The sequence below is a fragment of the Panicum virgatum genome, chromosome 2N (genome assembly GCF_016808335.1).
Source record: "Panicum virgatum strain AP13 chromosome 2N, P.virgatum_v5, whole genome shotgun sequence".
In the NCBI taxonomy this organism is placed as follows: Eukaryota; Viridiplantae; Streptophyta; class Magnoliopsida; order Poales; family Poaceae; genus Panicum; species Panicum virgatum.
In genome coordinates, this window is record NC_053146.1 from 7,494,463 (window position 1) to 7,616,358 (window position 121,896).

General features: G+C 48.2%; 9 protein-coding genes and 4 pseudogenes across 14 annotated transcripts; 7 read left to right on the forward strand and 6 right to left on the reverse strand.

Moving 5' to 3' along the window:
* Positions 1-14,229: 14,229 nt before the first annotated feature.
* On the forward strand, positions 14,230-19,574 carry LOC120659615 (flavin-containing monooxygenase FMO GS-OX-like 8). The gene is made up of 4 exons (XM_039937812.1): positions 14,230-14,701; positions 17,150-17,931; positions 18,045-18,384; positions 19,227-19,574. Exons 1-3 carry the CDS (start codon positions 14,251-14,253, stop codon positions 18,267-18,269), a joined length of 1,458 nt encoding a protein of 485 aa, XP_039793746.1. The 5' UTR covers positions 14,230-14,250; the 3' UTR covers positions 18,270-18,384; positions 19,227-19,574.
* Positions 19,575-26,476: 6,902 nt separating this feature from the next.
* LOC120662330 (AAA-ATPase ASD, mitochondrial-like) lies at positions 26,477-27,455 on the reverse strand. Its single transcript, XM_039941502.1, has 3 exons — positions 26,998-27,455; positions 26,766-26,924; positions 26,477-26,612 (listed from the first exon to the last, which is right to left on the reverse strand). Exons 1-3 carry the CDS (start codon positions 27,453-27,455, stop codon positions 26,477-26,479), a joined length of 753 nt encoding a protein of 250 aa, XP_039797436.1.
* A 2,708-nt stretch (positions 27,456-30,163) lies between these two features.
* LOC120659616 (AAA-ATPase At3g28610-like) lies at positions 30,164-32,422 on the reverse strand. 2 transcript variants are annotated; one of them, XM_039937814.1, is made up of 3 exons: positions 31,684-32,422; positions 30,614-31,578; positions 30,164-30,472 (listed from the first exon to the last, which is right to left on the reverse strand). In XM_039937814.1, the coding sequence occupies exons 1-2, from the start codon at positions 32,319-32,321 to the stop codon at positions 30,663-30,665; spliced, it is 1,554 nt and encodes a 517-aa protein (XP_039793748.1). In that variant the 5' UTR covers positions 32,322-32,422; the 3' UTR covers positions 30,164-30,472; positions 30,614-30,662. The 2 variants fall into 2 exon arrangements, with proteins under 2 accessions (XP_039793748.1, XP_039793747.1); XM_039937813.1 differs by having other exon boundaries at positions 30,406-31,578.
* A 5,397-nt stretch (positions 32,423-37,819) lies between these two features.
* LOC120662331 lies at positions 37,820-39,789 on the forward strand (annotated as a pseudogene).
* Positions 39,790-41,329: 1,540 nt separating this feature from the next.
* Positions 41,330-43,321, forward strand: LOC120658699 (annotated as a pseudogene).
* A 4,062-nt stretch (positions 43,322-47,383) lies between these two features.
* On the reverse strand, positions 47,384-48,980 carry LOC120662333 (heterogeneous nuclear ribonucleoprotein A1-like). The gene is made up of 2 exons (XM_039941503.1): positions 48,753-48,980; positions 47,384-48,616 (listed from the first exon to the last, which is right to left on the reverse strand). The coding sequence occupies exons 1-2, from the start codon at positions 48,978-48,980 to the stop codon at positions 47,384-47,386; spliced, it is 1,461 nt and encodes a 486-aa protein (XP_039797437.1).
* A 1,156-nt stretch (positions 48,981-50,136) lies between these two features.
* LOC120659618 (protein EARLY FLOWERING 5-like) lies at positions 50,137-67,361 on the forward strand. Of its 4 annotated transcripts, none has more exons than XR_005669120.1 (10): positions 50,137-50,353; positions 51,218-51,311; positions 52,225-52,310; positions 52,819-52,868; positions 52,949-53,012; positions 53,098-53,179; positions 53,290-53,642; positions 53,805-54,323; positions 54,402-54,696; positions 67,196-67,361. XR_005669120.1 is itself a non-coding variant. In XM_039937816.1 (9 exons), exons 1-9 carry the CDS (start codon positions 50,273-50,275, stop codon positions 54,624-54,626), a joined length of 1,554 nt encoding a protein of 517 aa, XP_039793750.1. In that variant the 5' UTR covers positions 50,137-50,272; the 3' UTR covers positions 54,627-54,867. The 4 variants fall into 4 exon arrangements, 2 of the variants coding, with proteins under 2 accessions (XP_039793750.1, XP_039793751.1); XR_005669119.1 differs by lacking the exon at positions 67,196-67,361 and adding an exon at positions 58,825-59,143 and having other exon boundaries at positions 50,149-50,353; positions 54,402-58,748; XM_039937816.1 differs by lacking the exon at positions 67,196-67,361 and having other exon boundaries at positions 54,402-54,867.
* Positions 67,362-70,173: 2,812 nt separating this feature from the next.
* On the forward strand, positions 70,174-73,253 carry LOC120659617 (HIPL1 protein-like). Its single transcript, XM_039937815.1, has 6 exons — positions 70,174-70,297; positions 70,396-70,553; positions 70,636-71,427; positions 71,523-71,739; positions 72,025-72,194; positions 72,337-73,253. Exons 1-6 carry the CDS (start codon positions 70,198-70,200, stop codon positions 72,979-72,981), a joined length of 2,082 nt encoding a protein of 693 aa, XP_039793749.1. The 5' UTR covers positions 70,174-70,197; the 3' UTR covers positions 72,982-73,253.
* Positions 73,254-75,761: 2,508 nt separating this feature from the next.
* LOC120662334 lies at positions 75,762-81,087 on the reverse strand (annotated as a pseudogene).
* An 8,972-nt stretch (positions 81,088-90,059) lies between these two features.
* LOC120662335 lies at positions 90,060-91,447 on the forward strand (annotated as a pseudogene).
* A 2,796-nt stretch (positions 91,448-94,243) lies between these two features.
* Positions 94,244-97,193, forward strand: LOC120659619 (HIPL1 protein-like). Its single transcript, XM_039937818.1, has 6 exons — positions 94,244-94,364; positions 94,463-94,620; positions 94,703-95,494; positions 95,590-95,806; positions 96,089-96,255; positions 96,400-97,193. The coding sequence occupies exons 1-6, from the start codon at positions 94,265-94,267 to the stop codon at positions 97,030-97,032; spliced, it is 2,067 nt and encodes a 688-aa protein (XP_039793752.1). The 5' UTR covers positions 94,244-94,264; the 3' UTR covers positions 97,033-97,193.
* Positions 97,194-97,932: 739 nt separating this feature from the next.
* LOC120659620 (DDT domain-containing protein DDR4-like) lies at positions 97,933-104,834 on the reverse strand. 2 transcript variants are annotated; one of them, XM_039937820.1, is made up of 13 exons: positions 104,316-104,834; positions 104,064-104,174; positions 103,461-103,547; positions 103,322-103,359; positions 103,152-103,233; positions 102,713-102,819; positions 102,464-102,641; positions 101,129-101,221; positions 100,911-101,037; positions 99,943-99,985; positions 99,647-99,859; positions 98,800-99,571; positions 97,933-98,664 (listed from the first exon to the last, which is right to left on the reverse strand). In XM_039937820.1, exons 1-12 carry the CDS (start codon positions 104,775-104,777, stop codon positions 98,803-98,805), a joined length of 2,310 nt encoding a protein of 769 aa, XP_039793754.1. In that variant the 5' UTR covers positions 104,778-104,834; the 3' UTR covers positions 97,933-98,664; positions 98,800-98,802. The 2 variants fall into 2 exon arrangements, with proteins under 2 accessions (XP_039793754.1, XP_039793753.1); XM_039937819.1 differs by having other exon boundaries at positions 97,933-99,571.
* Positions 104,835-106,782: 1,948 nt separating this feature from the next.
* On the reverse strand, positions 106,783-110,012 carry LOC120659621 (transcription factor BHLH094-like). The gene is made up of 6 exons (XM_039937821.1): positions 109,590-110,012; positions 108,540-108,743; positions 108,272-108,337; positions 108,059-108,127; positions 107,915-107,986; positions 106,783-107,236 (listed from the first exon to the last, which is right to left on the reverse strand). The coding sequence occupies exons 1-6, from the start codon at positions 109,848-109,850 to the stop codon at positions 107,099-107,101; spliced, it is 810 nt and encodes a 269-aa protein (XP_039793755.1). The 5' UTR covers positions 109,851-110,012; the 3' UTR covers positions 106,783-107,098.
* Between the last annotated feature and the right edge of the window lie 11,884 nt (positions 110,013-121,896).

Here is a 121,896-nt window from a genome sequence, read left to right on the forward strand (position 1 = left end):
GCGGCATACCAGGTAAATCTTCCGGAAAAATATCTGCATACTCACGGACTACTGGAATATCTTCGAGGCGAATATCTTTCATGGTATAGGCACAAGAATTGTGACATTGATGATGTGGTAAATATAGAACCGAATGACCATGAGTTGGAGAATTTATTTCAACGGCCCGGGAAGAGATATCTAACATTACCCCATGTCTGTTCATCCAATCCATTCCCAGAATAATGTCCATACCTTCTAGTGGCAGCAATATTAAAGTGGTAGGGACGGTTTTACTACCCAAACTTAGTGGCGCATTATTAACGATTTGGTTTGATGCAACTTTGCCACCCGGAGTAGATATCATGAATGACCCTTTTGTGTGGCAAAAATCTAACCCAACCCTTGCTCCGAATTTAGAACTAATGAAGCTATGAGATGCACCAGAGTCGAATAAGATAACAGTGGGGTGTTGGTTTATAGAGAATGTACCCGACATGATTGGTGCTCCCTCAGGAAGGTCAGCAAGGTTGGTGAAGTTAAGTCGGCCCTGCCTGACTTGAATGGTTTGCCTCTTGCCCTTGTGCTGATCATTTCTGCGAGAAGCCTGCCCTTGAGATTGTCCCGCCTGGGGGCACATCTTGGCAAAGTGATCCGGACTCCCGCATCTGAAACAACGGTTATTATTATCGGGGCGAGCGGCTGGCTGAGCATTCGGCCTAGGGCCGTTCTGCTGCTGCTGAGGTGCAAATCGAGCTTGCTGAGGAAACCCGAATCGAGCCTGCTGCTGCTGTTGAGGAGGTCGAATAATCCAACGCCCTGGCTGAGGGGCCTTCTGAGAGGGTGCGGGTGGGTTATTCTGCACAATACGATACCTCGGTGCAGAGGCACTTGAGGGTCCAGCAGGTGCCTTGCGCTTCTTTTCAGCGCTATGCACAGAAATCAGATCCTCCTGAGATATAGCCATATTCACCAATTCATTGAATGAGTCTGCTCGGACAAGATTTAGCCTCTCCTGTAACTGGTACTAAGGCCTCGACGGAAGCGTTCACGCTTCTTAGCGTCGGTATCCGCGTGATGTCCAGCATACTGACACAGTTGATGGAATACTTGGGCATATTGCACCACAGTACGAGTGCCCTGCGTTAAGGCCAAGAACTCGTTGAGCTTACGGTCAAGAAGTCCAGCTGGAATATGATGATCTCGAAAAGCCAATTTGAACTCATTCCAGTTCACCACATGATCAGCCGGTAGCATCCCGTGGTAGTGATCCCACCACATACGAGCTGATCCGCGAAGCTGCTGCGCGGCATAGCGAGTCTTGTTCGCTTCGGAACAAGGAGTAGTCAATAGAGAAAACTTGGATTCGATCGTGCGAATCCAAGCGTCCGCGTCCAGAGGCTCATCCGCTTTATTGAACAGCGGAGGCTGAGTACTGAGAAAATCTTGGTAGCTCGCTTCTTGTGCGTGATGAACATGATGCCCACCCCGCGGTTGTTGCTGAGCTTGAACCAACTGCCGCAAAATCTCCGTCTGGGCGGCAAGAACCTCAGCGATACCCACTGGTGGAGGAGGTGGAGGTGGATCGCCGTTCCCTCCGGCTCCAAAACCACTAGGGGTGCCTCGAGTCGATCCCACCATCTGAAATGTGAGTACTTTTGCATTAGACCCATCATTATCATCACCTCGAATGGGAATTTCAACTCAAGATGACATGTAAATATTCGGAGTTGCTTAAATCACGTCGTGCAGAAAACCAGTGATACAAAAACGCTCATAACTGGAGTTCTGTACATGATATAAACTTGAAATTTTTACAGGAGATAGATAATTTCATTATCTACAACTTTGGTAGTCATCACAAAGTCAGATTTCCAGAGTAGGTTAGTCGAAAAATTCATTTACTCCTCCTCTGGTTTTTCTGTTTCACAGAAAACAGAGCTTCTGTAATTTGCGATTATCTCCAGCGATACTGATCCGTTTGGGCTGAAATTTTGCGAGCATGTTCCCGATGAAATTTGGAACAACTTTGGTATTCAACTCAGGAGCTAAATCCGAAAGGAAAAGAGGATAAAAATTCGAACTAGCTGCTGCTTTCAGCTTTTCACAGATCACTGATAATTAACACTAGTAGCATTAGGGTTTCATTACATCCATCGTTCTCTCATTTCTACTTGGTCTCTCCTAACATCAGTACTAAGGGGGTTACTCAACTCTAAGTTAGCCTAGTAGCCATGACCCAAAAGTAGGCTGCACTAAGAGGAGTCTACAAAAGCTAAGAAACAGCGCCTCGTCTACATGTTGACCGATGCCTCACTCGCCGCGGGAGTGTGAACCTCAACCGGGGCGGGCTGCGGCGCCTGGTCCTCGGAGTCCATCTCTGAAAAGCCCTCGATCTCCTGGGGCTCGTCCTCCTCGTCCACCTGCATCTCGTCGGGAGGTGCGTGAAGGGCATCCTGCGCGTGCTGTATCGCGTGGAGCTGCCCCTAGGCCTCGTCCAACTCAAGCTGCAGGTCGTGAAACTGGTCCTCCAGGAAGTTGATCGTAGCGTCACGATCCGACACAGTGTCCTGAAGCTCGTGAACCTGGCCGTGGAGCTGGGCAATAAGAGTAGCCCTGCTCTCGAGCTCGGTACTAGCCTCCTGAAGCTGCCCATCTCTCAGCTGGACCGCCAGGTGCAGGGCCTGAGCGTGGTCCACCAACTGAGCGACGGCGTAACCCTGGTAAGTGTGAAGTCTGTAGAGACCGTCCAAGCACCTCGCTGTCGTCCGAAGGGCCCCGACCGGGTCAAGGGTAGCGACCACGTCCACGTGTGCCATCCGGTCGAGCCAAAGCGGGTCTGCCGGGTCAGGTGCAGGGAACAACCCGAACGCGGTCAGAACCACCTCCAGAGGGCGCAAAGAGCAAAAGGTGGTCATCGCCCTCATGGCGGTAAGCTCCCAGGTGTCCAGCAGGTAGTGACCGACCATCTGAGTCACGATCGGCTCCCACCCGTTGAGCGGGTGCTGCGGGATCACCATCGTCACACTGCAGCGACGAACTCCGTCCTCCACAAACTCGTGGCCATCGTAAACCGGTGGCTGGAGGTAACCGGCTGCACTCAAAAGCTCCCAAAGACGGCGGGGAAACCCGTCCCAGTGCAGGCAAGCGGAGTGCACGTGCCCCTGCGCGTCAACGACCAGCAGCTCTTCCATCTGTCCCAACAAAAGACCGATGGATCAGCTGATGGTAACAAGAACTACTAACTCTGGAACAGTGAAAGAATTGGCCAAAACTGTAGAGAACTTGCTTCAAAAATTCTCAAAAATTTACACAAGTTCCCTCTGATATTAAGGAGCAATTCATCTAGTCATCACTAAGCTCAATTCGGATTCCATGGGGGTGATATGCTCAGGTATTCAGAGTGATGTCAACCAGGAAAACTGAGTGTCCAGAGAGGGTGTATTTTGACTATAACTCTCAACCCAGACGTCAAAAAAATTTCAAATTTTTATGGTAAGCTCATCACTTAGTTGTCTACAACTTTCATTTTGAACGATTTTTAGTTTGAACAACTTATAAAGGTCGAAAAATTTCAGTTGTATAGACTGTTCAGAGTTAACAGTTTTACACAGGGTTGATCCAAAAATACAAATACCATGCTAGAAAGCTTCAAAAATTTTCAATTTTTTTACAGCAGCTGGATAACTTAAGAAACACCATTTAGTCTTACTACCCCAAGTCAATTTGAGTAACTTAATAGAAGGTTAAAATTCGTGGAAACCAGGTTGCAGACTTTCTGGATACTCCCTAGGATAGTGTTTTAACTGATTTGCTTGCGATTTCTCCAGAGATTTATTTGCTAACCTTTTTTAGAATGAATGCAGAACCTATACGTCCTCACCAAGGAAAAATTGCCAAGTAACCTTGGTCTTACGCAATGACTTTGGTGGCATACATATTACGTCTCTCACTATATAGCTACTCGATATAGCTAGATAGCCTATAATTCGATTTCGAGTTAGCGTACCTGCAGAAGATTGACAGTATATAAAATGAACCTTTTGTGCCAGCACTCACGAAAGCGTTCCCATACATTACCGATCACTATAGAATCGGCATCCATACCATTACCGCCGTATGGACAACGTTAAGCATACGTTATCGAAACAACGTATTGACTGAGTACCGTCTTTGACGGGGAATTGAATTCCAATTTCAAACCATTACTCCCCATATATTCAACCGAAGTTGGTATATGGGCAGCAGCTCAAGTAGGCCACTGCTTGAGCTCCAGCGTTCGGCTCGCATCACCGACGGGAAGGTCAGACTCCCTCAGCTGACTAAGTAAGCATACCTTCGTGGCGATGGTGTAGTTGCAGAATTTAAATTACAGAATTTAAATGCTGAAAGGTAATGTGCTGGAAGTTAGCCCTACAAAATAAGCCACCTGATTATATCCATAAGATTCCCTAGGGCTTTACGTCCTAGACTTGTCCTTGGAGATCCTAAACTCTTTCAAAAACTTTAGTAGCTTTGAAGTCAAGTTTTAAGTTGTTGTTGTGAAAACCGAGGTTGCCATCTCTGGTAGGCTGTCTGTGAGCTCTGATGCAGCTGTGGCGGAACCACCCAAAACTACTGGGTCCGGGTGCACTGATCTTTGTTGCTAAGCAACTCTGACCCAATTTGGCACTCACCGGTAGTTCCTCGAGTAAAGCCTCGATAAAAGCCACGCTATTCCAGGATCAGCAGACAACACTCACACGAAGGTGAACCCAGAGATTACAACACAAACCATTTCATACATCTCAGAGTGATTGCAGCTGAAAGAAAATTTATTACAAACCATGTTCAGACTAGCAAAGTACTACGGAGTTCCAACTACTCAATTATTTAGGTCTCATGTTCAGCGGAAGCAGTAAAGATAACTAGCGAGATAACGTGACGCATCGGTAAAGCCCGTACGAATGCGTCACTCGGCGGGAGGGTGATTAGCACCAGCTGACGGGCCATCCCACTCAACAGACCAACCCGGAGGCAGAGTACAAGGCCAAGTAAGACTCGCAAACAGATCTTCAAAGTTAGTACCTGAAAAACAGAGCCACAAGCAAGGCTGAGTATACTAATACTCAGCAAGACTGACCCGTCTCCGGATATATCATAGTCCGATAACTAGACATGCAAGGCTTTTTGGTTGGTGGGGTTTGTTTTGCCAAAAATGCCACTAAATGTTGATCCTTATTTTCAGATTTTATTTAGCCATCTTCCAGTTGGATTAACCATTCTAAGTTTGCATCTAACTCTACACAAACATGGTAGAGCAATCATTTAATCAACCAGCAGTATTATCATCATCATGTTCCACTTGTTACTCTGTGTGACCGAAAACATTAAGCAGTCTCATGCCGTGAGAGGCGGACGATTCTGAATCGGATTTCAACCTGGCCAGGGGAACCTAGACCACACGCATGGGGATTGACTTCGCTCCCGCCCACGCTACTTTTCCCCTTTCTTTCCAGTCCGTGGATCCGGCACACCCTCCCCGACTACAGAGTCCGACCACTCTGTACCCGTACGTCGCGACATAAAAATAAACCCTACTTCTACCAGGAGGGTGCGAGATCGTTCCACTCGCCGGTCCAATCAGGTACTTCAGCTTACCGATTACCATATTTCTCGGTATGTGGCTAGTACTTTCAAACGCTTAACGAAATGAGCCACACACCGCAACCTTAGCCATTTTTTACTACACCAGCGAGGTATCACAACTACACAACCCCGCCCGTTGTCCTTACATTTCAACAGGAATTAAAGTCAGTACAATTCCTATTTGCTCGCGAGAGGCAGGAAACCACTCGACTTCTACCGTACCTATTTAGCATGGCAACTAGTCGGTACAAAGATCCGGTATCAAACATAGGTTCCTATGGATCATGCATCTAAGGTTTTCGATCAACGCCTAGAAAACTTAATGCAGAAAACCAATTATTACCATACATAAATAAATAGATAGCAGAATGATAATTCGGAAAAATTAGTGGGATTATGCTCCGGGGCTTGCCTTCTTGGGCACTGTCAGGCAGAAAAGCTTCTGGGGCTTGGCCCAGGTCTTGAGACAAGTTAGTACAGTTCAAGGAGACCTCCTGATCCGCACGAGAGTCCGCGGGCACCAGTTCGTAGTCACCGTCCGCGAGATTAACCGTTTCTATATGCCATGCAAGATTAAGAGTTATTCATGGATAACAATTTCTTTCCTTCACGATAAAGTTGTAGTCCAACAAAAGTTACTTAAGTGATGATTTCAACAGTTTATTTCATGGGCAGTCATTTATAGAGTAGTAAACCTAACTACGTTTCTTCATGAATGAGTGGGGGGTTTTAGTTTCCATTTTTCAATTTCAACATATAGCATGCTTCCCTTATTTCTTATCAACACAACTACTAAAGAGCTAGTGATGAAACACTAAGTAACTCAGATCCAAAATTGAACATTCATGGTATAAATTTCAGCATTTTAACCATAAAGCAAAAACTATAACTATGCATGCAAGTAGATCACTCTAGTTACTTCATCTTTTTGTACAGAACGTTTAATATGGGTTCTGGTGCTACAATTTTTATGGGAGCAACTTCAAAGGATCTACTCAGCACTGAAATTTTTCCAGATTTTATTCACTTATGTAACTGAGGTAATAAAAAGAACAAAAACAGCAAGCTTGTAACTAAGATTAATTATACAGAGAGTTTTACTAGGGATATGGCTCTCAAATTTTTACCAGAGACTAGCCATGAGTTAAACATACTCCAGAAAATTTTTCAGGATTTAACTCACTATGATAAATTAGTTATTCCGTGAACTTAGCATGAGTTTGCATAAATTTATCAAGGTGCATTTGATCAGAACTGAATATGAACTTTTTATTACAGATAGAACATACTCTAAGCAAGATCATGCCCAAAAATCATGATCAGAAACATTGTAGATTACTCAGAACAAAAATAGTAAATCTAGCCCTAAGATGCTAAGCATGATTATTCAACAAAGCAAAACTCTGTAACTGCAGCTCAAAATTTTTAGACAGGAACATAGAGCTAAAAAGAGACTCCAGAAATAAATATAGGTTTTTATGAGCATAAGAACTATATATGAGGAATTAAGTTGATTAAACCAGCATAAATCATGGTATATAGCAAATGAACTCTAATAATTCTGAAATTTGTGGATTTGCAGGTAATCAGTGGAACATGCATGCAGCAAAAATTTCAGAGCAAGTTATTGTGCATAATTTCCAGAATTAAATCGAGAAAGCTAACAACAGATTAGAGGATCTTGATTGTTCCAAAATGATACTGCTTTGGTTGGGTTCCAACTTTTTACTGTGACCTCAAAATTTCCTTAGTGATAACATAACCAAAAATCAAGGTCATTTGATGAGCAGAACTTCCTGAACATGTATAAGGTGGTTTTCTTATTCTTTTCCCTAGATTAAATTCGGTTGAGTTTCTGCAAATGTGAATGTTACAAAATTTGTAGATCTTGTTACAAGGAACCCAGATCAGTTGAGTTTGCATTTTTCTGATTTTTCTGTGATTTGTTTCGCATTTTAGGAGTTCACTGGTATACACTGAAAAACTTGCAGAAACACCCTTAAACGAAAAAAAGAAATTACAACCGGGTCCTTCGCCGGCCTTCTCCGCCGTGGCATCTTGCCGGTGGTGTTCTGCGGTGCAGGGCTTACCGGGGCTGCCACGGGGAGGCGCGTGGGAGAGAAAGGATCGAGGAACACCTACCCTGGTCGACGTTCGAGCGTTTGGTGCACGGTTTCGAGCTCGTCGGCGTTGATGGCGGGTCGGTTGTTCGGTTCGCCGGCGCTGGAGGTGAAAGAGGGCTCGGGGTAGGGGAACAAGACGCGCTCGAGCACCGCGTGAGCTCGTGGATGCTTCTGGGGTAGCTGTCGGGCTCGGTCTCCTTCAGAGCTGGCCGGTCCGCGGTGAGCCCGAACTCGCCGGCGGCGGCGCAAGAGGGGAACGGCGTCGGGAGGGGGTTTGGGCTCGATTCTGCGCGCGTGGAGCGTAACTGAGAGGTGGCGAAGCTGTTGCGGTGGTCGGAGGGGGCAATGTGGGGCTGGGCTAGCCGGTCCGCGAGAGCTGGATCTCGGCGGCCATGGCGGAGCGGCGGAAGGAAGAAGAAGGAGGAGAAGGGGCGCGACTGTGGAGCTCTGGTGGTTTTTATAGGCCAAAGAGCTCCTGTGTGAGGAATGTAGTGACTGGGGGCGGTTGATTTGGTCCTGGGCGGCTCGACGGCGAGCGGGCGGAGGAGGCAGCGGCGCTGCGCCGGCCGGGGTGTCGTGGCGGCTCGGGAGCGGCCTGGGGACGCGTGTGCGCGCGAGGAGGTGCCAAGGGGCGGGCCAGGTGGCGCGGAGAGGTTTCCCCGGGTCCATTTGGCCGCGGGCGCGCGGTGGACGAAGTCCACCGGCGGCGTACGGCGGGCGGCGCGAACAGAGCAGGCCGGGGGAGAGAGAGATGGAGATAAGGGCATATTTGTGATTTCTGAAATTCCAGGGACCTCTCGGTAATCTAAAATTTTCTCCTACTTGGAGGGCTCAAATGGAAAAGTGTTGAATACCACTTTTGCATAACTTTTCAAGATCTACAACTTTTGTGTTATGCAAATTTTCATTTGAAACTCACATTTCGAACTATTGGTACATTTGCATATTTGCACAAAAGGACTTTAGTTTTATTCAGTTTTTGACTTGATTTTGGCTGAAGTTCAATTGAGCACATGTCAATTGAAACACCTCCCATGAGCCAACTAAATTTTTGTGCACAATTTTTGAATTAAATTTTGAGTAGCTTTTTACTCTTTTTTTTTCTTTTTCTTTTAATTTCTTTGGTATGATTTGTCTTTTCTTTGATCCTTTCTCTTTTGAATTACTTTCTCAAATTTTTCTTTTAACTTTAACTAAGGTACATTGATTGTATTTAAATGTGCTAACACCTGAGGTGTCACAACCACTACCCAAGAAGAAGCCGACAAGTAGCCCACCTCGCAAGCGCCGTCGTCCCCGACGATGTCCTACACTGACCAACCGCTGCCGTGCAAAACTGGCCGCCACAGTCCGCTGCAAGCCAAGTGACCACCACGACTCCTCCATCGTGCCACCGTCGTCTTCATATCATGCAAACACGGTCGCCGATCTCCCAACTCCAACCGTACGTTAGCAGAAGTCAGTAGAGGAGTCCACGGCACCACACCGAAAGAGCCACCGCCATGTAGGACCCCTCGCCAAAGTACCGCTGCGGCACCAAGCACCTCAAACATCGAAAAAAACGCCGGAACCTGAAACTCCAAGACAACACCTCACCCAGGTCGGATTGGGACATCGACCTAGGCCTCAACTCAACGCGTGGGGGCCTCACCACATCCACCGCCACACACCACTCCTCGGACACCACCTTAAAGCGCACGGGGTCTCGCCGCCACCGCCGCTAGACTCTCCAAGGATCCGGGTTTGCTTCGCCGTTGAGGGTGACATCGTACCACCAAGCCACTCCAAAACCTCCACCTTCGTCGTGCCGCCGCAGGAATCTCCGCTGCACCGCCTACGCAGACAGGAAGCCTCTAGAGACACGGCTCATCCCCACTACCCAGGTCGGATTGGGATATCGACCCAGGCCTCGACTCGCTATGTCCAATCGGATCGGGCTGTCGACCAGAGCCTCTGCACACCTGCCCGATCGGATTGGGTCCTCGACGCGAGCCGCACCAACAAAAGCAATAATTTTATCTATGGGAGGAAGAAAGGAAGAGAAGAGGTAGCACACTCTGTCGATGGCCGTCGCCGCCAACCGGATTAGCCAAGCGTCGCCTTCAAGAAGGTCGCATCGCCGAAAGCGCCGCCGACGCCAGCCCAAGATGGGTTGGGTTTTCACCCGCAACATCCGGCACGGGGAGGCCGAGAGGTGCAAAAGAACGCCTCCAAGGAGGAAGCGGCGTCAGCAGACGTTGCCGTTCGAGCTTTCGCCTGCACCCCGGCCAATCCCCAGAGGAGCAAGAGAGCAGAACACGGCCAGGCAAGAGAGGAGCAGTGCCCCCATCGCCACCTAGCGCCGCGAGCGGCAAGAGCCGATGCTGCCGGGCCGCGAGTGCCACCCAAGCACCAGCATTGTAGCCGCCGTCGCGCCGTGCCGCCCACGCCACACGGTGGCCACGAACGCCGCTGAGCCGAGCCCCACCGCGCCAGTGTGGGCGCTGCAGGGCCAAGCCTCGTCGCGCCCCGGCCGCGGGAGCTGTCGCCGTCGTACCGCTCGCGGGCAAGCCGCGGAAGCCGCCACCACAACCAGGCCCGTCGCCGCAGCGCCCTGACGCGCGGAGGCCCGAGCTGTGCCGAGCCCCGCCACGCCGGCCGCGGGCAGGCCCTGAGACCGAGCCGCACCGCCGCAGGAGAGCCGATCAGGCGGCCGCGTGGGCGGATCCGGGCTTACACGGGGTGGATCCGGCTGCGAATCACCGCCGGTCCGCGCCGTCGCGCACAGGTGCCGCCGCTTGCCATTGACAAGACCACCATACCGGAGTGCGCGAGGGAGGGGGAAGGAGGATAAGGGAGGGGGCGGAGCCCCGCCGCCGCCTTCCTTGCGGCCGCGTGGACTTCCAGCGGCCGCTCAGGCGACGGCGAGGGGTGGGAAGCGGCGCTAGGGGGGTGGCGGCGGCGGGCGTTGGGGGTCCCGCCCGAGCCGCCCCGAGGAGGAGAGACGCCATTCCTAAAGATATAAAGCCTAGTATATTAACAATTTGAAACAAAAAAGGATTTTATAATCATTAGGCTTTCAATTATGCACTATGCACTGAGCACCTTATAATGAAACTAGTAATGATGTCCTCATGACTGCTTTAATTTTTTTACTTAATTTTTAACTGATTCTTGTTTTCAGTTTTTCTTTATTACGTTTCAGTGATTTGTTATTCATCTTTCAATCGATTTAGTTTTTTTTCTAGTGATATGTTTGGTGGCGTATCACACTATAAATGGACGAAAAAATTGTTAAAAACGACTCGAACAAAAGCCAGTGGTTAACGCCCTGGCGCCGAGCGGGTCGCCGCCGTCGGTGCTCGGGTCGTACGGCCACTGCCCCGCCGACGTCGCTGCGCTGCGCTGCTCCATGACTGTGACGGCGAGGCCCTCGCGCGCTGCCGGCAGCCCCGACCAAGGTTAACCTAACCGGTGGGAACCGGTCCGGTTTGACTGGTTACCGGTCAAACCGGTCCGGTCCGGTTCCGATTTCGGCCGGTACCCAACCGGCCAAAATTCAAATTTTAAATTTGAATTCAAAAAATGAAAAATTCCTAAAAAAATTCCTAAAAATACTTCAAGGTGTGATGAATCTAATGGTGTCAAATTTTCTCAAAAATTCATTCATTTAGTATAGTTTGTGGGAATTTAAAGTTAAATCAAAAAAGAAAAAGAAAAAAAAATGGGCCGGCCCATGAAGGCCCACCGATCAAACCGGTCAAACCGGCCGGTAAACGGGTCAAATCGGTCGGTAAACCTGTCAAACCGGCCGGTAAACCGGTTGCACGGGAGCTTTTGAATTTCAAACCGGTCAAACCGGCCGGTAAACCGGTCGAAACCGGTTGCATGGGAGTTTTTGAATTTATTTGAATTTGGATTTGAATTTAACCGGTTTCCATCGGTTACCGCCTAACCGGTCCGATAAACCGGTACCGGAGGGCGGCGGTTAGACCGGTCCGATCGGATTTTAAAACCCTGGCCCCGACACGCCCTCGCCGACGACGCGCACGTGCTTCAAGAGCTTGTCCATAGCCGGATCGATCGGCCGGCACCCATTACTGGCCAGACACTACTAGTCTCTGATCTGATCTGACATTTTGGCCACAAGAATTCGTCGGATCCGGCACGGACGCCGTGACCATCTTTCGTGTGCTTGGGCGCCCTCACGCCGACCTGTCGCCCTGTCGGACGGAAAGGCTATATAATATTGCTCAGGCTCCAAAGTCCATGTTTAGTTCTTAAAATTTTTTAAGATTTCCTGTCACATCGAATTTTTAAACACATATACAGAGTATTAAATTTAATCTTTTGAACCTAATTAATTCATGATTGGATACTAATTACTAAATAAAAACGAAAGTGTTACAGTATCTAAACCCAAAAATTTTTGGGAACTAAACACACCCAAAATTAGAATCCATGGTCTCAGGGTGTCCGCAATAATAATAACTAGTACTAACTATTTAGTCTGCTGATGTAGAAGTGAGAGAGAGAAAAAAACTATTTTATATCATTGGACCAACACGCTCCTCTCATATGTTCTTGGTTTATGTAAAATAGATCAGCTATTTGCTTGTCTATAGTGACTACTCTCTCTTTTATTTTTTTCTTGACACATCAGCTCTAGCTAGCTAAATAGCTAATCATTGTGCACGCCTGAACCATGAATTAGATTATTTTTAATTTTATTTGGCCTAGTAGCATTGCGTGCAGCCCCTGCAAGTAGACTACTTTTATTTTACTGTGCATGCGCAGGCAAGTCTATTGGCTAATTATATGCAGCATGCACATGCATACATAGCTATACATTATTATTTGTTCGCTACTACTCTGACTATTTCCTTTCCTTTATTCTTTCTATTTCTTTCCTTCCTTCTTTTCGCTTCCTTTTTCCTATCCTAAGTCTGCATATATAAATTTATTTTAATATAAAAATAAGTTTGTATTCTTTTGTTCACATTTAAGAGTGATTTATACTCAATGTATACTAATTTATCTGTATTGTAGATTCATAAATTAGTGTGTGAAAAGAATTTTTTCTTTTATACACTAATTTATCTTCATGTAAAATTATTTATCTGCGTGTAATGAATTTGTTCGCAACATCAAATTATTTGTTCGCTTTGTAGACTAAAAGTATTCCGTTATATTAACTCATTTGTTCGTGATATCTGTTTTTCATTATTTATCCTATACAATCAAATATTTGTGATGTGTACTATTTTACTCGTTGTATATTATTTTTTTATTATGTTTAATTTTTTGTTCATATAAAATAATATTTATTCTTGTTGTGAAAATATTTCGGTAGCCGAAATTCATTATTGAGTATTAAAAAATATTTTTTCTGAATATCATGAAAACATAGGCAAGTGCGATCTTGTTTTGATGATCTTATTAAAATAAAGATAATGGTATAACCCAAATTTAATTTAAATACTCAGTTTAATACTTATAACTTTTTTAGTTACGACTTTACATGTATGTGGGTGATGTCATGATCTCTATCCTCTTTTGCATGGATAAAATCTTTTCTCTAGATAGAAGCATGACGTATACTGTTAATGGGCTTAATTGCAGCCCAAAAATACTATCTAGAGATGCCTACTTGTCAAGCATATACTCTGCCTCAACTACGTGTTTCTCTTTTCTATTTCAAACAGTAAAATGCCCCATTGATCTTGGAACTTGAGTTGTGGTATTATCTAGGTTCCCAAATTTCAAAATGGATATATATTCGAATCCTTAAATTTGCTAAACGTGCCACGTGAGGTTCAAATTTGTTTAAGTTAGATTGAAAGTTATATAACTTGTTCAAATACAAAATTGTGTACAAAACTTATAAAGGCAAAAAGTAACAAATTTACATGTATAAGTATTTTCAAATACAAACAATTTGTTTGAAATTTTTTTAAAAAATGAAACTTATATGATAAAATTTATATAATTTTTGGGCATAAAAATTGAAATACAAAATTCGGGTCCACAAGTAGACAACGTATGCTATGCAAACCACCTTCGTATGCAAACTGTGGAAACTCCAATCTGGGCCATTGGATCAAACATCCAAGATTTCATTGAACACTCGCCCGGCTTTTCTCTCTTCACATCTCTCGACTCCATCTAGAATTCAGTTTTTTTCAGCCTTCCATAATTTTCTCTTATTGATGGCTGGAGTTATTCAATGAAAACATATTATAGGACCAATCTTATCTAAAGTATTATGAAAATATCATGAGCATTAAATTTACTGATATAACAGAAAAAGAAAAAGAGAGAGTATCATCATCATATATAACACTTCTTGGCCCGGTTACATAGTATACAATTTTGGTAATATGACACTTCCACTAAAAGCTAATTAAGTGGGTCCCGCCAAGTCCATTCGCCCTGTAATTTAAACTACCAATGTACTTTCTTCGTCGACTACACCACCATGCATTCTTGCTCTGCGCCTGGGCGACAAAGTAAGCCTGCTTCAGACCTACTGCCTGGATCCATGGCCATGGCGAGCGACAGGGCACCCGAGTTCAAGAAGGTCTGCGTCGTCGGCGCCGGCATGTCCGGGCTGGCGGCAGCGCGCGAGCTGCGGCGCGAGGGCCTCGCCGTCATGGTCATGGAGCAGCGCGGCGACGTCGGCGGGCAGTGGCTGTACGACCCGAGGACCGACGGCGGCGACCCGCTGGGAGCCACGGCGCCGGTGAAGGTGCACAGCAGCGTGTACGCGTCGGTGCGGTTGATCAGCCCGCGCGAGTGCATGGGCTTCTCCGACTTCCAGTTCGTGCCCAGGCCCGGCCGCGACGCGCGCCGCTTCCCGGGCCACCGTGAGGTCCTCTGCTACATCAAGGACTTCTGCGCCGCGTTCGGGCTCGCCGGCGCCGTCAGGCTCCACACCAGGGTCGTGCGCGTCGCCTGTTGGCGCTCCGCGCTCGCGCCGCGACACGAAACAGGGGACCGCCGGGGGGGTCGTCGATGAAGTCACCCCTCCGGCAGTCGCCGGCTTTGGTTCTTGCGCACAACGGATGCGCCTCACCACCCTCGAGCTCCTTGACTAGCTTAGCCTCACCGATTGCAACTACACGCGGCGAATTTTAGCGAGCGGGAGGTTGAAGATAAACAGTAGCAGGCGGAGGAATTCGCGCACAAACGCACGGCGCCGGACGCCGCTCTCCAATTCACCTCGCACAGATCACAACCGGAGTACAGAGGAGCTTTATAGCCCCAGGAACGCACCCACGTCCCACACTACGCGCTACGACGCCGCCACCTCCGCCACGAGCGCGCACGACGCGCTCCAACGCGTTCCCGCCGTGTCCGGAGATCCTGCGCACAATGCGCCCGCTCCAACGGTCTTCACCCTCCGCGCAGCTGACGCGAATCTCCCCCCGGACTCCAACCTCCTGATCGCCCGCACGACCACGGCTTCGATCGCGCTCACGATCGAGCTCTGCGTGCACACACACGCACACGACGCCCGCGCGCGCACACACGCGACACGCCACGGACCCGACGGCTCCACGCACTCACGCGATGCCGCACACAACACACGCACACGCCCAGCTGCGCACACACGCGCTGGGTTTATTCCTAACAATCTCCCCCTAAACCCAGCGCACCTACGCCGGATTCCAGCGCCGCCGACGCCGGAGTCTTCAGAGGAGAGCTGCTTCGGTTGACTCCTCGCCGACATCCGCCATGGCCGCCATCGCGACCTCCTTCTTGGGCTTGCGGCAATCCCGGGCGAAGTGACCGCGCACGCCGCAGTTGAAGCACCTCCCGATCCCGGACTTCGCCTTGTGCCGCGCCCGCCATTCCTCCTCCGTGAGCAGAAGCCGCTCGCCATCACCATGGCCGCCTGACGTGCCCAGTCCGCCTGCAAGCTGAGCGCGCCGCCGCGAACGCTCGTCGAACGCCTTCAGGCGCCCGAGCGCCTCCTCGAACGGCATGGTGGCGACGTCACAGAACTGCTCGATGCCCGCCACCGCCGGGTACAACCGGTCAGGCACAGTGTCGAGCAGCTTCTTCACCATGGCGGCGTCGTCGAGCGTGGACCCGAGGCTGGCGAACCTCGCGGCCATGCCGCTGATCTTCCCAGCGTGCTCGTCCAGCGCGTCGCCGTCCGCCATGAGCAGCTGGTCGAATTCCCCCTTGAGCGTGGCGAGGCGCGCCGTCCGCACCCGGTTCGCGCCGACGAACCGAGTCTTCAACGCCTCCCACACCGCATGCGCCGTTGGCATGCACGAAACCTGCATCAGGATATCCTCTGGCAGGGCTTGAAGAAGATGCGCGCGCGCCGTCTTGCCACGCCGCACGTCCACCTCGGCGCCGCTCGACGAAGACACGACCTCCCATAGGCCTTGCGCGTCGAGGATAGCCTCCATCTTGATCGCCCACGCCGTATAATTGGTCTTGGTGAGCACCGGCCAATTTGGCGCTCCGCCGAACTCATGGACAACGCGCACGATCTCCCCCTTCCCGCTGCTCTCGGCGTCTTCACCGCCCTTTCCGCCTAACGGCTTCTTCGGAGAGACTGGAGGAGTCTTCTCATCGCCGCTCGCCATGGTCATCGCCGTCGCACTCCGCCGCGGGACCACGCGCTTCTTGTTTGCCGGCTGTCGAGGTGGGCTCACCGATCCGCCGTAGAACATGCACCAGCGCACCGCCCTAGCCTAGCTCTGATGCCAATTGTTGGCGCTCCGCGCTCGCGCCGCGACACGAAACAGGGGACCGCCGGGGGGGTCGTCGATGAAGTCACCCCTCTGGCAGTCGCCGGCTTTGGTTCTTGCGCACAACGGATGCGCTTCACCACCCTCGAGCTCCTTGACTAGCTTAGCCTCACCGATTGCAACTACACGCGGCGAATTTTAGCGAGCGGGAGGTTGAAGATAAACAGTAGCAGGCGGAGGAATTCGCGCACAAACGCACGGCGCCGGACGCCGCTCTCCAATTCACCTCGCACAGATCACAACCGGAGTACAGAGGAGCTTTATAGCCCCAGGAACGCACCCACGTCCCACACTACGCGCTACGATGCCGCCACCTCCGCCACGAGCGCGCACGACGCGCTCCAACGCGTTCCCGCCGTGTCCGGAGATCCTGCGCACAATGCGCCCGCTCCAACGGTCTTCACCCTCCGTGCAGCTGACGCGAATCTCCCCCGGACTCCAACCTCCTGATCGCCCGCACGACCACGGCTTCGATCGCGCTCACGATTGAGCTCTGCGTGCACACACACGCACACGACGCCCGCGCGCGCACACACGCGACACGCCACGGACCCGACGGCTCCACGCACTCACGCGATGCCGCACACAACACACGCACACGCCCAGCTGCGCACACACGCGCTGGGTTTATTCCTAACATCGCCATGGCGCCGCGGGAGGCTGGCGCGGCCTGCTCCTACGTGAAATGGCAGGTGAGATCCGTGCACGTCGATCCTGACGGTGGGCAGGAAGGGTCGCCCACGGAGGAGGTGTTCGACGCCGTGGTCGTGGCCAACGGCCATTACTCGCAGCCGAGGCTGCCAAGCATCGACGGCATGGAGGTGTGGCCGCGGCGGCAGCTGCACAGCCACTCGTACCGGGTGCCGGACCCCTTCCGCGACGAGGCGGTGCTGGTGGTGGGCTGCGGCGAGAGCGGCCTGGACATCGCGACGGAGCTCTGCGGCGTCGCCAGGGAGGTCCACATCGCGGCCAAGTCCGTGGAGGATGCCACGACGCCGTCGCCGATGATGTCCAAGTTGCTTGCCAACCACGCCGGCATCCGCCTGCACCCGCCGGTGGACCGCCTGCGCGAGGACGGGACGGTGGCGTTCGCCGACGGCTCCCTCGCCGCCGCCGACACCGTCATCTACTGCACCGGGTACTCCTACTCGATCCCGTTCCTGGACACGGCGGGGCTCGTCACCGTGGACAGCAGCCGCGTCGGCCCGCTGTACGAGCACACCTTCCCGCCGCCGCTCGCGCCGTCGCTTTCGTTCGTCGGCGTGCCCATGCAGATCTTCGCGCCGTGGTTCTTCCAGGCGCAGGCGAGGTGGGTCGCACTGGTGCTGTCCGGCAGGGAGGCGCTGCCGCCGGAGGAGGAGATGCTGCGGGCGGTGCGGGAGGACTCCAGCGCTAGGGAGGCGGCCGGCGTGCCGGCCTACCGCACGCACGCCATCCCCGCCGTCGACCGCTATGTACGGCACTGATTTACGACGACGCACTGGCGGTGGCGGCGACTCGATCGCCGTCCTCGGCTGCTCACACAGCTCGATCGTAGCTGACACGACCTGCCCGTCTCTTTGGTCAGGAGTACTTGGAGTTCGTCTACCGGCACTCGGACCTCCCGCGCATGGAGGAATGGAAGGTGGAGCTGTTCGAGACTAGCTTCACGAACGCGATGGAGGACCGCGAGGCCTTCCGTGACCGCGACGACGGCGAGTACAGCGAGAGCATCCGCGAAGGCCTGCGGAGGTGGCGCCGCTTGGCTGGCGCTCAATACGAGGCAGCTCTTTGCCGCTGCTGCGTCCGGTGATCGCGCTCGTGCTGATGCTGATGCTGAGGCGCCATTGCCGGCTCCGTGTCAGCTCTCGCAACTCTGAACCGAGCAGCTACACGGCATGGCACCATGGCGAACAGAAACATTCCTGGTATGTCAACTATGGGTCCTTTTCAATTAAATAATAGCAATAAAATAAGATTTTAGGAGGCCAAGTAGATAGGCAATCATACACTTAGAGAGCAATATTCCATCCTTTTTAATATTATGCGAAAAAAGCATGCCACTGAAGCATCAGTATTTAATAGAGTACCTCTCAATGTATCTTTTATAAGAACTTTGATAGGTCATACTCTTACTTTATGGCATGATTTGGTTGCTCGTATGAGTCATGTTCATTTAAATAATAATGTTGATGTGTTTCGATGGCGCTTGAATCAATCTAGTATGTTCACCGTTAGTTTAATATATAGTGCACTTATTAGCAATGCTATCGTACAATTTGACAAATACCTATGGAAATTGAAAATGCCATTAAAATTAAAACATTTATGTGGTAATTAAAGTTAATATATAGTGCACTTATTAGCAATGGTAATGTATAATTTGACAAACACCTTTGGAAAATTGAAAATGCCCCTTCAAATTAAAACATTTATGTGGTACTTAAAGGGAGGTGTTATTCTTACTAAAGAAAATCTATCAAGACGGAATTGGAATAGTAACAAATAGTGTTGCTTTTGTTCTAGTGATGAAATTGTTCAACATCTCTTTATTGATTGTCTTGTAGCTAAGTTCATATAGAGAGCCGTATAGTTTGCCTTTGATTTAAATCCACCCTATAGCATTACTCATTTGTTTGGTAATTGGCTTTCGGGGGTCGGAACCAATTTAAAAAGACCATTTTAGTAGGAGCATCTGCTCCTGTTGGGCTATTTGGCTTAGTAGAAACGATGTGCTGTTTGACAAATCCCAACTAAAACTTACATGCAGGTACTATATCGGAGCACCATTAGCTCAGATTCTGGGTACAACTACAAAGACGTGAGGAAGACAAGGAGGTAATTCGGAAGGCATGTCAAACTAGGAGGTTGTGTTTTGGTCATGGAGATATTTGTAACCATGGATGGAGGTTTATTAATAGGATTGGTTCTTAATAAGCGTCTTCATCAAACTTTTGGGTTGGTTTGTCGCCATTTTGTCTAATCCTATGAGTGTGATCGCAGATGGAAGAGCTGTAAACTTTTTAATAATCGGTTGTAGTATCTTTTGGTGTCAAGACTAGGTACTCCTTTTTCCCATTATCTAACAAAATAGGTTGGTGCCGTGAAAGTTGTCCCACCTGATTGGCTGATTCCACACACGGAAGAAAATAAGATATGTGTTGGGCCTTTTATTTAAACGGTGTGAATAATTAGTTGAACAGAAATTGCGTGGGTTTCAAACCATAATTTTTTCCCAACATTTTATTTATCAGCTACTAGGTCAGTTAGATAATGGACAACCTACCTTAGAATCAAAAGGCTACTTTATTGGTCAAATTTAAATTACGTAATGTTAAATTTGTCGAATTTCTAGAGCTGAGCATGTTAGTGTCCCTGGTTTATTCAATCATACCTCGAAAATGTTTTTCTGTCAGTCTTTTCTTTATCGTCACACCAAGTGATAATACGGGAGGTAAATTTGAAAAAAAAAATGCATAAAAAATATAGTAATCAACATTTTATATTTGCATGCCTAAAGATAAAAAGCCTAGTACATTAATAATTTGAAACAAAAAATGATTTTATAAACACTAGGCTTAACATGTTAATCATTTTTGTTTGTAGTGAGCCCCTTATAATTAAACTAGCAATGACTATTTTTTGTTACTTAATTTTTAACTGATTCTTGTTTTCAATTTTTTATTACATTTCAGCAATTTGTTATTAATCTTTCAGTCAATTTATTTTTTCTTCTAGTAACCATATTTGGTAGCGTGTCACATTATAATTGGACGAAAAATGTTTAAAACGACTCGAACAAAAGCCGGTGGTTAACGGCCGCCTCATATCAATACTCATCAATGGGCAGTGAATTCACGAAATTCAGCCCACGTTCTCCTGTGGCCGAGCTGCTCTGCTCGTCAAAAGGTCGAACAGAAAAGGCTGGGCTGGGTAGTTCCGGCCTGTGCGACTTCGTGGGCCTTGCTATCCAGTTTGTAGTCGTGGACCGAATGCTCTGGTCTGCTGGTGGTGGTTGTCATGGTCGCTCACCGGAGCATGTGGGTGGGTGGCAACTGGCAAGCCATGGGTGCTGCTTCCCTTGGCCACGCGCGCAGCCTTCGCCGGCCATCAGCTTGCGCTCTGCTGGCCATCAGCTTGCGCTCCCACCGGCCAAAAGCTCACTCGGCGTCGCTGGCCACGGAGCTCCGGCGGAGCCCCTCGGCGGACCGCGCGCGAGACGCACGCGGTGCCGCAGACGGGGCCTGCGGAGCTCCGGCCATCAGATCCCGCAGAAGGAGCACGCCGGGAGGGAGCCGGATCTGAGCCGGACGGCGGCCGGCGGCGCCGCCATGACCAGCACTCGCGAGGGGGAGAGGGTGAGAATCAGTTAGGGTTTCAACCCCCTCCCGAAATTTAAGCTATTTAAGCCCATTCCGAGCCGTTCTTAGCTGTCGGATGAGAGCCAACGGCTCAGATCGATCCCGGGGAGGGGCGGGGCGCGCGCCGCGTGGGCCGAAATGCCGGCCCGCTCGTCCGCTGCCGGGCCAGATCGCTTGATGGGCCGCCTAAGCCGCGCATCAGCCGATCCGCGCAACTAAGCCAAGCCAGCAGCTAAGCCGCGCGCTAAGCCGAGCCGCCTAAGCCGCGCGCATGAGCCGCCCCCTGAGCCGCAGCGCTGCGCTGAGCTGGGCCGCGTCTTTCCGCCTTGCTGGGTCGTGCGTGCGCGGGCTGCTTCTAGGCGAGCCCGTGTATTGAGGGTGCGCGGCACGCTAGCGGGCCGTGCTGGGCCAATTTTCTTTTTCGGGCCGAATTTCAGTTCGCTTTTATTTTCAGTTTTTCAGTTCATTTTCAGTATTAAGCTCAGTTTAATTCCTGCATTATTTTCAGTTAAGCTATTACATGAGTAATTTTAGATAGTTGGTATTTATTTCATGTTCATAAGTTTATTCCACCACTATACTTTGAGATGCCTCTAAATAAATGGAACCACCGAGAAATTTATTTAGAGTAAACTTGTGATTATTTCTGACCGCCGTTGTTTAATCATGAGTATTAAGACAAAATTTCATTTGTTTTCCCCACCGATGATGCAAATTGAAATTTTAATTGCATGATGTTAATTAGACCACCGTAGGATTATTATTATGTTTTTTTTGCATTTCATTGTATATGATTACTAAGATAAGTTTTTCCTTTGATTTTCAGTGACAAATGTCAATGATGTGGCCTCGTACCTAAACAACATTGAGCCACTCAATGGAGCGAATTTTCCTGAGTGGAAGGGCAAGATCATGACGTACTTGGCTTGGAATGATCTTGATCTGGCATTAAGGGAGGATAAGCCTACTGTTGCTGTAGGACAGACTTCAGCTGCTCTGGAAAAGTGGGCAAGATCAGACAGTGTAACAGAACGGCCCAGTGGGCCGCGCAGTTACTGTAATGATGCTACTGTAGCACCGCGGGGGGCAGTTCCCTTTAGTCCCAAACTGAAAAACGAGAGGGAGTTGAACCAGCTTAAATAGCCGGTCTATGGGAAGTTAGTAACTCCAGTTGCAACCTTTTGCGCGAAGCGAGGATGAAAGCGCAAGAGAGTTTTAGCAGGTGTGGTTTACTCAACGTGCAGAGTAGATCTTAACCGTTATCCCGAGCCGGTTCGTTACAGACCGCATGGCGCTTATGGTCATGTCTCAGACCATCAGTGCTGGCATTAAGGGCGCCATCCCCACCAAAGATGCGCAGGGAGCAGATCTGAGTGCCAAGGTCTTTCTGGAAAAGATTGAGGAGAACTTCAAGAGCTCATCCAAGACTTATGCAAGCACTCTCATCATGAAGTTAGTGGCCTCTCAGTATGATGGAAAGACTAGCATCAGGCAGCACATTCTCAACATGTGTGACATGGCCAACAAGCTTAAGGAGATGCAGATGGAGATCTCAGATGGATTCCTTGTTCACTTCATCATGACCTCGCTGCCCTCATAGTACAGTGCTTTCAAGATAAACTACAACACCAACAAGGCTATTTGGTCTATCAGTGAGCTGAGTAGTTATTGTGTTGAAGAAGAAGATAGACTTAAGACTGAGAAGATGAAAGATGTGGTGAACATGGTTCATCACATGAGCATCAGTGACAATCCTCTTAAGAATCAGCATGAGTCAGGTAGCAGCAAGCAAGGCCAGAAGAAGTTTAAGAAGAAAGAGAACCAAAACTTTGGACCTAGGAATAACAACAAGTTCAAAGGCAAGCAGTCCCAAGGTGGAAAGATGCTGTACTCATTCTGTTCTTCATCCAAGCATCTTCAGAAGGGCTGCCCAGGCTTTAAGGAATGGTTGAAACAGCAAGGTAATATTAAGTTTGATGTTGTTTCTTTCATTGATGAGTTATTCTTAGCACATTTATCCCCTAACACTTGGTTAATTGACTCAGGTGCCACTGTGCATATTTCTTATTCATTACAGGTATTCCGTTCAATCCGAACTATAAGAAGGGGGGAGCGAAGCCTAAGAGTGGCTGATGGGAACATGGTTGAAGTCGAAGGCGTTGGAAGCTTCTCCTTAGAGTTGTCAGGCGGCTTCCAGCTTAATTTAGATGATGTCATTTATGTTCCTAGTTTAAAGAGAAACATTATTTCCGTTTCGCATTTAGATAAATCTAGACATGTGTATGAGTTTGGCAACTCGGTTTGCAACATTAAATTTCATAATATTAGTGTTGGCCATCATTTGCAAGGCGATCTTTATTGGCTCTCCCTTGATGATAATTATTCTGTAATGAATGTTTGTGATGCGATGCATAAGCGTAAGCGTGATAATGAGACTTCTTCAAAATTGTGGCACTGTCGCCTTGGACACATTTCGAGAGGGAGAATGGAGCGTCTCATTAAAGATGAGATACTCCGTTAGACTTTTCAGATTCAGAGCAATGCATCGACTGCATTAAGAGAAAATATGCTAAGACTATTAAGAAAGGAGTGAATAGGAGTACGGGCGTATTAGAAATAATTCACACATATATATGTGGCCCTCTCTCAGTAACATCGGTAGATGGTTATGATTCTTTTATAACATTTACTGGTGATTATCCCAGTTATGGACACATTTACCCCATCCAAAAACATTCAGACGCTTTAGAAATATTTAAGATTTATAAGGCGGAAGTTGAGAAACAGCACAATACTTCTATTAAAATTGTAAGATCAGACAGGGGAGGTGAATATTATGGGAAATACGCTCAATATGGTCAGATTAAAGGACCATTCGCTAAGTACTTAGAAGAAAATGGCATAAGAGCTCAGTACTCTATGCTAGACGAACCACAGCAAAATGGAGTCGCTGAGCGACGTAACCATGCACTGCTTGACATGGTACGGAGCATACTCAGTTATTCTAGTTTCCCTGTGGAGCTGTGGATGGAAGCATTAAAAACAGCTGCTTACATACTTAATCGGGTTCCATCTAAGTCAGTTCCCAAGACACCTTTTGAGCTGTGGAATGGGAGAAAACTATCACTTAATTATTTAAAGGTATGGGGCTATCCTACTGAGGCTAAATTATTTGGTCCACAGCAAAAGAAATTAGATTCTAAGACGGTAAGCTGCCACTTCATTGGATACCCAGAAAAGTCTAAGGGGTATCGATTCTATTGTCCTGGTCGCCACACTAAATTCGTAGAAACCAGACAGGTTGTGTTCCTAGAGGACTCAGGAGTTAGTGGGAGTTTTCTAAGGAGGGAAGTGAGTCTCGAAGAATTGCGGGTTGAGCTTCCTGATCCAGTAGTTTAAGAGCCCACGCAGGAGAACATGAAACAAATGGTTGGGAACTAGGCGCAACATGCACCACAAGATCAAATTCCTCAACCAGTTCCTCAACTAATTCCTCAACCAATTGCGATTGAACCAGTAAGAAGGTCGCAACAGGCAAAGAGATCGGCTATTCCTGATTATTACGAGACATATTTAAGTGAGGATGTATATGATATCGGGAATATAAGTGACCATGCTACATTCAGACAGGCAGTGTCAAGTGAGAATTTCACTAAATGGATTGAAGCCATGGAAGATGAATTAAGATCTATGAGTACTAATAAAGTATGGGATTTAGTAGAATTTCCCAATGGAGTCAAACTAGTAGGCTGTAAATGGGTCTACAAAACCAAACGTGATTCCAAAGGGAAGGTTGAACGATTCAAAGCTAGGCTCGTAGCAAAAGGGTTCACACAGAAGGGAGGAATTGATTATAATGAGACCTTTTCTCCTGTGTCTACCAAAGATTCTTTTAGAATCGTCATGGCATTAGTAGCCCATTTTGATATGGAGCTATATCAGATGGATGTTAAGACTGCGTTCCTAAATGGAGACTTAAATGAAACAATCTTTATGGCACAACCAGAAGGTTTTGCCATAAAGGGTAAGGAACATATGAGATGCAAATTAAGGAAATCCATTTATGGACTTGCGTCCAGGCAGTGGAACCTTAAATTCGATGAGGTCATTAAGAAATTCGAACTTAAGGAGAATGATGTGGATAGTTGTATCTACGTCAAAGTTAAGGGTGGAAAATTAATAATTCTAGTACTGTATGTGGATGACATACTATTAGCGTGCAACGATAAGAACATGTTGCATGAGACTAAGAATTTCCTTTCATCCAACTTTGATATGAAGGATCTTGGTGATGTTTCATATGTCCTTGGCATTGAGATACTACGAGATAGAGCCCAAAGAGTACTAGGGTTATCTCAGAAAGCTTATATTGAGAAAATGCTTAAGAGATATAACATGGATAAGTGCAACACTTCACATGTTCCTATTCAAAAGGGCGATAAGTTTAATCAAGCGCAATGCCCTAAGAATGACTTAGAAAGAGAAAGAATGAGCAATATTCCTTATGCAGCAGCTGTCGGAAGTCTGATGTATGCACAAGTCTGTACGCGTCCAGATTTGACATTTGCAACCGGAGTTTTTAGTAGATATCAGTCAAATTCAGGATGGGCTCACTGGGTAGGTGTCAAGAAGGCGTTAAGATATTGCCAAGGCACCAAAGATTACATGCTCACATATAAGAGGACAGACAATCTTGAGGTTGTATGTTACACTGATGCTGATCTTGCTGGTGATGAAGATGATAGAAAATCCACTTCTGGATACATCTTCACTCTGGCAGGGGGAGCAATTTTATGGAGAAGTGGTAAGCAAGGTGTAACGGCTGCATCTACGATGCAAACTGAATTTGTGGCATATTATGATGCAACAGGACAGGCAGTGTGTCTTAAAAATTTTATTCCGGCATTAAGAGTTGTTGATAGTATCTCGAGACCTATCACAATGCACTGCGATAATCAATCTGCAGTATTTTTTGCGCAAACGATAAGTTGTCTGGTGCTTCTAAGCACATTGACCTCAAATATCGTGTCGTGAAAGATAGAAACCGGGACCGCACAATTAAGATTGAGCATATAAGTACTACAACAAACATTGCGGATCCACTCACAAAAGGTTTATCACCATCCCTCTTTCAAAAACATGTCCTAGGTATGGGTTTGGTTGATACTTTTGATCAGGTCCTGGTTCACGGCCATTAATATTTCCCCAAATAAGAATAAGTATCCTGACAAAGTTTTTCAGTAAGGCTATGGGTAATGTTATCCCCATATGTCGTTGTGCTGCTGATGATGCATTGGTCTGTTACTTGCTGATTTACGGAGGATGGATTTTAGTTTAAGTATAAGTTAGTGACAAAATAAATATTAAGTTTAAGTTAAGAATAAGTTGTTGACCTTCGGTCAAGGGAGAGAATGTTGGTTTTGTTTCTGTTTGACCTTGGTCAACAACATAATCAAGAGAAGAAGAGGGATATCTCATCCCGTGAATTTAGGGATCGGTTCCCAGAACCAATCCACGAGTGCCTTGATCGGGAGGCAAACCTAAGCTCATTGGGCTCGGCCCTAGGCCTACAGTGCTTATAAATAAGAGGAGGTCAACCCCCAGGGTTAGCAATCTAATCCATTCCACCATCCACCGATCATTCAGAGTACTGGAAGGCTCAGAAGTGCGAGTTCCACGCCCGGGACAGTGCCAGTGGCATCCTGAAGGCCGCCGCTACCCCGAGAGGATGTTCAAGGAGCGTCTGCGCTACATCCCCGACGCCGTTCACGCCATCGACGATGTCACCACTGCATCTACTCCCACCAGCGCATGGACGCTACTACCGCTGGTATAAGACCGAACTCTTTCATTCCGCATTAGTTAATGTACTAGGTGTGATCTACTTTGGATTAGAGATTCTGGTTGAGCAAGTTCATGCTAAGTTTTGTTAGATTTATACTAACAACCCTCTCTTCCACGCCTTGCCGATGCGCCGGTAGTACTCCCTGCTGCTGCGGAAATCGTCGAGGTCGTCCATGATCCTGTGCTTCTTCTCCGGGTGCATGGCGAGGGTGTCGAAGGTCGTCGGGTGCTCGAAGTCAATGTAGCTCCACACCTTACTAGAACTGCAGATCCATTGGAGACAATCGTCATAAAAATTCATCTGGTCAGATTCGTAAAACCCTACAGGAAGCTTACTAATCCATGTCCTTCTTGTTGGTGTAGAGCCTCCGGCGGCGGTTCCCGAACATGGCGTCGCGGCCGCGGCGGCGGACGTGCGGCAGGTACTCGCCGACGACGAGCTCCCGGTGGCGCCGGTGGAACGTGAGGCGGAGGCAGTGGTGGTCGCGGCTCTGTCTGGCGGGCCGCACCGACGCCCACCTCACGGCGACGCCCTTGAACTCGTCGGACACCTCCTGCCCCTCGCGGGGGCTGAGCACGAAGCCGTCGCCGTCGGGGGCGCCATCGCCGTCGAGCTCGAGCGTGTCGCGCGCGCACGCAGGGCTCAGGTACGCCTTCACCTCCTCATAGGCGTCGCTGGACTTGATCCGGTCCGTGGAGTAGTCGGGCTTGCCGGAGATGTCGATGGTCACGTAGGAGTCCAGGAACAGGAGCAGCCGCCGGATGAGCGGCCGGAGGTGGAAGTCCAGGAGCATCTTGGGGCCCCGGTGTGGCAGCAACGCCGCGACCAGCAGCGCCGGAGGAGCCACGCCGACGAGCCGAGGCTGGCGGCCACCCACCGCCTTACCAGCATCATCTTGCCGCCGCCGACGGTGCCTCTCCTTTTCCGCGACGAAACTTCACGGCCGTCAATGTATATCAGAATTGTCTGTCTCCAGTAAATATATGACCATGGGTATACAAAATACAGTCACACAAGGATACGGTAGATGATTTTGAACTAATTATAAATTTGGTAGCATATGGAGTTTGACATGGATCCATTCTTTTTTTTTAGTGCTGGTTGAAGAGAAAATAACAGAAAACGTAGCACATGTAAATTCCTGATGCACTACAACCAGCTTTCCTTGCAAAATCTATTTATCGCATCGCAGAAGCACGGCGCCCGTCCCCATTCATCTTCTAGCACCAGCTAGCGAGCTATGGGAGGGGGAGGGGGAGGCCAGGGATATGTGGTAGGTGGGCGGAACGGCCGGCAGCCGGGGTGGTGGAGGGAGACGGCGGAGCTTTAAGGTTCGGATTGCCGGGGGTGAGGGCGGCTCCATGCCTCCGGCTATAGGAGACAAGGGGACCGGGGGTGGCGACAGCCCGACGGTGGTGGCAGTTCAGCCGGCGAGGGCGAGGCGGCGCGGGAGCGCTGTCAGCCGGGCAGGGTGGGACCTTCGGTTGGCTGTGGCCGGCGTCGGGGGTTGTGGATGGGCGGCGCGCGGTGGTAGTGGTTAGCGGTGTTGGAGGCGCCAGAGCTGGGGGAGGCCAGGGAAGATGGGGCACACGGCCGGGAAGCTTCTGCGATGGCCTCGAGCAATTTCGCTCGCGCTAAGAAAATCGGTCTGTTCTCTTGAGGTTTCACATCGAGAACTAAGTAGTAGTATGATCAGCATGTGCAATCTACACTTGGGAAAAAGATTATATAAATCATATTCTTAAATTAAATTTTGATTGCACCATTATATTTGCCGTGATGAGATCTTTAAAATAAGATCACATCTTAGTATAATTGGATGGTTTTTAATTGAAAGAGTTTGATGGTGAAGCTGGAACAGTTTCATCACAACTGCAACAATAAAATATTCCATATGGAAAAAAAAATCCTGAATAGAAATAAAAGCATTACATAAAAAATAGAAAATCATCTGAGAACAAAGCAAAATGTTTTGAGAAAAGAATTGTTCTGAACAGATGACCTGGACCAATGGTGAAAACATAAATCAATTTGGACAATCACCTTTTGAACTCCTAGTTTTTGGGTTAGAATCTTATTTTGCACGGAAATCAATTCAACGTTACATACTAGATGCTGTAGCATCGGGCATGTTCAACAATTGTTCATTGGAAATCAAGAATGTCATGTCGAAATGATCTACAATATAGTCAAACGTGATTGGAGATACCTTGGTTTAAGACTCCTAAAGTGGTATAGAATCTCCAAGTAAATACAGATTATTAGAAACACGCCCTATTGTAGGACTATTTCAACAGCAATGTAGGACTCTTAATGTTGAAATTGGTTGAGGCTCTCTCCACAAATATTGTAGGACTATTTCAACAGCAATGTAGGACTATGATCGGTGCCTCTTGAGGGCAGTCGTTGCCCCTGCGCCAAACACGCCCTATTAACAAAAAAATAGCCCGGCACTTATTATGTCCCGTGAAAATGCAAATAGCCAGTACCAACACAACACTAGACAAAACTCGTAGACCTTTACCACTATATCTGTGCTAGACTGCTAGTATAGCTGACTGTAAAGCAGATGGAAAAGGAGTGGTTGCGCCGGCAACAAAGTAGACGATGACTTTATTTGCTGACGCATCTGGACCTCGACACCTCGTGACGCTGCCAGTCGTCCATGGAACGGGCCAACCGGCCAAAATGGGCACGATGAGAACAAAGCAAGAGGTCACGTAGCCTTTTTGTTACTGACATCATCAGCTGTACATTTCCGTCAGGAAAACGGGGAAAGAGCTCCACTTTGCCTCTCCTACTCTGTGCGGCCATGATTCCATGAAATCCCTGTTGGGCACGCATGCCGCGGACAGATAGGACATGCAAAGATAGGCCAGTGCAACTTTGCCGTAACACTGTTGGAGCACAGGCCGCCACGAAAATTCGTTGGTACTGTTGGAGCACCATAGATGTGAGATTTTTTTTTCGGAAAACGTGCGTGCTAGAATTCTAGCGTGATCCAAACAAAACCACTGTTGGAGCACAGGCCGCCACGAAAATTCGTTGGTACTGGTACACCAGTCTAAAGATATGTATATGTTCATATCCTATTCACATGTATTTCAATTGTATTTGATTTTTCCTTCAAACATGCAAGATACGGTACCAGATGAACTAACATAAAAGTTGCAGATGAATGAAACAAAAATGACTAAAATCGAATCATAACCACATACTAATGATGTTCATCAGATCCAAGTACCACGAGCCACTCGTCTGTACCAATGCTCTTCGATGTTGAACCAAGTATACTCTAACTATATACATTTGATCTTAAATTTTTAATAGCCTCTGCAATTTGTGCACCTTGCGTTCTAAGAAATATACCAAGGAGACCATTGATGCACAAACAATGGTGATCCCGTTCACCCACATGGCCACTGGATCTACTTGGAAGAAAAAAAAAGTTGACTGATGCAAATGCTGAAATCCTGTACAAAGGCTTAAAGACCACAGCAGTGTAACACATCCCAACATCGAAACTTTGATTTGTCTAACTTTTAGCATGTTTTTAAAAAGATACTCCTTCCGTATCAAAATAGACGAGACCGTTGATTTTTTATTATAATTTTGACCACTCGTTTTATTCAAAAAATTATGCAAAAACACGAAAACATGAATCATGATTAAAATATTTTATATGATGAGATGAGTTATACACAAGATTTTTAAAAATTATCAATTTTTAATAAAACGAAAGGTTAATCTCGGGATCAAAAGTCAACGGTATCATCTATTTTGATACGAAGGGAGTACACATATAAAAGGGAAGATATACATATATAAAGATACAATAAACAAAATTCAGGTGTTAACCTCGTGCGCACAGCGTTCCTAATTGCGAACCTAAGGTAAATACAGTACCAAAAGGATCGAGAGTCAGGAGGACGTAAGAAACTCTGGAGCCGGATTATTGGTAAATTCTCACACATCCCCGGATTTTCTACGCGTCCTCTTCTTACCGTGCGTTGCCACGGGACAGTTCCGAGGCGTTCGCCTCCGCCGCCGCCTTGGCCGCCTCTGCTTCCTCCGCCGCCGCCTTGGTCTCTGCCGCCGCCTTCTCCTTCTCCTCCGCTCTCTTCTTCAGCTCGTCGACCAACATCTCGAGGCACGGGGAAGGCTCGCCGGCGCCGACGCGGCTGGCCGTCATGAGGCACTCGGCGACGTCGGCCGGCGTGAGCTCCGCCTCCCGGAGCACCTCCTCGACGGAGCTGAACAGCTCGTGGTCGTCGACGCCGAGGTAGTTCTTGGCCAGGGTCTGGAACGCCTCGAAGCCGCAGTAGGACATCTCGATGTGCATGTCCATCCTGCCGCGCCGGATCAGCGCCGGGTCGAGCTTGTCGACGTGGTTGGTGGTGAACACGACGATCCGCTCGCCGCCGCACGCCGACCACAGCCCGTCGATGAAGTTGAGCAGGCCGGACAGGGTCACCGTGTTGCGGGGCCGGTCGTCGGCCGCGTCGTCGGCCCTGGCGGGCGGCCCGGGGCGCCGCCGCTGCTTGGCGCGGTCGCCGGTGAGGTCGAGGGAGCAGTCGATGTCCTCGATGACGATGATGGACTTGCTGGTGGTCTCGATCAGGAGCCTGCGGAGGTCGGTGTTGGTGTTCACCACGGTGAGCTCGACGTCGTAGATGTCGTAGTCGAGGTAGTTGGCCATGGCGGCGACCATGGTGGACTTGCCGGTGCCCGGCGGGCCGTAGAGGAGGTACCCGCGCTTCCACGGCTTGCCGGTGCGCCGGTAGAAGTCCCTGTTCTTCCGGAACGCGTCGAGGTCGTCCATGATCTCCTTCTTCTTGGCCCGCTCCATGGCCAGCGTGTCGAACGTCGTCGGGTGATCGAAGTCGATGTAGCTCCATGACTTGTATTCGTAGCTGCTGCTCAATTGATCGAGATCAACGACGCAAAATTCAAAGGTCAAATCAACAATGAAATCAATAAGATTGATGTGGATTCGATGGATGTTCGTGAGGACGACGTACTAGGAGTCGCGTGACCTGCTGTTGGTGTAGAGTCTGCGGCGGCGGTTGCTGAAGAGGATCTCGCGGCCCCGGCGGCGGACGTGGGGCAGGTACTCGTCGACGACGAGCCTCCGGTGGCGCAGGTGGAAGGTGAGGCGCTGGAAGCGGCGGTCCCCCTGGCGCTGCCCCTGCACGTCCTTCTCCACCACGGAGGACCACCAGAGCTGGACGCCGCGGAACTCGTCGGCGACGTCCTGGCCGTCGCGCATGCTGATGACGAGGCCGTCGCCCTCCCTGGCGCCCTCGGCGCGGAGCTCGCGCGCGTCGTTCTGCCAGAACGCGCCGCTCAGGTACGCCTTGACCTCCTCGTAGGTGCTGTCGCTATCGGAGACGGGGCCGTACCGGGAGTAGCGCACGTCGGAGCCGGGCTCCGAGACGTCGACGGTGACGTAGGGGTCGACTACGTTGAGGACCCGGCGGGCGCGGCGGCGGAGGAAGAGGTTGAAGTAGGTGTGGAACAGGCGGCGCGGCGCGTAGGTGGCCACCAGCGACACCAGCGGCGCCAGGATGAGCCACAGCGAGCCGAAGTTGGTGAACACGGAGCCCAGGTTGGAGAACGCCCACCGCTGCCACCGCACGACCTTGCCCGGCTCGGCCATGGCGGCTCCGGCTGGCCGCGACGCTGCCGCCTGCCGATGCGAGCAGAGGTGATTTTTATAAGTAGGAGAAGAAGAAAATGGTAGCGCGAGCGAGCAAATTAAAGTACTCGGTCCAGCACGATGCCACCACGTCCTACTATTCTTTATCACACACCTCTCAAGGTCCTTGTCAGCGTCTAATCTCAATCAGGACCGTCATAATAGCATATAATTCGGAGATTTTTATTATTAGTCTATGATCTTAAGCATAAAAATTATAAAACGTGGATTTTTTTTTTGAGGGCAGTGGCGGATCTAGCGGTGGGGCGGGAGTAGGTCTGCTAGTGACCTGGGTGGAAATGGGTATTTTGAGTTGGGTTATCAGATGGTGTTTGTTTGAGCGGATGGAAATGGGTTTCAGAAGCTAGCGGGTTGGGTTCCTGTAAGTATGGGTTATTATGGGTTGGATTATTTATCTATTGATCTCGTCGTGGTGGGTTCCCAACATCACTTTACTCTCACGAGTAGGGATTGGGAGCACATGATAGCTTTAGGCAGCGGCCAGAAGTCCTTTAGGTGGGGTCAATTTATCCTGCGGGGTAGGTTGGGTTGGATTCTAGAAGATGCGGAGTGGAGTGGGGTGGGGCGGGTTGAGGAGATGAAATCAGGTGCTATGGGTGTGGGGTGGATACGGAGTGGGTTTCCACCCATTAGCAGGGTGAGGCGGGAGGGGCTCGAGCCCCCCTACCGCCGTGATTACCATAGAGCCCCTTCCTAAGCCTCCTACAAATTTAAGGAGGAAGAAGAAGAAGCAGCCTCGCCTGCTACTATTTGAGGGCATAGAAATGTAGATTCTATGTACTAACTAGAATCATAGATTAGGTCTCTTAGTTTTGAACTTTTGATTGTAAGTTTCATAAGCAATTTTGCTGATTTGACAGTGTTATTATGAGGAGATGAGGGGAGTTTTTTGAGATAAGAAGGGAATTTCATCCTTATAGAACTCAACCGGCACAGTACCAAGTTTTCAGTTATACTAAGAGTTTTCAAGAACCACAGTCTCTCAGAGTTTTGAAGAACCGAATTCTCTTGCTAAGATGGAGATGACTTAGGGCAGCTCCAGTGTATAGTCATCTAAAATGTACCAAGGGAGACACATCAGCTTTCAATTTTATAGCTCAAAATGGTCCAACGTGTAGCACCACCAGACACCTTATGTGGGGCCTGCGCCGCAGCTTTCCCCTTTCTTCCTCCTCCCCGGTTCCTCCGCATCTCATCTCTTCCCCTCCCCTGCTTCAGCTGCGCCGGCGGCAGCGCTGCAGGCCGCGGCCGCCTCGTCGCGCTTGGGGGGGATCCAGCTCAGCTCGAAGCCGAGTGCGCGGACCAACACGCAGGAGGCTGCCAGGCGCGGGCCGCGTGGCGCGGGACCGGCCCGGCGCGCAGGCGCGACGCGAGCCGGAGGCTGCGCGCTGGCGAGCCCAGGACCGGCGGGGCGGCTCGCTTTGGGGCGAAGCAGGCGCACGCTTGGGTCCGGCGGTGGGCAGCACAGGAGGCACGAGGAGGAGCAGGGGAGCAAGCCCAGGCTGCGCGCGGGACAGGACGTGGATGGGGTCGTGCGCGGGAGGCGCGCGGTGCGCCTGCTCTGAGCAGGCTTGGCGCAGGAGCAGAGGAGGAGCGTCGCGAGCTCGGGAAGGAAGCTATGGGCCGGCGGCGGCTCATCGACAGTGGTGCGCAGGACACAGGCATGTCCAGCACCGACGATGCCGCGGCCTTTGGAACAGCCGGCGGGGGCGGCCTGTGGGCCGGTGGGGAGGCGGCGGGCGGGCAGCGCTCAAGGCCGGCGGGGAGGCAGCGCCGCAGCGGAGGTCATCGGGGATGGTAGGGGGCACACGGGGCTTTCTCTCTCCTCTTGCACCGGGAATTGCCAAGCTAGCACCCTTGCTCCAACATATTGCACCCACTTTGCTTCTTTCTCTCTTCTTGGCCTCTCCTTAGTCACAACGCTGGAGCTGCCCTTAGCACTTGGAGTGCAGCAACTGTACCAGTCCGTCGATCAGGGACCCGAGCCCGACCCACCGACGTACGTACTGATGTAGAAGAAGCTGTGAGGGCAAGCACTGAACAAAGCGCGAGAGAACAAAGCAACAGGCCGGTCACTTCTGATTCCTGAAGATGGTTTCTGACGCCTTCACACGTGGTCTGAACGCAGAGCAATGGCACGGCTCGGCTACCTGTCCACTCCACGGAGCCAAAAGCCCAAGGGCGTGGTTAGTTGCCGGTCGCATCTCGGTCGAGTCACCAAAGGTCCTCCATTCAAAAATGTATATCAAAGTAGGAGGGAAGCTAGAAATCTGAGCCGCGAGGGAGACGGTGAGATGAGTTAAGGAATGACACGGTGTCCATATAGCCAAAGGTGGCTTCTGACAAAGAAACAATACTCCCTCCATTTTCATATAACTGTCAATTTTGACTTTTACACATTTACTTTGACCAACTATAATTTAAAAATTATATAGTAAATTAAAATAAGAATAACTAATTAGATATCTTATCAAAAATAGTTTGATGATGTCACAATGTTAAAACTACTTGCAACTGTATTTATTGGAAATTAGTGGTCAAAGCCAAAACTCAAAAGTCAAAATTGTCAGTTAAATAAAAACAAATATATATATATTATAATAATAATAAATAGAGATGATGGCCGGTCGCTTCACGATCCAGAGTCACAACCCCAAAAAAACCAACTCGGTCTTACGTAAAGTTGCCAGGTTTTGGAATAATCTGAATTGAACTATTGCTGTTGACGTCAACGGTCTTCGTTGGAAGCGAATACAAATAAATGGGGCCAGAAGTCTTCGTCAGGTTTCGTGAGAAAAAAGCGACAGTGTACGACGACGCAATGCAGATATTCGTTTTGGCGGCCGTCGCGATCAAACGGACCCTGTATATAGTTAGTGCTTGGCATAGACTTTGGCATTGACGTTTGTCGTCTGCCTTGACACTCGATCGGCATCTTTATTTAAGGAACTATAGCTAGTTTCTTTTTTTTTTGCGAATCTAAAGAACTATACATAGCTAGGACAAACATTGCCACCATCAGTATAGAAATAGTGAAAAAGAACAATGTAACGCCACTCGCCAAATAGAAGAAAAAAAACGGAGATGTCGATGAAGATCATTGCATTGTTGGTGATGGCTACTTTGGAGCTTTCCGATTTGGTTGGAGAATCAAGCAGCAGCTTGCGGCAGAAATTGGACGATGAAGAGTCGAAGCTCTAGCTCATGGGTGGAATTATAGTTTTGTTTTGAATGGTTCAGCGATCATGTTTGAATAAGTTTCTGAAATTTGGTGGGGTGTACATGAGGTACAGAGGCATGAGTTTCGGCCAAAAACAAAACAATGAGCTTGGGGCCACTTGGAGAAAATGGCTCAAGTATGAACAGAAAAAAAGAGACATGATATAGAAAGTTGGAAAGAAAAAGTTTGAAAGCACAGTTGTTGAATTAGATGGGCACTAGGCTATCATCCTATGCTCCCGCGTGAGCTAATTATAATTAATATAAAAATAAGTTCTAAACTAATAATTATAATTATATATATCATGTCCTCTTTCATCTATTAACTATTCTAACACATTCAATATTCATTTATCTTAAAAAACTATTCTAACACATACTCTAAATTTTAGATCTGAATCTTTTATCGATTATTTGAGCCCCAAGATGACTCTGAATGAAAAAAATTTGAACTACAAAGTTCTAGATCTCGTTGAGATCCACAAATTTTATATAAATTTTATCTTCATTAAAGATCATATAAATCAATTATGATTTTGCAAATGAACTATCCAGACCAGAAAAATTTTGCTACAGTGCAACTACCGCCGTTTCATCTGGCTATAGCCAACTTATTTGGCGATAGTGGTATACAAATTTTTCAGTTGGATGTATATTTTCGAAAGAATATAAAATAAAAAATTGCTGCCTCGACTGCCCTGTCGGTCTGCTCCCAGAAAGCCGAGGACAGCACTGCCTGCACACAAGGAAATGAAATCCAAAATAAAAAGGAATCTAGAAATTCCAACAAAAATCAAGATAAAAAAGACACGAAATAAATCGGATCAAAACCCCATAGGGCAAAAAGAGGTTCCGGCCTCCATTCCTCGATGATCGACGATACAAAATCTCAAGTCCTTTTAATTTCTAACCCTAGGTGGAAAAAAGGGAAGGGGAAAGAAGTGAGGGAGAGAGGGCTTGGGATGGCTTCCCCACATATCTTTATGTTCTTGCAGAGGCTAAACGGTCCAGTTTTTATAAAAGCATCGGACTGACATGCCATCTTTACGACTTTGCTTCGTCTGGACGCAAGTTTAGCAATGGCGCCATGTGCCCTCCGCCTCCGCCATCTGGCCGAACTGGACGCACCTCCAGTTTTGAGGCCCAAACCACCCAAACTATTTCCGCTTGGTCGCCATGTGACAACCTCGATATCAACGTGTGTCCAACCTCCACCAAGCCTCTGACGCCTCTGTCCCGCTTGACTCGATCGACGTCGTCTTCATCCATCCATGTCATCCATGACTTCGCCCGAACTTCTCGTGGTCCCTTAGTCCAAGCCTAGTCACGTTTGTCCTTTACCGCCCTTGGTTCGTCACCGCATCCATCAACCACTACGTCGCATTCTGCACCTGCACATCATGAGCTAAGTGATATCAAATTCACATGATGTCGTCAATCACTCGTCATTTAGAGTTGACTACAATGGTTCTCAGTTTATAACCTATGTAGCATGTTCTATGAAGTCTGGGAATATATCTGGTGGAAATCACAATCTTCGTGAAAACTCATGCAAACCACGATAAAAAAGTGGTCTAAATTTATCAAAAAAATCACACATGTAGATGATATGATGATACACAATCTTGTAAAATATCTTGTCCAAACTCGACTTCGTTTGTGAGATATAAAAATAACAAATTTCTAACAAATCATTTGGACAACTTTCTGGTTTGAAAATTGTTATTTTTATATCTTACAAACAAAGTCGAGTTTGGACAAGATATTTTACAAGATTGTGTACCATCATATTATCTACATGTGTGATTTTTTTAGTGAATTTAAACAATTTTTTTGCTGTGATTTGCATGGGTTTTTACGAAAATCGTGGTTTCCACCAGATATGTACGACAACCAAGTGCCTGGGATAAATTGACACAAAGTTTTGTGGAATTTGCGATGACAGCTAGCCACTGCGGCAGACCGGCGAACCAGCGACGGCCGTGCGCCGCCGCCACGCCGGCGGCGTCTAGAAAGTCTTGAGATGCAGGCTAGGAGGACGCAGGTGTTTCCTTTCTGACGATGAAGAATCGCAATCGTTACAGAAATCGAACCTCCAATCGTCACGCTCTGACAGCGAGGGGACTTCCAATCCGTAACGGGGCACGCGCGGCGCGGCCCAGATAAATCTCGGCGCGCGAGTGTGCCGGTGCGCGCAAGAAACCTTCTCGCCATCAGCCATGGCGGCTGCCTCCGCGGACCCTGGCGCGGCGTCGCGGGTGCGGCAGTGGGTGCTCTCCAACTTCGCCTCGTCGTGGTTCCTCCTGGCGCCGCTGCTCGCGGCGTACGTGAAGCGGCTGTTCCAGACCTACTTCCACCTCTTCCTCTGCCGCCACGCGCGGCGGCTGCTCGACGTCGTCGACCCCTACCTCTCCGTCGACATCTACGAGTGCCCCGCCGCCGAGCGCTTCTCCTACGTCCAGCCCGTGGCCGCGACCGACACCACCTACGAGGAGGTCAAGGCGTACCTGAGCGGGACGTGCTCCAAGGACGCGCGCGAGCTTCGCGCCGAGGGCGCCATGCCCGGCGACGGCCACGTCATCAGCATGCGCGACGGCCAGGACGTCGCCGACGAGTTCCGGGGCGCCACGCTGTGGTGGTTGTCGCTGGTGGTGGCCGAGCCGCAGGGCGGCAACGCGAGCAACGGCGGCAGCCACCACGCCGCAGGTGCCAGCGCCTCATGTTCCACAAGCGCCACCGCCGGCTCGTCATCGACGACTACCTGCCGCACGTTCGCCGGCGAGGCCGCGGCATCCTCTTCGCCAATCGCCACCGCAGGCTCTATACGAACAACAGATCAATCGAGTACGTGACATGTCTCAAAGACTTTTTTTATCTTTTTTTTTTCTTGATTGATGATCTGCTCTGATCGGGGACTGCTCGATCTGACGATTGCTGTTCTTGATTTCCTTGCGTGCCTTAACAGTAGGTACATGAGCAAACCGTGGAGCTACGTCAACTTCGACCACCCGACCACGTTCGCGACGCTGGCCATGGAGCCGGCCAAGAAGAAGGCGATCATGGACGACCTCGACGCGTTCCGGAACAGCAGGGACTTGTACCGGCGCGCCGGCAAGCCATGGAAGCGCGGGTACCTCCTCTACGGCCCGCCGGGCACCGGCAAGTCCACCATGATCGCGGCCATGGCCAACCACCTCAACTACGACATCTACGACATCGAGCTCACCATGGTGAGGAACAACAACGACCTCCGCAAGCTCTTCATCGAGACCACCAGCAACTCCATCATCGTCATCGAGGACATCGACTGCTCCCTCGACGTCACCGGCGACCGGGCCAAGCAGCAGAAGCCGCCGCGGCCGGCGCCGAACCCTTACGACCCGTTGGGCAGTATGGGCAGCGCCGTCACGCTTTCCGGCCTGCTCAACTTCATCGACGGGCTGTGGTCGGCGTGCGGCGGCGAGCGGATCGTCGTGTTCACCACCAACCACGTCGACAAGCTCGACCCGGCGCTGATCCGGCGCGGCAGGATGGACATGCACATCGAGATGTCCTACTGCGGCTTCGAGGCGTTCAAGACCCTGGTCAAGAACTACCTGGACATTGACTCGCACCGGCTGTTTGCCTCCGTCGCGGAGCAGCTGCGGGAGGTGGACATCACGCCGGCCGACGTCGCCGAGTGCCTCACGACGGCGCTGCGCGCCGGCTACGGGGAGGACTCCGCCATGGAGTTTTTAATTGAGGAGCTGAAGAAGAAGAAGAGAGAAGAGGCCAAGGCATCGGAGGCAAACGTGTTCGAATACTCGGATGAGGTAGAAGGAGATGGACAAGAAACAGAATACTCAAGATGAGGTAAAAGCGGATGGGCAAGAAATCGAAAACTTGGACGAGGTAAAAGAAGATGGACAAAAAAAAACAAATACTCAGATGATGAGTTAAAAGAGCAGGGTGACAAACCAAAGACCCAGATTTTTGAAGTAAAAGAAGAGTTAAAATAAGAAGGTGGACAAAGAAACTAAAGACTCAGAGGATTTCGAACAATTAGGGTTGTAGCTAAGTTGATCTAGATGCATTGTACAATATTATTTCATTGTAATTAGGGTTGTAGTTACCTAGATATAATTACACACATTTCACATTTGCATTTGAAGTTAGAACCAAAGTAGGTGGGTAATTATTAGCGCTAGTTGTATTACACTACCTATCAACCAATGCTCCTGCACGGACTAATTAGAATTATTCATTAATATAGAAACAAGGATTACAGCTAATAATTACAATTATGTATATCTCACACACTCTTTCACCTATTAAATTTTAACACATATTATAAAATATATATTCATCATTATCTAGTTGCAATAGATTTTTTTTGCATAACACCTTCATGTTTGTTTGATATGTATTTATTGAACTATTTGTTTATGAATATATATTCTTATCTCTTCCATCGTACATGAATACATGAGACACATATCGTGGGTAGTATTTTTATATAAATAATAATATGAATAATATATTACTAATGATAGAAATAGTAATTTATAATTTATAATTGTGCATTTTAATTTTTATAAATTATATAATTTAGATTTAGATTAAGAGGTTATTTTAACATTTAATTACGACATAATTTGATAATTTATAAGTAAATATAGGGAGTTATTTGCATTATTTTTATAATGGTGTAGTTGGGTAATTTACATGAAGATTAGGGAGTTACTTTACTCTATTTTCATAATGGCAAAGGTGAGTACTTTATTAGGAAAGATAACAGATTCAATAACCATTATTATTAGAGTTGCCGGATTGATAGCCGGATGTTTCTGATTTTTGTGAGAATTTCTAGAATTTTTGTATTTTTTAGAGTGGCCTTGTTTGGTTGGGTTCTTGCTAGGAAATAGTAACATTTGGATCGCTAATTACGGTGTCAAACAAAGCCAGTTTACAAAACCAACTTGAGAACCCCGGCGCTAGGAATCCTAAAGAATCTAATGAGGCCTTTAACCGCGCGATTAGAGAACGGCTACTGTAGCATCACTGTAGGAAATCATTGATTAATTACCGTCATTAGATTCGTTGCGAAAAGTTACACTCATTCCTGAAAAAGTTTTGCAAATAGACTTCATTTAGACCACCATGCATGTGAGATTTTCTTCTCGGAAAACGTGCGCGCTAGGAGAGAGCGAGAACCAAACAAGGCTAGTGTCCGTCTAGAATTCTAGGTGGCTTCACGAGGAGGCTCAAAAGGAACCTCCAATTAGTAATAGTAAGATATTAGAAGAGTCTTAACTGTAAAAAAACAAAAAAAAGGATCAGGAGAGATTTTTAGATATGAAGAGATTGTGCGGAGACATACTACATTCTTTGCGAAGTGAAAACAACGACAATGTTTTTTTTTTGAATTTTGCTTTGACAAATCCCATTTTTTGTTACTTATGATTTATTAAAGCATGGACATTTCTCCTTGGTCATATACTTCTAAGATTGGACTTGTACTTAACAGTCCCGTAATTTGGAGCACTTTTTACTGTAGCCCGTATTTGGAGCAGACAGTTCACATAAACACTTTTTACCTCCTATGATTTTTTGAAAGAGATTCACGGTCCCAAGTCTAAACGGCGCCGGTCACGATTCGTCCTTGCATCCTCCTAACGAGAAAATTAGAAAGCTGGCCAAAGCCACACTTGCTCTGAACCCTTTTCCGAAGGGCAGCACCGTCTGAGTGAGCCATTCTGCTCTGAGGCTGAGCCCTTCTCCTGTCACAAGCATATCATGATCAAGCATGTTTCCCATTGGTACTGTACTGCAGGTCGCAACGAGCTCTGCGTTCTTGGCAGAATGGCAGTCGCGTGATCAGCAGATGATCACCAGTTCACCACCAATCAGGTTAAAAGAGGATCGATCGGCTGGAAAGGGTTCAGACATCGACTGCCATGCCGCCGCGTCCAAGAACCATGTCGAGGAACCCGGCGCCGGCGGCCTCGGCCTCGCCGGGGATAGTGGAGCGATTCGCCGGCCTCTGGTCGGCGCTCGCGGGCGCGATGCTCGCGTAGAGCATGGTGCGCTCGTACCTCCCGCGCCACCTGCTGCCGGGCCGCCTCGCCGGCGGCCTCCTCCTGCGCCGCCTCCTCGCGGGGCTCCTGGACCCCTACCTCACCGTCACCCTCGCCGAGTACGGCGGCTGCGAGGGGATGAGGCGCGGGGGCGCGTACGAGCGCGCCGCGGCGTACCTCGGCGCCCGGTGCGCGCGCGGGGCGCGGTCGCTGCGGGCCGAGAGCGCGCTCGACGGCGGGGGCCGGCGCCGCTTCGTGCTCCGCGTGGGCGACGGCGAGGAGGTCGCCGACGAGTTCCAAGGCGCCACAGTGTGGTGGCACGCCGTGCCGGCGCCCCACCACCGCCACGGCGGCCAGCGGTGCGACGCCCAGGGCGAGGACGCCGGGCGCGCGTACCGGCTCGTGTTCCACCAGCGCCACCGCGACCTCGTCGTCGACTCCTACCTCCCCCACGTCTGCCGGGAGGGCCGCGCCATCATGGAGGCCAACCGCCGCCGGAAGCTCTTCACCAACGCCGGCGAACGGTGGGTCCCCGTCCCCGGCCACTCCGATCCTTAATTTGGCGCACGCCGCCGAAAAAGGCTCTTCGCCTCCATTGACGGCTGCCTTTGCTGCACGTCGTCGTGTTCCTCTCGTCGACAGGTACGGGGGAAGTCGAGTTGGAAGCACGTGGCGTTCAAGCACCCGTCGACGTTCGACACGCTGGCCATGGACCCGGCCAAGAAGCGGGAGCTCATGGACGACCTCGACGCGTTCCGGAAGGGGAAGGAGTACTACAGGCGCATCGGCAAGGCGTGGAAGCGCGGGTACCTCCTCTACGGCCCGCCGGGCACCGGCAAGTCCTCCATGATCGCCGCCATGGCCAACTACCTCGACTACGACATCTACGACATCGAGCTCACGTCCGTGTCCACCAACACCGAGCTCCGCCGCATGTTCATCGACACCAAGGGCAAGTCCATCATCGTCATCGAGGACATCGACTGCTCCCTCGACCTCACCGGCAGGCGCCGCAGGAGGCAGCTGCAGCCGCCGCCGGGTCCCGCCGACGATGACGCGCCGCCGCCGGAGCCGACCTCGATGAGCAACGTGACGCTCTCCGGCCTGCTCAACTTCATCGACGGCCTCTGGTCGGCGTGCGGCGGCGAGCGCGTCATCGTGGTCACCACCAACCACGCCGAGCGGCTGGACCCGGCGCTGACCCGGCGCGGGCGCATGGACAAGCACATCGAGATGTCCTACTGCGGCTTCGAGGCGTTCCGGTTCCTGGCCAGGAACTACCTCGCCGTGGACGCCCACCCCCTGTTCGACGACGTCAGGGCACTGCTGCAGGAGGTCGACATCACCCCGGCCGACGTCGCCGCGCACCTGACGCCCAAGCGCGCCGGCGACGACGAGGGCTCCTGCCTCGCCGGCCTGGTCGAGGCGCTGCGGGCGGCGGCGGCGGCGGCGGCGGCCAAGAACGCCACCTCCAGCAACATCAAAGAGGACGGGGAGGTAGTGGAGGATGAGTAGATCGAGATGCTTGGCTACTCAAGTTTAGGCCTTTGACAATGTTTGCTCAACTTCTACTGCATCTTATGTTCGTAGCTGCTATCGATGTTGAAACTGCATTTCCAAAAACTAGTGTTTAGTAATCGTTTAACTGACTCTTAACTTGATGGATCTTTCCAGCATGACTCTTGTTTGGTTGCATCCTCCTTTGGTAACTGTGCATCTGCAGCACTGAATCTCACCTGAGTTACTCAAGATGGAATTCAAAGGCATCCCTGCATCTGCTGTAGTCAACCATGGGTCCTACTGGTATCATCCAGCAAGGAGCCACACACTATGTGCGTGCAACAAATAGTAGCAAGTCAAGTGGTACACCACAGACACGATTGTCCTCAGCTCAAAGGCTACAAAATCTCAGAGCCAGAGTTTGAGCCAACAGAACGAGAGGACTGCTAAGCCAAAACGCATTTCATGTAAAGAAAGATGACAGAAACTCATGCAGTGAAGTACTCAAAACAATGCTCTGATGAAAAGCAAATCAAGTTCAGCAAGCAGCCAAGCAGGACAAGGTCACGTCTCGACGTCCTCAACTGCTCAGGCCCCCTTTTTAACGGAGGATAAGTAGAGGAATTACAAAAGATTCAATTCTTTAAAGAAATTTTTCCTACAAGAGTCTAAGAATTACTATGAAATTGGCTCTTCCACGGAAAGTTTGAGCGAAGATGAGCATGAGGTCCAACCACATGTTTTCTTTCCTCTGTCTTTGGATTCATGGGTTGTATCCCAAGTCATATCTGAATGTAGCATTACTCTCCCTGGGAAGCGGTATCTGAAACAAAACAGGGCATCGAATCATCGTTAGTACTTGAAACACACCTTTATTAACAAACAAAAAAAAAACATCTTACAACATCATGCTCCCTTGTGCATCATTCAATATAGACTCTGCCAATCAAATTCAGGCAGGTATGATAATAGGTTACAACAGCAAAATTCTCATTTTAAGTTGCAACATTGTTCGAATAGAGTGAAAACAAACAGAAAAATAGCATTAGCAATAACATAGGGAACAAAGTACCCAGAGTATCCTTGAAGAAAAGCGACCAAGTGCATTAACTTTTAGTTTGTTTTTTTGTGTCATGATGCAAACTCCTACAGATTAATTCCTCTCTACCATACAGTGTGAATCTCCAAATGTACACACAGTACTCCACTACTCCTAATTAAGAAAGGATGATGGCTTATCCTTATTCTTTCTCCCATAAGCTTTTAAGCCTTTTTTTTCCTTCAGGCACAACACTAAACATTTCCAACACTGTACTTAACGCTCAGCTACGGGACTATTATATATAAAAAGTAAAATTTGAGGGTCCAAGAAATACAAACTATATAGCAAGGCAAATCCCAAATGAAATAGATAATTCCAATGTTTCCAATGATCAATCCTAGATTAATTCATCATCACTCAAAGCTCATGATCATCCCATTCCTAGCACACTGATAATAAGGCAGCTAAAATCAACTTCCCACTGGTTTATGTTGTCCCAATCCCAGCATACTGTTAGAGTATACCAGGGATATCTCTATGTAGATTAGGATTGTATCTGTACTCTACCATATCTGTATGAGAGGCTCACTGCCCTCCAAATCCTGTACCCTATATATTCAGCTCCAGAAACTCAGGCTAATACACCCATCACATACAAAAATTTATCTCTTCCTACATTGCATCAAGAGTTTAGAGTTTGAGATCCTAGGCTACACCTTACCCTGCCTCTCACCACACCCCTCTCCTCCGCGCAACATCGGTCGTCACCCATGGGCCATGGTGCGCCTCCAGAGCGCCCCCGGGGAGATCACCCATTTCGATCTCTGCCGGGGGCAGCACCCTCTTCGATCTTTGCGGGGGATCTTGTTATGTCCGTAGTAATATCACATCAAGCAGTAGTAGATTGAAGTGTACCTCACCATCCGCCATGGAAAGTTGTTGATGGTAACCCAGTGTCCCGCAGTACTGTGGTGGCAGCCGCGGTTCCCCTGCGGTTCCTACGCTCTACCCTATGCTACTGTGGTGGCAGCATGGGGCCTCTCCGTGGAGCGTCCGCCCTATTGTCGGCGCATTGCGTGGTGGTGCTTAACCTCCACCACCGCGTCGGGCCGCGGCTCGCCCTCCTTGTTGAATCCCACGTTGCACGGGGCCCTCTGTTACTAGCTGTGTCATCCTAGTACCATGGGCGGCGCACCTACTTCCGCGGGCTCCGCATTGCCGACCCGACAGGGAGCCCACCACCCTGGCAGGATCCACCCTGCCCCTCCACATCACCATCCACTGGGCTGCCTCGACCCCATATCACTTCCTCTCTCACATGGTTGCTGACCGTGAGAGGAGGAAAGATATGGGAGGATGAGGGGTTGTGCTATGTGCACCCAAAGGTGCTACATGAGCTGAATCTGCATCATTCTCTTTTTTTTTTGCATATCAGGATCACCACCCTCCATCCATTGATCTCGCGCCTCTACCTCGACGTTAGCATCAATTTCACTAGCTTCTTCCTCACCACCGACTATGCAGCCTGGCCACATGGACGGCGGCCTAAGGGACACCCGTCTACACTGCCATCTTTACCGCTTCATCCGCACATCGATCTTCACGGGCTCATCGTCGCCTCCACCGATCGGGACGCCTCCATCAACTTTGCTATCGTTGCCTCATCTCGCGTACACTCGACCTGATCAGCCAACATGCATGATCCACCCAGCTCCTATGACGTCCGTCCTTGTTGTGTGCACCTCCTCCCCTAGCATGGAGGGCTGTCGTTGTGTTGCTTCTTCCGACAGCAGCAGCGCCACCCATGGTCTCCTTCACCGTTGCATCCTCACCACCGCGGATCACATCCACGACCTCGTTATCGATTACATGTCATTGCGCCTTGCACGTATGGTCTTCATCAAGCTGTTCGAGTTCTTCGTCGTCTCCTTTGAGCAGCGCTGCTGCATTATTCGGATCATTCAGCATTGTGGCGGACAGTCTGGGTTCACCTCCTCGCTTCGTCTAGCACAACCACATCGCCAGCGTCGCCGTCTCCTCACTGACTACTTTGTCTACTCCAGCAACAATAGGATGTGTTGGCATCTTCTACCCCACCGTTCTTCTGGGCCTGCGACCTCCATGGAGGACTTCTCTACTGGTCCCTTAGACGACAGCATCTGGTTGTGCACCCTACCTTGCACCTCCTGTATTAGCAACACCAGTATGTGCCCATCGTTCCCGACACCTTCCCGGGCTTGGCAAACCTAGGAATGCCTGGCCCGATGGCCCGACTGCATCGACTTCGGCATCACCCCCTACGATTGCCTCGACGCGTCGTCATCTTCATCTTCAACGTCTTCTTTGTTGTGCCACCACCCTCACTCTACCTCCTCATGCGCCCGCAACTTCATTTGCGACTACCTCGTCTTCGACAACCTTGACAACTCTATGTTGACCATGGTTAGCATGGAATCCTCGACCATGGCTACTCACCCTCCAGCTTGGCCACCTCGACATCTTGGCACAAAGGGCTACCATCTGCTTGAGCAACCTTGTGGGTTTCTACTCCAGCCATAAGATCTGTGATGCACTGATCATTGTGGCTGCTGAGGGATGTCAGCTCACCGACTTCTCTCCAGTCTTACTGTGTGCGACGCTCCTGCTGTGACTGCTTGGGGATGTTAGAGTATATCAAGGATATCTCTATATATTAGGTAGGTTAGGATTGTATCCGTATCCTACCATATCTATAAGAGAGGCTCCTTGCCCTCCAAATCATATGCCCCTATATATTCAGCCTCAAAAGCTCAGGCTAATACGGCCATCATATTATACACCAATTCTATCTCTTCTACACATACCAAACAAATAGTAAGAAGCTTGGCAATGCTTCTTGCATACAGAAAGTGCACAAGAGTGTACAACTATTCAGTGCTAAATGCAAGGCCCCATTTTATTTGAATATGTGGAAACAGTAGTATGACGAATTCACTATGCTGCAAGACAAAATAAATACAAAATACATGTCAACACTGTATCTATGAGTGTATCAACGATGTCACAGGAACATGTCCAAACTATATGATTTATCACTTTTCTTTGCAGTTATAGAATATCAATTGGGCAACATGTAACAAAACTCAAGATCAAACTATTTAGAGTGAATAGTTACACTGCTTTCCTAAACCAAGAAAATACCTATTTTAGTTCAGAAATGGAAATCTATAGGGTCTCAGGAAAAAATGTTGAAACAGGAACTGACCTCTGCTTGGCTGATTGTTGTTAACAGTATAGTTGCCCATGTAACTGGCTGATATGTCTGATTTGATATCTGGATCAATATTTTCGAGATCATGGCCCAAAGAAGGCAAGTCGACCTCAGATGATGCAAACCTCCAGGCAGTGCCACCATAAATAGAGCTGCTACCATATGTTTCAGAGTTGTTCACTTCATATGCATTACCTGATGCAGAGAAAGGTTCATCAGTTGTACCAGTCAAGTTGCTCCTCCCATGTCTGCCAGAAGGCAAACCAAAATTATTATCTCCATCTCCAGGGCCAAGATTACCTGATTCAAGGCTTAAAATGTTGCTTGTCCCACGAGCACAAGGGAGACCTCCCCAATTATCACCAATAATACTGACTTGACTTCCATTTCCAGGTGAAGAAAAAGCATTCATGTCTGTAGGATTGCTTGGGTAGTTTAAATTCTCATTACCCCAAACACTCCTAGACATTGAACTAAACATAGATCCTGAATGATCATTAAGACCAAGGTACCCGATAGGACCACCCAATCTGTTCGAATTTCCATTGTAATATGGACCCACTTGCATCCCATTGGAACTATTTATGAAACCATAGATTGGACCAAATGGTCCACTCAGCCAACCTGGAACATTCATGCTCATCCCAAAACCTGGGACAAATGAAGGGAATCCATTCCATGCACCTGGAAACATACCATACCTTCCATCCACTCTCAAGCCATAACCTCCTACGGGGTTCATGTTGTAACCCTGGTTGAAATCATTCATGAAGCGGTTGGTAGCATAGTTCTGCCCCACACATGCAGGTGAGCGTGCAACAGGTATTGGAGACTGCTCTTTTGGAACAGCCCTCTTAACCTCAACCATTTTACCATTCAGCTCATGTTTGCTCTTGTGCATAGCTTTGTCCACAGCATCTTCAGAATCATAGGTGATGAATCCGAAGCCCCTCGATCTCTGCGTGTAGCGGTCGTAAATCACAACCACTTCTGTTATGATGCCGAATTGCTCAAACAACCTTCTGCAGTCGGCTTTTGTAGCATTTGAGGGCAAACCTCCAACAAAGATCTTTTTAGTACGGTTCGGTCCAGATGATCCTATGTGGCTGGCATTTCTCTTGCTCATGATACTATGGTCGTCCCTGGGAAGGGCCTTCTTTACCTCCACCTGAATGAAAAATCGATAGTTCAGCTTGCACAGTAAAGAAGATAGCAACTTTCCAATAGAATTCCCACCAAAATTGCACAATGCTATATTATCAGCCAGACAAAAAAAAAGGAAAGGAGTGTAAAAGGGCAATTACCATGCGCCCATCGATCATGTGTTTGTCCATGGAGACCCGCTCTGCGACTGATGCGTCAGCAAAGACCACGAACCCAAAACCGCGGGCGCGCCCCGTGGTGCGATCTCGCATACTGATGGCTGCGGTGACATCTCCGAATCGGCCGAAATACTTGCGAAGGCGGTTCTCATTCATTTCCCATGAGATCCCACCGATGAAAAGCTTCCCAGAGTAGTTAGTCACCTCCATCGTTCCCATCCCCTCCTCTCCCTGCACTCCAAAAACATACAGATGACTTACACAACCAACCAGATCTAGAATTATACACACGGTGACGAGATCTGTTCCAGATCTAATCGCCGATTAGGGGTGACCCATCCGACAGCAGTGAGGGGGATCGAGGCGCTTACAGGTCGGTTGGTGGCGGCGGCAGGGAGGGATCGGGAGCTCGTCATTTCTCTCTGATGCTACTCACTAAGATCTCGATGCGAGCATGGGAAAGGGGGAAGGTTCCTTGGCTTGGAGACGAGGTCGAGGATGGAATCTGAGTCGGAGGCACAGCGCAAGAGCAAGCGCTGTAACTTCCTCGTGTTATAATGGAGGCTTAAGGACTTTTTAGGGGCCGTTTCAAAACGCTTAAAATTTCACAGGGTTTTTTTTGGTAAAAGTAAAAATAGTTTAGCTCCTTAAAATTCAAAAGTCCTGCCTTCCAAACACGGCCTCACATTTATATCCTACATGAGTTAACATACCTGAAGTATCTACGTGGTACATCATTTTCTCTCTATATATCCTACAAGGGGCACTGTGTAGGTTAATAGTTAACATACCTGAAGTATCTATGTGGTACACCATTTTCTCTCTCCACAAACATGTAAAGAGTATTCCCTGATAGTCTAATTATTATGCATGAAAACATGTAGTATCAGCCGGTTGATCACCAACATGAATAACCAAGAGCTTAAAATAACAATATTGTCTCGAATGCGCATTCACCTTCCACAAATGGGTACTCTCTTAATCTATCCATTAGAAGCGTAGCAAACTTTATCTTGTACACAAGAGAGCAGATAACGGAAGGTCCTTAGTACTACCACCGTAATAATTGCCTACAGCCACTCTACGTTCCTCTCGCTAGTATCGAAATGATGGGATTTGTTAGGCAAGGATGAAACATCCCAAAAAGGGTAGAGATCACTCTCTCCAGTACGCGCCAACATCATCACCTCGAATGAATGGGCTTTTTTCTCAAGCCTTTTCTGTCCGAGGCATTCCAACGGCCCAAAAGAAAAATAGTCACACACCAGGGCTGGTCTGGGCTGGGCCTGGTGGATCAACCCGGCCGGGGGAGGCAAAGAAAGAGGCGGTTCGATTGGGCTTTGGATTAATCGAGTCCAATCCGACCGTCTGGCCGAGTAGCCACAACAGCTAACCCCGTCGCGGCGGATCCCACGCCGGACGCCCCCTCCCCTCGCTCCGCTCGGGTGTGAGCCCCTCGCCGCCGCCGCCCGTCGCCGGAGGGCGAGGAGGAGGCGGGAAAGATGAAGACGACCAAGGGGGGCAAGGTGATGAACCCCACCGATGCCTTCCGCAAGGAGCAGCGGAAGAAGGAGCTCAAGCGGGTGAGTGTCCCCCGCCCAACCCTAGGGTTTCCCCGCGACGCCCGCTGGTTCGGTGCGGGCGCCCTATTCGGTCCGCGATCGCGATGATGGTGCTGGTGGTTTGACTCGCTAGGCTTTGTTTCCGGTCGATTAGGGTTATCCGGGGTGCGACGGTAGCTTCGTGGATTGGTGGTCTGTCTGATCCGCGGAGCCCCAAAATTTTTCTGATTTAGTTCTTGCTACAGAGGATTGAAGCATTATAACCTAGTAATTTGGCATGGGAAAAGTCCTATCCCGTGCAAGATGCTTATTTAGATTAGTTTTTTTGTCGATGCATGTTAAATTTGAGGATCTTAAATGCCGCAGAAGAACCAAATACATAACTGTAGTTGTTGAATGGTACTTGTATTTTGGCAGTTTGACTGTGAATTGTATGTTCTGGTGATTTTGTTTCGTTTTGTTGTCGAATTAACTATTAGGGGGATTGAGCTATCTTATGTGAAATATAGGAGTTCCTTGATTTGTTTGGTAGGCATCAGCGCATGGTACATTTGGTTTGTGCTCGTGGTGAGGCAAATGTCATACTCAACAAGTATTAAATATCATGAGAATGCAAAACTTGTCTGCAGGAACTTCTACTATAGTAAGCCCTCCAAAAGGCATCAGTGTTTTGCTCCTAGGATGTTGTGTTTAAAGGACAGAGCGGTGGTTGAAGTTTGGTAGAACATGTAGCTATGTGTTCAGGTAGATGATCAATGTTGTTTCGCATAGTGAACAAGCTAACTGCCTGCGATTGTTGTGAACTCATATGAAATGTGGTATATTGCTATTTTTCTTTACCAATTCATGCCATCTAAATGTTCTCTTTTCGCACTTATCTTCCAGAACAAAAAAGAAAGGAAGAAGGTGCGGGAGGTTGGTATTTTAAAAAAGGATCCAGAGGCTATACGGGAGCAGATTGAGAAATTGGAGAAGATGAGTAAGTAAATCAAAGTTTATCTACCTGCATTTACAACAATGAATCAGAAAGTGATCTTTTGCAAAAACAATTATTCACTTTCATGAACCTTTTTTTTTCTATGCATATCTCATGTTTTTTGTTATTCTAATAATCTAGTTGTGATGAGATGGTTCATTTGGTAGGTAAAGATATCATTATCTTTATTATTGTTCATCAGTGGTGTACATTTATGTCCTATTTGCTTTATCCCTAACTTAGTTCCCATTCAAATTTCCAGTGATTTTGACTCATGCAGTTGGCTAATTATCTCTCTGTTCTGGTGTTTCTAGTATGGCTATATTGTTGAAACAGTTGTATACCTCAGGCATCATAGGGTATTAGCACGGAGTTACCTTATATGTATGTACCGTGACCTCACGAAGCATTATATTTTGCAATGTTTGCCTCTTGTTCGCCTCTTTCAGTTTTTATCTTCTCTGTTAACACGTGGCGTTTCATTTCATTTTCTAGTTTCCCATGAGTCTTATGACCCTGATAGTCATTTTAGCATAGAAAATCTAATGGTTCATTCTTGAGCATTCTAATCTGTGCGATTACAACTCAGCTACAATTTATATTTGTATTAATTTATATTTATATTTTAGCACAATGCGGGAAGCCTACGGCACTGGGTACGCCTTTTTTTTTATTAATTATTAGGACAGATTTTTCGTTTTTAATTCGTCATGAGTACTTTTAAAATTATAAGTTATAACACCATGCCTCTGTTAGTTGCATTCTTCGAGTAATTTTTCAGTGCACGGATTCTCTGTCATATTTGGATACATTTGCTTGCTTTGTGGGGACTATGTGGAAGTGTAGCGCTGATGATTAATTTTATCTACTCTAGCGCTTGTCAATCCTGAAATTATTTTTTCTTTTGTTGGTGCAGAGGCTGATGGTGCTCTTGACAAGGCTAGAAAACATAAGAAAAGACAGCTAGAGGATACATATAATCTTATTGTTAAGAAACGAAAGGTATTTTTATTTCAGAAGTCCAGGCTTTATGCACTTTTTTTTAAAAAAAATCATCCTACTCAGAACATGTTTCTTGTCAACACCCTGGCAAATTAGCTGTGCTAGGTATTCTTGGTTCTTGGCATCCATTTTTTGAAATGATTTTTTACATTCTTTTACCATTGTTCTTTGTAAGAATACCAGGATATTGGAAAGTGCTATTTCGAATGATTTTGGTAAAATAAACCATGCTGTTAATAAGCATCTAGTTCCACTTTATGCTTTCAGTGTCAATGGCAATTATTGACTGAATGTTTTGATTTCTCGACATTGGAAGATTTAGACTACAAGGATTTTGATGATAGTATTGATTAGCTATGCATTGTTATAATAAAAGTGATTTTTTGTCAGTTAAGCTTGACACATAAGTTCTGCACTAAGTTAGGTAACTACGGCAAGGGCGACATAGCAGTAAATTTCTTGCTAATTCAGACATAAAAGTTCATTACTTTCTCATGATTTTTGCCAGGAATATGAACAGAAAATGAAAGAGAAGGGTGAGCAGCCGGTTATGTTTGGGTGAGCCTTACTGATACTCATCCTATTATAGGTCGCAATGCTACTATTCCTATTACTCAATTACCTTTCTTTTCCCCCAGCCATCTTCCACCAAAGAGGCGGCCTGCAGCAGAGGAAGATGATAGAGCTAATCCTAAACCTGAGGTATGCTATGTTATTTATAAGATGTGGAGTTGTTTTAAAAGATTTTTGAATATTTGAATAGATACTTACCATGTTTGTATTACAGGACTCTGTTTACTATCATCCAACCTTAAATCCATCTGGAGCACCACCACCTGGAAAACCTCCCATGTACAAATCATCTATAGGTTAATAATCTTTACCTCTCTTTAGCTAGTAAATCTTTCATTTTAATGTCCTTACAGTTTAGTGATCATCACTAGGTTTTTCTCAGTTTCATTTCTTGGTTGACATGCAGGACCAAGGATCCCACTGCCTTCGTCATCCAACGCCGGGGCCACATCTTCCATGTCAGAGTCTGAAGCAGGTCCATCCACCCTGCCACCCCCTCCACCGCCGCCACCATTGCCAGCCACCTCAGAACCCATTGATCCATCTGCTCCTTTCCCTTTGCCCCCACTCCCACCACCGCCCCCACCACCACCTAAGCCTGTCAGTGACTCAGCACTGCCAAGCTTACCGCCGCCACCTCCGCCTCCGCCGGGCCCACCACCAAGAGAACCTGCATCAGGTCATACACTACTTCCACCACCCCCGCCTCCACCGCAGAGGTCATCTGGTGCAAACGAGAGCATGACAGATTCTGCTCAGGTGCCTACTTTGGATCTCTTGTGTATATTTAGTAGAGTTCTTTAATAGGGCAATGTTCTAACTTGGTAATCCTATTATTAATGTACTGAACTGATAATCCTCATGATTTAAATTGTTTGGATGCTGGCCTTTGTGACTAGTCTGATATAGCCTTCTTTGCAGCCCTCAGTTGTCCTTCCTCCACCGCCTCCACCGCCTGGGTTGCCACCAAAATCAAATGACGTGGAAGCTGCTGGCACTTCAAAGGATACTCCTGGATTTAAACAAGATACCACTGCAAGGATCTTACCACCACCACCTCCACCACAATCATCAAATTTGCCACCTCTACCACCAAGGCCCCCATCGCAACCTGATATGCTAGCTCCTGGAGCCATGAGATTTCCGCCACCGCCACCAGATTCAAGGCCACAGTTTATGGCTCCTGGAGTTGCCAGGCCTCCTCCACCTCCTCCAGGGTTACCCCCATCTCAGATGCCAATGCCACCATATGGCGTACTTCCTGGTCCACCACCGATGCCTAGGCCTCCATTTTTGCCAGGACCCCCTATGCATCCAGAAGAGTTTGCTGCCTTTGGACCAAGGCCTCAGTTACCTCAGCAGCCATCATATGTGAAGTCAGCAGCCCCAACAGTTGTCAAGAGACCATTGGCACAGCACACTCCTGAGCTGACGGCTATGGTACGTTAACCACCTTCACATTGTTGATCTAAAATAGTTGTAATACAATTTGCTCATTCTGCTTTAAATTATCTGCAGGTGCCTGCATCAGTTCGGGTCAAGAGAGAATCCGCCCTCCCGAAACCAAAACCAAAGGCGCAGCAGCAGCAGCAGTCATCATCGCCATCCATTTCAAAGCCTTCAGTGACCCTTATAAGAAGTGATGTCCAGCCATCTTCGTCAGCACCCAAGCCGCCAAGCATTGATGATTCATATATGGCATTCTTGGAAGATATGAAGGAATTAGGTGCTCTTGATGGGTAACTCAAGCAGATATGTCTGATTGCACTATAGCTTCTGCTGTTTGAACATGAGCACCATCATTGATCTGTGGCTACTTGTTGGGATCTTAGCTTCTTAGACGCCCAGACAGGGAGCATGAACAGTATGAAGGTGGCAATAAACGTAGGTGCTGAATTCTCCAATAATAGTTAGAAAATTCAACCCCTTACACTGTGGAGAGGGGACTATTTATACCTCTAGCCCTCGGCCAGGTTTTCCTAAATTGCCCCCTCCTAACTCATTTACTGCTCACTTCTAGCCGGCTTCGGGGTAAAATTATAAGGTGAGAGGTGTACAAATCCAACCTCACGTATTCGAGAGGTACAAATCCGACCTTCTCACATATTCACGTTTCACACACATCTACAACTGACGAAGATTTTCACTTCCTTCGGGGACCTCCGGGAGTCACAGCCATGAAGGTTCCATCAACGAGCAATCAGCCGTCATCTTTGTTCCCGAAGTTGATCAATTTACCCGAAGGTCCTGGTCTTAGAACTTGTGTTTCTGAGCAACCGTTCGTCACCTTCGGCCGGACGAAGGTGATATCCTTCGTCACCGAAGGTATTGACCTTTACGCTTGCGCTTCTGGGCAGCCATCCGTCACCATCGGTCTACAGAAGGTGATATCTTTCGTCCCGAAGGTCATGGTCTTTGAGCTTGCGCTTCTGAGTGTTCATCCGATACATTCGGTATGCTTGGCTTCCTCTCGTTGGGGCCCTGCAAACGAGTTAAGGAGCATTTTCGATGGTGAGGGCTTGACCCGAAGGTCCAATCCCCAACAGTAGCCCCTCGAGGGCAAGGTCCGAAGCCGATGGTCCGAATCCGCGTTGAAAAGAAGATTGCAAGTAACCTTCGGGAAGCTCCCGAGGAAAAACGTCTCCCAAACTGTCGGCTGCAACAGTCAGTTTTGGTGGTTTATGTGTTGTGCTCCTATTGCGCCGCTTGGGCGGCCGACTCCTCGATTTTACTGTTGGTACTGTTACTTTCCCTCGCCTATATAAGTGGAGGGGGGTTAAATTCTGTGCCCTCTCGAGCTTTGCTTACCTTCGGCGCTTTCCACTATTAAGCGTTTCTTTCGAAGGTTTCGTTATCGTGCGTGGTCAAGTTGGTCATTTTCCTCGGTGTAAGTGGATTTGTGGTTCATGGCTCGTACTAAGCAAACAGCGAGATTGATCGAAGGTTCGTTTGAACCCTTTTTTCTAATTTGCTTTTCTTCGTTTTTGTGTAGATATGGCATTCCTTAAGAGGGCGGTTCTTCGTGCAGACTCTGGTCCAGCTGCCGAAGGAGAGGCGGGTGGTTCGCAGCCTTCTCAGCAGCAGCAGTCCAGCGAAAGTCTTTCGGCGGTGTCCGCGGACGTGTCGGAACTAATGGCTCCGGAGAAACGTAAGACTTTGCTTTTCGAGCCATCTGTCGTTTCTCAGAGCACGATAGACTTCTACGTTTCGAAGGGCTATTTCGCCGAGGGTATTTGTCGACCTCCGGGGGCCGAAATGATTCTTGTACCGGAGACCGGCGAGGTTGTGGTCTTTAAGGATTTTTTTTACAGCGGGGCTTAGGCTTCCGATGGATCCAATTGTGCCGAATGTTTTGGACCCATTTAACGTGAAGCTCCACCACTTTACCCCGAACGGGATTGTTGCATTGGCCAAGTTTTTGTGGGTGGTGCGGACCTTCGGAGGGGAAGTGCCCGTGGATGCTTTTTGTAGGCTTTTTCAGCTGCACTGCCAGCCTCGTAATGTTTATGTAGATGATGATGCCGAGCTTAGCGAGGTTCAGAACGGCTGCTGCACCTTCGTTCCTCGCAAGCCGAACAAAAGGACCGGCCTAGTGAAGGTTATGCTCTCGACAGCTTATAAGAACAAGTGGGAGGGGAACTGGTTGGGATACTGGTTTTATGCCAAGTTTGGCTTTCCTGATCCCGAATGTTCTGTCGAGGAGAAGTATCTGCTGGCTTCGGACATTGAGATGTTCGATCACGTCTATCAGCCTGCCTTCAGCAAGCATGGGCCGGGTTTCAAATCGTGTCTGGAGGCCTTCATGACGGCTTGCCAAGTTTGCGGTGGCAGGGATGCTGTCGAGGAATTTCTGGCTGCGAAGGTTTGGCCTTTGGCTGCTGGTTGGTCTCCGTCGAGGTTCGAGCGCAAGCGCTTTGCTGGTTTGAAGTATGATGTGACTTTTCCGGTTTTTGGGCTTCGAAGGTCCGAACGTTCCAGTGACGAGGTTATTTTGGGTGAGCTAGAGCGGCAGGCTGCGGAGATACTGGGTCCTTGGAACAAAAAGGAGTATCATTCTTTGGTGGAGGTGTGCGGCGATAACCTTCGGTTGAACCGGTGTTTGGCTGAGATGGGCGTGGCCTACGAGGCTCGGCCGGTGCCGGCGAATGCCGTTCCAAGAATGACTCCGCCGGGGAACGTTGGTTCGGAGGTTCCTGGGTCGAAGTCCAGAGGTAAGGCTAAGGTGGAGGAGGCGGGGAGCTCCGGGGCTACTAGCACGCGAGGTCGCGGGCGTGGTCGGCAACCTTCGAGCACGAGGGTTTCTGTTGCGAGGGCTGAGAGCGCCAAGAGGAAGGCGCAAGATGAGGAGGTTTCTTCGGGCGATAGCGGTACGCCCTCATTCATGGAAGAGCTCATGGGGACTGTGGGCGGGGAGATTGTAGTTCCCGAGGGGAGGCTTTTTAGATCCCGTTATGATCTTAGCGATGAGTACGAGACCATGCTTTTTGGTTCCGGACGTCGGGTTGAGGTGGCGAGAGCGCTGATTAACCTTCACTGTCCTCCGAAGGTATGACGAAACGCCGGAGGATTCAGAGTCTTGTCAAGACTGGGGCTAAGCATGCGGATATTTCGAAGCCGCCTGAGCCTAGGCCTATTGGGCCTGTGGTTGGTGTCCCGAAGGATGCAGCGATGACGACGGCGGTCGCCACACCTTCCCTTGTGGCGGGTGCCGAGGAGGGGGAGATCGTGGTTGGTGAGACGCTGCTCTCTCTCAAGGGCGGGGATTTCCCAGGCGGAGTCTCGGCTCTACCTACGGATAGGGAGGTGGATGTTCTGGAGGGGTTGGGCTTCGATGAAGCCGGTAAGCTTCGTTTCCTTGGTTTTGACAGCTCTTGGTTTGTTTGTGATCTTATAGGGTCCCTCTTTTTATTTCCTTCGCAGCTGTGTCTGCGTCGATGAAGCAACTTTTGGCGTTGATGCAAGGGCCTGGCCGGACCGGGATTCTCCCCCCTGAGAAAGGTAATGCGGGGTTTTATTTTGTTTAGCTTTTGTTCAATTTTTGGTGTCCCCGAAGGTCATTTTGTGTTTGATTTAGAGTTTAATGCAGCTGTGGCAGAAACATCCACTTCTGATGCTGCATTCATCGTGGCCGACTTGAGCAAGAAGCTTGCCCACGCTAGCCGAATTTTGATGCAGAAGGCCAAGGCGGACGTGGACCTTCGGGTCAAGAGCGCCACTGAGAAGCTGAGCCTGTCGGAGAAGCTACGGCGGGCTGAGGCGGAGGTTCTCGCTCTGAGTGATGAGAACACACAATTGAAGGGGAAGTGTACCAGGCTGGAGGCGGCAGCGAGGGACAACGAGAAGGTTCTTGAAAACCTTCGGAAGACGGTAGAGGATGACGCCAATGAGAAGAAAGCTCTTAGGGATAAGGTTAGTGAGTTGGAGTCGATTCAGACTAGGGTGGTGGAGCTCGAGGGGGTTTTCTCGGAGGTAGCCGCTCGGGCCGACGCGGTGTACCAAGAGTACAGGAAGGCTCTTGATGCCCTTGGAGCGGAGCCTTTGCCCTTGCCTGAACCGACCGAAGGTCCCCAAGTTTTCTTTCAACTTTTGGGCTAGCTGCTATCGGAGTTCGAGGGCCTCGGGGAGGTGATGAACGTTGCAAATGATAACGCGGCGTCCGTCTCCTTTGAGAGGCTTGTTTGGAACCTTCTCCGTGCCGGCGCCGTCGACCTTTCTAAGATCGAAGGGGGTTTTCAGTACGTTCCCTACGAGGGTTTGTCCGAAGAGGTTGACAGGATTCAGAATGTCAAGATTGCGTACTTCGAGCGCTTCTGGGAGCCTTCGGGGAAGGTCGCTGTTAGGACCCTCGCGGCTGCTGCGACAGGGGTAAGCTTTCTTTCAGATGGCTCTGAATTTTTTTGGTTTTTGGCTTTCTTGTGGTAAAAATTTGTCATTTGTGCAGGAATTAAATCCTGATCAGCCTTCAGTGGTCGATGGGACACACGAAGCGAGCAGGTCTCCTTCGGGACGCGAAGCGGACAGATCGCCGAGAGCTCAGGTGTAAAGACTAGCTTGTAGGTGTTTGTTTTGGGGGGCTTTAGAACTTGTTTGTAAATATTCCCATGCTGCAGGGCGTGAACAATGCTAGGGTATCGATGAGCTGGGAGGCTTTCAGCCTTGCTCGTCCCGGATGCAGCGTTGCAGAATACTTGTTCTGGTCCGGACGTGATTCATTGTAATCTTTTTTCTTTCGTTCGAATGTTAACTTCGCGTTGCTTCTCGATGTGTATGTACTTGGGGATTGCCTTTCCCGGGGCTTCTTATTGTGTATCCTTCGGGCTCCCTCTTTGTGTGCATCCTTCGAGATGCCTTTGTGCGGGCATCCTTCGAGATGACTCTTTGAATTCTGTGTTTTGTGCACCCTTCGAGGTGCATTGTGGTGTGCATCCTTCGAGGTGTTTCTTTTGGTGCATCCTTGGGGATGACTCTTTGAATGCATCCTTCTAGGTGATGTGTTTTGTGCACCCTTCGAGGTGCCTTGTGATGTGCATCCTTCGAGGTGCTTTTTTTGGTGCATCCTTGGAGATGACTCTTTGAATATATCCTTCGGGGTGCCGTGTTTTGTGCACCCTTCGAGGTGCCTTGTTATGTGTATCCTTCGAGGCAACGCTCGTTAGGGTTTTGTTTTGGAAAAACGTCTCCCCCCTTCCTAACAAGTTGTTGCCCGGAGACATTTTTGTAGAACTTTGATTGACTATTTGTTTACCACCTAGGCAACGCGAGGAAATTTCGATTTTTTGAGAAAACGTCTCCTCCCTTTCTTGCGCGCTGTTGCCTTCGGTGGGTTTTGTTCTTTTTATTGTTTGAATCGAGAGATTGATGCCGAGGGGTTTGATTGAAAAACGTCTCCCCCTTTTCGGCATCCATGTTTCGATCGTTCCGAAGGCATTTTCTTTAGCCGAAGGTTTTTTTGTTCGGTTCGTCTTAACAGTCGAAACCCCCCTTTATTGCTGAAGGTCATTTTTTCGAACCTTTTCAAAGGTCGAAGCCCCTTGGCGTTTTTTTTGCGCTTATTGTGCCTATTGTGCCGAAGGTTTTTTTTTCAGACTTTTAAAAGGTCGAAGCCCCTTGGCTTTCTTTTTGTCCTTATTGTGCCTATTTTGCCGAAGGTTTTTTGGTTCGGACCTTCAAAAGGTCGAAGCCCCTTGGCGTTGTTTTTGCACTTTTTGCGCTTATTTTGCCGAAGGTTTTTTGGTTTGGACCTTTAAAAGGTCGAAGCCCCTTGGCGTTGTTTTTGCACTTTTTGCGCCTATTTTGCCGAATATTTTTTTGGTTCGGACCTTTAAAAGGTCGAAGCCCCTTGACGTTGTTTTTGCATTTTTTGTGCCTTTTTTGCCAAAGGTTTTTTGGTTCGGACCTTTAAAAGGTCGAAGCCCCTTGGCGTTGTTTTTGCACTTATTGTGCCTTTTGTGCCGAAGGTTTTTTGGTTCGGACCTTTAAAAGGTCGAAGCCCCTTGGCGTTGTTTTTGCACTTTTTGTGCCTATTTTGCCGAAGGTTTTTTGGTTCGGACCTTTAAAAGGTCGAAGCCCCTTGGCGTTGTTTTTGCACTTATTGTGCATTTTGTGCCGAAGGTTTTTTGGTTCTGACCTTTAAAAGGTCGAAGCCCCTTGGCGTTGTTTTGGATAAGTATGCAAAGTTTATGGATTATGTATACTTTGCTAACTTATTGTTTTTGGTAGCATGTAGATGCTTGCCGAAGCTTGCCATTTGGGCTGCTTAGGCAAAGGTGACACTTTGTTTGAGGGAAGTTCATTTCATTGAAATGGTTTACAATGGGTCCGCCTCGTCAAAAACCTCACCTCCGTTGTGGAGTTTCCCCCTGTGAGGAAAAGAGTACGGTCCTTTTACAAAGTAAAAAGAACTGAAAGAGTTTGCGAAGGTCTGCGTTCGCTTACAGTTTCGCGATGCGGCCTTTTTACAATCTTAAATGTAGTACTTTTTAAGGTTGTCTGCATTCCAATGATGCTGCAGCTCATTGCCTTCGGCGTCAGACAGGTGATATGACCCTGGCCTGTTGCTCTTAATTACTAGAAATGGCCCTTCCCACTTGGATTCGAGTTTGCCGGAGGTTTCGGCGTTTGGCTTTCTTTTTAGGACCCAGTCTCCGACTGTGATGCTCTTTTTTACGACCTTCTTGTCCCTCCACCTCGTGGTTTCTTGCTGATACTTTTCTAGGTTTTCCGAGGCTTGTAGGATGTCTAGCTCCATGAGGTCTTTGTCATCCGAGGGGATGGCCTCAACTTGGTGGGTTACCCTTAGGCTTCGGTTTTTGAGCTCCTCTGGTGTCATTGCTTCGGCACCGTAGAGTAGCCTGAATGGGGTAAATTTGGTTGTTCTTGATTCTGAGGTGTTGTGGGACCAGATACCTTCGGGAGTTTATCGGCCCATTTGCCTTTTTTCTGATCAAACAGGCACTTTTTGATGCTGCCGAAGATGATGTCGTTGGCTCTTTCAACGGCCCCGTTGGATTGCGGGTGGTACACCGAGGCAAAGATTACCTTCGTGCCCAAACTGTAGCAGAATTCTTTGAAGAGTTGTGAATCGAATTGTTTGCCGTTATCGACAGTGATCTCCCTTGGGACCCTGAACCTGCAGATGATGTTCTGCCAGAAGAATTTTCTGATTGTTTCTGATGTGATGTTGATGAGTGGCTTGGCCTCAATCCACTTTGTGAAGTACTCTACAGCAACTGCTACGTATTTGTAATTGCCCTATGCTGTGGGTAGAGGTCCAACTAGGTCAATTCCCCATCTTTGAAGAGGCCAGATCGGAGGTATCCGCTGAGTTGACTCCGAAGGTTTAGAGGACTTCAGGCCCATCATTTGGCATGCTTGGCATGTTTTCACTATGTGCTGAGCGTCCTTCAGCGCCATTGGCCAGAAAAATCCTTGCATAAAGGCTTTTGAGACAAGTTGTCTGAAGCCAATGTGTGATCCACAAAATCTGGAGTGAATTTCCTTGAGGAGTTCGATTCCTTCGGTTGTCGAGATGCAATTTAACCATGGGTTGGTGACGCCTGACTTGAACAACTCTCCCTCGGAGATGATATAGCCTCTCGCTCTCTAGAACATTTTTTTTCTCCTCTTTCTCATTTGGCAGCTCGATGTTTCCTCGAAGGTACTCCATTATAGGAGTTCTCCAATCTTCGGCTGAGATGACTGAAACTTGTTTTTCTTTTTTCGGCTTGATTGAAGGTTCTGTTATTTCTTCGAAAAATACATCCGAAGGTAATTGTTCCTTTCTAGATGCTGCTTTTGCCAGTTTGTCAGCTTCGTCGTTCATATGCCTCGGGATATGTACGATGTCGAAGCCTTTGAAATGCTTCTCCATGGCTCTGACGGCATCGGGGTACTCGATTAGTTCTGGTTTTCTTGCCTCTGCCTTTTTCGACGTGGTCTCTGACGACCTTCGAATCTGTTCTGACTATGAAATTTTGATGGCCAAGTGCTTTCATTTTGCGGAGGCCCAGGAGCAAGGCTTCATACTCGGTTGTGTTGTTGGTTGATGATTCAAGGTTGCTGAAGCTTAGCCGTGCGGCGTATCTTGTTTTTGCTCCCGAAGGAGATTCTATAATTGCAGCAATTCCAGCTCCTTCGGTGCACCAGGCTCCATCGCAGTGCACGATCCAGGTTTCAGCTGATGGTTCCTCCTTGGAGATTGGGGATGTCCAGTCGGCAATGAAGTCTGCCAATACTTGTGACTTGATGGCTGTTCTTCTCTCTAAGTCTATGTAGAACTCAGATAGTTCTGAAGCCCATTTGGCAATCCTGACTGAGGCCTCCCTGTTGCTGAACAGGTCATGCAGAGGTTGATCTGTAACTACGATTATCTTGTGGGCTTCGAAGTAGTGTCGAAGCTTTCGAGCAGACATGACTACCGCATATGCGATTTTCTCTAGCTCTGAGTACAGGAGCTTCGAGCCAGCTAGAGCTTCGGATACGAAGTAAACTGGTAGCTGCTTCTTCTTCCCCTCAGTTTCTCTCTCGAGCACGAGTGCTGCACTGACAACAGAGTAGGATGCCGCGATGTACAGTAGCAACACATCCTTCGGGTCCGGTGAGGTCATTTTAACCATGTTCTGGAGATGGTTTTTGAGTGCTTGGAGAGCTTCGCTTTGCTCGGGTCCCCACTCGAATTTGTTTGCATTGCGAAGGACCTTGAAGAATGGAAGGCTTCGGTCAGCAGAGCAAGGGATAAATCTATTTAGGGCTGCTATCCGCCCTGTGAGCTTCTGTACGTCCCTGATGGACTTGGGTTCCTCCATGTTCCAGAGAGCTTTTACTTTGTCAGGGTTTGCTTCGATGCCTTTGGTGGACACAAGGCATCCTAGCACCTTTCCTTTGTGAACTCCGAAGATGCACTTGCTAGGGTTCAAGGACAGGCCTGCTTTTCTTAGGATTGCGAAGGTTTCAGCCAGGTCTGCCACATGATTGCCTCTTATTGAACTGGTTACTACAATATCATCAACGTAGGCCAGAACATTTCTTCTGAGTTGGTGCTCCAGGACCACCAAAGACATTCTTGAAAAAAACTGTCCGGCATTTTTCAATCCTTCGGGCATCCTCACGAAGCAGTAGGTGCCAAAGGGGGTTATGAAGCTTGTTTTTTCTTCGTCTTCTTTCCTCATCCAAATCTGATGGTATCCGGAGAAACAATCCAGTAGAGACATCAGTTGACTATTTGCCGCATCATCGACAACCCTGTCGATTCTTGGCAGCGGGAAGTCATCCTTCGGGCAGGCTTTATTGAGGTCAGTGAAGTTGATGCACATGCGCCACTTGCCATTCTTCTTTTTTACCGGCACGGTGTTTGCCAGCCATGTTGGGTATTTGACTTCTCAGATAACTTTTGCATCTAGCAGTCTCTGGACTTCGGCCTTGACTGCTGCAATTTTTTCATCTGCCATTTTGCGAAGCTTCTGCTTCTTTGGCTTGATGTTTGGGTTGATATCCAAGCGATGCTCAATGATATCTCTGCTGACGCCCCGTAGGTCACTAGCGGACCATGCGAAAACATCTTGATTCTTGCGAAGAAATTCAAGAAGCTCTTTTTCTTCCTCGGGCTCGAGGGTTGCGTTGATGGTTACCATTTTGTCGGGCAGATGTACGTCTAGGGGGACCTTCTTGACTTCGCAGTCTTCCTCGAAGTTTGTTTTGTCGTTATCTCTCTGCTGCTCCTTGAAGGTGGCAGGCTTGGATTCAGTCCGAAGGTTGTGGACATTTTTCTGGCCTGGGGTGTATCCCCGCTCTATGTGCCGCATGAGCTACTGGTCTCCACGGACGGTGATGACCCCCGCGGGAGCTGGAATCTTCATGTTCAAGTACAGTTGATGGACGATAGCTTCGAACTTGTTGATTGTCCCCCTTCCTAGGATTGCGCGGCATGGGTACGGCATCTCTATCATGTTGAAGGTGATGTGCTTTGTTCTTGCGTTGGCCGTGTCTCCGAAGGACATAACAAACGATAGTTTGCCGATTGCATTCACTCTCTTTCCTCCGAAACCTATTAGAGGGATATCCGAAGGCCGAAGCAGATTTCGGTCGATGCCCATCTTGTCGAAGGTGTCAGAAAAAATGATGTCTGCAGAGCTGCCAGTGTCGACCAGTATTTTGCCAATCCTCCAGCCCTGAATGTTTGCCTCGATGACAAGAGCATCTGTGTGTAGGTAGCTGATGAGGTTGACATCTTCTTCGGAGAAGGTGATCGGAGAGTGTGACCACTGGGTTCTCTTTGTTGGACCTTCGGAGACTATGCAGTGGACTTGCCTGAAGTAGTCTCTGCGCTGTCTCTTGTTCTCGAAGTCCAGGGTGGATCCTCCGGAGATGGGCATGATCATTCCGAAGGTTGGCAACGCCGCGGGTTGGCCATTTGTGGTTTGGTTTTCTTGCTTCCGTGGGTGGGCTGGGGGTGGTGGTAGCTGCTCTTGTGTTGGTTGAGCTTGGGTGGTGGGCTGACTGGGTTGTGTTTGCGGGTTTGGCCGCGGTTGCCAGTTGTGGTTGTAGTTGTAGTTGAACATTGGTGGGCAGTATGCTTGGGTAAATGCGGGAGGTGGAACGAACGAAGGTTGTGTGCACTGTATTTGTTGGGGAGGTTGTGGAGTCTGAGGCCATGTCGTGTGCCCAACTAGCTTGGCTTTTTTCTCGGACTCAATTCTGTCGAGTGTCTTTTTCTTCTCCGGGCATTTGTTTGTTCTGTGGTCGGAGTCAGACCCGTGGAAGTGACAGAAGAATTTTTTGGGCCTGCACGAAGGTCCACGACCTCGGCCCCTTCCTCTGCCGCGACCTCTGCCCCGTGCTCCGGACGAAGGTTGCTTGTCGTTTGAGTGCTTAGGTTCTGACTCTGGCGGTATCATGAAGGGATCAAAGGTTATCTGATCCTCATCTTCATGCGAAGGTTCCAGAGGTAAGATGAGCTGGTGAGCTGGCTGTTTCTCTAGCTGCCATGTTTGCTGATTGTATTTTTCTGCCTGACACATGATTCTTCTTTGCTCGACCCTTCTACGGTGGTCGGTGTCTGACTTTGCGTACTTTTCTGCTTCTGAATAAAGCTCCTCTAGAGTCCTCGGAGGCTCTCTTATGAGGTGGGAAGCAAGCTGGCCAGGCAGGAGACCCTCGATGCATTTCTCTATCGCATCTTTCTCTGGGAAGTTTGGAATTTGAGCCTTCTTTTGGATGAACCTCCGGAAGTAGTCATAGAGAGGCTCACGGTCATGCTGGGGGCATTTGAAGTCTTTCACAGTGTTGTTAGTGAGCCTTCTGAAGCCCTGGAAGTTCTGGAGGAGCCTTCCTTTCAGCTGATACCAGTTGTTGATTGATTGCGGAGGCAAGTACGAGTACCAGTTGGCCACAGAACCTTCGCAGACCATGACGAAGGACTTGGCCATGGTGGAGTCGTCACCTCCGGCCGAGGCAATGGTTGCTTCGTAGGCCATGAGAAACTGAGTTGGATCTGTTGTAGCGTTGTACTTGGGGAGCTGTGTGGGCTTGTAGCCGAGCGGCCATGAAGTTTGCTGCAGAGCGACCGAGAGCGGCGAGGTCGGGTCAAATGGGAGGTTGACCGGTGGTGGCCTTTGGTTTTCATTGTGAGCGAAGGCTGTCTGAAGGATGACACGGTTTTCTTGCTGGGAGGAACCTTCGGGCATTTCTTGGTATGCCCTCTGCAAGCTCTCAACTTCTGCCTCCATCTCTGCTAGCCTGCGTCTGGCCTCGGCTAGCTTGTTTGCCTAGTCCAGTGCCCTCTTTTTGGTGGCAAGCTGAGCTTCGATGTTCTTTTTCTTCATTTCAAGGGCCTTGAGATTGAGTGCTGCTTCTGTGAGTTGATGAGCTTCGGTGTTTTCAGTGTTATCAATTGGATCTCCATGAAGAGCAGCTTCGTTGGTGATGTCTTCAATTTGTGGGTTGGCTCCTTCGTGCTGCGGTTGAGGGCCATCGAGGGTACGGCCAGGCTCAGTGGAGGTGCTTGAGGTGCCGGCGGTGGCTTTCTTCTTCGCTGGGGCCATCGTGTGTTGTCTTTCGTGCTGGAACGGTGGGCGCCACTGTTGGGATCTTAGCTTCTTAGACGCCCAGACAGGGAGCATGAACAGTATGAAGGTGGCAATAAACATAGGTGCTGAATTCTCCAATAATAGTCAAAAAATTCAACCCCTTACATTGTGGAGAGAGGGGGCTATTTATACTCCTAGCCCTCGGCCAGGTTTTCCTAAATTGGCCCCTCCCAACTCATTTACAGCTCACTTCTAGCCGGCTTCGGGGTAAAATTACAAGGTGAGAGGTGTACAAATCCGACCTTCTCTCGTATTCGAGAGGTGTACAAATCCGACCTTCTCACATATTCACGTTTCACACACATATCTACAACCGACGAAGGTTTTCACTTCCTTCGGGGACCTCCGGGAGTCACAGCCATGAAGATTCCATCAACGAGCAATCAGCCGTCACCTTCGTTCCCGAAGTTGATCAATTTACCCGAAGGTCCTGGTCTTAGAACTTGTGCTTCTGAGCAACCATTCGTCACCTTCGGCCAGACGAAGGCGATATTCTTCTTCACCGAAGGTATTGGTCTTTACGCTTGCGCATCTGGGCAGCCATCCGTCACCTTCGGCCTACCGAAGGTGATATCCTTCGTCCCCGAAGGTCATGATCTTTGAGATTGCGCTTCTGAGTGTTCATCCGATACATTCGGTATGCTTGGCTTTCTCTCGTTGGGGCCCTGCAAACGAGTTAAGGAGCATTTCCGAGGGTGAGGGCTTGACCCGAAGGTCCAATCCCCAACACTACTGAATCCTTCTCAGATACTTGACAGCATTTCATATATCCCAAAAGAAAACCTTGAGATTAGTTTAGTTGAAAATTGGGAAAACAATTGTAACCAACCTTTTGATAACTGTGCTGTTATGCTGCCCAACTGTGCAATGATAACAAGAGTCGTTGAAACTTGAATGGTTGGCTCTAGCTGGGATATCTCCCAGCTGTAGGTTCAACGATCCCCCTGGCAGATTTGGAGATAGGTCTGTCGTGGTGCACACTAATGTGCACTTTTTTTTTACTGTTTGAGGTCAGCAATTGGAGTTCTTCATATATGCTTGTGGAAAACGAGTAGCAGCTGTTGTGGAAATTGTAATATTTGTTAATGTCGGTGCCGACCAGTTCAATTTGTCGATGATAAGCCATGCTTTTATAGATTCTGTAGATATATGTTCTAAATTGAATACATCACCTTTTGTCCTGACGAGCTGGGATTCACTGCTTACAAGTTCTTGTGTACCTGGCTCATGCATCGCACTATGAAGCCTGCCCAGATTTCATGAGATACACACAGCTACTCATGTTTCAGGCCTTCACGTCTTTCTGAGGAATCATTGACGCTTCTGTGTCGGTCTAGGTAGCAAGGTGCCTCGTCCAGAAGTCCTTTGGAAACTTTTAAACATTTCACAATAAGGAACGTTATCGCCTCATTTTCTGCATATTAACTGATGCAGTATCATATGACACCAATGCAAAAAGTCTGTCACTTATGGAGCTGGATTGAAGAGTTTTGGTGCACTATGTCGGAAATGTTTCCCGATTTCGAAATGTTCCAATTCCATGGTAGTGCAAATGTTAAAGTCCCCAGTTGAGGTGAAATTTGTTTAAAAAAGGAAAAAGCATCTGTTTGGTTGATTAATAATCATGCCAGAAGGACATATAACTTGAACTGGGCATATCCAGACTGATCTTAAGCTCACGTTCTGTACAACAGTTTGAGTTTGTTTAGTCTACGAGCAACCGAAAATATTCCTCGGTTCCCTAACTCTATACCAGGGAGAAAGGAGACAGAGCTCCTGCCGGTTTTTTTTTTTTTTGATTTTTTTGAGGTGCCTTCATATGAATTGAACCTAGCCAAGTCAACACACAACATATTGTGTCGAAAATTTGCTATTTTACACCCACTGGCAAAAGGCACATGGGACATCAACGGCATGAGGAGACCTGCTAGAAGCAGTCGAATTGTTGTATGTCCGCAATTACGAAACATTTAGAACTGCATCATGAAAGTTCTGCATTTACATGAATTATAAATTATTGAATGACTTCAAACATAATTACCTAGCTCTACAATTTTAGTTTCTCGTTCCCAACAATTTTGTAAAACTTCCTTTTTTTCAAAATTAATGATAAAAACTGTGCTTATGTTGTTGAAACAAACTGGATTTGGAATATTTTTTTTCGAAAGGAAGACTGGATTTGAAATATAACATGCGAAATGAGAGAAATATACAGCAATCATTTGTGGACTGAGATCACTATCAGGCATGAGAATAACCAGTGGAACTTCAGCTCCAACTATAACATATGCCGTCAACAAGTGAAAGCTCATGAGCTCCAACCGCTACTGAATGATCAGAAGTTCAGAAGCGGGATGTGGGTTCAGAAACTGTTACCCAATTATATGTACTGTTGACTCGGGAATTCTGAATTGATTCTGAAACTTGTATTTCAGTTCAGAACCACCATCAATCAGTTCTTCCCACAAACCAAGCTTCAGCGTATTGTCAACTCCTTATCTGATCCTTGCACTTGCTCCAACTGAGTGTAAGGCTCTTGCTGCCCCCTCATTGACTTCAGCATTTCCCATGTAAAATACTATATTTTTGAACTCCCCTTGGGGGCCTAAAAGAAGCACAGGATGCAGTATACAACGTAACCACCTTTTTTGTTCCTTTAATTAATCCAAAGCTACAACGACTTAATGCTATTCTTTTTCTCTCAAGGTCAACTACGGCTGCTGGATGTACCTCTTATGAGTTTTGGACGCTCATAAATCACTTGTCATCTGATCGAAAATCGGGTCGGAATCAGGGAGTGCGGTGACCTGAAGAAATTGACAGGTAGAGATGCTACAACGAGTTGTTTATGATTCTGTACTTGTTATCACAAGACAAAAGAAGGGTCAAAAGTAACATTTAAAAACTACTCCCTCCTTCCCTGTTTATAAGGCATACACGTATATCAAGATTCAAACCTTGTCATCTTTGACCAATAATTTGACTATTAAATTTTTATTTTTATAATGCAAATTTCATATGATTGGATTCATAATCAAATATATTTTACAATGATTATAAGTTTATAATCAAAAGTGATATAATATATGATAAATAAATGGTCAAAGTGTTGTTTAGAAGACCGTGTCATGTTCCACCATGCCTTATAAACGGGGAAGGAGGGAGTAGTACTTTGCAAATTACAGGCACAGCTATCTTCTGAGGTCAATTTTAAGGGTTCGGGGTTTAGGGAGAATTGCTAGGGAATTTTCGGTGTTCTACTGAAACTTGATGTTTGTGATGGAATTCCCAAAGAACACAATGTCACAGTTTGTGCCGCACTGCGGCCGATCCAAATTCTTCAGTTACACTATTCCAGACGAGAAGTATTGAACTCATTCGGCAATCTTCAAACACCCGGATCCCCCGTTGACAATTTTGCCATCAATTTCACCTTGTCACTTTCACAATCTAAACAGGTGCATTTGTCCCCTCTGACGCTTGTGACTACTGAGTTTGTTTAATCACATGATTGAGCACATACCAATCCCCATCTCTGACGATATTATATATACAGGTACTTGTCATCATCCGGCATGTGGACTTCAAAATTTTATCCTACTCAAACAGCCACTTGGTTGTCTCTTTGATCCCAGTTCTTGGTCAATGCCTGCCTGCCTCCATAAAGGCCAAGTTGTACCCCACCATTTCTGCCTCTGACCAATTCCACACTTCCTCCTCTCCCAGGTGCCATGAGGCCGTCGGCGGTGACCGGGGCGGTGCTCGTTGCCGCCGTGCTACTCCTTGTCGCCGTCCAGGATGGCCATTGCGCGCAATTGTGCATGGACTCAAGTATGCAGTTCCTGAAATTTCTGTGTGTCATCTCTAGTAATCGGTGTCTTGATCTCTTGTTGGGAGTTGCAACTGATGCTTGTGATCATGGTGAGCAGCGTTCCCGAAGACGATCAACGAGTCCCTCTCCTTCTGCGGCTACAACGGCACCTCCTGCTGCAACGCCACCGACGACGCCGCCGTCCAGAAGCAGTTCGCCGCCATGAACATCTCCGGCACGCCGTGCGGCGACATCGTCAAGAACATCCTCTGCGCGGTACGGTTGGTTTCGATTCGATGGATCTCTTTGGAGGCATTCTGGAGCTCATGAAACATCTATCCTTGCCGCCCGTCCGCAGAGATGCAACCCGTACGCCGGCGAGCTGTTCACCGTCACGACGACGCCGCGGACGGTGCCGCTTCTGTGCAGCACCACCGGCGTGTCGAGCCGCCTGAGCACGAAGCCCGCGGCGGCGGCGGCGGCGACGACGACGGACTACTGCTCGCAGGTGTGGGACACCTGCAAGGACGTGCGCATCCCGGGGTCGCCGTTCCAGGCGCCCAAGGGCGGCGCGGCGGCGCCGCTGCTCACCGACGTTTGGCAGTCCGAGAGCGAGTTCTGCGGCGCGCTGGGGGGCTCCGGCAAGTCGCCCTGCCTCGACGGCGAGGGCGCGGCGTTCAACGCCACCCGCCCCGCGCTGCCGGTGAACGGCATGTGCCTGGAGCGCATCGGCAACGGGTCGTACCTCAACATGGCGGCGCACCCGGACGGGTCGAGCCGCGTGTTCCTGAGCAACCAGGCCGGCAAGGTGTTCCTGGCCACCGTGCCGGCGCAGGGCTCCGGCAAGACGCTGCAGCTGGACGCGGCGGCCCCGTTCCTCGACATCACCGACGAGGTCCACTTCGACAACGAGTTCGGGCTCATGGGGCTCGCCTTCCACCCGGACTTCGCCGCCAACGGCCGCTTCTTCGTCTCCTACAACTGCGACAAGACGAAGTCGGCGTCGTGCGCCGGCCGCTGCGCGTGCAACTCCGACGTCGGCTGCGACCCGGCCAAGCTCAGCTCCGACAACGGCGCGCAGCCGTGCCAATTCCAGACCGTCATCGCCGAGTACACCGCCAACGCCACCTCCGGCGGCACGCCGGCCACGGTATCCGATCGATTGCTCCTTACACACGCCGCCGCCGCCGACGGCACGCGCGCCGATGATTGATGTGCAGCCGTTTGCCCGTCGTGTCCCCTCAGGCGACCTCGGCGAACCCGACGGAGGTGAGGAGGATCATGACCCTCGGGCTGCCGTTCACGACGCACCACGGCGGGCAGATCCTCTTCGGCCCCGCCGACGGCTACATGTACTTCGCCATGGGCGACGGCGGCAGCGGCGGCGACCCCTGGAACTTCGCGCAGAACAAGAAGTCGATACTCGGCAAGATCATCCGGATCGACGTCAACACCATGCCAAGTAAATTCGCCCGGCCGATTCACATACTGCTGCATCAAGTAAAACACCACCAAATTTGCCACCAAACAAATGTGCCCAAGAGAGTGATCTTTAAAACTAAACAAACTTTGGTCCGAAATACAGATTTAGGACCCGCCGACTCCTAAGCAGGATTTGCATATGTGCTCAGGAATCTGAAGATTAAACTATCCATCTTGATCAGAGCGATGCCGTCCGTGATGTGGTGGCAAGCTCTGAATCTGACTAACACTCTGACAAGAAGATAGCTCTGCTGCATATCTGCAGGTGGCAACACCACTGCTGGCTGGGGAAACTACGGCATCCCCAAGGACAACCCCTCCTCCACCGATCCCAGCTTTGCGCCGGAGGTCTTCGCCCTCGGCTTCAAGAACCCATGGCGCTGCAGCTTCGACTCCGGCAAGCCCTCCTACATGTACTGCGCCGACGTTGGCCAGGTAAACTCTTGTTGCTCTCTGCTCTGAAGTCTGAATCAAAATCGTCACTTTTTTATGAAGCATTCTCAAGCATTTCATTCTGTGCTCTGTGAAAATCATCACCTGTTGCTCTGATCGCCGGCAATCCATGGGGATTCTGCAGGCGGTGTACGAGGAGGTCGACCTGGTCATCAAGGGCGGCAACTACGGGTGGCGCGTGTTCGAGGGCCCCCAGCCGTACACGCCGGCGTCCACCCCCGGCGGCAACACCTCCGCCGCCGCCATCGTCGCCATCGGCCCCGTCATGGGCTACGCGCACAACTCCGTCAACAATAACGTCGGCGTCGCCTTCATCACCGGCGGCTACGTCTACCGCTCCACCGTCGACCCCTGCCTCGCCGGCCGCTACCTCTACGCCGACCTCTACGCCAAGTCGATGTGGGCGGGGACGGAGTCGCCGGAGGGCAGCGGGGTGTACGACGTGACGGGGCTGCCGTTCATCTGCTCCAGGAGCTCGCCGATCCCCTGCGACGTCGCCGCCGGCAGCGCGCTGCCGTCGCTGGGCTACATCTTCTCCTTCGGCGAGGACAACGCCAGGGACGTGTACCTGCTCACCAGCAAGGGCGTGTACCGGGTGGTCGACCCCGCCGAGTGCGGCTACGCATGCCCCGTCCGGAGCTCGGCCCCGGGCGCGTCGCCGAGCTTGGCGGTCGGGGCGCGCGCTCTGGCGTGGGCGACGCTCGCCGAGCTCGGCGGTCGGCTGGCTAAAATTGGCTGGGCTGGCTGGCTGGACTGGAATTGGTGGTGAAACTGGTCAATGAGCTCGAGCCAGTATCAGCGAGCCCAGCCAGTCGGTGGCAGCCCAGCCGAACAAGCCGGCTGCTGGCGGGCGCGCTGCTCGCCTTGCTTGCTGAGCTTGACGAGCGCTTGAAAAGTGTGTGGGGTAATTTTATTTTTAGTTGAGTGTGTTTTGATGTCAACGTGATGATATGTATGATAATTATATGTGCAGCAGTTTGTTTTAGAAATACTCGATTACGGTGAAACATGCCAAATTCCTGAGGATATTGTAGTCCTGCATGTTTAGATTGATCTTGTGCACGATTATAAAGGCCCCATTTGTTTTAGCTAGGAATTATAAAAGCAGCTTGCAAAGGTAGATTGTGTAAAGCTGAGGGCTATTTTTCTAAGGGCACAATAGCATAGCGAGTAAATACATGTGACACAATTTGGCAGCAGCTGGTTTAGAGTTTTGTAGTTGAATTATGAAATCCTGGAAAGCTGGGTTTTAAAATCTGAGGTTAAAAGCTTGTTGCTAGCTTCAGCCCAGGAATTATGAAAGAAAGAAACCATGATCTCCAGCTTAATAAAAGAAAACGGTTCTGTAAAATTTTGATTACCTTGCCCAAGATAAAAAAAATGAACACAGCTATTAGTTGTGGTTGGAGCCAATGGTTGTAGACAGGCCGAAACATGGCATGATGAACCATACAGTGAGGGGCGTCCCCGCTAAACCGGAGACCCAGTGCGAAATATTAACATGAGGGCTAGTGATATAGTAAAATTAAACATAAGTAACAAGTAATAATAAAACATATATGATATATATAATGTATTACATATAAATGGGATATTTCAAGAATTACCGTACATGTTCTTTATATTTTCTAGACTGATTTACTAACGACATGACTTGTAATGAAAGAACAAAATTAATAGATGTATTTTAATTTATCAACATAATTAAATGATGAACTAAGAAAAATAATACGATGATCTTAAGTCTTACACGTCGTTTAGGCTCCGGTAACTGTCTGGGAGTTGCCGTGGCCCGTGGCCGCGCATCTAGCGACCGGCGTCGGCGTCGGCGAGTCGACACTGTGACCGCGGTACGAGTCTGCTCTGCCTCCGCAAGACTGTGGCACGAGTGTCAGTGCGCAATAGAAGAGGAAGCAGTGCCGGTCTTCCTTCAGTTTTGGTGATCGAGTCAAGCGCCGAGGCGGCCGCCAAGCGGAAGGCTGGGAGCCGGGGATCGACAATCAGCAATACGATGTGACTTCTGGGTGCAATTTGGACCTCATTTTGCTATGGATTGAACTGCAAATTAACAAAATTGAAGACTATACATAAGATATACTTTAAATTTTGGGGCCCTTCAAATTTGAAGGCCCCGTGCAGTTGCACGGCCCGCACGGGCCTTAGCACGGGCCTAGAGACGCCCTACAGATGAACCTAGTTATTGATGTTGCATAACTTTGCACTTGCTGACACAACAGACTATGCACAAAGGGCAAGTCCAAATTTCAAGGTCATGTCATTCTCCAGGCCAGCAATACAGTGCAATGGATGTATCCAAAGGCATCAGCTTAATACATGCAGTACCTTTTCCATCTGGGGCGAATGAGAAGAGCCGATATCGATGCATCTGAGCGGAGCAGTTTAAAGTCAACTACACAGGTGACCAAACAAATCAGGGTGTCAGATATAGATACAGAAACTAATCCTGTTCAATCTTAAAGCTACAATCTACATGTGGAAAAAGTTTCATGAATGCCGCACTCAGTGTACAAGATTTCCTCCATATTCTCGTGGACATCATCAAGCACCTAAAACTAAATAAAAGGAGGAAATAAAGTTATAGCCTACAGAACTGGCTGCAGTGCAGCATCAATCAGAATGGCCATAATACAGCGGCAGTCAATTGATGCGCGCCCTTCATGTAGTGTACATAATCGAAAGCAAAACTTCCCCATGGCCTCCAAGTATGAAATAACACTCGGATAACATTTGAAGAAGCTCAAACCACACTTCCAGTGGAACCTCGCCTCTCCTGCTACTGCAAATCAATGAAGCTATCAGCTCAAACCACCAATATATAGTCGAACCATTCATCACAAGCCCATTGATCTGTCCATACTCTGAAGTTGGAATACCGGCCACCAGCACTCAAATGTATCAAAAAACTTACTTCCTAACTGTTATCCATATCATCTGTCAGTACCCCGCGACCGGGGTACCCCCTCCTACTATGTCTAGGAGGAAGATGTGGATGGTTGATCCTAACCACACCTAAAAGGCTGGGCAGCATGGCCCAAAGGCCCAGATCCCATTGGCGGAGCAACGGCCACGGATCCGCTCTCCGCTCAGGGGCAGGTCCGGCATCGCCACGTGTCCCTGGGAGGAGCGCTCAGCGCTAGCAGTCTGGGGCCCGGACCCCGCGAGCGGGTCCGGGACATCCACGTGCCGTCCGGACCCCTGGATGCGCGGAGCACAGCTCTCCGCCAGGGAGGGGTCCGGGGCCGACACGTGTCCCGCACTATGGGCGCGGACGCGAGTCTTCCGCTGGAAGCTCGCCCACCTACCGCATTAAAATGCGGGTGGTTGAAGCATGCTCTGACGCTACAGTGCGCGGGCAGCTTTTGCCAGAACAGCACTGTTACGCGCCTGTTACCGAGGTGAGCTCGAATGACCGCACAGCGGGTCGCGAGTTACCGAGGCACACAGTACAGCCGTAGGCGCCGCGCGCGAGCGCACGTCTGCCCACCGCATTAAATGGAGACGATGCCACGGCTCACTCCATCATGCCCCCTACGCCGCAAGCTCATTTAGATCTAGGAATGTTCTCCCGACACTTTCACTTTCCCTGCTGGGAGCATCCATCTTCTCTACAGGCTGCTGTTGTTGCTGCTCCTGCTGCTCCTCATCTGATTCTACTTTATTTTCTGCTACACCATAGTCCTCTTCCATTTTATCATTCACATTATTACCATTTTGCTCATCAGGACTATCATCCTCTTCTTCCACCTCTTGCTCCTGACTTGATGTCGAGAGTTCCATATCATTCTCTGCATCAGAGCCAGCATCAGGATCTGATGCATCCGATTTCCTTGCCTTTCCTGCCTCTGTATCCGAGTCCAAAAAATCATATTGCCGATAGTTAATACAAGGACGAGAAGAATGCTTGCTGCGCCTGAGACCGCTCTGGATTTCATCAACAGATCTCAGTTTGGTACCTCGTCGGCCGCGTGCTTCCAATTTTTTATGCCTTTGTGGCTCTTCAATATCTTCATTAGTACTCAACGAATATTCCTCTTCTTCATCATCATCAGCATCTTCTTCCAACCGGAACTCTTCATCCTCTTCAGAAGCACTCGATGCCTTCTGCTGTTTGCGACTTCTAAGGTATTCCTCATCATACACTGCCTCTCCCATGATATCATCATCACTGTCAAAGTTTGGATCAATATCTGAGACAGCCTCAACAAAATTTTGTGTGTATCTCTGAGATCTTTTCCTCCGCCGATTGCTGTGACGCAAAACACAAATGCTCACGATCGATTATTATGAGTAAGGAAATGAAATACACCACATGCTAAGACAGGTACCTGCGATTGAGTGCCTCATTTTCTTGTTCACCTTCACTGTCTCGGTGGTGACTTCGAAGAATTTCCATCAAATGAATCGTTGGCTGTTGGTGAGGGACCATTTAACTTACCATTGCTTGCTGCCTCTGATCTCAGAGGAAGCACCCTTCTATTGGTGGTGGTGGTGGTGGTAGTAGTAGTAGTGACAGACTCAGCTGAGTTCTCTTCTCTTTTCCTGTAATTCATGAGATTATTACACTAGCACATATATTCCTTCCAAATAAGACATCAAGGAGTAATCATTTGCTTACTTTGTAATTTTGATGGCTTCATTTATTGAGCGAGCTTACTTTGTAATTTTGATGGCTTCATTTATTGAGCGATCAAAATCATCTGCATTTGTAAACAAAGTCAAACCTTGTAACTAGACAGGTGGTAAAACTAACCAAATAATTAAAAGATAAGACTGAAAAAGGCATATTCTAATCATCAATGTCATTTACATTGTAAAAAAAGTCAAATATTGTAACTAGACTGATGGTGAAACTAACCAAATAATTAAATGATTAGACTGAAAATGCTCCCAATCATCACAACACACAAGTGTATGCCCAAAGCGGCAAAGTTTCGGAACATGGAAAATTTCGACTGTTCACTACATCCCCATATGGTTTGAATTTAATTTCGGAGCTAGTTACTGCAATCACTGTTGAAGTTAATGTAGATAATTTCGTAACAAACCCAACAAGAACTTAGCTGGAAGTTGGCCAACATATTGAGACTAAAAGTCATCTTTTCTTTTTTTCTTTCAGTAGTTAGACATATGCTATTGAATGCATTTTAGTGCACCAATTTATTTCCCAGCACAAGCAGGATTTGGATGAGTGCATTACCAAGGGATGTGTCACTGAATACCAACATATTTCATAAGATCAGTCCAACCTTAAATTGCAGCCTTCCTATTTAATCGATAAAGGTCAGGATGACATGGATACAACCAAGCTATCTAATAGTGATTTGCATTTACGCTACAATTATGACATCAAGTATGCTATTAACTTGTTAAGAACCAAGGGCTCACACTAACAAGAGACTATACTCGGGATACTGTAAGGGCATCGATATAATTAACAATGAAACAATGACGAAAATGTTTCAGATATCCAACCGAGAGAATAACTAAGGGGTGTCATTCGGATATACATCACTAACTCACTAAGATGTTAAATTCAAAAATACCACCAGTGTGAACTGACAAATTCGACCCCCCCCCCCCCAATGGTTAATTCAGTACTGAAGCTTACCAAATGTGTAAGTCACAGGCTTTCTATCACGAAGAGAGCGACCAGTTGTGTGTCCATCTGATGTCAAGTAGCTATCAAGAAGGAGGGCTTCTCTCTGTTGCTTTTTGAGCAACCTCTCTTTCTTCTGCCTGAATCACAAACAGTTGATTAACAGGCTAAAAAATCAATCATCTAGCAAAATAAATTTATCAAGCTGAGGTGAACAACGCACTTTGTGGATCTTTTCTATCTCCGGAAGATATTCGATCTTCAGCTTCTTTCCAAGGGAAACCTCTGTCCTGTTCCGGCTTGAAAAGAGTTTTTCCTAAACAGCAAAGGACATGAAAGAAGCTAAAGCAAGAAACATCAATGTGACACATAAGAATGAAAATAGATGGTAACAAGACAATGGTACCATCTGACTAATATCTCATGTCCGCATTTTATTCCAAGTAAACTATATTCTTTTTCAATCATAGAAGCTAGCCAACAGATGGTTACAACTTACAAGGGCACTTTGCAAATATTGACACGTTATTTAGATGTTGACACATCAGGATAGAGTATAGGACTATAACTTGGCTGACACAATCATGCTATTTAAAACATATGCACTGTGCAGACAATAAAACTATAGATGGCACAATGAGGCATGGTTATAATAACCTTATGTAAATTCAAGTATTAGGGGAACACTTAGAAAGAGCATGTACCCTGGCCACCTTGATGCTAATAATGTGCTGTTTCCCAGTCAGCTGAAAACATTTCCCTTTTTTTATCTTGCATATGAGAAGTTGGAACTTATGTAATTTTTTTTACTGAAGAAATGAAATCTGGATTATCTTGTGTTCAAAAACAAATTGTTGCACTTGATAAATAAAAAGGCACTAGTGAAACAAAAGGGAGAAAATGTGGTGGGTCCAAATCTACAACAAAAAGCATTACACATTGTGCATGGTAGCACATGTAGACAAAAGATATCTAGAAAAATGCTAAAGCTGGGACTGATAATATCTATATACATTGAGAAAAAATGCTCTATTTCAACATAACAAAAGAGAAATAAAAAAAGAAAAATTATAGTAAAACAATCAAACACATTTTAGTTAATTGTTGTTTTTCACTGAATCATCTTAATAATGCTTATGAGGATCAATTTAAATATGAATTTTGCATGACACCAAGTTCTACGTCCACCATCATTCCCTCTATTTCGGGAGAGAAAGTTCTTTGCCATCTCCAAGAGCCAAATCACAAAGTGGTGCAAATAAATAAAGGAAGAAACCTCATTTCTATGGACATCTAAATATAAACTATCGCCAATAGCTGTTTTGATGCGACATCACAAAACCCGATTCACAATCCTCATTCTATATAATTATCTACATATTACATGATGAAATTACAAAACATCACTACCACATCAACAGTCAACATAACTATGCTTTTATAATCATAACAGGAGGGAATGGCACTTAATAATTCACTGTGGGGGCAGACATGAGAAACTGAATTCAAAACTTACTGCAACATCATCAAACTCGTCAAAGCATGATAGGTTGAATGTTGGTCTACAAAAAGGCAATATGTCTAGCAATTGAGCGTAGCAGAGATACGTATGTTGCGCTGGTTTGTTGGGTACACAAGAAGGGATAGAGTTAGGAACGAAGATATTCGGGATAGGGTCGGGTGGCACCAATTGAGGAGAAATTGATCCAACATCGGTTGAGATGGTTTGGTGTCACACCCGGTTTTAATGAGGAAACCGAATGCATAACTATATGTATGCCAGGATCAAGTTTCATACATATAGAGACATCATAAGTGAATAATCAGTAACAGTATCACGTAAAAGAGAAAATAAAACAATTAAAAGACTGTCAGAGTTATACAGCTTATCCTGGAAACGGAGGCTTCAAACTTCACAGGCAATCGACTGGGGGTTGCGTACGCCTAGAACTCAGCAACATCTTCAAAATCTTTATACACCTTCTCCTTCTAAGCAGCAGTAAGCAAGGGTGAGTACACTTATGGTTGGTACTCAGCAAGGCCACAAGAAATAACTAGAATATGATTTATATCCATCTTTAAGTTTATTAATCATGTGAGAGTCCAAGACGCTCTTGACCGTGAGCACGACTGATATATCAGTTTTACACTCTGCAGAGGTTGTACACTTTCACCACAATTCGCGTAAAAGTTTCGAAGAACTTTGAACCCAGCCACACATATGTGCTGATCAGGCACAATACCACACTTCCGAGGTGTGATTGCATAGGGACGCTACGAGGCTTTTCCAAAGAATCCCTATATGTATGTGTTGGTCCCTGCCGTTGCGGTCCCTCAGAAGACACAGCTTCCTTCACCCGCTCCACAACATAAACTCATAACCACCAAGCAAACAACCCCAATACAACATATGGTTCATCTAATTACTTAGCCAAGACCAGAGCCATATAGTATTGTGGTTGTACGGTTTTCTTGGGTGGTTCTCCATGTTCCAATTAAATCAAGTACTCTTGTATATAAGCATAGATAGAAAGATGGTTAGGGTCACTTTCCTTTCTCCAACAAAAAGCTACTCTTACTGCTCTTCAGCTTTTGCTCACTTGGAATTCTTGATCTTCAAACTTCGAACAGCGATCCTTCTACTCGAAGCAATCATCGGGCAAACATACAAAGCAAACAAGAAGATACAACTAAGAACAATACACCAAAACAAAATGAAGGCTTAAAAGAGCATACGGGAGGATAGGACTCACTTCTACGGTTACGAGAGCGCAAGAAACACGGAAAACGGAACTAAAACGGCGATTTTATGGGATAAACGGTGACTCAGGGATCTAATCACGATTAACTAAAGGGTTAAGGACTAAAAAAATTGTAAGACACAATAAAGTGTTCTCACATAGGATAAGAGGGTGATAAAGCTATCGCACACGTTGCAAGGATCACGTGAGCGCGAGAATCGATGAAAACGGAGCTAAAACGAATAAGTTATGGCTAAAACAGGGTTTCAGGGGCTTATTTGTGAAGAAACAAAGCTTTCAGCGGCTAGATCTGAAGAAACCAGGGACTAAAACATAATTAAACCTTAATCGCAGGGGCTAGCAAGCTAAACTACAACACAGGGATGACGGGTTCTATTTTACAAAAGAATAGGGGCTAAAACAAAAGAAACTGGGCTGGTTTATAAATTCTTTTGAACTGGCATGGACCGCGGCTTGATTTCTAGAAAAGCGAGGGGCTCTTTTGCAAATCCGCCATGGTTGACCGGTACCCTGGGGTTTGACTTTGGTTTAGATCCAATCTGGGCCACCCGATCTAGATCGGACGGCTGGGATGGATCGGACGGGCTGGCGGCGGCGCAGAGCTGGCGGCGCAGAGCTGGGGCGGCGGCGCATCGCCGGCGTAGGTCGAAACGGCCTTACGGAGCTTGATTTGAACCGGGTTCGGGTCAGGGAGCATGCGCGCAACGCAGCAAAATGATCTAGAGGGTCGGGTGCGCGAGTTGGAGGCCGGGCAAGGGCGCTCCACGGCGAGTGGCGGCTCGGACTACGCCGGCGAGCTATCTCGCACGAAGGGAAGCAAGAGGGAGGGGAAACCGGGTCGGCATCAAGCCCTACCTTGCTGGGAAGCTTCGGCGGCGGCTTGGGCGTCGAGGAGAGTAACGGAGCGGCGGCGCAAAGGCGGCAACCTAGCTCGATTCTGACAATGTCGGCTCGAACTAGGGTTTTGGCAAGCGGGGAGGCGGCAGTTTCGGTTCAGGGCCTAGGGAGGGTTCGTGCGGTCCTTTTTATAGGGGCGGCCGGCCGTCTCGGCGTGAGGGCCAAGGCAGGGGAGCTCGTAGCCGGAATGGACTCGGGCTTGGCTAGAGTTCTACCCGCGCACGGGAGGAAGAAGCATCCTACAGACGGGGCCCGCTGGCAGAGAGAGGGGAGAGAAGGGAGGCGCGGAATGGGCCAGCGCGCGGAGATGGGCCGGGGAAGGGAAAACGCTGGGCCGACAAGGAGTTTGGGCCGCGGTAGAAAGAGAGAGAGAGAAAAAGAAGAGATGAGCCGGCTGGGCTGAAAAGGATAGGGAAAAAGGGAAAGGTTTTCTATTTTTGAAATTGATTCAAACACATTCAATTTAAATTCAAATTCAAAAGAATTCAAATTTAAGCTGAACACAAACAATAAAACAATGCAAGGACAGCATGAATGCATAACCAACAAACAACCTCATTTAATTTAAAAGGCAAACGATTATTTTCTTTATACTAAATTCCCTGTAACGAAAATAAGTGTTGACAAAATTTTAAAATTATGAGAAAATTATTATTTTATTTTTAATTTTAATCACATCCTGAAATTCAAAAATTTCAGGGTGTGACATTTGGACATGTTCAACGGAGGCCTCCTGAGGCGCCGGTGCGTAGTGGGGTTCTAAAGCGGGTTGATAGTGTAAAGAGAGGTAGAGATCGACCTAAACTAACTTGGGGCGAGTCGGTTAGAGAGAACTTAAGGAGTGGAATATCTCCAAGGATTTAGCTATGGATAGGAGCACTTGGAGATTATCAATCAATGTACCGGAACCATAACTTTTGCTTATTTTTCTATTTACCCCTATCTCTACCTTCTGTCTTTTTTATCAGTTGTTAAGCTTGACCCATAAGTTCTGCACTAAGTCTTTTTTTCCATTTTTGTGTTGACATTATAATTTCTAAGGTAACTTCTGCAAGGGCGACATAGCAATAAATTTCTTGCTAATTCTTATTCAGACAAAAACTTATTACTTTCACATGATCTTTGCAGGAATATGAACAGAAAATGAAAGAGAAGGGTGAGCAGCCAGTTATGTTCGGGTGAGCTTTACTGATATATTATGCATTCGTCATATTAGGTAGCAATGCTACTATTCCTTTTCACTCAATTACTTTTGTTTCCCCCCAGCCATCTTGGACCACCAAAGAGGCGGCCTGCAACAGAGGAAGATGATGGAGCTAATCCTAAGCCTGAAGTATGTTATCTTATTTATAGGATGTGGAATTTTTTCTAAAGGTTTTTGAATATTTGAATACATACTCACCATATGTTGACACAGAATCGCGCCAACACACTCGAATGCGCTAGAACACGCGACGATCGTCAAAACGATTAACACAGCGAAAACCCTGGGCGGACCGGTCTGGCCGGTTTCGCCGACCGGTCTGACCGGTGTAGGCAGGGAACTCGCGAAGACCTAGAACAGCGAGCTCGGGAGGGACCCTGTCGGAGCTCATGATCGTAGGGTTGCTCTGAGGTCGGCAGGCCACTCAGAACGTCTTCAAACGCCGCCGGGACGAAGGAAAAAAGCAATCTAGGGTTGGAAAAGGCTAGGGTTTGAGAGATAAAAGTAATGCGATTTTTTTGTATTGATTCGATTGGGAATAACCTCAATCAGCCTTAGTCTTTATATTTATAGGCTGGGGAAGACGTACCCCTTCACGAGTAGGATTACATGAGGACTCTTTACAAAAACCCTAATTCTACTCGGACTGTACAGACCAGACTGGTCTGACCGGTCGGCCCGACCGGTCAGACCGGTCGACCTCAGCAGGTGCCAAATTTGGCTGTCAACATATGCCCCCTGCTTTTTGGTGAGTTTCACAAGCTAAAAAACAAGAACTATCCTGATGTACATGTTTTACACAGAGCATATAATTCTAAAAATAAAACTAAGGGCGATATCCAATACCGGCCGTCTTCGTCTTCACGCACTTTGCCAAACGCTAGGATAGAATTTCTTCAAGTATCTCCCATTGATAGCCCTGGGTAGACGTTCACCTTGCACCGTCTCCACCATATACGAATTTCCGGAGATAACTTTGACAATCTTGTATGGACCCTCCCAACTTGGCGACCATTTGCCAAACTTGTTGCTTTTCATCCCAAGAGGCAAAATTGTCTTCCAAACCAGATCCCCAACCTGAAAAGATTTAAGTTTTACCTTTTTGTTGTAAGCTCTGGCCACCCGAAGCTTGTATTTTTCAATCTCCTTCAAAGCCTTCAAACGCTTATCGGTCACCTCATCAATATTATCCATCATCAAATCATGGTAATCAACAGCGGAAAGGTCATTTTGCTTTGCCAACCTATATGCGCCCAGATTTACCTCAACAGGTAAAACGGCCTCTTGACCATACACAAGCTCAAAAGGAGTAACCTTAGTAGAACCATGTCTAGATATACGATGAGCCCACAATGCTTCGGATAACACTTCATGTCACCTCTTAGGATTTTCTTCTATCTTCTTCTTGACAAGTTTGATCAAAATCTTATTACTAGACTCGGCCTGCCCATTGGCCTGAGCATAGTATGGAGATGAATTGAGCAACTTAATCTTATAAGATTCGGCAAAGACACGCACCTCTTTTGATATAAATGAAGGATCTTGACCCGTTGTCAAAGTTTGTGGACTGCCGAATCTATGAATAATATGCTCAGTAATAAACTCAATTACCTCCCTATGTGTCATATTCTTCAAAGAAACTGCTTCGGTCCACTTAGTAAAATAATCTGTAGCAACTAACACGAAGCGATGCCCCTTTGAAGATGGAGGATTAATTTGTCCAATAAAATCCAACCCCCAACCTTGGAACGGCTATGGTTTAATAATAGGATGCATCAACGCAGCAGGCACCAATTGCAAATCACCAAATCGCTGACATTCTTCACACCCTTTATAGTATCTAAAACAATCGGATTGCATGGTGGGCCAATAGAAACCAGCTCTTCTGAGTAACCATTTCATCTTGGGAGCCGATTGATGAGTACCACAAATACCTTCATGAACCTCACCCATAGCAACCCGAGCCTGATCCGAATCTAAACATTTGAGGAGCAAATCTTCGGCAGTTCGACGATAAAGTTTATCGTCAATTAAAATATACTTGAAAGCCAAACGCCGAATATTTCTCTCTGCGCCACGACCAGGATCTCTCAAATATGACATAAGAGGAACCCTCCAATCTTGGGCTTCGGCCAAGACAATTGAATCATCTTTTTTGGCCGAATCAAAACCAGCAGCTGCATCACCAGTCAGACCGGTTTCTGGACCGGTCTGGGCGGTCGGACCGGTGCGTCCAGAACCAGACACCCGGCTTTCGTTTGCATCGGCTTGCGAATGTTGAAATATTTTTTCGTAATATTATAGCCAGATGCTTGTTGAGCCAGAGTATTTGCCTTTCCATTCTCTTCCCTCGGAATATGTTTGATAATAAATTCATCGAAAGAAGAAATAATATCGAGTCATTTATCAAGATATGCATTTAGGGAACCATTATAACACTGGCATACCTTAGATACTTGCTGCACCACCAAAAGAGAATCTCCAAAGGCTTCAACATGCTTCACACCCATGGATTGCAAGAATTCCAAGCCAAATAGAAGAGCCTCATATTCAACTTGGTTATTTGTGCATACTCCCAATGGTGAGTTCCATGGAAGCAACTCCTTTGGCGCTAAGAGGCTCGCTCCCTCCAATGCCGCTGACTGTCATGTTCGTCTTGATCAAGTCTTTGTCTTGGCTGCCGAGCTTCTTGTATAATGAGTAGGGCATAAGATTTACAATGGCCCCACCATCCACTAGCATGAGAGTCACCGGCTTTCCGTTAATGTGTCCCCTCATGTAAAGAGCCTTGAGGTGATTGTCTTTCTCGCTTGGCTTCTGGAACACAGCTTCACGGGGACCAAACTGAAGATGAGCCATGTCTTGCTCCGGAACCACAAAATAATCTAAACACAAGTGTACCACGTTAATCTCTAAATTGGTGCGCTCTGGAGACGCTTCATAATCCACCAATTCCTCGTCTTCGGCTATCTGAGGAACTGCTGGGGCTTCGTCAACAGAAGAAACCGAAACAGGTGGCGCCGATTCGGCTGCTGGCTCTGGAGAAGGCTCGACCGGTCTAACCGGTTGCTCAGAGCGGTCTGACCGGTCTGTCTGATCGGTCTGACCGGTCGGCTGTAGCGATCCGACTGGCCTGGCTGACTGATCAGCTATCTTGGCCTTCCAAATCTTGCTCTGAGGGAATATGGGCATGTATCTATTGAAGTCCTCATCCCTCTTCTTCTCTTTCTCCTGCTCCATCTTTTCTTTGTTGCGAAGGCGCTGCAATTTCCTCTTTTGTGTATGAGTTAAACTCGAAGGGCACCACCTAGGCTGATGGTACTGGTCCGTCGCGCTCTTGCTGCTACCAGCCTCATGATCATTGGCCATGACCGGCTTTTGCGAAGGAACGTCAACCGATGTATCTATATCCATCGATTTCTTGCCCGTATCCTTTATGGGCATCTTGATTTCACCGATTTGAACCACAACATCGGCTTTAAACTTCTCTGGGTCGGCCATAGGCTTCTGTTCCCCTTTCTTCTCCTTGACGCGATACTCGAACCTTGAAACAGGAGCTTGGCCCGGCCTCTGATGAGACCGGTCTGACCGGTCGGAGGTGACCGGTCTGACCGGTGCAGCCTGCTGCACTGGACCAGATTGGCATGGTCCCAATCAGTCATGTACTAGTACTCTGGAGCTTTCTCCCTGATAATGTGGAGGATAAGGCATCGGAAAACACTGCATCCAAATCCCTTCATGCTCCCACACCGGATTTGTTGCATTTGATGCCGGTGGCATCCATGGCATGGTAGCATACATCTTCTGAGGAGGATACAATGTGACAACATCACATCTGCGCCTGCTGAACTCCCTCCTCGGGGACGCTGGACGACTTTGGCACGGTGGTGATCGCGGTCTCTTTTTTAGCGGCCGATCATTTTGAACGACCTTTGTGTACTTGTTCAACAACTGGTTGAAGGTGGGCTTCTGATTAGTAGCTCTTCCCTGCACCTTCACCTCATTGGTCTTCCAAGTACCCACTTCCGGACGTTTTGGCTTGAAAGTCCGGGGACGGTCACCAGGGCGGTCAGACCGGCTGGAAGAATCGGTCGGACCGGTCTGACCGGTCGGAGACACCGGTCTGACCGGTTGCGCCTGATCAGCAGATCGATTTTCTGGTGGAGAGCTTCCTTGCCCCCCGAGTCTGGGATTTCTGACAATGATCTTCAAAGTATCCTTGCCATCATCAGTCTTCTCTTTGATAACTTCCCGGGCAAGGATCTTGTCACTTGTATTCATCGGTCTTGGATCACCGATGACAACATGTTTCCCCTTAGCTCCTTCGGCTTGCTCCGGCCGAATGAACACCTTTGTATTGTTCAATTCCAGCGTATGAACAGGGAAAGGAGCTTTGTCAATTTGCATCTCAGAAAGTACCAATCGTCCTTCATTAATGGCCGATTGTACCTGTCGACGAAAAACATTACAATCAGTAGTAGCATGAGATGTAGAGTTATGCCACTTACAATATGCATGTCATTTAAGTTCGTCGGGAGATGGAATAGCATGTGACAATCGGATGTTACCATTCTTAAGCAATTCATCAAAAATCTGATCACACTTAGAAACATCAAAAGTAAATTTCAGCTCCTCTTGCCGATTCTTTTGAATCGGCTTGAGAGACGGAACCGAACCGGGTTTGGCCTTTGATGGCCAAACAAATTCAGCGGCATATACTTCCTTACCATCATCGTCCGAACTATCTGAATCATGATCAAGAACATGTGTGTTGGACCGATGAGGTTTGAAAGCATCTTTAGAATTTTTGTACTTAAATTCGGTGCCAATAGCTCGCATTTGCAAATGATTAATCGTAATGTAATCAAAACCTTCAAGTTTCTCCTTCAAATAAGAACGCAAGCCATTAAACGATAAATCCGCCAAATCCTTCTCCGAAAGAGATGAATTAAAACACCGATTTTTTAAAGCTTTAAATCTTTGGAAGTAATCCAAAACCGATTCATCTCGGTTTTGTTTAATCGACGTCAAATCTAACAATCGAATCTCGGCTTCCCCACTATAGAAGTGATCATGAAATTTGCGCTCTAATTGATTCCAATTTAAAATAGATCCCGGTGCAAGCGAGGAAAACCAAGAGAAAGCGGTTCCAGTCAAAGACAAAGAAAACAAGCGAACCCGCAAAGCATCATTAAGACCCACTTCTCCCAATTGCAAGACATATTGGCTAACATGCTCCCAAGTCGTGCGAGAATCTTCACCATTGAATTTGACAAACTCGGGAACGCGCCAACCAGCAGGATATGAAATAAAATCAAACTCAGGAGGATATGGCTTTTGATATAAACGCGACCCACCCATATCAATCCCGAGTTTAGATTTAAGTACACCGGCCAAATCTTCTTTAAATCTATTAAAATCGGCCTGACAAGCATCATTGGCCGAAGTATACAAAGAGGATGAAACACGTTGAATGGTAGGACCGGAGTAAGCCACGTTAGTGTTAGGAATCGGTCCTCGATGAGGTCCAGATCCCTGCTGTGACGTAACATGGGGCCCTGCATACATCACCATCTCATTAGTTCGGCTAGGGATGGCCGAACAAGGGTTGGACGTGTGTGGCACAGAGGGCACTGGCTGCTGTCCCGTCATACCGGTCTGACCGGTCGCGTAACCGGTCTGACCGGTAGCACCGGTCTGACCGGTCGAGGAGACCGGTGGCGCATGGACAGTAGATGGCGACGGGGTTTGCCCTGGGAACGAGTTCGGCGGCATCCCATAGAATTGATCTTGGGTAAAAGATGTGCCAGCCGAATCTGCTTCTATGAATTGAGCGCCACTCTCGATAGTTTTACCCTTTTTAAGCACTACAATTTCATCATTAAGCCCAGCAAGAGTCTCTCCCGCAGCTACTTGCGCAGCAGATATTTTCGAATCTACCATGAGAGAGAATTGCTTAACTAATTCAGAGGGATCATTAGGAAGTACCTCAACCTTGTCCCGGTTTACCTTGAACGATGTCATCACGAACTCCCCGACCCTCTTGAATAGGCCTCCTCGCTCCTTCTTGAATCCTTGAAGAAACTGCTCCTTCAGGTGCTCTTCAGCGATGAGGTAGGCCTTGCGCTCCTCTTCAGTGAGCTCCTCCATGGTCGCCTTGATGACGTTGTCGTTGTGGATTTCACCATGAGTACCCATCTTCTCGGAGAATCTAGATTAGATCGATTTTAAAACCAGATTAATCTGTTCCCCAGCGGAGTCGCCAAAAAATGTGTTGACACAGAATCGCGCCAACACACTCGAATGCGCTAGAACGTGCGACGATCGTCAAAACGATCAACACAGTGAAAACCCTGGGCGGACCGGTTTGACCGGTTTCGCCGACCGGTCTGACCGGTGTAGGCAGGGAACTCGCGAAGACCTAGAACAGCGAGCTCGGGAGGGACCCCGTCGGAGCTCGTGATCGTAGGGTTGCTCTGAGGTCGGCAGGCCACTCAGAATGTCTACAAACGCCGCCGGGACGAAGGAAGAAAGCAATCTAGGGTTGGAAAAGGCTAGGGTTTGAGAGATAAAAGTAATGCGATTTTTTTGTATTGATTCGATTGGGAATAACCTCAATCGGCCTTAGCCTTTATATTTATAGGCCGGGGAAGACGTACCCCTTCACGAGTAGGATTACATGAGGACTCTTTACAAAAACCCTAATTCTACTCGGACTGTACAGACCAGACCGGTCTGACCGGTCGGCCCGACCGGTCAGACCGGTCGACCTCAGCAGGTGCCAAGTTTGGCTGTCAACACCATGTTTGTATTACAGGACTCTGTTTACTATCATCCAACCTTAAATACATCTGGAGCACCACCACCTGGAAAGCCTCCCATGTACAAATCACCTATAGGTTATTATGTTTTCCTCTCTTTAGCTTGTAAATCTTTCATTTTAATGTCCTTACAATTTAGTGATCATCACTAGCTTTTTCTCAGTTTCATTTCTTGGTTGCCATGCAGGACCAAGGATCCCACTGCCTTCCTCATCCAACGCGGGGGCCTCATCTTCCATGTCAGAGTGTGAAGCAGGTCCATCCATCCTACCACCCCCTCCACCACCGCCACCATTGCCGGCCACCTCAGAACCCATTGATCCATCTGCTCCTTTCCCCTTGCCCCCGCTCCCCCCACCGCCCCCCCCCCCCCCCCACCACCTAAGCCTGTCAATGACTCAGCACTGCCAAGTTTACCACTACCACCTCCGCCTCCACTAGGGGCGGAGTCAGAAACATGAATTTTTCTCAATTAGGAGGGGCCAATAGTGTTAATTTTTAAATTTTTATTTAAATTTTGAAAATTTTAGTGTAAAATTTCTTTCCATGGGAGGGGCCAGACCCCTGGCCGCCCCTCCCTGTCTCCGCCCCTGGCCTCCACCCGGCCCACCACCAAGAGAACCTTTATCAGATCATACAATACTTCCACCACCCCCGCCTCCACCGCAGAGGTCGTCCGGTGCAGATGAGAGCATGACAGATTCTGCTCAGGTGCCTACTTAGGATCTCTTGTGTGTATTTAGTAGAGTTTTTTAATGGGGCAATGTTCTAACTCGGTAATCCTATTATTAATGTATCAAACTGATATTTCTCATGTTTAAATGTTTGGACGTTGGCCTTTGTGACCAGTCTGATATAGCCTTCTTTGCAGCCATCAATTGTCCTACCTCCACCACCTGGGTTGCCACCAAAATCAAATGATGTGGAAGCTGCTGGCACTTCAAAGGACACTCCTGGATTTAAACAAGATACCGCTGCAAGGGTCTTACCACCACCGCCTCCGCCACAATCATCAAATTTGCCACCTTTACCTCCAAGGCCCCTGTTGCAACCTGATATGGTAGCTCCTGGAGCAATGAGATTTCCACCGCCGCCAGATTCAAGGCCACAGTTTATGGCTCCTGGAGTTGCCAGGCCGCCTCCACCTCCTCCAGGATTACCCCCAGCTCAGATGCCGATGCCACCATATGGCCTTCTTCCTGGTCCGCCACCAATGCCTAGGCCCCCATTTTTGCCAGGAGCCCCTATGCATTCAGAAGAGTTTGCTGCCTTTGGACCAAGGCCTCAGTTACCTCAGCAGCCATAATATGTGAAGTCAGCGGCCCCAACAGTTTTCAAGAGACCATTAGCACAGCGCACTCCTGAGCTGACGGCTATGGTACGCTAACCACCTTCACATTATTACTTGATTTCTTTTGATCTTCAATAGTTTTTTGTAATACAATTTCTCATTCTGCTTTAAATTATTTGCAGGTGCCTGCATCAGTACGGGTCAAGAGAGAATCCGCCCTCCCGAAACCAAAACCAAAGGTGCAGCAGCAGCAGCAGTCATCAACGCCATCCATTTCAAAGCCTTCAGTTACCCTTATAAGAACCGATGCTCAGCCTTCCTCGTCAGCACCCAAGCCGCCAAGCATGGATGATTCATATATGGCATTCTTGGAAGATATGAAGGAATTAGGTGCTCTTGATGGGTAACTCAAGTAGAGATGTCTGATTGCACTATAGCTTCTGCTGTCTGAACACGAGCCCCATCATTAAGCTGTGGCTACTGAATCCTTCCCAGATACTCGCGATCATTTCATATGCCCCAAAAGAAAACCTTGAGATTAGTTTAGTTGAAAATTGGAAAAACAATTGTAATCAACCTTTTGATAACTGTGCTGTTATGCTGCCCAACTGTGCAATGATAACAAGAGTCTTTGAAACTTGAATGGTTGGTTCTAGCTGGGATATCTCCCAGCTGTAGGTTCAACGAGATCACCTTCGCAGATTTGGAGATAGTACCATTCGTGGTGAACACTACTGTGCGCCTTTTCTTTTCTTGTCTTTTTTCCTGTTTGAGACCAGTAATTGGAGTTCTCCTATGCTTGTGGAAAACGAGTAGCAGCTGTTGTGGAAATTGTAATATTTGTGAATGCCAGTGCCGACCAGCCCTAATTGTCTATTTATGATAATTTTACAATTAACCGCCTGCCTCTAATCATATTTTTGCAACATTCACTTTCCACTCCCTCTGCGCACCTTCTTAGATATTATCCGGTGGTTCAGATTGAAGTTTGCACGGTTTGCATGAAGAGATTAGTTTGCATTTGATAGATATGTTCCCTTTATAAATTCTGCAAATATATGTTATAATGTGAATACATCACCTTGTACTCTGACGAGCTGGGATTCTCTCTGCTTACAAGTTCTTGTATGCCTGGCTCTACCTCTGTTCATGCATCGCACTATGATAGATATGTTCCCTTTATAAATTCTGCAAATATATGTTATAATGTGAATACATCACCTTGTATTCTGACGAGTTGGGATTCTCTCTGCTTACAAGTTCTTGTATGCCTGGCTCTACCTCTGTTCATGCATCGCACTATGAAGCCTGCCCAGATTTCATGAGATACACACAGCTACTCATGTTTCAGGCCTTCACGTCTTTCTGAGGAATCATTGACGCTTCAGTGTCGGTCTAGGTGGCAAGGCGCCTCGTCCAGACTCCAGAACAAGAAGTCCTGGAACGTTATCACCTCATTTTGTTCATATTAACTGATGCAGTATCAGATGACACCAATGCGAAAAGTGTGTCACGGAGCTGGATTGAAGAGCTTTGGTGCACTATATCGGAATTTTTTTCTCGATTTTGAAATGTTCCAATTCCATGGTAGTGCAAATGTTAAGTCCACAGTTGAGGTGAAATTTGTTTTAAAAAGAAAAAGCATTCGATTGGTTGACTAATCATGCCAGGACATATAACTTGAACTGGACATATCCAGACTGATAACTCACGCCTTGTACAACAGTTTGACTATGTTTAGTCCACGAGCAACCAGAAATATTCCTCGGTTCCCTAACTCAATACAAGGTAGCAAGGAGACAGAGCTCCTGCAATATTCTTTTTTTGGCACCTTCATATGAATTGAACCTAGCCAAGTCATTGTGTCGCAAAGTTACTATTTTACACCCAGTAGCAAAAGGCACATGGGGCAACAACGGCATGCTGAGAGCTGCTATAAGCAGTTGGCAGCTGCATTTACAGGAATTATTGTATGTCCGCAGTTACGAAATATTTAGAATTGCTTGGTGAAAGTTCTGCATTTACACGAATTATAAATTATTGAATGACTTCAAAAATAATTACCTTGCCCTACAATTTTAGTTTCCTTTACCCAACAATTCTATGGAACTTCCTTTTTTTTTTGAAAATTAACGATAAAAACTTCGCATATGTTGTTGAAACAGACTGGATTTGGAAAAAAATTTCGAAATGAAGACTGGATTTGAAATATAACATGTGAAATGAGAAAATGTACATCAATCATTTGTGGACGAGATCACTATCAGGCATGAGAATAACCTGTGGAACTTCAGCTCCAACTATAACATATGCCGTCGACAAGTGAAAGCTCATCAAGCTCCAAACACTACTGAATGATCAGAAGTTCTGAAGCGGGCTCTGGGTTCAGAAACTGTTGTTGACCCGGGAATTCTGAATTGATTCTGAAACTTGTATTTCAGTTCAGAACCACCATCAATCAGCTGTTCCCACAAACCATCTTCAGCATATTGTCAACTCCCTATCTGGTCCATGCACTTGCTCCAATTGAGTGTAGGCTCTTGCTGCCTCCTCATTGACTTCAGCATTTCCCGTGTAAAATATTATATTATAGAACTCCCCTTGGGGGCCTAAAAGAAACACAGGATGCAGTATCCAAAGTAACCACCTTTTTGTTCCTTTAATTAATCCATAGCTACAACGACTTAATGCTATCCTTTTTCTCCCAAGGTCAACTATTGCTGCTGGATCGACCTCTTATGAGTTGTGGACGCTCATCAATCACTTGTCATCTGATCCTAAATCGGGGAGTGCGGTGACCTGAAGAAATTGACAGGTAGAGATGCTACAACGAATTGTTTATGATGCTGTACCCTGTACTTGTTATCACAAGACAAAAGAAGGGTCAAAGGTAACATTTAAACACTACGCAAATTACAGGCACCGCTATCTTCTGAGATCAATTCTAAGGGGATAGTATTTGGATAGGGAGAATTGCTACGGGCATTTTCAGTGTTCTATTGAAATGTTTGTGATGGAGTTCCCAACAAACACAATGTCACAGTTTGTGCCGCACTGCGGCCGATCCAAATCCTTCAGTTACACTATTTCAGAGTATTGAACTGATTCGGCATTCTTCAAACAGCCGGATCCCCCCGTTGACACTTTTGCCATGAATTTCAGCTTGCCACTTTCACAATCTAAACAGGTGCATTTGTCCCCTCTGAAGCTTGTAACTACTGGGTTTGTTTAATCACATGATTGAGCATATACCAATCCCCATCTCTGATGATTTTATATATACAATTACTTGTCACCATCAGGCATGTGGACTTCAAAATTTTATCCTACTCAAATAGCCACTTGGTTGTCTCTTTGATCCCAGTTCTTGGTCAATGCCTGCCTGCCTCCATAAAGGCCAAGTTGTAGCCCACCATTTCTGCCTCTGAGAAATTCCACACTTCCTCCTCTCCGAGGTGCCATGAGGCCGTCAGCGGTGACCGGGGCGGTGCTCGTCGCAGCCGTGCTACTCCTTGTCGCCGTCCGGGATGGCCAATGTGCGCAATTGTGCATGGACTCAAGTATGCAGTTCCTGAAATTTCAGCGTGTCATCTCTAGTAATCGGTGTCTTGATCTCTTGTTGGGAGTTGCAACTGATGCTTGTGATCACGGCGAGCAGCGTTCCCGAGGACGATTAACGTGTCCCTCTCCTTCTGCGGCTACAACGGCACCTCCTGTTGCAACGCCACCGACGACACAGACGTCCAGAAGCAGTTCGCCGCCATGAACATCTCCGGCACGCCGTGCGGCGACATCGTCAAGAACATCCTCTGCGCGGTACGGTTGGTTTCGATTCGATCTCTCTCTTTGGGGGCATTCTGGAGCTCATGAAGCATCTGTGCTTGCCGTCCGTCTGCAGAGATGCAACCCGTACGCCGGCGAGCTGTTCACCGTCTCGGCGACGCCGCGGACGGTGCCGCTTCTGTGCAGCACCACCGGCGTGTCGAGCCGCCTGAGCACGAAGCCCGCGGCGGCGGCGGCGGCGGCGACGACGGACTACTGCTCGCAGGTGTGGGACACCTGCAAGGACGTGCGCATCCCAGGGTCGCCGTTCCAGGCGCCCAAGGGCGGCGCGGCGGCGCCGCGGCTGACCGACGTGTGGCAGTCCGCGAGCGAGTTCTGCGGCTCGCTGGGGGGCTCCGGCGAGCCGCCCTGCCTCAACGGAGAGGGCGCGGCGTTCAACGCCACCGGCCCCGCGCTGCCGGTGAACGGCATGTGCCTGGAGCGCGTCGGCAACGGGTCGTACCTCAACATGGCGGCGCACCCGGACGGATCGGGCCGCGTGTTCCTGAGCAACCAGGCCGGCAAGGTGTTCCTGGCCACCGTGCCGGCGCAGGGCTCCGGCGAGACGCTGCAGCTGGACGCGGCGGCGCCGTTCCTCGACATCACCGACGAGGTCCACTTCGACAACGAGTTCGGGCTCATGGGGCTCGCCTTCCACCCGGACTTCGCCGCCAACGGCCGCTTCTTCGTCTCCTACAACTGCGACAAGACGAAGTCGGCGTCGTGCGCCGGCCGCTGCGCGTGCAACTCCGACGTCGGCTGCGACCCGGCCAAGCTCGGCTCCGACAACGGCGCGCAGCCGTGCCAATTCCAGACCGTCATCGCCGAGTACACTGCCAACGCCACCTCCGGCGGCACGCCGGCCACGGTATCCGATCGATTGCTCCTTACACACGCCGCCGCCGCCGACGGCACGCGCGCCGATGATTGATGTGCAGCCGTTTGCCCGTCGTGTCCCCTCAGGCGACCTCGGCGAACCCGACGGAGGTGAGGAGGATCATGACCCTCGGGCTGCCGTTCACGACGCACCACGGCGGGCAGATCCTCTTCGGCCCCGCCGACGGCTACATGTACTTCGCCATGGGCGACGGCGGCAGCGTCGGCGACCCCTGGAACTTCGCGCAGAACAAGAAGTCGATACTCGGCAAGATCATCCGGATCGACGTCAACACCATGCCAAGTAAATTCGCCCGGCCGATTCACATACTGCTGCATCAAGTAAAACACCACCAAATTTGCCACCAAACAAATGTGCCCAAGAGAGTGATCTTTAAAACTAAACAAACTTTGGTCCCAAATTCAGATTTAGGACCGGCCAACTCCTAAGCAGAATTTGCATATGTGCTCAGGAATCTCAAGATTAAACTATCCATCTTGATCAGAGCGATGCCGTCCGTGATGTGGTGGCAAGCTCTGAATCTGACTAACACTCTGACAAGAGAGCTCTGCTGCATATCTGCAGGTGGCAACACCACTGCTGGCTGGGGAAACTACGGCATCCCCAAGGACAACCCCTCCACCGATCCCAGCTTTGCGCCGGAGGTCTTCGCCCTCGGCTTCAAGAACCCATGGCGCTGCAGCTTCGACTCCGGCAAGCCCTCCTACATGTACTGCGCCGACGTTGGCCAGGTAAACTCTTGTCGCTCTCTGCTCTGAAGTCTGAATCAAAATCGTCACTTTTTTATGAAGGATTCTGAAGCATTTCATTCTGTGCTCTGAATGAAAATCATCACCTGTTGCTCTGATCGCCGGCAATCCATGGGGATTCTGCAGGCGGTGTACGAGGAGGTCGACCTGATCATCAAGGGCGGCAACTACGGGTGGCGCGTGTTCGAGGGCCCCCAGCCGTACACGCCGGCGTCCACCCCCGGCGGCAACACCTCCGCCGCCTCCATCGACGCCATCGGCCCCGTCATGGGCTACGCGCACAACTCCGTCAACGGCAACGTCGGCTCCGCCTCCATCACCGGCGGCTACGTCTACCGCTCCGCGGTCGACCCCTGCCTCACCGGCCGCTACCTGTACGCCGACCTCTACGCCAAGTCGATGTGGGCGGGGACGGAGTCGCCGGAGGGCAGCGGGCTGTACAACGTCACGGGGCTGCCGTTCGGCTGCTCCAGGAGCTCGCCGATCCCCTGCGACGCCGCCGCCGGCAGCGCGCTGCCATCGCTGGGCTACATCTTCTCCTTCGGCGAGGACAACGCCAAGGACGTGTACCTGCTCACCAGCAAGGGCGTGTACCGGGTGGTCGACCCCGCCGAGTGCGGCTACGCGTGCCCCATCAAGAGCTCGGCCCCGGGCGCGTCGTCGCCGCCGCCGAGCTCGGCGGTCGGGGCGCGCGCCCCGGCGTTGCCGACGCTGCTGGCGGGCGCGATGCTCGCCTTGCTGAGCTTGATGAGCGTTTGAAAAGTGCGTGTGGTGTTGCTTTTTGAGTTGAGTGTGTTTTGTCGTCATCGTGATGATATGTATATGATAAGTGTATGTGCAGCAGTTAATGTTTGATTTTGTTTTAGGAATAACTTGCAATTTCTAGCATCGATTACAGTGAAACATATCAAATTTTCTGAGGATCTTTGTGAGACATATTTGGAAGAAACTCCTAAAAAACTCCTGGTGACCACTCGAGTGCAATTTTGGATTCCAAGCACAAAGATCACTTCATTCCCACCTTGCTCATTAGGTCCCCATCAAAAAATTTCAACGAAATAGTGTTGTTTCCTCTACTGAGAGGGTGTTTAGTTCATGAAAATTTTTGGGTTTGGGTATTGTAGCACTTTTGTTGTTATTTAGTAATTAATATATAATTATAGACTAATTAGACTTAAAAGATTCATCTCGTCATTTCCAATTGAACTGTATAGTTGGTTATTTTTTTCGACTGCATTTAATACTATATGCATGTGTTCGAAAATTCGATGTGATGGAAAATTTTGAAATTTTTTGGAAACTAAACATGGCTTGATGATATTTGTAGTCCTACATGTTTAGATTGATCTTGTGCACGATCATAAAGCCTCCTTGTTTTAGCTTGGGATTCTAAAAGCAGCTTGCAAAGCCAGATTGTGTAAAGCATAGCGAGTAAATACATGCGACACAATTTGGCAACAGCAGATGAAGAGTTTTGTAGTTGAATTATGAAATCTTGGAAAGCTGGGTGTTAAAATCTGAGGTTAAAAGCTGGTTGCTAATTTCAGCCCAGGAATTATTAAAGCAAGAAACCATGATCTCCAGCTTAATAAAAGAAAACGGTTCTGTAAAATTTAGATAACCTTGCCCAAAATAAAAAAAATGAACACACAGCTCTTATTTGTCGTTGGAGCCAATGGTTGTAGACAGGCCGAAATATGGCATTAACTATACAGTACAGATGAATCTTACAAGCGACCAAACATTTCACACCATGTTGTAGTTCTAAATGAAACTCTTTAAAGTTATTGATGTTGCATAACCTCACAGTTGCCGTCACAACAAACCATGCACAAAGGGCAACTCCAAATTTTTGAGGTCATATGTCATTCTCCAGGCCAGCAATACAGTTTAATGGATGCATCCAAAGGCAACATCAGCTTAATACATGCAGTACCTCCTCCCACCTAGGGCGAATGAGAAGAGCCGATGCATCAGAGTGGGACAGTTCAAAGTCAACTACACAGGTGACCAAACAAATCAGGATGTCAGATATAGATACAGAACTAATCCTGTTCAATCTTAAAGCTACAATCTACATGTGGAAAAAGTTTCACGAATGCCGATGGACCGCACTCAGTGTACAAGATTTCCTCCATATTCTCATGGACATCATCAAGTGCCTAAAACTAAATAAAAGGAGGCAATGAATTTATAGCCTACAGAACTGGCCGCATTGCAGCATCAATCAGTCTGGCCATAATACAGCGGCAGTCAATTGATGCGCGCCCTTCATGTAGTGTACATAATCGAAAGCAAAACTTCCCCATGGCCTCCAAGTATGAAATAACACTCGGATAACATTTGAAGAAGCTCAAACCCACTTCCAGTGGAACCTCGCCTCTCCTGCTACTGCAAATCAATGAAGCTATCAGCTCAAACCACCAATATATAGTCGAACCATTCATCACAAGCCCATTGATCTGTCCATACTCGGAAGTCGGAATACTGGCCACCAGCATTCAAATGTATCAAAAAAAAACTTACTTCCTAACTGTTATCCATGTCATCTTTCACTGTCAGACTTGGCCCATCATCAAAGCCACCTCCAGGTGCGAGCTCATTTAGATCTAGGAATGTTCTCCCTACACTTCCACTTTCCCTGCTGGGAGCATCCATCTTCTCTACAGCCTGCTGTTGTTGCTGCTCCTCATCTGGTTCTACTTTATTTTCTGCTACAGCATGGTCCTCTTCCATTTTATCATTCACATTATTACCGTTTTGCTCATCAGGACTATCGTCCTCTTCTTCCTCCTCTTGCTCCTGACTTGACGTTGAGAGTTCCATATCATTCTCTGCATCAGAGCCAGCATCAGGATCTGATGCATCTGATTTCCTTGCCTTTCCAGCCTCTGTATCCGAGTCCGAAAAATCGTATTGCCGATAGTTAATACGAGGACGAGAAGAACGCTTGCTGCGCCTGAGACCGCTCTGGATTTCATCAACAGATCTCAGTTTGGTACCGCGTCGGCCGCGTGCTTCCAATTTTTTATGCCTTTGTGGCTCCTCAATATCTTCACTGGTACTCAACGAATATTCCTCTTCTTCATCATCATCGTCAGCATCTTCTTCCAACCGGAACTCTTCATCCTCTTCAGAAGCACTTGATGCCTTCTGCTGTTTGCGACTTCTAAGGTATTCCTCATCATACACTGCCTCTCCCATGATATCATCATCACTGTCAAAGTTTGGATCAATATCTGAGACAGCCTCAACAAAATCTTGTGTGTATCTCTGAGATCTTTTCCTCCGCCGATTGCTGTGACACAAAACACAAATGCTCATGATCGATTATTATAAGGAAATGAAATACACCACATGCTAAGACAGGTACCTGCGATCGAGTGCCTCATTTTCTTGTTCACCTTCACTGTCTTGGTAGTCATCCGACTTCGAAGAATTTCCATCAAATGAATCGTTGGCTGTTGGTGAGGGACCATTTAACTTACCATTGCTCCCTGCCTCTGATCTCAGAGGAAGCACCCTTCTATTGGTGGTGGTAGTAGTAGTAGTAGTGACAGGCTCAGCTGAGTTCTCTTCTCTTTTCCTGTACAGGAATGCAAGAGATTATTACACTAGCACATATATTCCTTCTAAATAAGACATATCAAGGAGAAATCATTTGCTTACTTTGTAATTTTGATGGCTTCATTTATTGAGCGATCAAAATCATCTACATTTGTAAACAAAGTCAAACCTTGTAACTAGACAGGTGGTAAAACTAACCAAATAATTAAAAGATTAGACTGAAAAAGGCATATTTTCATCATCAAAGTCTTTTGCATTGTAAAAAAAAACGTCAAATCTTGTAACTACACTGATGGTGAAACTAACCAAATAATTAAATTATTAGACTGAAAAGGTTTCCAATCATCACAAACACAAGTGTATGCGCAAAGTGGCAAAGATTCGGAAAATGGAAATTTTCAACTGTCCACCAGACCACCACATCCCCATATGGTTTGAATTTAATTTCGGAGCTAGTTACTGCAATCACTGTTGGAAGTTAACTAATGTAGATAATTTCGTAACAAACCCAACAAGAACTTAGCTGAAAGTTGGGCCAACATATTTAGACTAAAAATCATCTTTTCTTTTTTTTTCTTTCAGTAGTTAAACATATGCTAATGAATGCATTTTAGTGCAAATTTATTTCCCAGCACAAGCAGGATTTAGATAAGTACACTACCAAGGGACGTGCCACTGAAATACCTACATATTTCATAAGATCAGTCCAAACTTAAATTGCAGCCTTCCTATTTAATCGATATAGGTCAGGATGACATGGATACACTTAAAGTCAAGCTTTCTTATAGTGATTTGCATTTACGCTACCATTATGACATCACGTATGCTGTTAACTTCTTAAGAACAAAGGGCTCACACTAACAAGAGACTATACTCAGGAAGCCGATAAGGGCATTGATATAGTTAACAATGAAACAAGGACGAAAATGTTTTGGATATCCAACCAAGAGAATAACTAAGGGATGTTATTCAGATATCCATTACTAACTAAGATGTTAAATTCAAAAATACTACCCAGTGTGAACTGAGAAATTCGACCCCCAAAGGCTTAATTCAGTACTGAAGCTTACCAAATGTATAAGTCACAGGCTTTCTATCACGAAGAGAGCGGCCAGTGGTGTGTCCATCTGATGTCATCAAGTAGCTATCAAGAAGGAGGGCTTCTCTCTGCTGCTTTTTGAGCAACCTCTCTTTCTTCTGCGTGAATCACAAACAGTTGATTAACAGGCTAAAAAATCAATCATCTAGCAATACAAAGCCATCAGGCTGAGGTGAACAAGCCACGCACTTTGTGGATCTTTTCTATCTCCGGAAGATATTCGATCTTCAGCTTCTTTCCAAGGGACACCTCTGTCCTGTTCCGGCTTGAAAAGAGTTTTTCCTAAACGGCAAAGGACATGAAAGAAGCTAAATCAATAAACATCAATGTAAACACATAAGAATGAAAATAGATGGTAACAAAGCAATGGTACCATCTGATTAATATCTCATGCCCGCATTTTATTCCAAGTAAACTATATTCTTTTTCAATCATAGAAGCTAGCCAACAGATGGTTACAACTTACAAGGGCACTATGCAAATATTGACACGTTATTTAGATGTTGACACATGGGTTGCAGGATAGGAGTATAGGACTTGGCTGACACAATCATGCTATTTAAAACATATGCACTGTGCAGACAATAAAACTACAGATGGCACAATGAGGCATGGTTATAATAACCTTACGTAAATTCAATTATTATGGGAACACTTAGAAAGGTCATGTACCCTGGCCACCTTGAGATGCTAATAATGTGCTGTTTACCAGTCAGCTCAAAACTTTTCCCTTTTTTATCTTGCATGAGTGGTTGGAACTTATGTAATTCTGTTGCTGAAGAAATGAAATCTGGGTTATCTTGTAAAGGAAAGGACAAATCTGGATTATCTTGTGTTCAGCAAAAATTGTTGCACATGAAAAATAAAAAGGCACTAGTTAAACAAAAGTGGGGAAATGTGGTGGGTCCAAACCTACAACAAGTAGCATTCCACGTTGTGCATGGTAGCACAACATGTAGACAAAAGATGTCTAGAAAAATGCTAAAGCAGGGACTGATAATATATATATACACTGAGAAAAAAATGCTCTAGTTCAACATAACAAAAGAGAAATAAAAAAAGGAAAATTATAGTAAAACAATCAAACACATTTTATTCAATTGTGGTTTTGTCACTGAATCATCTTATTAATGCTTATGCGGATCAATTCAAATATGAATTTTGGCTGGCACACCAAGTTCTACGTCCACCATCATTCCCTCTATTTTGGGACAGAAAGTTCTTTGCCATCTCCAAGAGCCAAATCACAAATTGGTACAAACAAACTAAAGGAAGAAACCTCATTTCTGTGGACATCTAAGTGTAAACTATCGCCCATAGCTATTTTGAAATGATAGAACAAAACCCGATTCACAATCCTCATTGCTGTATATAATTCGCTACATATTTCATGATGAAATTACAATACATTATTAGCACATGAACAATCAACATAACTATATTTTTATAATTATAACAGGAGGGAATGGCACTTAATAATTCACTGTGGGGGCAGACATGAGAAGCTGAAAATTCAAAACTTACTGCAACATCATCAAACTCATCAAAGCTTGATGCGACAGTTTCCCACTGATAGGACATAACTGAAATAGCTGAAGATCCTCCTTTTCCCCTGGATCTCTTTCCTGGCTCCTTCTTAATCTGTTCCACCCGTCTAATCTCACGATACAATCTATGTCCAAGAATCTCATCGTCTTCATACCTGTTTTGCATGCCTCTGCACGAAATTAAAACCAAGAAATTCTTTCGATCAAGATAAATAAGTCTACGCACCAGTATGAGATTCCAAGGGAATCTCCACCAATCCGCACTTTGCGAAAGGTAGATAGGTCATGACCATTCTTGAGGGAACTGTCAATGAAGTTCCGTATATCCTCTTGCTGCAAAATTATACTTGATAGTCAAGTAAGTTATCAAAAAATAACTTGCAGCTAATGTCAAAGAAAAATTGCAACCTATTTCCACACACATACAATCAGCATCTTCTCTTTAAAATTAAGTTCATACCTAACAGCGTTTGAAAACGCTGCAAGTGTGTTTATATTTACCCACTATAAGGAAACAAGCTTTCCAAATAACTGAATATCAATGCTGGGGCTAAAGTAATAAACTTAAATTGATATACACAATTAGGACTGTATACTACACCACAAGAAGTGAGGCAAGAGTAACAAGCAGAAAGGCTAAAACGTTGATTCTTGACAAAACTTACCTCAACACGAATATCGCATATTGCTTTCAAGATTACTAAACGAGTCGCTGGTTCTAGTGTTTTGTACGTTTCAATTTCAGTTCTGCGAGATGAAACCATTGGAAAAAAAAATCATCATTATGAAATTACAGAGTAAGGATTAATACAGCATGTCTTGTTGCCGAACTAACCCATGGGATGCAACTATTGGCAGATCACCTTCTGCAACCTGCAGTTTAGATCCTTATTAGCTTCAACCGAATGGAATACCAGTATACCACTAATCAGATTTGTCCAAAATCGTTTGCAACATGGAATGTAGTCATATACCCAATGCCACCAATCCTTCAGCTTTCTACATAGGACGGTCACCCAGGTTCCACGCCCCATGGCCATGCGAGTAACTGGAGGAATCGACTGCAGGTATGATCAAGCATGAGAATTAAAGACAAATGCTGAATGGCAAACAATGTACCATAAAATGTATTGTCTAAGGGGCTCTAAGCAGGCAGGAGGCCGCTAATAGAGATCTCAACATACATGATCATTGCGGGAATGTTCTCTGATACATAACAAAGTATATTGAGGTCATGAACTTATTGAGCAAGTTACTAAATGACCGTATTGCATGAGCACATGAAGCATAAAAGTGAACAAAAGCATCCATAAATTTAACGCAGCATCGAAACTCTAAACTTTGACACGCACAGGGAAATTTTAGTTACCAAAGGCAAAGCAAGCAAACTCACCAACAAAACTTCAGTTCTAGCTGGGAAAAGTTAACACATCTTTAATATATTTGATCATGAACTGATGAACAGCGCACAGTGAAAACTACACTAACAGCACGAGCGCACACACCCAACCCACACGCACAGGAAGATAGATGAATAGGGCAAACAGCTTCAAACAACTGAACAACAAGGAGCTCACCTTTAGCAGCGGCATGTGCACATCGTCTAGGGTCTCGTTGGGCGTGATAAGTGCCGCCTCAAGGTCCTCCGCCGTGAACTCCGCTGTGATGTTGAGCAGAGGCCGGAACACCTGCACCAAGCAGCAAAACAGCGCAACAGCAGCGTCAAACCCTAACCATAGCTCCAATGCCCACGGCACGAGATAGAACAAGAGCACGGCGCCGACGAGGGGCCAGGGAGCAGGGGAGCGGTTTATGGGCCGAGCACGCACGTGGAGGAAGTTGAGGACGGAGCCGAGCTCCCACATGCAGCGGAGCTGCCAGCGGGGCAGCTCCGCGGGCGCCTCGGGCTCCGACACGAGCGGCGTGACCACGCGGCATTGCGGCGTGTCGTCGGCGCCCGCCGCCGCCGCCGCGGCGCGCCGGCGCGGCCGCTCGGGCGGCGGCGGGGGCGGGGGCTTGGGCTTGCTGTTGCACGCGCGGGGAAGGCGCGTCTTCCGCGGGGCCGGCTGCTCCTCCTCCGCCGGCGGCGCCGCCCGCTTCCCCGCCTTCCCCGGCGGCGCCTCCGCTCCCTCCTCCTCCTCCTCCCGCTTCTCCGGGGAGGCGGGAGAAGCGCCGTCGCTGGCGCCGCCGGCGTCGGGCATGGGGTGATCAGATCGGGGATCTGCGCCGGGGCTAGGGTTAGGGTTTGGGTCGGAGCCGGGGTAAGCGGTGCTCGGGGAGGCGGAGGCCATGGGAGGGGAGCAGAGGTGGAGGAAGGGTAAAAATGGGATTCCGCGTGGTAGGGGTGAGAAGAGAAGGGCAGGATGGGAAAGGCGACCCGGGGGGCGTGGTGGCGTCAAGCCCGTCAACGTGAAGAATTGGGGTTCGGCCGGGGCTCGTTGGGGTTGGCCCGTTGGCCGTTGGGGCTAGTTGGGGTTGGGTTGGGTTTTGTGACTTTCTTCTTCTTTTTTTAGACTATTGTTACTTTCTCGGTCCTAAAATAAATTATTTTAAGATTTAAAATTTATCCTTAAAAAATAATATTTAAAAAGTCGATCTGCATGTAAGAATTAACTGTAGTCAAATATGGCATATATGTAATAAATAAAGACAAATATGGTCATTTTACCTTCTTATCTATCTTAGAATTAGAATTTATAGAATGACTTGTATTTTGGGATTGAGGGTGTATGTTGAAAGCAGAATGGAAACACAATACGGTAACCTATGTTTCGGAGAAAAAACTTTGAAATCTTTGGTAACAAGCATAGTGAATCCTATAAGAGCATGTTTAATAGTCACGTCCGCTCCTCGCCAGCTGCGGGCGATGAGGCATGCACCAGAGGGAGCGGGTCCCGCTGTCTTCAATGCAAAGATTCTTGCCCACCCAATTGCAAAGATTCTTGCCCAGACGCCGGTTCGCTTCTCTCTCTTTGTTTCTCTCTCCTCCACGTAGATATGAGCCGGCTATCTGCCCATCATAATACTTGCTATAAGGTGGAAGGAATGGATGGTGACAAACAATATTTCGTGGCATTCGATGTTGCATAAAAGTAACCTTAAACAATAAATGCTAGAGCCAAAGCCATTTGTCGAGGTGCACCTTAGGAGGTAAACTTTAAGGTGAGCTTTAAGCTTAAGGTGTGATCTTAAGAAGTAAAAAGTTATTTTTTTTCTCTCTCACCTTCCTCCCCTCTCACCAGCAAAGGATGTGGTGGGGTCCCTATATATTGCGGCAACCTTTAAGCATTGTGGCAGGAGAAACAGTTGTTTCCATCTGACACAATATTCTTTCTTAAGGTCATCTCAAAATATGGAGCTACTCTAAGGTTAACAAGAAGGTTGTCCATTCAAGATCCACTTTTGGTATAAAGTTATTGTAAGGTAGTGGTAGTCTAAGACGAGCATGGTCAATAGGGAGTGTGTCACCGACTGACCGACATGACAATTGCAGCGGTAGTAGCACATCATTCGTAGGGTTATTTTTTAAACCATTGTGGGTCGTTGCACACTAAGTATGTAGCCTTCTGATTTGTATTTTTTTTCAATCCACAAATAGCTTTGCAAAACTTTCTTTGGCCAAAATCACGCTCAGTTGCAGTCTATGGCATCTTAGCTGAAAACTAGTCTCCAATCCAGTCTCCTTCCACACGGCGAGGAAGCATCGGCAGTTCGGAGCTCTTCCTTGCATCTGCAGCTCGGCGCACTAAGGTTTCGGCCCCACGCGGTCCTGGCCACAACTCACAAGGCTCCACGAAAGGCGCCGGATCCACCCAGCTCGAACAGCTGCGGCAGCAACCGCGAGAACGACTCGGCAGGTGCGCCTTTCCGGCCAGTCAAAAAGGGGATCAGACATCGCAGAGGAACTTGGCTTTGCGGTTGTGGCTTTCAGTTCACGGATGGGATGAGAATCAGATGCCACCGCATCTGACCATCATGGAACACTGAACATTTGATAAAGCACTTACCGGCCGGGCGAGTTCAGTAAACAGAAACGACTTGGCAGGAAAAAAAATCACTACACGTTTGTCTTTTGATCTTCCTTCTGACCTTGACATCACGAGTATCTTTGGCAGTGAACCATCACCAGATGTTCATGAGCAACTCACCAAAAGGAAACCACAAGCAGAGGGAAAGTAGGCTCGAAAATCGCTCTGTGCAAACCTAGTGTCCTCACAAGCAATAGATCAGCTTTGCCCAAAACCAAACAGCAGGATAACCAGCAACCGTAAGGCAACCACACATAGCCAAACAACATACAAAGCGATACAGCAGAATTTCCATCTTTTCTTGTACCAATCTGAGCTACATAAGTTTCCTGGGATACATCATATATGAATTGTCGCAAAATCCGTACACAGAAGCAGATGGAAGTAATGAAAGACAGACTTGCTCCCAGACGAACGTGGAATGCATCTACAGCACTATGCCCCCAAATTAGGGGGAAAAAAGAACTTTGGCGACATGATAACCAGGAAAATGAATGAAACCTAGCACCGTGGACATTGATTGACCCCTGCACTATTTATTAGCTACGACAAGAAATTTTGTTTTGTCAATTTCCTTGTTTTATTCATGTCACTCTTTCATATGCACCGCCAATCTGCATGTGAAGCCAATCCGATGTCAAGGCCTGAGGGTATTCCCTTGGTGTTTGTGGATCGAATGTCAGACCAGAAGCTGTATTATATGGTGGAGCTGGAGCACCAAACTGCAAGAACGTGGCACTAGTGAACCTTACTGAACCTTTGTGTTAGCTCGAAGGCCCATTCAACAGAAGACTAAGTACAAGCATAAAACTCAAAGAAACTAGCGTGCCATTTCAATATTGTACTGGTCCTAGAATCTAAATTTTTAAGCACCTGCTCGTCACACATTTAATATTTTACCAAAATTTATGACCTTGTTGCTATGTAGCAATAATAAACCTGAAAAACAATGCAATAAAATGGGATGGCAGCTAAGTTATAAACATTTGGTTTGAGAAAAGCACAATGTTATTACTTTTATTTCAGTTACGAATTGTGCACAATCATGTAGGAACATGTCATGACCAAAACAGTTTTGAATGGTTCCCACAGATCATCAAATGAATTTAAAATAATAAAGAGTGCAAAGCTTCGAAATCAGAAGAAGAAAAAATCAATATTTTTCTACATACTGAAGTTTTACCGATAATTAGAGTGATACAGCTTGAGATACCTACCATAGTTGCAGTACATGGAAAATGCAAACATGGGCAAACAAGGTCAGGTTACTTTGAGCTGATATGGCTGTGTGTGCAGAAAACAAGATGTGTGTTGGACTGTTGGTTTTCTGTACCTATTTTTTTTTTATCAAGGATCCAGGAAGTGGAAGCTATGGTTTAGTTACTCATGAATAAACTTACATCTTTAGATGGAAAAGATACAGTTGCATTGTTCATATGGGCATTAACCGCCTCAAGCTTCATGGATAAAAACTGCAGAGAACAGGTAAATTAGCATATTCCACATATACAAGACAATTTCACATGAGACAGGAAACCACATACCTCCACTTGACACTGTAAAGACTGGATATAATTTATTATCTCATCAAGGACTGATGCTTTCCCGATAACCTGACAAATGGAAAAAAATTAATGTTTCCAATAGAAGCTTTCGCTGTGAAAAAAAAGGATTCTGAGAGTAGAAAGAACATGATAATTGAGAACTGAAAGTATGACAGCACAAAATTTGAATCCGTAGGGTAATTCAACATGTACCTTATTGCATCCAGGGACAAGATCTTGAAGAACTTTCATCCGTTCACTTATTTTCTTTCGCCGTGCCTATCAGTTCACATGCATTGAGTTGATCTGGTCATTAACTTGAAATTTTGAATAACTAGAAATTTTCCTAAAGGTTATAACAACAGGTGTGCATTTAATACTTTGTCGCTACTATCATAGTTCAGTGAGAAAATATTAAACCAGTTATTGAAAACATCTGTAAGTACAGGGTGAAAAGATAATCAGAGTAGTAAGATCTTACTCTTTCTGCAAGGCTATGACTGTCCGTTGCTTGACCTCTCCTAGCCCTCACATGTATGTAGTCTTGTTTCGGTGGCTCTTGAGGTGCAGGTTTTTTATCAATGGACTTGCTAGCATTCCCTGAATTTGTTTCAGATTCTGTCCTTATTTTATCATTACTTTCATTTGATGTCATCTTCTTCAAACGTTTTGCTTCTGGGTCGGCCTAAGAAAAAAAAATACACATATGAACCATCCAAACTGAAATACTCATCATTTTACTTTTTACATTTAAAATCCCAAGGAAATTCAGCCCCGACAAATGCTCGGACCATACATGCAACTGCAGAAACAAAGAATGAGAATAATCAAGCATCAAAATTTTCAGGTCAGCTACAGGAAGTTGTAGGAAGACCAAAAGCTACATCAGCACAATGCACGCTGTTGCTCACATGATCAGACAAAACAACAATGCTGCAATGACCTATTTGGCCATGGTTTCAGCTTATTTTGACAGCACCCATCACAATTTCCATATCCGTGACAGCGACATGGACCAATTCGTTTAACTAGAAGCTACAGAGTACATACTACGGCTGCATAAAGTAGCTCATCCTACACTAAACTGAACTCCATTTGAACCAAACGCCCCAGCATCCATATCCCTGCAAACCCGGCGCCACAAATCCCCTGTATATCTACCGACTGGGGACATCATAGAGTACAACCCCCATTCTACATGGCATTGAGGTCGGTGGCTAACCCATCAACCAGCAAGGCAGCAATTCAGTATCCTCAAAGCAGTCGAATCACTTCGACAACTGACTGCGGACCCTGACTTTAGAGTCCTGATACTGCACACCAACTGCGACGCGCCACCGCCGAGCACAAGCAGGGGTAAACCCGACGGCACGGACGAGCAGATCACGGCGGCGCGCTTGCCCGAGCTACAACTCTCACGGCGTCGCAATCCCACTTCCCACAGACTATACCCAACTCCCAGAACCACCAACCCGATACGGATCACAGCCAATGCGGCGCGGGGAGGAAAGGAGAAGAGCCACAGCCCTACCGAGTCTCGGCCGCCGCTGCCGCTACCGGCGGCGGCGGCGGCGGCGCCGGAGGTGGAGGCGAGCCTGGCCGGCTCCTCCTCGGGCGGCGCGTCGCGCTCGCGCCGCGGCCTCCTGCGGCTGGAGCCGCCGCCGGAGCGGCCGCAGTTGCCCAGGTCGGCGGCGGTGACGACGGAAGAGGCCTCGTGTTGGGGGCCGGAAGCGAGGTGGTGGTGCGGCGGCCGCCAGAGCTCGGCGGCCACGGACGAGGCGGCGGGATCCATGCGCCGCCGGCAAAGCTCTGGGGTTCCGGCCGCTCTCGGGAGCAGCGGCGGGCGGCCAGATCGGGGGCGGTGGAGCTGACTGGGCTGGCAGTGGCAGTGGGGAGTGGGCGCGGAATCAGAGGTCAGAGTTGACCACCGGAGGAACCGAGGAAGAGATGCGACGCGATTGCGCTGCGAGTGAGAGAAAATTTTGAAAAACCGGGCTGTATTTAGTTTCGCGAAAAATTTCTAAATTTTTTTACTGAAGCACATCACATCAAATTTACGATATATGTATGAAGTATTAAATATAGTTAAAAAACATAACTAATTGCACAGTTTGATTGTAAATGACGAGACGAATTTTTTAAGACTAATTATTCTATGGTTGGATAATAATTACCAAATAAAACCGAAATATGCTACAACATTTTTTTCACAATTTTGGCGAACTAAGACTGACTTCAACAATGTGATGCAAACTACGGGATGCATTCCTTAGTTTGCCTCACGCACAGTGGATTCGTACCCCACGCAAAATTGGTCGTCTCCAACAATGCGAGGCAAAATCTCCCGCGAAGCAACCGCTGCTCCTCCCTCCTGCCGGCCGCCGGTGCGGACCCGCCCGACCCGCCTCCTCCTCCGCCCCAGCGCGCCTCCTCTGCCGCTACACCCCTCCGTGGCCGCCGCCGTCCAGCCCATCACACACCGCTCCGCGCCCGCCGCCGTCCCGCTCGTTGCCGAGCCGCGCCATTCCTGAGCAGGGGAGCAGGGGAGGCCGACAAAGGGGAGGCCGACAAGGGGACGCCGCCCTCGCCTGCTCGCCGCCGCCATCGAAGCTCGCCAGCGCCCCTCCGGCCCGCTGCACGCCGTGCGCGCCACTATGGGTCTGTGGCCTCGCACCCCACGGGCGCCGCCATCGCACCGCGCGGCGGACGGGAGCCGAGCCGTGACCGCGAACTCCGGCATGGTCACGCGGAGGCCGATACCTGGGCGGCGTGGACGTGCTCGTCGAGCTTGGCGGATCCGGGCTCAGCCGCGCGGGCTCGCCACGACGGCCGGCTCAGCCGCGCGGGCTCCGATCCCTCCTCCTCTGCTGCTCCGGTCCGGCGAGCGTCCCTCCTCCTCCCTCCTCCTCTGCTGCTCCGGTCCGGCGAGCGTCCCTCCTCCTCCCTCCTCTCCGCCAGGCCGCCGCGCAAGGGAAAGGGAGGGAGCAGGGGCGTCGTGGCGGACGGAGCGGACGAGGCGGGCGGACGAATCGACGCGCCGCCGCCGGATCGATGCGCCGCCGCCCCCGGATCGACGCGCCGCCGCCCCCGGATCGATGCGCCGCCTCCGGATCGACGCACCGCCGCCCCCGGATCGACGCGCCGCCCTCGGATCAACGCGCCTCCCCTGCTCCTCCGCTCCCTCCTCTGCTCCTCCGCCACCGCGGCCCTCCCCTGCACCTCTGCTCCACCCGGAGCCGCAAGGCCTCTGCCTGGAGCTCGCGTCGGCTGGAGCCTGGCCGCCGCACCGAGCCGGCGTGGTCCGCGTGGAGGAGGGAGGGAGGGAGAAGACGCTCGCGCCACCACCACCATAGGCCCGCCGTCCGCCCCATGCAGTCCTGCCGCCGCCGCGCACAGCTCTGCTTCACGGCTGCGCACCTCGCCGGTGCTGCAGCCGCCCTTGCCTGCTACCGCCGCGCTGCTACCCGCCGCGGCCGCTGCTTCACCCCGCTGCGCCGCTGCCGCTACTGCAGAGGAGGGGCGGCGGGAGAGCACCGGCCCGGTCCCCGGCGGCCGTGGCCGCGCTGCTCTCCACCCCCGCCGTTTGCCTTCGAGGAGAGAGGGAGTGCATCTTTGCATCTCCTCTCTCTTCGGAAGGCAGTTTGCCTCAGGTTTTGCACGCTCTGTTGGAGGAGGAAACAAGAAGGCATAGTCGCCAGCGGGAGGCAAAAATGATTTTGCCTCCCGCTGTTGGACTCAGTCTAAACACACCCCCGGTGGGGTTTGAGATTCGGGACATTGATTGATGGGGCTAGCTGGCTGGTCGGGATCCATGATCCACCTAGGCTGGGCCGTACCGGATCCGAAGCAAAACCGATTCTCTGGTGGTTAGTTTTCCTGATCTATCTATTTATTCTATCTATATTATAAGAATCCAAAAAAATTGAAATTAGCATTATTAAGATTAACCTAACCTTATTCCCTCACAAATCATCTCTTTAGGCCCACATATCAGCAGAATCTATACTATAAAGATCTAAAAAAATTAAAATTAACATTACTAAAATTAATCTAGTTCTACTCCTCACAAACTATCTAGACGAAGGCTAGAGGCAGACACATTTGGTCGCGCCGGCCAGTACAAATGCCGCCTGGACATCGATTTTTTTGTCCGCCCACCTGTACCCACCCGAAATTTCCGCGCGCACCTCACGGCTGTGTTTAGTTGCAAAATCTTTCTCTCCAAACTTCACTATTCACCTATCACATTAAATCTTTTGTCTCATGCATAGAGTACTAAATGTAGGTAAATAAAAAAACTAATTTCATAGTTTTGATGTACGTTGCGAGACGAATCTTTTGAGCCTAGTTAGCCTATGATAGTATAATATTTACCACAAACAAACGAAAAATGATACAATATACTACAGAATCCGAGGTGACCTTTTTTACCATTTTTTGCGGATCTAAAGCCCACGCTACCTTTCCCTGTGCCCCCGCCCGTCAATTGCCATCACCCCAGCCACCTGCGCCTATGCGCCTGGCCTGCGCGCCGCCTTTGTGAGAGACAAGTAGATCATATATTAATGATGAAGGACTAACTACTATACAAATGGACTAAGAGACAGGTTGTAAGGATCTTTACAACCAACAGCACATTATATTATTAATATCGCTCTAAGAGTTTATGCTAGATAATTAAAGAGAAAGCGAATGGCTCAGCCTTCCAGATGTCCAGTGGCGAAGTTACAGTAAATTGAAGGGGGTGCACTTGCCTTATGGATGAATTAAATTAAGTTACGGAGGTGTAAATATGGTGAAAATTTGAATTTAATCACTGTTTCCCCATTTTTTGGTGCATTAGCATACGCTAAGGCGCTAAATACTATCGCTCTGTTCTGCTGGTTTGTCAGCTAGCAAAACAGCAGTGATTTTCTGTCACCAAATCAGCATCAGCCACCAGTGAGTAGCTAGCCAGCAGTATTTTTCTTTGACAATAAATCAGCACTGGGCCACCCCCGGTTTGGGCTATCGTCGTCGTGACGGCCCGGACGGCAGCGAGAGAGGTCGATGGCTTCCGTCACGAGTGGTTGGGTCAATTACAGGGGCATCCACACCTTCCTCACAGGTTTTGGGCCACCTCATAGGCCGAAAATAGGCTCATCTTCACGACACCCAACAGGCCAACGCACTCCTGGTTTCGTTCAGCCAAGTAGGAGTACCACCGTTTCAAGACGAGATGAAAATGACTTTTTTTTGGAAACCAGGAATTATATTCACTTAAACTTTTGGTAGCTTACATTTCCAAACTTACAAAGGCAACCCTGAAAGAAATACAAAATACATCCATACCCTTGCAAGATACTCCCGGTCAGCCTCGTCGCCAACGATCGAAGCTGCCGCCCGTGAAGCCGACCGCCTTGCCGACGAAGAACAGTAGAGAATTTCAACAGCATCATAAGCAGCACATCAGGGAGACCGACATGCCTTTCGAGCACTGAACGAACAAGCCAATCGAGATGACCAGAGGCCATCACCTCGCCGGCGAACAATGGATCTGGTACCTCAATCACCAACAACCCCGGCTCGCTGGACGACGAGATTCTCAGAAGGGAAAAGAAACCACCAGAAGCAGTGGTACACAGATCCCAACCCAGCTTCTCCGCGAGTTGGTAGGCAAACCTCCCAAATCTGCCGCCGGCGACAACATAGACTTGGAAGGGACAAAAGCTGGCAGTTCCATCGACGACCACCGCAGCCCCGTGCGCAGCGCACCTCACGCCACCGGAAGACCACTGGAGCTCGCCACCAGGACCGCCGCCACAAACCCGCAAGGCCCTCTGCAGGCACGAAAATCAGCCGAGCACGGAGGCGAGGAAGGGACAGAACCTGACGATTCCGCCGCTCAGTGTGTCGGGGAAGCCGCCGGAGATGTTGGAGAAGCCCACGCCGAAGCCCATGGAGTTGACCTCTCCGCACCTCCAGCGCCGCAGCCTGGAGCAGCAGTAGCGCAGGGAGACGAACCCACACCTCATCGGTGTGGTCAAACCTAACCCTAATCTACCTAATACAAGCCTAATAGATAAGGGTATGTACAACGGCTGCCGAATCCGTGGATCCCCACCCCCTCCAATGGCGTCTAGGCCATCGGAGGCGGGAAGAACCCGTCGGATTTGGCGCCGGATTTACAATCGCCCTCGGTTCACCCTATTTACTGTAGAGAGGGGAAAGGAGGAGTCGAGAAGGAGGTCTGGTCTAGACGAGATGAAAATGGCTAATTGGCTATGGTCGGTATAGATGGCCATCCGGGCCACCCGGCCCGGGCCCGTGCTTGGCCCGACCCTTCGGGCCTACCGTGTCGTGCCTCTTTGGGCCACGTGCCCCGTGGTCAGCCCAGGCCCGGCACTATGGGCCGTTTTTCAGGCCATGCCAGCCCAGGAAGCCCGGCCCTAGGTAACGGGCCGTGCTGACCCACAGCCCGTGACACTCAAAACACCATTCTCAAATTCAAATTTCATATAGATGACACATATCTCATCAAAATTACAGAAATTATCAAATTAAACAAACCAAAGAACAAAGATCACAAGTACACATCAAAATTACAGAAATGAACCAGAGCAAAGATCAAAGATCACAAGTACCCAACATTCACAAATGACAGAAAATATAGATAAAATATGAGCTGTTTGTGCAATGTTGCCTCATTAAAAACCTTTGTAGGTAAAACTCACCCTTGTGAGAAACCCTACAAAGGAAAAAAGAGTGCAGCCAGCTCTTTAATTAAACCATAGTCTTAGTGTCTTACAAACCATAGTCCAAGTCCAACACATACAGCACAAAGTGCACACTCACTCACTGTCTCACAAAAGTCACTCATTCACTCAGTCTCACAAAAGCCACTCTCACTCTGTCACTCACTAAGTCCCAACAGTGCTTCCTTCTTCTTCATGAAGGTAGAGATTCTCAAAGGCCTCCTCCAACTCTGGGTTGTCAACAGCATGTTGTTGTCTTGTTTCTCCCAACTCCCAGTCCTTTATCAGTGCTAGCATCTCGATGTTCACTGGTAACAAGCGCCGCCGCCGCTCTTCAATTATTCTACCTGTCAAACTAAAAGAAGACTCGGAGGAGACAGTGGAAACTGGAACAGACATGATATCCCTTGCCATTATAGATACAATTGGAAATGTTAGCTTGTGGTCACGCCACCAGAGAAGTATATCAAAATCATCCTCATAAGCAGTGACATTGTCACTGTCTAAGTAAGCTGACAGCTCACAAATAGAACCAGATGAAGGGGAAGCAGAGACAGGGGAAGGAGAAGGGCCAACAACACCTGAACCATGGCCTCCAAAGATTTTGCCCCATGCCTGCCTTTTCTTACCTGTATGACTTGCTGGTTGTGGTGCCCTTTGAGACCTAGCTGCACCAAACTTTCTCTCATATTTGTTAAGCAGTTTATACAACTCAGTTTTGACATCAGCATAATAAGACATGTAATCAGTGCCAGTGCATTCACCAAGTAATTGCAACACATTAAAGAAACCCCTCATCTTAGCTCTTGGATCAAGAATGAATGCATATGAATATAACAGTGGTATGTGCTGCCAATATTTAAGGAATTTAAGCATCATAGGATATACAATATTTCTTAGATTGTGTTCTCTTTCAGATGCATGCAAATGTGAAGCAATTTCAAGAACATGGTGCAGAATTAATGGACTAGTTGGATAGTACACACCAGATAGAACAATAGTAGAGTCATGAAATAATTCCAGAAACTCCAATATCTTACCAGCAACACACTAGTGATTAGTACTCAACAATGATGAACCATAATTGGAGTTAATGAACACAGTAAAGACTTGTCCGTAAGGAAGCAGGTGTTTAAGCATAAGGTATGTACTATTCCATCTAACATCCATATCCAATGCAAACTTTCTAGGCCTAACACCTTGAGCCACACATTAGTTTTTAAACATAGCAATGCTTTGATTAGAGGAATTTAAGAAGTTGATTGCAGTTCTGAAATCCTCCAAATAAGGTTTCAATCGTTTTAAACCAGATTTCACAATCAAATTAATGATATGACAAGCACACCTTTGATGCACAAGACTATAAGTACGGTTACTTGGATCCTGAGGCTCAGGTGAAGGATCAGGGCCCAAGTAACTAGCAAACAGTGGTGTCAATACATTCATAGCCTTAGAATTAGATGAAGCATTGTCTAGAGTTATAGAGAAAACCTTATCAGTCAGACCAAACTCATCAACAACAGCAGTAATTCTTTCAGCAATATTTTCACTAGTGTGTTTCACCTCAATCAATCTAAGGCCTATAATCTTTTTCTGTAACTCCCAATCAGCATTCACATAGTGAGCAACAATAGAAATGTAGTCCTCTTTTGCATTACCAGACCAAATGTCTGAAGTCAATGCAACAGAGGAAGCAGCAGGCAACACAGATTTCTTAAGAATATCACGATGTTCATTAAAAAGCTTACCAAGATCTCTAGTAGTACTCTGTCTAGATACCTTAGTAAACCTGGGGTTATGAGCACGAACAATGTACTCTTCCCAGGCCTGTGTCTGACCAATACCCGAAGGAAGATCAAGCCTAGCAATTAACCGGCACAACTCAGTTCTAGCAACAGTAGGGCTGTACTCCCAGTTTTGAACAGAACCATCAGGATTAAAAGCAAGCCTGGCCTGAACCTTAGCAGCTCAATCAGCCTTAGCAACACAGGATTTTTTATGCCTAAGCAAATGGCCAGTGCCACCAGTAGATCTGGCACTCAAAGTACCCTTGCAAATTTTACACCTAGCTTTAGTGCAAGTACACTTACCATTGACATCCTCATACACCTCATCAAAGGTAGCCCAGATAGAGAATTTGCACTTACTAGCAGTTGAAGTACTAGGAGTCGTGCTGTTGGAGATGGAGGCGACCATGGTCCTCGTCGGCCCATCACCGCCATCGCCGTCGTCCAGATTGAAGGGCTTTCCGGCGTCCATACCGAACAAGGCAGCAGCATCCTCAACGAGGTTGTCCTCGTCATCGGGGGCCAGCCCAGCCGCGATCAAGTCATCGTTGCTTGTCACCAGACCACCGTCGGCCATGGTGACCTCAGCCATGGTGGCCTCTCCTGCACTATTCCTCAACAGTGCGGGTGGCCGCCGGCGTCGTACTAAGCCGCAGCTAGAGGACGACGCATCGGCTACCGACCTGCGCAAGGAAGAAGAGGAATAAGGGTTAGATTAGAACTTAGGGTTAGGGTTACATAAAGAGAGTTAGGGTTAGGGGCATACCTGCGCATCCGGAGCCCGGTGCCGGAGACGATGACCACGAAGACGAATCACAACGACAACCGGATTAGAAGGACGACGAGCTGCGGAGGAGGGACTAACAAGTACACGAACTCACATATTCACAGCGAGAGGAGAGGCCGAGAGGGAGAAGGAAGGGATCAGGGACTCAGGGATGGGGGAGCGTGGAGCGGAGGGCCGCGGATCGATTCACCGGAGTCGGGGAAGACCAGAGAGACGGCGAGATCTAGATCCAGAACCGGAGAGCGAGAGGCGGAGCGACGGGCAACGGCTGGGAGGGGATTAGGGTTAGGGTTGGGAATGGGAGGGGGCGGGGGGGGGGGGGGGGGGGTCCGCCCTTATATGGCCGCGGCGCTGGACCCTGGCTGGGCCGCTGTGGGTAGGGGTGGGCACAATACCCGAAACCCGTACCCGAAAAACCCGAGCCCGAAAAACCCGAACTTTAATTCGGGTTCCAGCCCACTGTACCCAAAATTATTACGGGTAATTCGGGTATCTGCCCACGGTACCCGAATTACCCGAAAAACCCGAACAGAAGGCAAGCCCAAAAATATCATTCATTTCAGCCCACTAAACTTCCAGCCCAGCCCACCAAACCCCTCCTAACCCTAACCTAGGGCAGCTCCCGATCTCGTGCTCCCAACCCCTACGCCGCCGCTGCCCACAGCGCTGCAACCACCCCACCCCGGCCGCTGCCCGCCGCCCTCCTCGCCGGCTCACCCAACGACGACGCGTCGCCCCCGCCCCACCTCCACCCCCGCCGGCCGCCCATGCAGTTCTGCACCGCCGTCCGCCCTAGCCCCACCCTCGCCGGCCGCCGCCACCCACTGCGATGCACCCACCTCACCCCGGCCACCGCCATCCTCACTCCTCGCCGGCTTGCCCCTCGAAGACGCGACGCCCCCGCCCCGCCTCCACCCCCGCTGGCTGCCGGTGTAGGCGGCACCGCCGTCCGCCCCCGCCCCGCCCTCGCCGGCCGCTGCCGCCCTTCTACGCCCTCATCCCCGCCACCACCCCCACCGGTGGTGCAGTCGGTGTCACGCCACCGCCTCCCTCGCCAATCTCCGCACGCTGGGCGAGCCACCACCGTGGGAGCGCCTAGGCAGAGCCGCCGCCACCGCTCAAGCTGCGACACAGGCACACAACTGCTTTGGGTAATACGGGTATGCCCGAACTCGAACCCGAATTTTTGGGTACCCGAAATGTCGGGTTTTCATTTTTTTTGGGCAAATTTCGGGTGTCAAATTTCAAAACCGACCCGAAATTTTCGGGCTACCCGAATGCCCACCCATAGCCATGGGCTGCCGGGTGAGAGGGAGGGGTCGAGCCCCTATCGGGCCGACCGTTGAAGTCGGGCCGTGCCGGGTTGGCCCATGTGCCTGGGGTCAGGCCTAAGCACGGCCTGCTAACCCGTGCCGTGCCAGCCCAGGCCCACAGACTATCGGGACGTGTCGGGCTTGGGCCGGGCCAAAATAACGGGTCGTGGGCCAGGCCTTCGTGCCTCGGGCTGCATGGACAACTTTAATGGTCGGTACAACAATGTTGCTTCGAGTGCACGTTCAGCGATAGAACAAGCTCATAGCCCGCAAAAATGCAAGATGACATTTCAATTCTAGTTACAACATTTATTTATTTATTACACAGAGTTGCCGGCTGTCGCGGCGACGGCGACTAATCAGCTGGGCGAGAACCGGTCGAGCAGTAGGTAAACTGTGGTGTCGGACATGGCGCCGCCGCACCTCCCAACATCCTCCTCCGCCGCCGCCTTCTTTCCCCGGCCGCGCGCGCACTGCCGATGTCGTCGTCTTCTCGCCTCCCAGCTTCTTCTTCTTTTGCTGCTGCTGGTGGTGGCGTGGCCGCGGGTCGCTGTGGCCGGCCGCCATCGCTTGCCACGTCCCCTGCACCGCCGCGGCGAACCCGCCGAGTCACAAGTTGGACGCCGCCGCCGTCGAAGGCATGGATATTCTTGAGTTGAGGCGATTGTTGGGTCGAGATGGCGGACTAGAGGGGGGTGAATAGTCCTTTCTAAAACTAATTGCGCCGGCTAACCGAAACTTATGCGGAATTGAAACTATTCGCTTAGCCAAGACTTCACCCCTCTAACTATGACTCTAAGGCACCTCCAAAAAGGTCCTACACAAAGCAAATGGAGTGCCAAGCTAGTAAGAGCTCTCCTAACAATTCTAATGCCAAGTCATACAAGTCTAAGCACTAGTACTTCACAAACCGGGGGAGCTCCTACACAATTCTAATGAACAAAACCACAAAGCCAAACCTAAGCTCACTAGATGCTCAAGGACAAGGATACACAATCCAAATCCAAGAGCTCAAACTTACTTAGCTACACAATCTAAGCAAGAGCCACTAATTAAGCTACACAAGCTAACTAGTTACACTAGGATCTCTACTTCTAGCTACACAAGCAAGAAGATGATTAGCAAGCTACACAAGCGAACTAATCACTAGAGAGCAACTACACAAGCACAAGATATAGATGAATGTAAAAACAAGGCTTGTGATTTGGAGAATGCAAACCACCGAGAAGAGTAGACAAAAATGACACGGTGATTTTTATCCCGAGGTTCACTTGGTTGCCACCAAGCTAATCCCAGTTGAGACAAGCTCCAAGGTTGCCGCCGATCCTCTTGCTAGTGGTGACTCTCAAGTCACACTCTCCCACGTGGAGTGCTCACACCGAGCTCTAGCACATGATCCGGCCGGACCACTTGTTGCTCTTCACGTCTCGCTCAACTAGAGTTGCTCTTTGCGGCTCCCGCGGGGTGTGCACAATACCCCTCACAATCTCTTCTCCGGAGCACCGCACAATCTTCTTGCGGGCTTCAACGGAGTCTCTTGCCACCAAGCCGTCTAGGAGGTGGCAACCTCCAAGAGTAACAAGCACACCGGCTTGCAACACGATCACCTAGTGCCACTCGATGTAATCTCTCAAAGCAATCGCACTAGAATCGCTCTCTCACTCGATCGGATGATTACTAGCAAGTTAGAGTGAGTAGAGGGCTCTCAAGCACTCTCACACATGGACACCAAGTCCCCAAGGTGCTCAGCCTTCTCAAATGGCCGGCTATACCCTTTATTTATAGAGGGAGGCCCCAAACTAGCCGTTACACTCAAAACCCGTGAAAACAGAGTTTTCGCGGACTGTCCGCCTCACAAAAACCGGACTGTCCGCCATTCAAAACCAACGGCTAGATCTGCAATGATTATGTATCAGAGTCGATCGTTAGAGCCCCGGGCGGACTGTCCGCGCCTCTGGGGCGGACTGTCCGCGGTTCAAAACTTCGAACCAATCGATTTGCAAACGTCTCTGACTAAATCTGGAATTGACCGGCGGACTGTCCGCTCCCCAGGGGCGGACTGTCCGCTCCCCAGGGGCGGACCGTCCGCAGTTCAAAAAGTGAGCACACACAGAAACCGCAGTGTTTCTGTCCTAGAAATTTCAGTAGGAGGCGGACCGTCCGCCCCCAAGGACCGGACGGTATGCAGTTCATTTTGGACACCCAAGACAGAACCACCAAGTTTCTGCGCCCGTTTCAGCTTTTAAAGGCGGACCGTCCGCCCCCATGGACCGGACGGTTCGCAGTTCATTTTGGACCACCAACAGAGCCAAAAACGGTTCTGTTCGAGCACAATCGAGATAACGGCGGACCGTCCGCCCCCCTTGAGCGGACCGTCCGCAGGTATATTTCCAGCAGAAATGTACCTCGGTAAAACGGCCATAACTCTTAGCTCCGATGTCCAAATTAGGTGATCTTGGACTCTATGGAAAGCTAATTCAGAGGGCTACACAACCCAACTGAATACTTGATCCAAAACACAATAGATCAAAGCAGTATTCCACTCCAAGATCCAACCTAATCTCCGAAGAACACCGAAAAGCCTTTCTTGCTTCCCCAAGTTGATAAACATCAACTCCAACTCTTTCTCCTTTGCAAATGTGCCAACACCACCACGTGAACAACACCATGTGCATGTGTGTTAACATTTCACAATCATTTTCAAAGGATTTTCACTTGATCTCACCACGCCACTCGATCCTAGCAACATCGCAAAGTTAGATCGCTCAAGTGGCACTAGATGACCGATATGCAAACAAGTTTGCCCCTCTTGATAGTACGGCCATCTATCCTAAATCCGGTCATGCACTTCTCTACACAACCTTTGACCGGTGAAATGAAATGCCCTACAAGTCATACCTTTGCCTTGCGCATTCCATTTCATCTTTCCAAATATTGATGCCACACAAACACCAAACTCCATCAAGCCTTTTGATCATCATCATGAGTCAATACTTGGCTTGATCTTTCTTAAATGATATGATCCACTCCATATCATCACATGACCTCTTTGGTCCATCGATCTTGACCTTGCTCGCTCTTCACCGTTGCCTCGGTCCATCGGCGCCAAATCTTGCCCAAGCTTCACCGCCTCGCGGTCCCTCGCTTCAAAGCCTTGACTTGCCCTTCTCCATTGCAACCGGTCCATCAAGCAAAGCCTTGTCTTGATCTTCTCCAC

Coding starts and splice junctions, on each gene's coding strand:
- LOC120659615 (XM_039937812.1), top strand. CDS start 14,251: ATGGCCATGGCGAGCGACAGGGCACCCGAGTTCAAGAAGGTCTGCGTC. Junction 14,702..17,149: donor CGCGCCGCGACACGAAACAG/GGGACCGCCGGG, acceptor CTGGCGCGGCCT/GCTCCTACGTGAAATGGCAG. Junction 17,932..18,044: donor TCCCCGCCGTCGACCGCTAT/GTACGGCACTGA, acceptor CTCTTTGGTCAG/GAGTACTTGGAGTTCGTCTA.
- LOC120662330 (XM_039941502.1), bottom strand. CDS start 27,455: ATGCTCCTGGACTTCCACCTCCGGCCGCTCATCCGGCGGCTGCTCCTG. Junction 26,925..26,997: donor AACAAGAAGGACATGGATTA/GTAAGCTTCCTG, acceptor ATGGATCTGCAG/TTCTAGTAAGGTGTGGAGCT. Junction 26,613..26,765: donor GGCAAGGCGTGGAAGAGAGG/GTTGTTAGTATA, acceptor TGGTGGGAGTAG/ATGCAGTGGTGACATCGTCG.
- LOC120659616 (XM_039937814.1), bottom strand. CDS start 32,321: ATGGCCGAGCCGGGCAAGGTCGTGCGGTGGCAGCGGTGGGCGTTCTCC. Junction 31,579..31,683: donor AGCAGGTCACGCGACTCCTA/GTACGTCGTCCT, acceptor TCAATTGAGCAG/CAGCTACGAATACAAGTCAT.
- LOC120662333 (XM_039941503.1), bottom strand. CDS start 48,980: ATGGAGGTGACTAACTACTCTGGGAAGCTTTTCATCGGTGGGATCTCA. Junction 48,617..48,752: donor ACATGATCGATGGGCGCATG/GTAATTGCCCTT, acceptor TTTTTCATTCAG/GTGGAGGTAAAGAAGGCCCT.
- LOC120659618 (XM_039937816.1), top strand. CDS start 50,273: ATGAAGACGACCAAGGGGGGCAAGGTGATGAACCCCACCGATGCCTTC. Junction 52,311..52,818: donor TTATTGTTAAGAAACGAAAG/GTATTTTTATTT, acceptor GATTTTTGCCAG/GAATATGAACAGAAAATGAA. Junction 52,869..52,948: donor GAGCAGCCGGTTATGTTTGG/GTGAGCCTTACT, acceptor CTTTTCCCCCAG/CCATCTTCCACCAAAGAGGC.
- LOC120659617 (XM_039937815.1), top strand. CDS start 70,198: ATGAGGCCGTCGGCGGTGACCGGGGCGGTGCTCGTTGCCGCCGTGCTA. Junction 70,298..70,395: donor GCAATTGTGCATGGACTCAA/GTATGCAGTTCC, acceptor CATGGTGAGCAG/CGTTCCCGAAGACGATCAAC. Junction 71,740..72,024: donor CGACGTCAACACCATGCCAA/GTAAATTCGCCC, acceptor GCATATCTGCAG/GTGGCAACACCACTGCTGGC.
- LOC120659619 (XM_039937818.1), top strand. CDS start 94,265: ATGAGGCCGTCAGCGGTGACCGGGGCGGTGCTCGTCGCAGCCGTGCTA. Junction 94,365..94,462: donor GCAATTGTGCATGGACTCAA/GTATGCAGTTCC, acceptor CACGGCGAGCAG/CGTTCCCGAGGACGATTAAC. Junction 95,807..96,088: donor CGACGTCAACACCATGCCAA/GTAAATTCGCCC, acceptor GCATATCTGCAG/GTGGCAACACCACTGCTGGC.
- LOC120659620 (XM_039937820.1), bottom strand. CDS start 104,777: ATGGCCTCCGCCTCCCCGAGCACCGCTTACCCCGGCTCCGACCCAAAC. Junction 103,360..103,460: donor TGAAGGATTGGTGGCATTGG/GTATATGACTAC, acceptor TCTAAACTGCAG/GTTGCAGAAGGTGATCTGCC. Junction 99,860..99,942: donor GAAGCCATCAAAATTACAAA/GTAAGCAAATGA, acceptor ATTCCTGTACAG/GAAAAGAGAAGAGAACTCAG.
- LOC120659621 (XM_039937821.1), bottom strand. CDS start 109,850: ATGGATCCCGCCGCCTCGTCCGTGGCCGCCGAGCTCTGGCGGCCGCCG. Junction 107,987..108,058: donor CTTTACAGTGTCAAGTGGAG/GTATGTGGTTTC, acceptor TGTTCTCTGCAG/TTTTTATCCATGAAGCTTGA. Junction 107,237..107,914: donor TATCTTTTCCATCTAAAGAT/GTAAGTTTATTC, acceptor ACGTTCTTGCAG/TTTGGTGCTCCAGCTCCACC.